Here is a 110,788-nt window from a genome sequence, read left to right on the forward strand (position 1 = left end):
TATCCCAAATGCTGCATGCCTGAGTTGGCATGTCCACAGCCTGGGTCGTCCAATGAACAGCAGTGAACACAGGAAACACAACTTGAGCGACAGCAATAGCTGGAAACTAAGTTCTGAATTGTTGGCACGTACTATAGGTGTTGTGCGATGGTAGATAAAAATCCCTAGAACAACAGCACATATGAATGTGCCCAGAAGTGAAGTTGCTGCCAAACAAATACCCAGAGGCTCATGGTAGGAGAGGAATTCTGTCTTCTTGGGAACGCAGTGGTCACGTTTGGGGTTTGACCAAAAATCCTCTGGACAACTGGTGCACTCAAATGAATCTAAAAAAGGGCAAGATAGTAAAATGGATATTATATTTCAAAGAAATTAAATTTTCCATGTTGAAAGATAAACACCTACTGCTTTTATTGGTGACTGTTCCCTCAGAACAAGGGATGCAGTCAAAACAGCATTTGGGCTCCCCCTTCCTTCTCACCATGTGGGTACCAGGAGGACAGCTCTCACTGCATACTGATCGAGGTGGCTATTGGACAAAATTAAATATTGACTGCCAGAATAATATTTACTGTACATGTGACAAAAAGTCTGAAAAAACATATCTAACCTTTTTGGAATTAAAGTTCCAGAAGATTTTGTCTTCATCAAGTATGAGTTCTTCACCTCTGAAAGCTGACCCCTTAATCTCACCCACATTCTGAACTTTAGTGCTTCCATCAGGGAGCCACAACCAGTTCATCACATCATAAATTGGCACCACATCACCATTCTCATCAAATGACACTTGATCACCAAATGAAGTGGAAAAGTTCACCCTTTCCAAGTAATAAACAAGCTGTTAAAAAAGGGATCTATTAGAATTAACTTATTTTTTGCAAAGAGTGGCAAAGAGTGGCACTCTGTATTCAATAATGAAATAAAATATTATACATATAATATAGAAATTTGCAAGATAAGTCACTAATAAAATTATGTACGTACACAGGTCAATGATCTTTTTGATCTAAATTCATTAAACACTGAATTTCACCCTGAAAGTAATTACAAGGAAACCATTTATTCATAGGTGGAGGGCAAATTGATATCACACCTGCCAAGGCTCCAGTGACTGCAGAGTGGCACAGCTGTCTCCAGTGAAAGGCCCTCTTCCTGGCTTACAACGCAGCATGTCATCAAGGGAATGTGCAAGGGCATACACAGCTTTGTACACATTGTACTCAGGCCGGAGGCTGGAAATGTCCAAGAACTCAGTGTCTACTTTTTCTAGATCTTCCTTTCCAGTGCATACCGCCCCTCCATCTTCCAGCCAGCCTGATGGAACTGGTGAAAATTTGCACTGAAATGTGAATTCCCAAAACTGATTCACCTGAAATATGTAGATTTTATAAATATGAATTATGATAATATCTAGTTCTTGCACATACCATAGTAAAGGTAAAAACCTCACCATGCTATTTCCATAGCTATTGTTGTAATGTAGAGTGGGATGTATTTTTAACAGGAATTCCCTGAGCCCTGGTATTTCCCCATGACGAATGGCAATACCCAGTGTACCACCCAGGTATGGCATAAGGTGAGATGTTTGGAGCACAGCAGCTGCTGTCCAGGCTTCACTGGCCATCCACTGTAGGCCAGTTACATTTTGCCTCACTACCTGTGCATTGTAATAAACCAAATGTTTAAAGTGATATTGAAATTAAAAAAAAAATACTTTAGGGACATTATCATGCAATTCAAGTAGTTGCTGATTTTGCAAAATAATTACAGAAGACAAATTTTCTTTACCCATTCACACAAACACACGTTTTATAAAGTATCTTCAAACCCAGCAATAACCAAATTTTGAATCCAAACCTCTTCCATAAGGTTTATCATGACACTCTCATGTGCAAAGACAATGACAACTCGAGCTCTAGAGGTTTTCATCACATTCACAATCCTCCTGAGTTCATCTGTGTCTTTGTCCCAGGGCAAAACCTCGGAATAAGCCAGGCATCCTTCACCAGACAGACTGAGCTCAGATTGTAAGGATCTTGCTGCATGGAGTCCATAATCATCATCAGTGACGAGCAGACCTGCCCAAGTCCAGCCAAAATGTTTTAGAATCTGAATCATAGCACGAACCTAAGTGAATACAGATTAAAACATCAGTGTAAAGATAAAAAACCTCTTTCAGTGGATTAGCTGCTCATCGGATTTGGGACCACACCACATGATTATCTTTTCTGATGCCACACAATATTAAGAGTAACTGTGAAAAATCACAATATCCAAGTTTTAATCGAAATTTTACTAAAACATTTTCACCTGGAATGCATCACTTGGGATCGTCCTAAAGAAGGAAGGATACTTTTGACGGTCACTCAGGCAGGAACATGTTGAAAAATAACTCACCTGTGAAGGATACAGAATGTATATTGGAAAAACATCGAAAGACTTGACTGCCTATTTTAATTTTGTCATTTTGACTGAGTCGGTTGATATTAAACTTTAAATTAAATCAAAATAATCCAAGACAACAATTTAATGATTAAGCAGATGACTTACCATAGGTACTCTGTACAATCCTAAAATGCTAGAGATAGCAATAGAGTGTGCAGAGGGAGAATCACCAACAATCCCTAAGACTGGAGTATTTCCAACACATGTATCATCTAATATAAAATGCTCCTCTTGACCACTAGCTAATGACAATGCGGCACGGAATCCAATTCCAAGGTTGATGCAGTTGTCATAAAGAGTATATCCCAGAGTGACATTAGGTAGCAGGTTGGAGCTTCTGTTGATTTCATCAATAGCAAAGGCCATGGTTTGTGCATGCCTAAATCCAAGATCATAAAATCTAACAAAAGAAAGATTACTATTGAAATATACGGCAGAATACATGCATTAAAAGTACAACAGAACTTGTTTTACAAAAATAGCGCTACAAAGTAACAACAATTAAAGGGATGTGTTAAAATGAGAAAAATAACAAAGAAGATGCTTCATTCAAGATGTATGAATACATACATACATATATATATCTATTTATATAGATATATATATGTGCCATATGGCATATGTATATATATATATATATATATATATATATATATATATATATATATATATATATATATATATATATATACATATATATACATATGGCACTGATCCCCACAGTTTCTTTATTTATTTATTTTGTTTTTTTCCCTAACATACTTACCCATGGCAAGTAGGCTGCTGTGGCTGTGAGGTAAAAGACAGGTCAGCAACACTTGAAAAAAAGTGGACTTGAAACAGTCCACCCAGAATGACATCTCCACTCTTGTGCATGCCATTTAGATGAAATTGTCTCTGTAACTGACAGGAGGAGTGAAACAGAGAAGAGGCTACAGCAGAAAAAAAGCAGGAATACAGCAAAATGAATAAGAGCAAGTTGGTTTGTAATAATGACCACATGACAGCTTTCTGACTTTCTGAGCCTAGTCGTTAGGTTTTATTGTTTTGCCATTCCCTTTTATTGACATGCTGCGTTGATTAATCTTGCATACCACCCATAAGGGAAAAACAAGAAGCAGTGGCAGGACCTAAAGTACATGTCATTTGAGATTACGTTTGTATCCAGGTAGACCTCGATAACACTACAAGTTAATTAGTTATCAACAAGAACTCAGTACTTTTGTGTTTTTTGTTAATTTCAAATGTTATATTTTTCAATCAAGAATTAATAGTCCTGTGGTTGTTCTAACATGGTACCTAAGCAAGTAAAATGTTATTTAAGCACACCTTTCAAGATAAACATCATAAATACTTCACAACTAATTTTAAAACTTAAAAACAAAAGTTAACCAAATGCAAGTGTGCCAGGGCGTGGTCTGCAGTGCTGCTGCAGGGGAGGTGGACACACCTTAAAGGCTGAACTAAATCCTGCAGGGTTGCTGTTGTTGGTGGAGTGTTCAGCTGCAAGTTGAAAAGCTGCAGCTGTGTGTATGTAGCAAGACAGCAACCGTGAGAGTTAATAAAAGTATGCTGAAAAGGATGAAACCGCGTTCGGCTCTGTTGTGGATCTTTCACAGTAAGTCTTAAAAAGGGGGTTATTAGCTGGTTTTGAAAGAGACTGGCAAGTTCAGAGATCTTAGCCTTAGATAGGTACAGCTCCAGAGTAGCGGCCACTGTTGCAAAAGCTCTCTGTTCTTTTTTTTCAACCTCTTTTGACCTACAGCCATTTGACCCTTCTTTGAGATTTAGGAAACGTGACAAGGAGACCAAGAGTTTCCATTACCTTAGGCACAAATCTGTCAGCAGCACAAACAAGAACTTAAGTTTTATCTTTATGTAAGTGGTTAGATGACAGCATTCTTAAAATAAGCAGGATATTGACCAGAGATCAGTGGCGTTTTCATTATAGTGAGCACATGGGTACAGATAGACTGAAAGACATTTTTGAACAGAGAGCAAGAGGATGCTTTCACTGAATTGACTAAATTAACTAGCTCAGATAATGAATAGATAATGTTCTAATATAACTGGCCAAGCATGAGCAGAAACAGGAACAGACAGAGGGTGGCTATAGCTCAGGGTGGCTACAGCTCAGGACGTAGAGCAGGTCATCTACTGATTTTAAGGTTGGTGGTTCAACTCCTGGCTCCTCACGTCTGCATGCCAAGTATCATTAGGCATGAATTTGTATGAATGTTAACTAGGAAGCACTGAAAGTGCTTGTGTGAATGGGGCATGTTGTATAGAGCGCTTTGAGTACTTTGGGAGAGTAGAAAAGTGCTATATAAGAATCAGACCATTACAACAAAAATGCTAAAGGAGAAAAATTATTACTCACAGTTTTTTTCTACCTAAAAAGAAAAAAAAAATATCATAATGTTCATTTCAAAATACTTGGACAGTAGGTGGTGCAGGAGTAACAATATTATTAATGCTGCCAAATAAGACCTCCTGTTTACTCTTTGTAAGGTTTAAACAATAGACAGCTGTGGCGTTTATAACTGAACTGTTGAAAGAAAAATAAAGATCCTTTAAATAAAAGAGATAAATGTGTAATCACTTTTTCCTCCACAAGTGCTCAACTTTTTCACAAACACTTTAAACCAGAGGTTCCCAAAGTGGGGGGCATGTCAGCAGTTCAAAAGTCTGATGGCTTGTGGGTAGAAACTGTCACTGTGTCTGCTAGTGCAGGTCTGAATGCTCCTTAACTGCCTGCCGGACGGCAGGAGTGTGAAAAGTCTGTGGCTGGGGTGGCTGGGATCAGAGAGGATCCGCTGGGTCTTCCTCATGCAGTGCTGTCTATAGAGATTCTGCATGGCTGGCAGTTCAGTCCTGGTGATGCGCTGTGCTGAAAAAAAGAACGTTTGGACACTGCTAGCATAATGGACAGGTTTCTGACGGGGCTCCCACACAAACGTAAAGCAGAGGATGAAGCATCACCAAATATGTTTCCAAACCAACTTCCTTCCAAGACTAGAAATACTAGAAAATATATCTTGCCTTTGGCTTCACCTGAACAAGTGGCAAGGTAGGTATCCACGACAGAATTTGTTTCCCCTGCATCAGGAGCACGTGCTGGGCTGTCCAAATCACCAACAAAGAGTATCCCACATTCTTGATTTTTAGTTCACAAACACTTCTTATAATGACCAACTGCTCCTGACATTTTGGAGATGTTAGCTCTTTATACAGTGAAGTTACAGTGGGATAAAAATAATATCAGGCTGCTCTGCCACAATTTGTTCCTCCTGTCCAAATCACGGACAAACAGTATCCCACAGTTGTTTATGTTTTTGAACCCATTTTGCACAGAGAGGCATTTTTTGAAAAATGTACACTGTAAAAAAAAATTGTTGCGAAAACCCAGAAACTCAAGGCAACCGACTGCATTTACGTTTTTAGGTTCTGATGGATAACTTATAATTTCAAGTTTAGGAGAAAAGTTGCTTCAATTAATGTTTTTGTGTTTACAAGACTAATAACTGTGCTTTTTCTTAACTCATATTTTATTGTTTTACCAATGTAATTCCTAAAGTTTACACAACATATATTTTTTTGTTTTGCCAATCAATTTCCTAAACACAAAAAAATATATGTTGTGTAAACTTTAGGAATTACATTGGTAAAACAATAAAATATGAGTTAAGAAAAGCACAGTTATTAGTCTTGTAAACACAAAAACATTAATTGAAGCAACTTTTCTCCTAAACTTGAAATTATAAGTTATCCATCAGAACCTAAAAACGTAAATGCAGTCGGTTGCCTTGAGTTTTTGGGTTGTCGCAACAATTTTTTTTTACAGTGTATTGATAGCAATGTTGAATATTATTACATTGGAAAAAAACAACTACATGTAAAATATTTACACCATGACGCCTCTGCCTTTCTAAATGGAGGGACTGTAACTGCGTGTGTATATGTAAGGGTGTAAAAACTGCAGATAGTAAGATTAACAGTATTTTGTCTCTATCCGCAATTGTAGAAATTAAAATTAAATTAAAACAAAGGGGGACCTAGCAAAAAAAGTTTGGGAACCACTGCTGTAAACAGTGAATACTGTCATTCATCTCAGACAAAGACTCAAGCAGACAGCTAATTTTAAATAAAGATCCAGGCAAACTTAAACAGGGGACAAATAGCCATAGTTGCATTGTCAGGTTTCATTTAGAAATAAAAAATATGGTACTGAATATAAGTTTTTTGTTTTTTAAAAAGTATGCTGAATTAAACCATATACCTAAATCTACATACAGAAAATGCATAATAGTAACAATCAGACACACAAGCAGTACAAGAAAAATAAAATGTCAATTGTATTAATATATATAACAGTTATGGCAGTTTATAAATATACTGGGGCTGCAGTGATTCATCAAGTATTTTGAATAATTCAATTATAAAAAATTCACAAATTCTTTGCTTTGATGCTTCATTTAAGGCACGGCTCTTTAGCGTGCCATTGTCATCATGGAAAAGTGAACGTGAGCATTTCACCCACATTTGCAACTATAAACAGACTTGCAATGCAAACGTATTTAGGAGCAGTTTTAAAGAGAAACACTGATAACACAATAACAGCACTGATGATGACGCCAGCACCGTTATGAAGCTCTCCGTTATTAAGAAAGAAAACTTTGTAGCTGCCTTATCCACCGCCGTTTATTTTACACAACAAAAAAATAACATTTTTCAGATTGAAAGTGAAACAATATAAAATACTGTCCCAATTAAATTGTGTTAATATTTAAAAAAAAAAAAAATAAACATTTTTTTTTACAAGCCAATAAAAATGTACATGGGCCAGTAAAACTCTGACCTGAGCCACTGACTTGAGGGAATTAACGTCGGACAGTGAAAAACAGTTATATTAATTAATGTCTACACCATCATAACATCTTATTTTTAGCAGCACAAAAACTTTACATAAAAGCTCAGAATGTTGATATGCTCGATTGTCTTCATTGCAGCCACCACATTCTCTTTCAAAGGCTTACAGATGCAAACTCACTCATTCACATGAACACTTAAACATGCAGGAACACATGTACAGAAAACTTACAAGCCTTCCATGAAGACAGAGTAAAGATGCAAACCAATGAGCAGCTCATTTTGAAAGACCTGTATTTCTTTTCTTTTGAATATTTATTCCTCATTAATAAGACAAAAGTATTTCTTATCCAGTTACTTGATTAATCAATGGAATAATTGATAGATTTATCAATTACTGAAATAATTGATAGCTGCAGCCCGAGAATATATACCTGTCCTCACACAAATACATTAGTTGGAGTTCCATGGGGTTCGGTGCTTGGACCAGTACTTTTCACATAATACATGCTTACCTGAGGCAATATTATAAGAATACACTACATACATTTTCAAATCATGACAATTTATGTTTATGTATCAAACCTGAAAACTTTGCTGTGTTTGTGACAGCCGGCATGTCTGCCTAAGACGGATCAGCTGTGACAGTGTTTTGCTGTTGGTGATACTCTCTCTTGCTCTCTCTCCTGCCTGGGTGGAACTCATTATGGGTTCCTGCTTTGGCCCACATACCTGCGGTTCATCTTCCCATCTGCGCCTCATTATCTCTGTGTTCCTGTTGCTAATTAAGACAATGAAGTGGTGCTACTCGTCGCTGGATTGTTGTACGATTAGTGTCAGTGTAGCCCCGGCTCTAAACTACTCTTCGTTCTCGTTTGTATCTTGCATATGAACTAACTTGTATTCTCTTTGAAAACAGGCCTCCTGGACCTGTCACTTACTAACCCAAGGCATTGAGAGTGAGTTGGAGTGTGGCTTGCAGATCGGAGTGTGTGGTTGAAGAGGAGTGAGTGTGACCTACCCTTTCCCCCCTTGGATTTCCTGGAGTCCCCAACCCCAGCACTGTTGTACATATCACTCCTTCTTGTGTTTTCAAAGATTCTGAGTCCTGCAATTGAGTCCACCCGTTTACAGTGTTGGGGTATGACGACTGAAATGGAGGATGTTTGACGGTGTCTACTAAGATGGAAAATGTGAGCCCTTTTTATTATGGCTGACGCTAAGTGAAAGATAACAAAACCCTAAAAGAAACTCCTCTAAATGATCCCAAGCATCCAGTGAAAGAAACTTACAGAAAAAGAAAATGGTCTATGAATGGCCCAGCCAATTGCCTGATGTGACTCCAAATGAAAATTTTACGGAAAAACCTACAGCTCTGAGTTTATACAAGGGGTCCATGGATCCTTCCGGATTTGGAGACGTTTTGGTTTTTGTGGAAGAATGGGCCAAAATCACACTTGAGGAATGCATTCGACTAGGTTCTCCACACAGGAGAGACAGATGGAGACACATGTCTCCTGTGTGGAGCTGTCCCCAACAAAGGCTTGTTGTACAATGTATTAAATACATTTCAGTTTTCAGTCATTTTTCTCTGTCATTTCTCATTATTACACATAACATGATTTATGGACATCTATGCATCTTTGCATGTGTGGATTGGATTGGTTATCTGGTGAGAATTTCTTGGCAATACAACCTTTAGAAATCGATTTACTTACAAAGTTGGTCACTTTTTTATCTGCTTAATTTGTTATGGAATAATCCATGAATAGACCTCACATGGATACAAAATGGTTTATCATTTAATTGTTCAATTAAATATTAGTGTCTAAAACAGGGGGCTGTGTGTATAAATGGGTGCAACTGTTAATATAATATTATGTAATTTCTTGTTTGAAATAAAGAGTGTGCACTTCCATCAGGAGGACTAAAGACTGCCAGAAGCCTTCAAAGTAGCCTGCTGTGAGCAACTCTAGGATGTTTTTAACTACTCTGTCATTAAAAAAAACACACATCCATGAGTCCAAGCAGCATGCGTGGTGGTAGCTACCCAATGCAGCCCGTTGTTCCGCAGCTCGATTGGCATTTGCCAGAGAACAACAGAACTGCCACGTCTTTGAGTGGACCATTTTCTCAAAAACATGAATAGGTTCAGAGTGAGCATATGTGACAGGTGTGAATGAACTGCATAACTGCCCTGGTGCAAGTATACTGAGTGTAACATTATCCATCATTAGTGATGAGATGATTTGTGGAGGAATATTGTTGCAAAGTTTTACATATGTTCCAAGGATATGTCTTGGAAGATTTTGAAAGAATCAGAATGACCCACTGTCTGGTGGAGTGTGCCCTGGGTTCATCCAGTTCCTGGATGAAAAAGGTAGTTATGCCATTGACTGGCCCATCCCCGCCACGTCACCAGGACCATTCCCAGGTACTGTTGTGATTACATATAGACACGTTGGAGCAATACACACTGCTGAGCAACTTTATGACAAATTAATTCATCAAGATCCAATATTCCCTTAAATTTTTGAGCAGCTTATATGTACGTTTTCTCTCTATGCATTATTGTAGGGTGTACCTTTACAATATAAAGTGCCTTGATGCGACTGTTGTTGTAATTTGGTGCTGTATAAATAAAATAAAATAGAATTGAATTGTGTAAAATGTGAGAATAACATTAGGTAAAAGCTCTCAGTACACAATAAAAAAAATGCTTTAGGGCTTCTGGTTATGGCGTCTATCTGAACAGCAGCAAAACTTCGGGCTCCGAGCTTTACATCCTCTCATCGCGTTTCTGCCGCAGCTAAAGCCATCTTTCTATTGGCACTTGTCCCAACACAAGCTTCTGCTCTGACCCAGCCAGTCAAGATGCTGCTTAACCATACACATAAGCCTAAAACAGCCAGAAAGGAAGGATCAGATGATGATGCTAGCAATGAACTTGAGACTGAGAAGATGGAAGAAGCTAGCCCCCGACAGACCGAGGCTAGTGTTCTGGCCACAATTCAGTTGCTGAAAACACACTTCACTACTCAACTACATGAAGTTATAACATCAAACCAAGAAATAAAGGACGCAATTGGGGTGTTGTCAGAGAGGCTTACCTCAGCTGAAACCCGTATTAGTAAAATTGAAGACGACGTCTCCTCCCTTACAAGAAAAGAGGCTTCCCTTCATAAGAAACTTCAGGAATTCCTACTAAAGGTGGACGACCTGGAAAACAGAAGCCAGAGATCCAATCTAAAACTTGTCAGATTACCTGAGAGTGCTGAACAAGGGGAAATCACATCTTTTTTGCACGTGTGTTCCCATTTCCCCCCATCATCGAGCGAACACTTGGACTACAAGGCCGAAATATCCCAAACGGCTCACTATGTATTCTAGGGATTTTCCCCACCGAAAGCCAACTGAGAAAAGCTCACCAGAAACATGCAATCTACTGCTTGTTACAAGCAAAATACATATAGCCAAATCTTGGAGATTCATTGCTAGACCTCATTTAAGAACTTGGCTGTTGATGTTGTCCAAATCCAAAACTTTAGAGAAACTTACTTTTTTTGATTAAGGGTAAACATGCTTCCTTTAAAAGGATGGGGAAAAAAGTGGGGAAATTTTTTGTCTTTTTTGGAATGTGGAGAGATGACCGACGATGAACAGATATGACTGTACCCATTTAATTTGTATGGGAGACGTGCTGTTGTGGTTTTTGAAGATAGCCTGAGGAGCTTGCATGTGCTGGACAATGGTAGGACAGGAGATGGTAGGACAGGAGATGGAGATGTTAGATTGACTGCAACGGAGTAGGACACAGCTCATTGCTACAGCCGTTTTATCGGATCCCTCTCTCACTGACTTGGAATCTTTGGACTAAACTCTAGCCTGAAGCCCTGGGGAAACCAATTTAAAACCTATTGTCTCACAGTGTGTTCTTTCAGCACTGTCTGTTTCCTTGTTTGTATGGGGTTTTTTTGTATGTGCATTTTTTTAATAATATAAGGCCGTATTTCCATGAGTGAGTGTGTATATCAGTATGTGTGTATACACAAGCTGGCTATTCTTGGTGAGTGCACACTATTATTATCTACTTAATTTTCCATTTATTTTTACATATTTTATTTTATTTATTGATTTTATTTTGTTCTCTGTCTACCTTGTTTAAATCATTTGGAAAATCAATAAACAAATCTTTAAAAAATATGCTTTAACTTCAAACGCCACTAGATTCTGCCCTGAGGCTCTTCCAAATAACTGTTGTAACCTCTAAACATCCTGTCACCTGGTGAAAAAAACCCTCCTCTATCTTCACAGTACCATCAATCAGAATTCAAACAGGTCAAGCAAGAAAGCAAGAAAGAAAATAGCTGCTATGATATGTATGAATGCGTAATAGTGAAAGCCAAATGTCTCAGTTGCTTGTAATCCAAAATTAGTGCTCAAAAATAAAACATCCTTGTATTTAAAAGTCACTAAAACCATATACTCACTGCAGATCACTGAAGGTGACCTGCAGTTTTTGTATTGGTTATACAGTTTAAAATTCTAACAATCTTGCATAAACTTCATTTATTTGAAAAATGGATTAAAGCTTCTTTGTATCAACTATTTCTGTTGCCGATACTTTGAAATTCATATAAGAGTATTATAAACCCTGGCCAATATATTTCTGAATACACATCAGAGAGGCACAGACATTAGAAAGGCAAGATATACAAGTATGAGCAATATGAGTCTTGCATGAATCTAATTATTTATATATTCATGCTCTATTAATTTATATGTATTTATTTTCATGCATGTATTTTAATTTATGTGGATCAATTTTTACAATTCAGCACCACGACCCATTACGGCCTTTTTTGTGTTGATCTCCGGTCTCAACAGGATTATGTAACATTTGGGTCCAAACAGTGTGATCAAGAGTCCAAAACTTGAGGCCAGGATGGCAAATACCTCCACTGCATCTGCATAATTTCCCGGTGAGCTGATATAGACAGGAACAAAGGCCACCCACACAGCACAGAAGATCAGCATGCCGAATGTGATGAGCTTGGCCTCATTAAAACTATCAGGGAGATTCCTTACTAGGAATGCAATTAGAAAACTGAGGACAGCCAACATGCCAATATAACCCAATAACACCGCAAAACCAACAGTGGACCCAACTGTACATTCATAAACAATCTTATCATTTTGGTATTGGGTGTTTTTATGTGGAGTTGGAGAAGCAGAAACAAGCCAGGCAGTGCAAATGGCTGCTTGAATTGATGTAAGGCACAGAACTGTTCCTCTCTGCTGCATAGCACCAAACCACTTCAGACTGGTTCCCCCTCCTGGCTTGGAGACTTTGAACACAGCCAGAACAACCATGGTTTTTACCAGGATGCATGAGACACAAAGCACAAAGCTTATCCCAAATGCTGCATGCCTGAGTTGGCATGTCCACATCCTGGGTCGTCCGATGAACAACAGTGAACACAGAAAACATAACTTGAGTGACAGTAATACCTGGAAACTAAGTTCTGAATTGTTGGCACGTACTATGGGTGTTCTGCGATGGTAGATAAAGATCCCTAGAACAACAGTACATATAAATGTGCCCAGTAATGAGGCTGCTGTCAAACAAATACCCAGAGGCTCAAAGTAAGAGAGGAACTCTGTCTTCTTGGGAACACAGTGGTCACGTTGGGGGTTTGACCAAAAATCCTCTGGACAACTGGTGCATTCCAAGGAGTCTGATAAATAGGAAAAAGATGAAGAAAGGGGAGGATGGTAAAATGCATATTATAGTTAATATGAATTAAGTTAAATATGGCATGTTGAAAGATAAATACTTACTTCTCTTATTAGTGATTTTTCCCTCAGAACAAGGGATGCAGTCAAAACAACATTTGGGTTCCCCCTTCTTTCTTACCATGTGGGTACCAGGAGGACAGCTCTCACTGCATACTGATCGAACTGGCTGTTGGACAAAATTAAATATTACCTACTAGAATGAAATTCACTGTACATGTGACAAAAGGTGAAGTCTGACAAGCCATGTATAACCTTTTTAGATTCAAAGTTCCAGAAGATTTTGTCTTCATCAAGTATGATTTCTTCAACTTTGAAAGCTGACCTCTTAACTTCACCCACATTCTGAACTTTAGTGCTTCCATCAGGGAGCCACAACCAGTTCATCACATCATAAATTGGCACCACATCACCATTTTCATCAAATGACACTTGATCACCAAATGGAGTGGAGAAATTTACCCTTTCCAAGTAATAAAGAAGCTGTTAAAAATGATAAATTAATAAATTAGAAAAGTAATATATAAGAAATAGATTTCAAAGTACAGGCAAATTAAATCTTGCACTTGTTATACCTGTACATATAAATGCATTAAAATCCAATTCTAAGTTAAACACGGACATCTCTAATTGCCATATATATGCATATCAGTTAATGTGCTCTAATATAAATAACATTAATACTACTTTCACTCAATATGAAAAATCCAATTAGTTCACTTCAGCTTTTTTATACTTAATCTTATTGGATTTTTTTTTTTTATCCTACAGGGTGCATCTTGTTCTGAAATTAATTATAGAACAAATGATTTACTCATAGATGAAGTATAAACTAATATCACACCTGCCATGGCTCCAGTGATTGCAAAGTGGCACAGCTGTGCCCACTGAAAGGCCCTCTTCTTGGCTTGCACTGCAGCATGTCATCAAGGGCATATGCCAGAGCATAAACAGCTTTGTACACATTGTACTCAGGCCGGAGGTTGGAAACATCCAAGAACTTAGTATTCACATTTTCTAGATCTTCCTTTCCAGTGCATATTGCACCTCCACCTTCCAGCCAGCCTGCTGGAGCTGGAGCAAATCTGCACTGAAATGTGAATTCCCAGAACTGATTCACCTGAAATATGTTATTGCCGAATTTTTATTTTGTGCTTTGTTTTAATATTGACAACAAAAAACTACCATAGTAAAATTTTAAACTCTCACCATGCTATTTCCATAGTTATTATTGTGATGTAGGTCAGGACGTATTTGTAATAGGAATTCCCTGAGCCCTGGTATTTCTCCTCGGCGAATAGCAATACCCAGTGTACCACCCAGGTATGGCATGAACTTAGGTGTTTGGAGCACAGCACCTGTTGCTGTCCAGCCTTCACTGGCCAACCACTGTAGGCCTGTTACATTCTGCTTGGCTACCTGTGCATTATATTTTACCAAATGTAAAAAGTGATCATTTCACAAATACTTTGGTGACATTAACATATGACTGAAGTATTTCCTTATGTTAAAACTTATTCTATATCATTTGTGTTCTGTATTCATTCAAATAAAAATGTAATACATCTTTTACACAGTGTAGAGATGCAGATTTTTATACCAAGAAACAATCAAATTCTTTTAAAACTGCACCTCCTCCATAAGGTTTATCATGTGACTCAAATGTACAAAGGCAATGACCACTCGAGCTGTTGATTGTTTCATCACATCCACAATCCTCCTGAGTTCATCAGTGTCTTTGTCCCAGGGTAAAACTTCAACGTAGGCAAGGCAACCTTCACCAGACAAACTGAGCTCGGATTGTAAGGATCTGGCTGCATGAAGTCCATAATCATCGTCAGTGATGAGCAAACCTGCCCAAGTCCAGCCAAAATGTTTTAGGATCTGAATCATAGCACGTACCTAAGTGAATACAGATTAAAACATGAGTGCTGCTCATCAGCTGGTATTGACTTTTTGTACTTGTCCTGATTGATTTTTAACCTGGAAAGCATCACTTGGGATCGTCCTAAAGAAGGATGGATACTTTTGACGGTCACTCAAACAGGAACATGTGGCAAAATAACTCACCTGTGAAAACCACAGACAATATATATCGTACATTTTTTTTGACATTAAATTTACAGTTAAATCAATATAACCATAAATAATATTTGATGGTTAAACTGAAAACTTACCATGGGTACTCTGTACAAACCTAAGATGCTGGAGATGGCAATAGAACGTGTAGAGGAAGTTTCACCCACGATCGCTAGAACTGGAGGTTTTCCAACACATGTATTATGTAATATAATTTGTTCCTCTTGACCACTGGCTAATGACAATGCTCCTCGGAATCCAATTCCAAGTTCAGCACAGTTGTCATAAAGAGTGTATCCCACAGTCACATTAGGTAACAAGCTGGAGTTGTTGTTGATCTCATCAATAGCAAAAGCCATGGTTTGTGCTTGCCTAAACCCCTGAACATAGAAACTAACAAAAAACATTTTGATTTGAAAAATACATCAGGATAATTAGAAAACATGTTGCAAAGATATTCAGTTTCCTTAATTGTTTGTATGAGTAACAACAATTAAAGGGATATTTTAACTAAAAAATAATCAAGAAGAAGCTTCATTCAATATGCGTTACTCTGAGCTTCGGTAAAGAAAACAAAGTAGATTTACGTTAGACATAACATTTATATTTAAATTAGCATTAGGTTTGTCCCTGTTCTCTCTTTTTTTGTTGTTTCCCTGTCATATTTACCTTGTTTTACTTCCCTATTTCACCATGTCATACTTACCCATGGCAAGAAGGCTGTTGTGGCTCTGAGGCAAAAGACAGGTCAGGAACACTTGAGAAAAAGTGGACTGGAAACAATCCCCCCAGGATGACATCTCCAGTCTTGTGCATTATGTTTAGATGAAATTGCCCCTGTAGCTGACATGAGGAGGTAAACACAGAAGAGGACATAGCATAACAAAAGTAGGAATACAGTAAAATGAACAAGAGCAAATAGCTTGGTAAAAATGAGCTCATGACAGCTTTCAGATTTTCTGACCTTAGTCATTCCATTTTATTGCATTGCCATTGCCTTTTATTGACATGCTGTGTTGATGAATCCTGCACACCGCCCTTCAGTGAAAAACAAGAAGAAAGGGCAGGGCCTAAACACTGATCAGATATTACTTTTGTATCCAGGCAGATTTAGGTAAGATTAGGCAGATTTGAGTGTATTACATATCAAGATGACCTCAAGCTCACAAAAAGTAAATTTTTTTGTCTCTGTTTTCATTTTTGTTAAATATTATTCTGTTTTTGTCACGGGGTGCCGAGGTAGGCCGTGTGTAAATATAAATGGACCCAAGATGCAGACTGCTAAGTGGTGAGCGAGCTTTATTAACCAAAGAGTGACACAAACGGAGATAAGGTGGACAAAAAACCAAAACCTAAGAGTAAACTAAACTGGGAAAAGCTAAGCAAAAACAAACCTGATACATGAAACGGAGATGCAGGGAGAACACACGAGAACATGGAGGGTAACAACGCAGACGAACCAGCAACTAACAGAGGCAGACACGAGGTTAAAATACACAGAAGGATAACGAGGGAATGAGACACAAAAGGAGGGCACAGCTGGAAGTAATCAGACCCGACGAGACAGGGGAAAAGTAAACTGAACACACTGAAAACAGACACGGACCTTCAAAGTAAAACAGGAAACACATACACGTAATGACACAACACACACCAACTTAAGAGTACAAACACCCAAGATAACCAAAACCACAGAATAATAATAAACTAAAACATAAACACGGAGTCACGGACTTCGGATCATGACAGGACCCCCCCTCAAAGGCTGGCTCCAGACAGCCCAACAAGAAACAAAACAACCAGAAAAACAGAAAACAACCCGACCAGGGTGGGCGGAGGGGGTCCAGGACGGAGGGCCCGAGGCAAAACAAAACAGGAGCACCAGAAAGCCAAAAAACAAAAACAAAACACGAGTCCGAAACCCAAAGAAAAGAAACACACCCGAGCACAAGAACACAAAGTCCAAAGCAGAACAGTTCAGGGGGCCGGCCCCGGGGGCCGGCCGTGCGGAAGGGCGCGGCGCCGATGTGGGCACAGTTCAGGGGGTCGGCCGTGGGGACGGCAGCGGTGGCGACGTGGACACAGTTCAGGGGGCCGGCCGTGCGGAAGGCAACGGCGGCGACTCAGGCAAAGGGCGTCCGGGGGCCGGCTGTGCGGAAGGCAACGGCGGCAATTCAGGCAAAGGTGGTCCGGGGGCCGCCCACGACGGCGATGGCGCCTGGCCAGTGGCCTGGAAAGTGGCCAGTTAGCTGCAGACCCAGACTGGGCAGGACCAGGCGACGCTGAAGGCGAAGACACGGAGGCTGGGCCAGACGAGGCTGAAGGCACGGAGGCTGGGCCAGACGAGGCTGGGCCAGACGACGCAGAAGCAGAAGCTGCAGCTGCAGCTGGCGTGGATGATGCGGCTGCAGCTGGTGTGGATGATGCGGCTGCAGCTGGCGTGGATGATGCGGCTGCAGCTGGCGTGGATGAAGCGGCTGCAGCTGGCGTGGAAGAAGCGGCTGCAGCTGGCGTGGAAGAAGCGGCTGCAGCTGGCGTGGAAGAAGCGGCTGCAGGTGACGGCGTGGAAGCCGGAGACGGAAGCGCAGCTGGCGGCGGCGTGGAAGCCGGAGACGGAGGCGCTGCAGCTGGCGGCGGCGTGGAAGCCGGAGACGGAGGCGCTGCAGCTGGCGGCGGCGTGGAAGCCGGAGACGGAGGCGCTGCAGCTGGCGGCGGCGTGGAAGCCGGAGACGGAGGCGCTGCAGGCGGCGGCGGCGTGAAGCCGGAGACGGAGGCGCTGCAGGCGGCGGCGGCGTGGAAGCCGGAGACGGAGGCGCTGCAGGCGGCGGCGGCGTGGAAGCCGGAGACGGAGGCGCTGCAGGCGGCGGCGGCGTGGAAGCCGGAGACGGAGGCGCTGCAGGCGGCGGCGGCGTGGAAGCCGGAGACGGAGGCGCTGCAGGCGGTGGCGTGGAAGCCGGAGACGGAGGCGCTGCAGGCGGCGGCGTGGAAGCCGGAGACGGAGGCGCTGCAGGCGATGACGTGGATGGTCGAGACGGAGGCGCTGCAGGCGACGGCGTGGAAGCCCGAGACGGAGGCGCTGCAGGCGACGGCGTGGAAGCCCGAGACGGAGGCGCTGCAGGCGACGGCGTGGAAGCCCGAGACGGAGGCGCTGCAGGGTGGACGGATCCCTTGGATCCTCCAGCGACGACAGGAAGCAAAGGCCGGAGCGGTCCTTCGGACCCTCCAGCGGAGACACGAGGCAAAGGCCGGAGCGGTCCTTCGGACCCTCCAGCGACGACAGGAAACAAAGGCCGGAGCGGTCCTTCGGACCCTCCAGCGGAGACACGAGGCAAAGGCCGGAGCGGTCCTTCGGACCCTCCAGCGGAGACACGAGGCAAAGAGTCCACTAGCCGACATAAAGGCAGCTGGCAATGCACTGAGCACTGGCTTTGCCCAGGCAACACTGACACGGAGGAGTTCTCTGAGGGCTGCTTAATCTTCAGGGGTCCAGAAACAGCTGGGGGGTGAAACCTAGCTTCTGGGGAGGCCCTGGAGTGCATTACTTCGCCTGAAGCAGCTAAAGCGCAAGAATCTCCCTGGGTGGAACTTAGACTTTCTCCCTGCATAAAGTGAGTGTGTGAGACTGGTGACGGAATGAGCGACGGAGCTACGGGGGACACTGGAGCTACGGGGGGCACTGGAGCTACGGGGGGCACTGGAGCTACGGGGGGCACTGGAGCTACGGGGGGCACTGGAGCTACGGGGGGCACTGGAGCTACGGGGGGCACTGGAGCCTGAACTGAAAGGGGCACTGGAGCCTGAACTGAAAAAGTCACTGGAGCCTGAACTGAAAGTGGCACTGGAGCCTGAACTGAAAGTGGCACTGGAGCCTGAACTGAAAGTGGCACTGGAGCCTGAACTACAGGCGGCACAGGGGCCTAAACTACAGGCGGCACAGGGGCCTGAACTACAGGCGGCACAGGGGCCTGAGCTGCGGGTGAAACTGGGAGCACTGGAGACTGAGCTGCGGGTGAAACTGGGAGCACTGGAGACTGAGCTGCGGGTGAAACTGGGAGCACTGGAGACTGAGCTGCGGGTGAAACTGGGAGCACTGGAGACTGAGCTGCGGGTGAAACTGGGAGCACTGGAGACTGAGCTGCAGGTGAAACTGGGAGCACTGGAGACTGAGCTGCGGGTGAAACTGGGAGCACTGGAGACTGAGCTGCGGGTGAAACTGGGAGCACTGGAGACTGAGCTGCGGGTGAAACTGGGAGCACTGGAGACTGAGCTGCGGGTGAAACTGGGAGCACTGGAGACTGAGCTGCGGGTGAAACTGGGAGCACTGGAGACTGAGCTGCGGGTGAAACTGGGAGCACTGGAGACTGAGCTGCGGGTGAAACTGGGAGCACTGGAGACTGAGCTGCGGGTGAAACTGGGAGCACTGGAGACTGAGCTGCGAGTGAAACTGGGAGCACTGGAGACTGAGCTGCGGGTGAAACTGGGAGCACTGGAGACTGAGCTGCGGGTGAAACTGGGAGCACTGGAGACTGAGCTGACAGAGAGTGAGCAGCTGACACTGGAGACTGAGCTGACAAAGTGTGAGCAGCTGACACTGGAGACTGAGCTGACAAAGTGTGAGCAGCTGACACTGGAGACTGAGCTGACAAAGTGTGAGCAGCTGACACTGGAGACTGAGCTGACAGTGGCTGCTGGGCAGCTAACTGGGCTTGAAGCTGCTGAGCGGGTGAATAGCTGTTCACATTAGTATCTGCCACACAAAACACAGCCCCGGAATAAACAGTCACACAGTCCGAAAACGGAAAAGAGTCCTCACTCACCACAGCTGGCGAATTAGGAGTCCGCTCGTCCGGCTGTGGGGTGGCGCGCCGGTGGCGTGATCGCCGTTTCTTCCCCGCAGACGGCTCCGACGGGCCGGGCAAAACCACATCCGGCGGGTCGGGCAGCGAGGTAGTTGTGGCGGAAAAAAGGTGTGGCGTGAGGTGGAGAAAGGCCTGCATGGTCGGGGGAAGCGACTCCAATAGCCATGGCAGGCCGGAAAAGAGCCGTTGTAGCCGGCTTTCCACTGCGCGGCGAAGCTCTTCCGGGGGGTGTTCCAGCCACAGACTGAGAAGATTCTCCACATTATAAATGATGTCATCCTTAACCTCCTCAGACGGATTGCAAGCCGCTGGGTCCATGCTGGCTGGTTTGTTCTGTCACGGGGTGCCGAGGCAGGCCGTGTGTAAATATAAATGGACCCAAGATGCAGACTGCTAAGTGGTGAGCGAGCTTTATTAACCAAAGAGTGACACAAACGGAGATAAGGTGGACAAAAAACCAAAACCTAAGAGTAAACTAAACTGGGAAAAGCTAAGCAAAAACAAACCTGAAACATGAAACGGAGATGCAGGGAGAACACACGAGAACATGGAGGGTAACAACGCAGACGAACCAGCAACTAACAGAGGCAGACACGAGGTTAAAATACACAGAAGGATAACGAGGGAATGAGACACAAAAGGAGGGCACAGCTGGAAGTAATCAGACCCGACGAGACAGGGAAAAAGTAAACTGAACACACTGAAAACAGACACGGACCTTCAAAGTAAAACAGGAAACACATACACGTAATGACACAACACACACCAACTTAACACAGACTGGGGGACACAGAACATAGGAACATGAACCATGAAACAGAAGAGTACAAACACCCAAGATAACCAAAACCACAGAATAATAATAAACTAAAACATAAACACGGAGTCACGGACTCCGGATCATGACAGTTTTTCAATTGTGTAACAGAATAATGAATGTTGTGTTTGTTCAACCAACACACCAGGAGCAATATGTATTGCGGTGAGCTGGGAATTTTACAACAAAAGACCCACACAGAGGTTGAGCCTGCAGTTCTCTTCCAAGTCACGAGATTACACTAGCAGCTCCCAATATGCCATAATATCAAACTATAATTCATATTTAGCAATGTTCATGGTAAATATCTCAAAAGGCAATGTTTTTTTTTTTTTTTTTTAAACGGTCCAAATTTCAATAGTTTTTGACTGTAAAATTGTCATCATCAGAATATTTTTTTGTTTTTTTTAATAAAAATAATAATAATAATACATTTTATTAATAGGGCCCATTATAGACCCTCAAGGTCACCTAACAATAGCATAAAAATAAATAAATACATAAAAACATAAGGTAAATAAAAAGAACAGGCATTAAAGTGTAAAGGCAAGTATAAAAGCTAAACGAGGTAAAAATAGGTTAAGACAGAATCATAATGAAGGGTATGTAATTTTGAATAGATGGGTTTTAACACGCGATTTAAAAGTGGTGAGAGAGTTTGTAGTCCGAAGATCTGGTGGAAGTGCATTCCAAAGTCTTGGGGAAGAACAACCAAAGACTCTGCGTCCCATGGAAGTCAAGCGAGCAGTTTGAACAGACAGAAGGGAAGTTGAAGAAGCGGAGTGTACGAGGGGGTAAGTACATATGGAGAAGATCAGATATATGTGGGGGAGCAAGGTCACGAAGAGCTTTGAAAGTAAGAAGCAGGATCATGAAATTGAAACGGAGGTGAACTGGAAGCCAGTGGAGCTGTTTAAGAACAGGTGTTGTATGTTCAATTTATGGAGAGATTTATGAAGTAGACCACAGAGAAGAGAATTACAGTAATCTAAACAACATATGACAAGAGCATTGACAAGAATGGTGGTACTGTTTGGAGAGAGCGAAGGACGAAGGCAGTTAATATTACGAAAATGAAAATAGGAAGACTGACTGAGATTATTTATATGTGCCGTGAAAGAAAGAGTACTGTCAAGGATGACACCAAGACTCAGAACTTGAGGGGAAGGTGTGACAACAGAGTTTTCAATGGATAATGAAAGACTTCTGGTTGGAACTTTAGTCAGTTTTGATTTGGTGCCCATTAGAATAAATTCTGTTTTATTGCCATTAAGTTTAAGAAAGTTGTGAGTAAACCAGACCTTGATTTCACTTAAACAATCAGAAATAGATGTGGGTGGGATAGTAGCTGTAGGTTTGGAAGATAAGTAGAGCTGGGTGTCATCTGCATAGCAGGGAAATTGGATGTTATATTTCTTGAGTATATTACCTAGGGGTAGGAGATAGATAATAAAAAGTAAAGGACCCAGGACAGAGCCCTGGGGTGCACCGGAATTTACTGGAGCAGATAGTGATCTGTGAGTGCGTAATTGAGCAAACTGAATGGACAGAGAGATACGAGGTAAACCAGGCGAGTGCTGTACCATCGATGCCAATAGATGTGTCACGGCCGGGCAGCCAACTCAAGGATTAGGATGCACACACCACACGGAGGCTTGGAGGAACAGTGTAAAACAAGATTTTTGGCATGCAAAGATAACACACAAGGAAAAAATTGTAAAATGCAAAATCACAAAACATGACTAAAGGAGTTGCTCAAACTCATACACTAACGCAATGCTACAAAGTCAGGGGCTGAGAATTAACTATGGCAAGAAAGAAACTCAGAGTAACTAGATTCAGTACTAGAACTTGCTATTGGACACTATGAACAAGAGCTAAACTATGAAGCACTAAACATATTAGGGCAATCTCAGTAATTCACTCGATAGTCACGAAACATCATGAGACAAGAGTCACACTACGTGTGTGGTATCGGAGTCCAAAAACAGAGAGTCACTTCAGAAGGCTGGGGAATTTTCCAGTATAAGTAGTACTGGAAAATTCCCAGTGTAGTACTTATCCTGTACTGTTCAGGAAAAGTACTACACACTGGGAATTTTCCAGAGCAGGCACCATAAGCTGCGGGGTAGGAGGAGGGTTACAGAGCTTCGCTCACGGAGTCACTGAAACAAGGGAGAGCAGAGTCAGAGCGAGCCCCAAGCAGCAGTCCTGGGAGAAAAAACTATTTGCATTAATATTACTTTTGCAGGTGGAGGGGAGGCTGCTGATCAGCTGCAGGTGCGTGGGCCAAGGGCGGGAACCCAATCTGAGCTCCGCCCAGGCAGAGAAACAGGAGAGAGAGAGCAAGGCGAGAGAAAAGACAGAACAAAAACAAAAACATTTGTAGCCACACTGGGCTGGCCGGTCAGACACAGGGACCATGACAGTCCCCCCCCGGCGACCCACCGGGCTTACCTGGGGGTGCTGGCGGTGGAACTCCCGGAGCATTCCCTTATCCATGATAGCCGACCGGGGCACCCAGGAACATTCCTCTAGCCCGTAGCCCTCCTAATCAACCAGGTACTGAAATCCCCTACCCTGGCGTCGGGAGTCCATGATGCAGGTGATGTTGTAAACCAGCTGGCCATCCACGAGCCGGGGGGGCAGCGGGGGCCTGGAAGGAGGGCACAACGGGCTGGAGAGCACTGGCTTGACCTGAGAGACATGGAACACATCTTAAATACGCATATTGTGTGGCAGTTTCAGTCGGACGGAGGGAGGGTTGATTATAGCACTGATTTCAAATGAGTCAATAAAGTTGGGAGAGAGTCTCTTAGATTAGGCCCGTAAGGGCACGAATCGAGTGGAGAGCCATATCTTCTGCCCCACCACATACTCAGGGGCGGCTGTCTGGTGGCAATCTGTGAGTGCTTTATTATGGTCCTTGGTCCGGAGTAACACCACTCGAGTAGCTCGCCAGGCTCGACGGCACCTGTGGAGATGATGTTGGACAGATGGGACAGCATGCTCACCTTCAACCATGGGAAACAGAGGTGGTTGGTATCCTAAAGATGCTTCAAAGGGCAATACACCAGTAGCAGAGGACGTTTGACTGTTGTGAGCATACTCGATCCATGGCAGGTGTTCGCTCCAGATGGCCTGATTATGAGAGGCAACGCAGCAGAGGGCAGCCTCCAACTCTTGGTTAATGTGCTCCGTTTAGCGGTTACTTTGTGGGTGGAAGCCGGAGGAGAGGCTGACCTTGGCACCTCTGGCAGAGCAAAACTCCTTCCACACCCGCAACGTGAACTGAGGACCCCGATCCGAGACAATGTCCACAGGAATGCCCTGAAGCCGAAAAACATGTGGTGAGTAGTTGGGCCGTCTCCAGGGCCGTAGGGAGCTTTGGGAACGCTACGAAATGGGCAGCTTTGGAGAAGCGATCAACAATGGTTAATATTGTGGTGTTACCTGCAGATGGCGGCAGTCCAGTGATGAAATCCAGAGAAATGTGAGACCCAGGTAGGCCAGGCGTGGGAAGCGGCTGTAGACAACCAGACGGGGGTTGATTAGAGTGCTTATTTTGGGCACAAGTAGTGCAGGCGGTTACATACTCACTTGAGTCCTTGATGAGGGTGGGCAGGCAGAATTACCCTTGCAGGAACGATATGGTGCGGTTAACTCCAGGATGACAGGAAAAACAGGCAGTGTGGACCCACTAGAGCACTTGGGATCGGACAGCTGCTGGGACGAAGAGTCGATCAGGGGGGCCTGTTCCTGGATGAGCTCTTCGATCTCCCATGTAAAGGATCCGATCATGCAGAAAGCAGGTATGTTCTTCTGCTTATCCGGGGCCGGGTCGCGGGGGCAGCATCCCAAACAGAGAAGCCCAGAACTCCCTCTCTGCAGCCACCTCCTCCAGCTTGTCCGGGGGAACACCCAGGCATTCCCAGGCCAGCCGAGAGATATATCTCTCGAGTGTGTCCTGGTTCTGCCCCGGTGCCTCCTCCCAGTGGGGCATGCCTGGAGCACTTCACCCAAGAGGCGCCCAGGAGGCATCCTTGTCAGATGCCCGAACCACCTCAAATGGCTCCTTTCGATGCGGAGGAGCAGCGGCTCTACTCTGAGCCCCTCCCGAATGGTCGAACTTCTCACACCATCTCTAAGGGAGAGGCCAGCCACCCTTCGGAGGAAGCCCATCTCTGCTGCTTGTATCTTCGATCTCGTTCTTTCGGTCACTACCCACAGCTCGTGACCATAGGTAAAGGTTGGGACGTAGATCGACCAGTAAATTGAGAGCTTCACTTTTACACTCAGCTCTCTCTTCACCACAACATACCAGTACACCAATACATCTGTCGATCTCCCACTCCCTTCTCCCATCACTCGTGAACAAGACCCCAAGATACTTAAACTCCTCCACTTGGGGCAGGAACTAGACCCCTATGACAAGACCATTGAGGGAACAGTTCAGCCTGCCCGGGATAGTCCATGGGGCCCGGCCAGGCACAGCCCGAAAAAGGGACATGGGCCCATCTTCCTGCAGGCCCACCACCTGCAAGAGGCACCGTAGGGGTCGGGTGCATTGTGAGCCGGGTGGCGGCCAGGAGTGGAGGTCCCCGGCTACCAAGACTGGCAATTGGAACATGGAATGTCACGCTGGGACAGAGCGTCTGGTTTAACATTACGGGAGCATTGCAGTTCGCGATCTCCGATGTCATAATTCTTCTCAGCTGGGGAGAGACGACGGGAGAAAAAGGCACAGGGGTGGAGCTTACCTTCGAATCGTTGAGAAAGTACTGCTCCGACTCCTGATTCTGACACGTCCACCTCCACCATGAACTGTTGAGTGAGGTCTGGCTGGCGAAGGATGGGTGCAGTGGCAAACCGCTCCTTGAGACGGGTGAAGGCTTCTTGAGCCGGCTGGTCCCACTGAAATGACACCTTGGGTGATGTTAACCTGGTGAGAGGCAAAGTGATTTTACTGAAATCTCTGATGAACCATCTGTAAAAGTGAGCAAACCCAAGAAAGTGCTGAAGCTGCCGACGGTCGGGTGGTTTTGGAGTGTCCAGCACTGCTGGAACCTTTGCTGGGTCAGGCTGTAGATTATCTCGAGTGATGATGTAGCCCAGGAACACCACTGAATTCATGTGGAATTCACATTTCTCCCCTTCACAAAGAGCCTATTTTCCAGTAGGTGCTGAAGGAATTGTCTGACATGGACCTCATGTTCTGCTTTCGTTTTGGAGAAGATGAGAATGTCATCTAAGTAGACAAAACCACATTGATTAATGAAGTCCCTGAGCATATCATTTACCAGGGCTTGGAAAATGGCCGGGGCATTGGTCAGGGTGAACGGCATAACTAGGTACTCAAAATGACCCGGGTGAATGTTGAAAGCCATTTTTCACTCATCCCCCTCACAAATTCTCACCAGATGGAAGTGGGGCCCCAGGGAGGAGGTCAATCGCGCAGAGGGGGAAGTGAACGTGCCCTGTCCTTGCACTTCAGCCAAATCATGATACGCAGGAGGGACAGAGGTCAAATCCAGGGGTTCGGCTGGCTGAACAGACCTTTGTGGCATGGGCGGAGGACCTGCGGATGAAGGACCTGCGGACGAAGGACCTGCGGCCGAAGGCAATTCATATGGCAGTCCACACTCCACCCGGTTACGCTCTCTTTTCTCCAATCAATGGAAGGATTGTGTTGGGACAACCATGGATACCCTAATACAAGGGGCGTGAGGCGCTTGAAAAACGAAAAACTTGATGCGCTCAGAGTGGTTGCACGAGAGAGTGAGAGACAGAGGTTTGGTGATTTGGTTTATGTCTGACAGACATTGCCCAAATAATGCTGTAACAGCGAGTGGATTAGGCAAAGTGTCGAGTGTGATGTTTAACCTTTTTGCAAACGCTGCGTCGATGAAACTTTGCTCAGCGCCTGAATCTACCAGTGCTTGCAGAGAATGGGTGACATTCTGGACGGTAAGTTTCGCAAGCCAGCAGGCGATCATCTATCCAGATTCACAATGACATGATCACATCTAAAGAGGAAGGCAATTCACGTATCATCAGTTCATCCTTTACCTCCTCACTCACATTGTTTAGCAGTGCACTCTTTAATGCCTTTTGCCCCCACCCTGTCTGTGTCGCCAGTGTCCAAAAGTCAACAGAGAAATCAGCCATGCTCCGCTTACCTTGCTTCAAGTTCATTAGGTGGGGTCCGGCTGCCGCTGCAGTAGAACCCTTATCAAAAACACTCCGAAACTGAGACAAAAAATCGTCATAGGTACTTTCAGGATTAGCGCACAGCCAGAGCACAATCCCGCAGTAGCTGGACAAAATACGAAATCTTAATCCCATCATTACAAAAACATGCAGCTGCTGGCGAAACTGAAGCAAGCACTGTGTAAGAAACCCTGCATACTTCCCCACATCCCCTGAAAACACTTCTGGAGTGGGGAGACGAAAATCACTCACACTCACGCTCACGGAGTCCAGGGGTCACAATGCAGGCAGATCCAGAATGATGAAGATCCACAATGAAGGGACCCTGCAGTGAAACAAAACTGAACCTCCGAGTGTGCGCCTGTGGACTCAGTCTGACTACCTGTTGAAGGTGGCTAACATGGCTAACACTAGCATCACCGCATGTAGCCCCGTTATTTTAAGATCATCTTAGCTTATGAAAACTTTACGTTGCAGTAGTAAAAGCTAGGTATGTTTTTGTAACCTACTGTGCTCTTCAAAAATAAAGCTTGAAGCAGACTATTAGAACCAGCCCTGTTACATTTATAGTGTTAGAGCAATGGCTGCACCCTACAGTCGTTAAACTCATGATTAAAATGCTGACAGTAAACAGGTCAGTCCAGATGTTACCACATTACTTTCTGATACCTAGAGTTAAAAGAACTGAGACAGAGTGATTAAAATAATAGCTGTCAGTTCTCTCATTCCTTATATTATCTCCAGTCTTAGCAGAGGGCAGTGATATTACTGATTTATTTTTGATTTATTTTGATTGTTTTTTGGATGTTTCTCCCACTAAAAAGGTATGTCTGAATGAACAGAATCTTAAGATTTCGTTACATGGATGATCAAGCTGTAACAACCCTTATTGTGTTATAGCACCACTGGGGGGGGTGCCCTACTATTGTAGTAGTTGGGGGAGTCTCCTAGTGGGTGTGTGAGTATAGCGTAGCAGCCACTACATGCTGCTCGTGTTATGTTCTCAGGAGAAACCTTACCGTTGTAACGGGCTGGCGCCGGCGACTACCGATCCCCGCACATGTATGTACAGACAGAGTAGAGCCATGGAGACCTGGCTTGTATGGCCTTATGTTGCTGACAACGAATAAAGGTCTGTTGTTTAATTTAACTGACTGGCTTCGAGTTATGCGGCAAACCTCCACACCACACGCTCGTTGGACCTGCTAGCTGCTCCTTCCTCGCCAGACTGTTGTTTCATACATCAAGACACTATTCATTTAAGTTCATAAGCGTATGCACACATTTTTGGCCTCTTATCACTTAAATTCCTGAATCATAAATCAGGAACTGCACACCTAGTCATCAAACGTTTGGTAAATTAGCATGAGTACTGTAAAGTTTTGTAGGATCCTGTTAAAAATCACACAAGTGTCACACCACATCTGGCATGTATAGTTCAATTTTGTAAAGTACATTGTTGGAATTATAAACTATATATTCCAGTAATCAACTTATCAGTAATTTTTGAGGAAATGGATGTCACTGATAAATCAGTGGTGATTCACCTGCAAGTGTTTTTAACAAACTTTGTTATTTGTAGAATTCATCAGCAGCTGTGGAGGGACGTATTTGAATATCTTCTGTTCCACCTTTTCTAACCTGGAAAATGAGGATGGCTTAATCCTGACAAGGACACAAACCTCAGCACATATCATAGACATTACATTCTCTGTGCAGCAATTTCAGAGATGGAGCGCAACAACCACTCATTAAGATCGGCCAGAAATCTGTCCCTTTCTGGCAACTGTGGAAACTTCAAATAAGAAGAATAAGAATCCATATGTAAAGGTTTGTTTATTTAGAGAAGGTAATTCTGTATTATGTATAAGGCTAAATTTAATCATGGTGAGCCACACACTGGCATTGGAAAAGTATAAATGTTTTACATTTTAACACAGTCATGGAAAAAATGTAGTAGAATTTAAATAGAGTACCTAACTGTTTTTAATATGTTCTCCTAACTGTTTTACTATGTTCTCACTTTCATGGTGTGAATGGAAAGAATTTTTTAAAGGTTCAATATATTTGGTTAAATGTATAATATATATTAATTTGTTTTTCTGCATTCACCTTTCTGCTAAATATGGAAGAATATTATGTTTCAGTCCCATGGAGCATTATTGCCTTTTTGGTGTTGAGTTCTGGTCTCATCAGGATTATGTAACAATTGGGTCCAAAAAGTGTGATTAAGAGTCTCTTTTAAGAATTATTTATTTTTGTTTATGGATTTTTTTGTACAAATTTTATATTTTATCTATGAATGTGGTTTGACAATGTGATTATTCCTGATCAGTCTGTTTAGTTTCATTCTGACATATGTTTTCATTATCTTTGCATGAACATTGTTCTTTTGTCCAACAAACATCCCCAGTAGAAAGCAAGACTGAAAAAAAGAGAGAGAAAAAGGCTGCCACAATTTATCTAAATGCCGGATGCTGAATGCCCATTGTTTCAATTGCAATGATCAAAAATTCAAATATTATTGCAAACACACACCACCCAAAGAAAAAAAGAGAAAACAATTTCCTACTGCACCCCATTCAATGTATCCCAACTACTGGAGTCTCTCTCCTTTCTAACTTACTTTAAAGCTGCTTTTCTAGTCTATGTGGAAAAATACTTAAGATTCACTGCCACGACCCATTATAGCCTTTTTTGTGTTCAATTCTGGTCTCATTATTATTATGTAACATTTGGGTCCAAACAGTGTGATCAAGAGTCCAAAACTTGAGGCCAGGATAGCAAATACCTCCACTGCATCTGCATAATTTCCTGGTGAGCTTATATAAACGGGAACAAAGGCCACCCACACAGCACAAAAGATCAGCATGCTGAATGTGATGAGCTTGGCCTCATTAAAACTATCAGGGAGATTCCTTGCCAGGAATGCAATTAGAAAACTGAGGAAAGCCAGAATGCCAATATAACCCAATAAAACTGCAAAACCCACAGTTGATCCAAATGCACACTCATAAACAATCTTATCATTTTGGTATTGGGTGTTTTTATGTGGAGTTGGAGAGGAAGAAACAAGCCAGGTAGTGCAGATGGCTGCTTGAATTGATGTAAGGCACAGAACTGTTCCTCTCTGCTGCGTAACACCAAACCATTTCAGACTGGTTCCCCCTCCTGGTTTGGAGGCTTTGAACACACCCAGAACAACCATGGTTTTTACCAGGATGCATGAGACACAAAGCACAAAGCTGATCCCAAATGCTGCATGTCTGAGTTGGCATGTCCACAGCCTGGGTCGTCCAATGAACAGTAGTGAACACAGGAGACACAACTTGAGTGAGAGCAATAGCTGGAAACTAAGTTCTGAATTGTTGGCACGTATTATAGGTGTTCTGCGATGGTAGAAAAAGATCCCTAGAACAACAGCACAAATGAGTGTGCCCAGCAGTGAGGTTGCTGCCAAACAAATGCCCAGAGGCTCATGGTAGGAGAGGAACTCTGTCTTCTTGAGAACACAGTGGTCACGCTGAGGGTTTGACCAAAAATCCTCTGGACAACTGGTGCACTCAAATGAGTCTTAAAAAGAAGAAGATGGTGAAATGCATATTATATTTCAAAGAAAAAATTAAATATGCCATGTTGAAAGATAAACACCTACTGCTTTTATTAGTAATTTTTCCCTCAGAACAAGGGATGCAGTCAAAACAGCATTTGGGTTCCCCCTTCCTTCTCACCATGTGGGTACCAGGAGGACAGCTCTCACTACATATTGATCGAGGTGGCTATTGGACAAAGTTAAACATTATTTGCCAGAATTACATATGCTATACGTGTAACAAAATGTAAAAGTCTAAGAAACGTATAACCTTTTTGGAATCAAAGTTCCAGAAGATTTTGTCTTCATCAAGTATGAGTTCTTCACCTCTGAAAGCTGACCCCTTAATCTCACCCACATTCTGAACTTTAGTGCTTCCATCAGGGAGCCACAACCAGTTCATCACATCATAAATTGGCACCACATCACCATTCTCATCAAATGACACTTGATCACCAAATGGTGTGGTAAAGTTCACCATTTCCAAGTAATAAAGAAGCTGTTAAAACAATAACATAAAATATTGGACCTATTATATTTAAATATAGAAATTAATTAATTATACAAGGTATGTCACTAATAACCTGTATATATGTATATATAATAAACAAGCTGTTAAAGAAGGGATTCATAAGAAATAAATTATTTTTCACGTTGAAATACTGGCATAGTATTCAGAGGTCAAACAAAATATTATGCCTATTACTTTTAAATATAGAAATTCATTAAATGAACAAGTTATATCACAAAAGGTCAATGATCTCTCTGATCTAAATATACGAAACACTACACTATCAGGACTACAGAAAATCCTTTTAGCTCCTTCCAGCTGTTTAACAGTAAAACATATGGCATTGTGCTTAATCCCACAGGATGAATGTCACCCTGAAAGTAATTACAAGCAAACAATTTGTTTGCTTAGGTGGACTGTAAACTGATATCACACCTGCCAAGGCTCCAGTGACTGCAAAGCAGCACAGCTGTTCCCACTGAAAGGCCCGTTTCCTGGCTTGCAACGCAGCATGTTATCAAGAGAATGTGCAAGAGCATACACAGCTTTGTACACATTGTACTCAGGCCGAAGGCTGGAAATGTCCAAGAACTCAGTGTTTACTTTTTCTAGATCTTCCTGTCCAGTGCATAGCGCACCTCCATCTTCCAGCCAGCCTGATGGAACTGGTGAAAATTTGCACTGAAATGTGAATTCCCAAAACTGATTCACCTGAAATATGTAGATTTTATAAATATGAATTATGATAATATCTAGTTCTTGCACATACCATAGTAAAGGTAAAAACCTCACCATGCTATTTCCATAGCTATTGTTGTAATGTAGAGTGGGATGTATTTTTAACAGGAATTCCCTGAGCCCTGGTATTTCCCCATGACGAATGGCAATACCCAGTGTACCACCCAGGTATGGCATGAGGTGAGGTGTTTGGAGCACAGCAGCTGCTGTCCAGGCTTCACTGGCCATCCACTGTAGGCCTGTTACATTTTGCCTCACTACCTGTGCATTGTAATATACCAAATATTGAAACTAGCAAATACTGTAGGGACATTATCAGGCCATTGAATTGCTGCTCTTGCAAAATAATTCCACATGATTAAATGTGTTTACCCATTCACACAAACATACAAAATGTTTTACACACTAGTTATTCAAATAATAAAATTTTTGTAAAGCCAGACCTCGTCCATAAGGTTTAGTATGCGACTCTCATATGCAAAGACAATGACAACTCGAGCTGTGGACTTTTTCATCACATTCACAATCCTCCTGACTTCATCTGTGTCTTTGTCCCGAGGCAAAACCTCAAAGTACGCCAGGCAACCTTCACCAGACCGACTGAGCTCAGATTGTAAGGATTTTGCTGCATTATGTCCATAATCATCATCACTGATGAGCAAACCTGCCCAAGTCCAGCCAAAATGTTTTAGAATTTGAATCATAGCACGCACCTAAGTGAACACAGATTAAAACAGAGGTGCATAGGCTAGAAAAATCTTTCATTAGAGTTACTTTTCATCAGTTTTACAGCACATCATTATGTATTCTGTTGGAAAACAGGTATTCATCAGGTATATCCTTAAAAATACTTTAGTTCTTTATTTTTCATTTCTTTAATTTTGGTGGCGTTTACCTGGAAATCATCACTTGGTATTGTCCTAAAGAAGGATGGATACTTTTGACGGTCAGTCAGACAGGAACATGTGGCAAAATAACTCACCTGTGGAAAAATGCATACTTTATTTTGTACATTATTCTTGTCATTAAATATACAGTTAATTCAACCAAAAATAATATGGTATGGTTAAACTGAAAACTTACCATAGGTACTCTGTACAAGCCTAAAACGCTGGAGATGGCAATAGAACGTGTGGAGGAAGAATCACCCACAATCCCTAGGACTAGAGGATTTCCAGCACATGCATCATCCAATATAATTTGTTCCTCTTGACCATTGACTAATGACAATGCTCCTTGGAATGCAATTCCAAGTTCAGCACAGTTGTCATAAAGAGTGTATCCTAAAGTCACATTAGGTAAAAGTTCAGAGTTTCTGTTGATTTCATCAATAGCAAAAGCCATGATTTGTGCCAGCCTAAATCCTTGTACATAGAATCTAAAAAAAGAAAAAGTTAATTATAAATATACAACAAGATACAAAATGCAAAATACAACAAGATACTTGGAAAACAGAGTGCAAAATTAATTAACAAAAAAATACAGACACTAAATGAAAACAATTAAAAGGACATTTTAATGAAACAATAACAGCAGACTCTCAAGAAACTTCTTTTGCATGATTGATATTAATACTTTAGTTATAAAATACAATGGAACTCATTTCCCACAATTTCTTCTTTTCTTCATTTTTTCCCCCCGTCATACTTACCCATGACATGTAGGCTGTTGGGGGTCTGAGATAAAAGACAGGTCAGGAACACTTCTAAAAAAATGGACTGGAAACAGTCCACCCAGAATTACATCTCCAGTCTTGTGCACCCCATTTAGATGAAATTTTCCTTGTAACTGACAAGAGCAGGGAAATACAGAAGATAATAAAGCATAAGAAAAGTAGAAATATAGCAAAATGAGCAAGAGCAAATTGGTTTGAAATAATAACCACATGGCAGCGTTCTGATTTTCTGAGCCTAGTAATCAGGTTTTATTGTTTTGCTATTCCTTTTTATTGGCATACAGTGTTAGATAATCTTGCACACCACCCATCTGGGAAAAAGGGGCAGGGCAGGCTTAGAAAATGGTAAAAGTGAATTAGTAGATAACAAGAACTATGTTTTTTGTGTGTGTTTTGTTCATTTCATTTCTTTTTAAGAGATGTAAGAGATTAATGAACATTTTTATAGTTCAACAAATGTATGAAATACACATCAAAAATATAATTCATGTAAAGCAAGGTTTATGGTGAAAAGAACTTGTTAAAATAAAATATTAAGTCAAATCTAACTCTCTTGGACTACAAATTTCCATATTGTCAGAATTATTATTTTTTAAATTTGTTCTTGTCACACAAAAGTAACCTATGCACACAGTGTTGCAAGACAAGTAAGTGTTTATTGTCAGTTTTCATGATTTCTGCTTGGGCAGCTCTCCAGTTGCCTCCACTCTGGCTCAGCTCAGCACAGCTTCTCGTCAAGGTGCTGGCATCCTACTCGAATAGGGGAGGCATGATTAGATGATGGTTATCAGCTGTGTAGGTAGGTTAGTCTTCCCTGCCACCACACCCTGATTCCACTGCTTCACCCCTCCCCTGCACCCCAGTCAAGGCCGAAGCCAGAACGTGGAGTGGATCCAAAAGCAGATTCAAGGCGGATATGCACAGAATGATGTGAGCAAAGCTTTATTTATAGTGACAAAGTGAGAACAATGATTACAAGAGCTAAACTAGAAACAAGGTAAGAGTGAAATAGCATAACTATGAAATGTCAGGCTAGATGAGTTAAAGGATATGAACACGAACTATGAAACATTATCAACATGGACTATGAGAGGATTGTGAACCTTGAACATGAACTACGGGAAAATTAAACTAGCATGGTCAGGGTCATGGGCCGTGGGTGGTGAAGCTCGACAAGGGGAATAGTGGTGCGAGAGTTGGTGGAGGAGAGACATTGCTTTGCAGATGCAGTCAAACAGGAGGGGGGAAGAGGAGGCCTGGGTGAGTCCAGAAAAATAGTTATCTGAGGTTCGCAATAGCAAGGGAGGGAGGCAGGGAGACAGGCAAGCCAGACTGAGAGCACAGTCTGAATGGCTACCAGCTGGTGGAGAGCAACGGAGATCAGTGTCCAGGTGAGTGTGGCTATTGCAAGGTTGAATGATTGTCCAGGAAACTAATGGGTAAGCAGATGTTTTGGCAAAGGCTGAGATTGCTGGTCTTAAATACTGCTGGCTCAATCAGTCTCAAAATGGGAGTGAACATGATAGACTTACACTGGTTCTTAATGAGAAAACTCTTTAACAGGTGAATTCACATTCAAAATATATAAGATGAGGCAGCAGAGAAAGTTACAATTCTGTTACAAATAAGTCCTGACCTCAGTAGCGGTTTTAGATACGGGCGACACGGGCGGTTGCCCGGGGCGGCATCGTGGTGGGGGGCGGCATCACGGGCATCGGCAAAAAAAAAATAAAAAATTGCTCGTACTCATGCTGCCCCGACATCATGCCAGCGCATATTGGGGATGGCATAGGCACCGATCGGTTTTCTATCGCCGATTTGCTGGGAGTAAGGGCGCCCTCCGTTTGCGAGGTGCGCCTGCTGCTTGCGGCACAGGGAGGAGAGGGCGGGGTGGCGGGGGATTCTCTGGCTGGCTGGAGCAGCATCTAATAACCAACTCGCAAAATAAAACAAAATAAAAACAAACCAACAAACACGAAAACACCAGACATCATGATAAAGACTTATAATTTGCACCAATGTTTTTCTATATTTCCCTCGGGATGAATAAAGCATAATCAATCAATCAATCAATCAATACACGAAAAGTGAGTGCGAGAGCCCTCGGTGCGCCTGCTCGCTGCTGAAGTCAAAGTAAACTTTATTGTCATCTCCGCTACATACAGTTCAGTATATAGAGAGACGAGATGACGAGGCTCCAGTTACAGCAGTGCAAGTAAACGAACAATAAATATTTAAGAGTAAGAAAATAAATATACACTTTAGGACTCGGGGTAAAGGGATCAATAACAATTTAAAATGTATATTTTATATTTTGTTGATTTAAAGTCTCACACACAACCCGTTTTTAAAGTTTAAAAAAGAGAAAAGAAGAGGAGTGTAGCGACTTCCACAGTCGCTAGAGGCCTGGGGATTGAGCCTATTTGCCTGACGCGCTGTCAACTTTACGCAATAATGCAAGAGGTGGAATTGCTTGCTTGTTTATTAAAATGCTTGAAAAGTTTACAGAGCAATGTGATCGGCTCGCGATTCAAACTCTTAAAACATCACAGGCTCTAAAGCAACAAGGGGAAACTCGTTGTGCTGCGGTCAACAAAACTACAGCTACCCAGCCCCTCTGTCAAAATCAAACCAGTGAATGACAGACTGACAACGCCCTCTTAATGTCACCGCTAGCACCCACGTGACTCCTGTTACACATCACCATAGCAACCAAACAAATGAAAACCCAGTGATCATTAAAATTCAATATTTAATTATGGCTCCTACAAGGAGAAACGAGCAAAAGATACAGGTAAGCAGATGTGTCATTGGATAAAGGCAGGTCATGTATCCTAAAACTTTCAGAATACTTTCTTAATTATGTGGGTTACAGCTCCTCCAAGAAGAAATGGTAAAAATAGTTACAGTAACAGACTAAACTCCAAACAATATATACAATAATATCCATCCATCCATCCATCCATTCGCTTCCGCTTATCCTTTTCAGGGTCGCGGGGGGCGCTGGAGCCTATCCCAGCTGTCATAGGGCGAGTGGCGGGGTACGCCCTGGACAGGTCGCCAGTCTGTCGCAGGGCTAACATACAGGGACAGACAACCATTCGCACTCACATTCACTCGCACATTTACACCTAGTGGCAATTTGGATTATCCAATTAACCTATCCCCACAAGCTGCATGTCTTTGGACGGTGGGAGGAAGCCGGAGTACCTGGAGAGAACCCACGCAAACACGGGGAGAACATGCAAACTCCACACAGAAAGACCCCGGCCTGATGGTGGAATTGAACTCAGGACCTTCTTGCTGTGCGGCAACAGTGCTAACCACCGTGCCACCGTGCTGCCCTATACAATAATATAATATTAATATAATAGTAATTAGTCAGTGTCGATTGTTGATTTGTCCTGTTCTCATTGTATGACGAATTATGATGTCTGTTTAGTAACCGTTTGCATACTATATTTTCTCTGTCTTCATATGTGTGTGTGTGTGTGTGTGGGGGGGGGGGCGCCAGAGGGAGTGTTCGCCCAGGGCGCCAAATAGGCTAGGACCGCCACTGCCTGACCTACAACACAACAACAGCTGTGGAAACAACATGGTACTTGCAAGAATTTCTTAATATTATTGTTTTTAATTTAATTATTTGTAACGTTTTCAATAAATTTCAGGTGAAACAGTTTTGGGAATTCACATTTCAGTACAGATTTGCACCAGCTACATAAGGCTGTGTGGAAGATGGAGGAGCACTATGCACTGGAAAGGGGGATCAAGAAAATATGAACACTGAGTTCTTGGACATTTCCAACCTTGCATCTGAGTACAATGTGTGTACCAAGATGCATATTGGCATATTCCCTTGACATGACATGCTGAGGTACAAGACAGGAAGAGGGCCTTTCAGTGAACACAGCTGTGCCACATTGCAAACACTGGAGCCACGGGAAGTGTGATATCAGATTACACTCCATCTGTCATGGTCTAGCAGTCCTCACCGGCCGACCTGCCCGTTGTGTCCGTGTGTGGTGTTTATGTTTATGTTTCTACTCAACTCCTATCTCTGTCTCCCTGTTATGTGTGTTTTGTTTGGGACTTACATGTCCCCGGAAGTTTGGGTTCCGAGCGTCATCCGACCCGGAAGTGTTTCCGCGGTGGAGTCAGCCACACCTGCTGCTTGTAAGCCGCTCCCAGCTGCTCCGTCATTAGCAGCGTCCCTACTTAAACGTGTGACTGAGCTTCACTTAACTCGCCTTACAGCCATGGATTGCTTTGAGAAAACGTTGTGTGCCTGTGGATTGCCTAGTCTTCACTAGTGTTTTTCTTCACTAGCAATCCGGAGCGGAGCCACTGAACTAGGGATGGGTATTGATAAGATTTTAACGATTCCGATTCCATTTTCGATTCTGTTTAACGATTCGATTCTTTATCGATTCTCTTATCGATTCTTGTTTTTAAAAAGGAGAACACTAAGGTCGATTAGCTTAGAATTTTGTTTTATATCTTCTCTTTGAACAAGATAGAAATTTAGGAGTAACATGGCCTTATAAACCCAACAGTGAGATCTTAAGAGATCCAGCCTACGGCTCTTCAATGGGGTGTCACAGGGTCCCCGGGGAAAATTGTAAATGTAAAATAATAAAATAAATATTCTTCTGTAGCAATAACAAAGTATAACATAAATTATTCTGTAGCAATTACACAAGAATATCCAGTAATGTCCCTGCCTACAATTAAACACATTCACTTACCATCTGCTGTGGCAAATGGCTGCAAGGTTTTTACCACAAACTTAGTCACTGCTCGGTGACATTCGGGCCTGAAAAGAGACGCTACCGGTGGACTGCAGCGACAACTGCCAGCGAGCACCAGCTCTGTCTGTCTCATCATGGTCACCTAAATGCACAGTGATGGCAGGTTTTGTAATAAAGCAGATCGCGCTAACATAATATGCACTGTTAGTTGATTATTTACCTGCCGCATTAACGGGAGAGGACGTGCAAACGTTACCGCTGCTGCTGGGTTGAGATTCATGAGTCCGAAGCGGAATTAAAAACACGACATTCATTTAAGGTTATCGCGTGTTTTGTGAGCAAATGCTTTTGCATATTCGTAGTGTTTCCTCCTTTAAATGAAATATCTACTTTGCAAGTATTGCAAGTTGCCCTGTTGTCATCCATTCTGGTAAAGTATAACCAAACTTTTGAGCGTTTGAGCCGCTTAGGCGCCGTGTTTCCTGCCAGGTACGCTCCGCAACGTGGTGACGTCGTTAGGGGCGACTGGAATCGATAAGGGAATCGTTTGCAAAAATGGCAAACGATTCCAAGGAATTGAAATAGTGGGAACCGGTTCTCAACAAGAACCGGTTTTCGATACCCATCCCTACACTGAACCTCTGGTTTTTTGTTCCTATATTACAATCAGTCCTTTTCTTTTTGGCCAGTTAAACTATCTTAATAGATTGCAGCTTGTACCTTGTGATAGGAATTCAAAATGATGTGATATCATTCAGGACAGATATGTTTGAGGAGGAATGTCCTTTCTGGGATGCAGCAGAGAGGTAGAGTCTATAGCCCAATCCGGTGGGGAAGTGTGGACAGCCAGATCTGGTGCCCCTCTTCCCACTCTCCTCTCTATCTTGTCTCTTTTCTCTCTTACTTCTCACTATCACCTTTTCTATCCCTTTAAAGCAGTGTTGCCAACTCCTCTGTAAGGAAAATTGTTGTCCCAGAAGTTGCTAGAAGTCGCTAAATGATGTCATCGCTTAATTTGCATTATTGGTTATGCTTATGTAATTGTAACCGACGCTGTAAAAGAGAGAAATAACATTGTGGAAGAGACATTAAGTGAGCAAAAAACACCATAAATGCATTTAGATTATATTTAGAACTACAAATTAAATTTCCTTTAGCAATTATTGTTTTTTTAATGTCACAATTCCAACCATCCTCCTTTATCCGAAGTAGGAACTCTGGCCTGAGTTACTTTTTGTGCGTGTGTGTGTGTGTGTGTCTTTTTAAGTAGTTTTAATCCTTGTGATCCATCAAAAGAAACAGTAAAAGAAGAACATTTTTAACCATAACGTTGTTAACAAACTACATTAACAATCGAAATGGACAAAAAGGAGGCAATAGAAAAAACAGTGGCAATGTGAAAAAATCATGGGAACTAGTCTGGTCCTAATTCAGGCTAATTGTTTTTTTGGGGTTTTTTTTTCAGACATCCCTCCACACACATAGGCTGTGCTGGGTCACAGACAGAGTGGGTCATCCTCATTTTGGTGAAGATTCTCTATGGTAGGTTCAGCAACTGTAGCACGTGACTATAATGATCAAGCAGCTGATGTGCTAAAAAACTGCAAAACATTATCAGGCAGCTGGTGTTCATAGCAAGCCTCAACAGACAGCTTCAGTCCATATCGGATGTACCGATGGAATTAAGGTTCTGCAAGGACATCCCATTTCTAAGTTTGCAATGATTGGAATGATGGATTTTAGTGCATTGATTTATTTTAGACAAAGAAAAATATACATTTACCTCTGCTCCCGCCCTGCGGTAGTTAGCCTTAAGGTAATGCTAATGCTAACTAGGAACAGGAAATGACACACAGATAGAGAGCATAATGGGAACCAGGAAACCTGGGCAAGAGTGCACACCTGCTCAACCACATAGACCTCTGGTGAGGCTCTTTAAATATTAAAGAAGTAAGTATTACTTCTGGAACATTTATTGGGGTTTTGCAGCGAATTGATTGAATAGAAAATAAATTTTAGAAAACTAAACAGAAGAAAGTAGAAGAGAAATAACAATTTAACATAAATCAGGGAGACACTCCGGGGCCTGATAATGGTCTATTGATAATGGCAGAAACACCCAGTGAATCCAAGGTCCACTACTGATGATATGCCTTTTTTAATTTTTATACTTTAAATAGTATACTCTAGATCAGATTTCTAATGCCTAAACCTAACAAAGGAAGTTCAAAAGAAGGAAAAATAAAATTGGTATAATTTGTGATAAAAGACCAAAACACCCTGTGAAGTTGAGACACAGAATTGATGATGTGTCCTGGTGGTAAAGTTTCTGGGCTGCCTTTCGTCATAGTAGCCATCCCTCAAGACTTTCTCCATTTGAAGCAATGCATTATCAGGGATTATGGCATCTAGTCCTTTATTGAATCAGACGCTGTTTACACACAGCTATTTTTTTTTTTTTTTAACAAATAACAGACATCACTTTAAGGGAGACAATCCAGTTCTGACACTGGCAAATGTGCCATTATGTAAATATATTTCCAACAATCTTTCATAAAATCTGTTTATATTAAAAATGTGGATCAATTCTTTTTTATTTTAAAGAGTCAACCAAGTTTTGATACTTTGAATCTCATGAGCTCAGTTATGGAATGTGGAACTGTTTTAAAAACTGGCTAACATGTTTCTTAGTACACATCAGTTCCTGATATACAATAATTCCATAATTCCAGATATGCAAATTAAACACAGGTATACTATGAGTTCTGGGTGGATCCATATTGAAATGTTTTATCAATAGAAAGTATTTTACACTTTAATTATGTATAAGGTTAAATTTAACCATGAAGAGTTAATAACATTTGAGAAGTGTGAGTGCTTTATATTTTAACTCCATCATGAAAAACATAGTAGTAGAGTAAAAATAGCTGCTTTTGCATCTTCTCACTTTCATGATGGAAGTGGAAATTTTTTTTTTCAACACTCAGTATGTTTGGTTAAATGTATTATTTACATCTATATATCTTTCTGCATGTAATTTTCTGTTATGTATGGAAAACAATATTATGATTCAGTTCCACGACACATTATTGCTTTTTTAGTGTTCAGTTCTGGTCTCATTATTATAATGTAACATTTGGGTCCAAACAGTGTGATTAAGAGTCCAAAACTTGAAGCAAGAATGGCAAATACCTCCACTGCATCTGCACGATTTCCAGGTGAACTGACATAAACAGGTACAAAGGCCACCCACACAGCACAGAAGATCAGCATGCTGAATGTGATGAGCTTGGCCTCATTAAAACTATCAGGGAGATTCCTCACCAGGAATGCAATAAGAAAACTGAGGACAGCTAGCATGCCAATATAGCCCAATAACACTCCAAAACCAACAGTGGACCCAACTGCACACTCATAAACAATCTTATCATTGTGGTACTGGGTGTTTTTATGCGGAACTGGAGAGGAAGAGACAAGCCATGCAGTGCAAATGACTGCTTGTATAGATGTAAGAAACAGAACTGTTCCTCTCTGCTGCATAACACCAAACCACTTCAGAACAGCTCCCTCTCCTGGCTTGGAGGCTTTGAACACAGCCAAAACAACCATGGTTTTTACCAGGATGCATGAGACACACAGCACAAAGCTTATCCCAAATGCTGCATGCCTGAGTTGGCATGTCCACAGCCTGGGTCGTCCGATGAACAGTAGTGAACACAGAAAACACAACTTGAGTGACAGCAATAGCTGAAAACTAAGTTCTGAATTGCTGGCACGTATTATAGGTGTTCTGCGGTGGTAGAAAAAGATTCCTAGAACAACAGCACATATGAATGTGCCCAGCAGTGAAGTTGCTGTTAAACAAATACCCAGAGGCTCATGGTAGGAGAGGAACTCTGTCTTCTTTGGAACGCAGTGGTCACGTTGGGGGTTTGACCAAAAATCCTCTGGACAACTGGTGCACTCAAATGAGTCTAAAAAGAAGACGATGGTGAAATGCATATTATATTTCACTGAAAGAAAATTAAATATGCAATGTTGAAAGATAAATACCTACTGCTTTTATTAGTGACTTTCCCCTCAGAACAAGGGATGCAATCAAAGCAGCATTTGGGCTCCCCCTTCCTTCTCACCATGTGGGTACCAGGAGGACAGCTCTCACTACATACTGATCGAGGTGGCTATTAGACAAAATTAAATATTGACTGCCAGAATAATATTTACTCTACATGTGACAAAATATATAGTCTGAAAAAAATATATATATAACCTTTCTGGATTTGAAGTTCCAGAAGATTTTGTCTTCATCAAGTATGAGTTCTTCACCTCTTAAAACTGACCCCTTAATCTCACCCACATTCTGAACTTTGGTGCTTCCATCAGGGAGCCACAACCAGTTCATCACATCATAAATTGGCACCACATCACCATTCTCATCAAATGACACTTGATCACCAAATGGTGTGGTAAAGTTCACCCTTTCCAAGTAATAAAGAAGCTGTTAAAAAAATTAAATAAAGTATTAGACCTTTTATAATTAAATATAGAAATTAATTAATTATACAAGGTATGTCACTAATAACCTGTATATATGTATACAGGTCAATCAGCTCTCTGGTAAGTGACCTGGTATACAACACGTTTAACACAGTATAATAAATCAAATCTTTTTCACTCTGTTGTGGCCAGTGTCATCCTCTATGCATGCCGGGACAGCAGGTTGAGGGTTGCAGATGCCAACTCAATAAATAAACCAACTCCAGGCCTCAAGGGCCAATGTCCTGCAGGTTTTAGATGTGTCCTTGATCCAACACAGATTATTTAAATGTCTAAATTATCTCCCCAACATGGCAACAGTGGTTCCCAAAGCGGGGGGCGCAGAGCCATTGCAGAGGGGTGCGGAATTAATTAAAAAAAAAGAATGATTGGACACTGATAGCATAATGGACAGGTATTTTGATGGGGCTCGGCAGAAGATGAAGCATCTCCATATATGCTTCCAAACCAACTTCTTTCTAAGCCAAAGAAAAATACCATGAAGCATATCTCTCCTTTGGCTTTACCTGCACAACAGTGGTGCAAAGTAGGGGTGGGTTTCAATAATCAATTTTGCGATCAATCTATTAAATCCTGAATCGATTTTTAAATATATGCAATAAAAAATATGCAATGGAGTGTGTGGTTGGAGGATGTGTTTGTGCTGGCGGAGCGTGAAGATATTTTTTTGTAAAACAAGGGGGGGGGGGGGGTCTAGCAAAAAAAGTGTGTGAACCACTGGTTTACAGTAAAATGTGAATCATATATATTTCTCCTTGTAGTATTGTGGAAATTTAGCTATTTGTATATATTAGAGCTATTTCATATATTCTAAACTATTTAATATATGTATTTAATTTAGTTCAGTCTGCTACTGTCATTATCTTGGAGCAAGTGTAACCACATAATTTCCTTAGGGATTAATAGAGTATTCTGATTCTGATCTAAATACATTAAACACTACTTTATATCAGGTGTACAGAAGTAGAGGAGCACAGAAAATCCTTTTAGCTCCTTCCACCTTTTTTACCATTAAACTATATGGCATTGTATTTAATCCTACATGGTGAATTTTGCTCTGAAAGTAATTCCAAGCAAACAATTTATTCATAGGTGGAGGGTAACTTGATATCACACCTGCCATGGCTCCAGTGACTGCAACGTAGCACAGCTGTGTTTGCTGAAAGGCCCTCTTCCTGGCATGCACCGGAGCATGTCATCAAGCGAATGTGCAAAAGCATACACAGCTTTATACACATTGTACTCAGGCCGGAGGTTAGAAATGTCCAAAAACTCAGTGTCTACTTTTTCTAAATCTTCCTTTCCAGTGCATACCGCACCTCCACCTTCCAGCCAGCCTGGTGGAGCTGGTGCAAATCTGCACTGAAATGTGAATTCCCAAAACTGATTCACCTGAAATATTTAGATTTTATAAATATGAATTATGATAATATAGGGTTCTCGCACATCCCATAGTAAAGGTTAAATACTCACCATGCTATTCCCATAGCTATTGTTGTGATGTAGATTGGGACGCGTTTTTAACAGGAATTCCCTGAGCCCTGGTATTTCCCCATGACGAATGGCAATACCTAGTGTACCACCCAGGTATGGCATAAGCTGAGGTGTTTGGAGCACAGCAGCTGCTGTCCAGGCTTCACTGGCCATCCACTGTAGGCCAGTTACATTTTGCCTCACTACCTGTGCATTGTATTATACCAAATGTATAAAGTGATACTGAAATACGGACATTAGCATGCCATTCAAGTAGTTGCTGATCTTGGAAAATACCTCCAGGTGACTAACTTTCTTTACCCATTCACACAAACGCACATGTTTTACACAATACAATAAATGAAATCTTAGTAATTAGTAATAATTCAATTGTTTTAAATCCGAACCTCTTCCATAAGGTTTATCATGCCACTCTCATGTGCAAAAACAATGACAACTCGAGCCGTAGAGGTTTTCATCACATTCACAATCCTCCTCAGTTCATCTGTGTCTTTGTCCCAGGGTAAAACCGCAAAGTAAGCAAGGCAACCTTCTCCAGACAGACTGAGCTCAGATTGTAAGGATCTTGCTGCATGAAGTCCATAATCATCACCACTGACGAGCAGACCTGCCCAAGTCCAGCCAAAATGTTTTAGAATGTGAATCATAGCACGAACCTAAGTGAATACAGATCAAAACATTATTGCAAAGATGTCTTTCAGTGGGGTATATGTTTATCAGGTTTTGAAGCACACCACACCATTATCTTCACTGAAGCCACACAATAATAAAATAGCGTGTAATAGCACTGTCATGACGCACAATAATGAAAGATTACCGAAAGATTTTCACCTGGAAGACATCACTTGGGATCGTCCTAAAGAAGGATGGATATTTTTGATGGTTACTCAGGCAGGAACATGTGGAAAAATAACTCACCTGTGAAAAATACAGACTGTATATTGTAGAAATATGTAAAAACCTAAATGCTGCAATTTTTCAATTTTGTTGTGTAAACTGAGTAGGTTTTGACAAGTGGCTTTAAAATTGCAGTTACATTAAAATGATTCAACAACACTATTTCATTGCTAAGCAGATGACTTACCATAGGTACTCTGTACAAACCTAAAATGCTTGAGATAGCAATAGAGTGTGCAGAGGGAGAATCACCAACAATCCCTAAGACTGGAGGATTTCCAATACATGTATTATCTAATATAATTTTTTCCTCTTGACCACTGGCTAATGACAATGCTGCACGGAATCCAATTCCAAGGTTGATGCAGTTGTCATAAAGAGTGTATCCCAGAGTCACATTAGGTAGCAGGTTGGAGTTGCTGTTGATCTCATCAATAGCAAAAGCCATGGTTTGTGCGAGCTTAAATCCTAGTTCATAAAAACTAAAAAAAGAGAGAGATAATTATTTAATAATACAGTAATACAGCAGAATACTTGGAAAACTTATTGCAAAACTAACAAAAAAAAATTACAGAAAATTAATGACAACAATTGCAGGGATATTTTAATAAAAAAAAAATAACAACAGATGCTTCAGCCAAGAAACATATATTTTTTTCACAAATGTATTAATACACAAAGTTTACTTTGGCAATAAAATACATAATTACATTGGCACTGATTTTCCCCATTTTCTTCTTTCTTCTTGTTTTTTTCCCCACCCTGTCATACTTACCCATGGCATGTAGGCTGTTGGGGGTCTGAGATAAAAGACAGGTCAGGAACACTTGTAAAAAAGTGAACTGGAAACAGTCCACCCAGAATTACATCTCCAGTTTTTTGATTCCCATTTAGATTAAATCGTCCCTGTATTTGACAGGAGGGAATGATGATATCAGAAGATGATACAGCACAAGAAAAGGAGAAATAAAGCAAAATGAGCAAAATGGTTTGTAATAATAACCACATGACAGCTTTCTAATATTCTGAGCCTAGTAATTAGGTTCTATTGTCTTGTCACTCCCTTTTGTTGGAAAGTGTTAACTAATCTTGCACACCACCCATCTGGGAAAAAGACGTAGCAGGGGCAGGGTCTAAAATATACTACACTTCCTGTGTAGTGCATACACTACAAGGGAATTAGACGGATGCCAAGAACTTTGTTTTTTGTGTGTTTTGTTAATTTCATTTTGATTGATTTTTATTTTCAGTTGTAAAAGATTAATGAATATTGTTAATAAAACCAAAAGGTTTATAGTGAAAAAAAAAAACTTTTTAAAAAACAATTAGGCCAATTTTAGCTGTCTTTAACAGTAATTTTTCAATATTATAAGTAGTGCTGTCAATAGATTTAAAAAATGAACTAATTAATGTCACAATTTTCTGTAATTAATCGCGATTAATCGCAATTACTTGATCAATAGCCTGGCTGCAATTACACTTTTTCAACTTTATATATTTAAGCTTGTAACAGACATTTATGCAATACATTGAAGTAAATGGAGAATAAACACAAAGAATGTATGTTTAAATTCAAAGAGAATTTAGTTTAGTTTATAAAACCTATATACTAATAGGTAAGTATACACTAATATATAATATATATTTGTGCTCTCAAACAATTACAATTTTTAATGAGATTCATCACAGGGTTACTGTAGATTAATTTTAATTAATCACAATTAAATATCATTCATTTTTAATCTATATTAATCGCATTTCATTTTGCATGAGCAAACAGACTCGGGGAAAAATGGGAAAATATACAAGTCCTTTAGACGAGGAACCAAAGCTATGTAAAGCACGTGTTCTCAACAATATTAATAGATCTGCAGTTTGTTGCAATCCACTCGGCAATTGTGTCAGTCAATATTTCCGAGGTAGACTTACTGAGTCCCCGATGCTCCGTGAGTGGTTTGTCGTAAGCTCGGTGACGCATTAGCCAAAGTGCTAGCACCATCCCTGACTAACGTATGCTTTGTGTCAATGTGATATTTTAAGCTGGAGGTGCTTCGGTGAAAAGAAAATTCCTTCGTGCACAATGTGCATAATACTTTATGTCGGTCAACTGTTCTGTCTTGTTATTTTATTAATACTCAAATTTCCCATTGAGAGGGCCAATGTGCATTTATTATCTTCCATATTGAGTTGATTGGTTCAGCTGCCCATCACTACAAGATCAACTGCCTATTTGCACATGTGCGAAGGTAACTCTACTTGGACAAACTGCCCAAAATGCGTTAACAGAAACATTTCAGGGATTTTGAGTCATTCTGCACTCCAGATGCATTAATAGCGTTAAATTTTTTTTCGCGTTAATCGTGATGACGGCTTAATCAGCGTTAACGCGTTAATTTTGACAGCACAAATTATAAGACTTTTTTTTTTTTTTTAATGTTGTTCTTGTGACACAAAAGGACCTGATTCACACAGTGTTGCCAGACAAGTAAATGTTTATTGACATAGTTTTTCATGATTTCAGCTTTTGCAGCTCTCCAGTTGCCTCCAACACAGCTCTCTCATCGGGTCCCCACACTCTATTCAAATAGGGAGGCATCATTAGATGATGGCAATCAGCAGTGTAGGTCAGTCTCCCCTGCCACCACATCCTGAACCCAGTGCTGCACCCCTGCTCCACACCTCCCCTGCACCCAAACACAAACCACACCAAAAAACCAGGCAACGTTTATTTATATTAATTTATTTTTTTATTCCACAAAAGAGAATCCATATCCACAAATTACTGTGTTAAAATATAGAACTTTACAGCATTAAAAAGGATATTTGGAGCCTGGTATCCATGCTCAGTCGTCCAGCTAAAGAAATTCCAGAAATTTGATTCTGTTCATCTGGAGGTAGCATTTTCATTGTGGGAAACATTTACTTGCATTGCCCTCACAGCAGGGCTCTAGAGTGCGACCAATTTGGTCGCAAATGCGACCAAATTTTTCAGTGGTGCGACTAAAAAAAAATATTTGGTCGCACCGGTGCGACCAAATATTTTCGGGTAACAAAAAAAAAAAAAAAAATCTCTGCAACTCTCAGTGTGGTCAACAACAGACACACATTATGCCCCTATCGTGGACTAAACCAATCAGAGATAGTCAGGGGCAGGACCTCTCTGATTGGCCGTGGTCCAGTTGAAAGTGCAGGTGGAAGAGAAAAGGTGAGTAGCTTGAATAAAGCGATATCAATTCATTAACGGATTCCACACAAAGACATAAACACAGAGCGGACCCGACGCATCAGAATCAGCTTTGTCTTTCTCGGCTTTCTCACCCCACGGCCCGAACACGGACACGCTGTCGGAGCTTAGCGACTCTGATGCGTCGGGTCCGCTCTGTGTTTCCGTCTTTTTTGCGCTAGATTCTGAGCTGCTGTCTCAAATCTCTGTTTTCTGCATTATTCATTCGCTTATTACCCCCCAGTCTACAGTTGTTTACAGCGCTGTCGGCCGCTGTCTTTTTCTTTTCTTTTTCTTTTTTTCACTTAAATGACCTCGGACAAGAAAGCCTAATTTCTGCTGTTCAATACTGAAGAAATTTAAACTTCTTAAAATTATGCAAAATTGCAGAATATTGCAGAATATTTTTAAGGTTATCTGCTATAAAACGCCAGACCAGGAAAATCTCCTTCATGTTTTTCTGTGTTTTATTCTCAGTTACTTTGACACAAAGGCATCTGCTGTGATGTTCACAATTCTGATGAAGTCTCATGTGTATCAGTACTGATAAATGATCAGAATTATAATATTTCTGACTGTCTGAGGCTAAATTGAATCGAATCAGGACTTTGAGAACCGGAATCGAATGGATTATAGAAATCAGTGATGATACTCAGCCCTAGTGAGCAGCCTAGGCCTGACAGAAGTGGATGTAGCTGTGGGTAATAAGAAAAGATGAACTACTGATAACTTTTGTGTTAAGTTAAGGCCTGATCCGTCTGAAATTCATAGTCAGCTCTGACACGGTGCCATCAATATTTGAATGCTGAAAAAACAGCAGTGTATCCAGAAAACACATTATATGCTGCAATAAATGCACTGCCCAAGTGTCCCCTCTCCCCACTGCCTTTCAGCAGCAGGCAGCAGCAAACAGGTCGTCAGAGGAGCCAAGATGATGATTAAGTTTAACATTGTCTACAATATTGACAAAGCAATTTAAGCACAAGTTTGTTAGTTAATAATTTAGAAATGAATATTGTCTGTATGGACTTCCCCCCCAAAGAAAGTGCACATGTAACACTGCGGTGTTAAGTGATGCGGTTGAAAAATTTGAGTGCGCCTAACTTTTGTGCCGGTACGCCTAAATTTTTAAAGTTAGGCGTGCCGGTGCGCCCATGTCAAAAAGTTAGTCTAGAGCCCTGAATCATTCTTCTGTTATATTGATATATCAGTGTATATGAAATGCATTATAGGCCCTGCCCCCTTCTTATTCTTTTTCCCTAATGGGTGGAGTGCAAGATAAAACGACACAAGATTTCAATAAAAGGGATTAGTAAAGCAATGAAACACAATGACTAGGCTCAGAAAATCAGAAAGCTGTCATGTGCTTATTATTACAAACCAATTTGCTCTTGCTCATTTTGCTGTATTTCTACTTTTCTTATGCTGTATCATCTTATGTATTTCCCTTCTCCTGTCAGTTACAGGGACGATTTCATCTAAATGGCATGCACAAGACTGGGGATGTCATTCTGGGTGGATTGTTTCCAATTCACTTTTTTAGAAGTGTTCCTGATCTATCTTTTACCTCAAAGCCACAACAGCCTACTTGCCATGGGTACGTATAACAGATTATCAAAGCAATTTAATTGTTGCTATTTGTTTTGCAACTACTAGCTTTGCCATATATTTTCCAGAAATCATGTTTTATTTTTAAGTAATATAATCTTTTTTTTCTTTTTTTTTTAGGTTTTATGAACTAGGATTTAGGCTGGCACAAACCATGCTTTTTGCTATTGATGAAATCAACAGAAATTCCAACCTGTTACCAAATGTGACTCTGGGATACACTCTTTATGATAACTGCGTTGAACTTGGAATTACATTCCGTGCAGCATTGTCATTAGTCAGTGGTCAAGAAGAGAAAATTATATTACATAATACATGTGTTGGAAATCCTCCAGTCCTCGGGATTGTTGGTGATTCTTCCTCTACACCTTCTATTGCCATCTCCAGCATCTTAGGCTTGTACAGAGTTCCTATGGTAAGCTTTCAGTTTAACCATAGAATGTTATTCTAGTTTATATTAACTTAATTGTAAATTTATTGTCAAAAACAATGTACAATATATACAGTCTGTATTTTTCACAGGTGAGTTATTTCGCCACATGTTCCTGTTTGAGTGATCATCAAAATTATCCATCCTTCTTTAGGACAATACCAAGTGATGCTTTCCAGGTAAATGTAACCAAAATTAAAGAAATGAAAAATAAAGAACTAAAGTTTTTTAAGGATATACCTGATGAATACCTGTTTTCCAACAGAATACATAATGATGTGTAAAGCTGATGAAAAGTAACGCTAAAGAATGATTTTTCTACCCCTATGCAACTCTGTTTTAATCTGTATTCACTTAGGTGCGTGCTATGATTCACATTCTCAAACATTTCGGCTGGACTTGGGCAGGCCTGCTGGTCAGTGATGATGATTATGGATTTCATGCAGCAAGATCCTTACAATCTCAGCTGAGTCTGTCTGCTGAAATTTGCCTTGCTTACGTTGAAGTTTTACCTTGGGACAAAAGCACAGATGAAGTCAGGAGGATTGTGAATGTCATGAAGAAATCCACAGCTCGAGTTGTCATTGTCTTTGCACATGAGAGTCGCATGATAAAGCTTATGGAAGAGGTCTGGCTTCACAACAATTTAATTATTACTAATTTAAAAGATCACTAAGTGTAAAACATATCTCATATTTATGTGAATGTGTATAGAAAACTAAACACATTCAATTATTTTTGGAAGACCAGAAACTAGTTGAATTTCATGATTATGTCCCTAAAGTATATTTTTTACATTTCAGTATCACGTTAAACATTTGATTTAATGCAATGTACAGGTAGTAAGGCAAAATGTAACAGGCTTACAGTGGATGGCAAGTGAAGCCTGGACATCAGCTACTGTGCTCCAAACACCTCAGCTTATGCCATACCTGGGTGGTACACTGGGCATTGCTATTCGCCGAGGAGAAATACCAGGGTTCAGGGAGTTCCTGTTACAAATACGTCCTGACCTATATCACAACAATAGCTATGGGAATAGCATGGTAAGAGTCGAACCATTTACTGTAGTATTTGCAAGAATTGCATATTTTCTTTATGTCTAACAAACATATTTCAATAAATTCCAGGTGAATCAGTTTTGGGAATTCACATTTCAGTGTAGATTTGCTCCAGCTCCACCAGGCTGGTTGGAAGGTGGAGGTCCACTATGCACTGGACAAGAAGAGCTTGAAAATAAAGACACTGAATTTTTGGACATTTCCGACCTCCGGTCTGAGTACAATGTATACAAAGCTGTTTATGCTTTTGCGCATTCTCTTGATGATATGCTGCATTGCAAACCAGGAAAAGGGCCTTTCAGTGGGCACAGCTGTGCCACATTGCAGTCACTGAAGCCATGGCAGGTGTGATATCAGGTTACACTATGTCTAAGTCAATTGCTCTGTAAATATTTGCAATTATTTGAAGTTAGATAAAGAGATTTTTTGTACACCTGAGCAAAGGTATGCATTTTGCTGTGATTGTGGGTTGGAATAGATATAGGTATACAGCATTACTGGTGATATAGTTTTTTATATATTTAACGAATTTCTATTTTCAGGTACAAAAGATTATTGAATAGTGGGTGCCACTTTTTGCACTGTGAAAAGTAATTTATTTCTTACACATTCATTTTAAACAGCTTGTTTATTACTTGGAAAGGATGAACTTTACCACACCATTTGGTGATCAAGTGTCATTTGATGAGAATGGTGATGCATTGCCAATTTATGATGTGATGAACTGGTTGTGGCTCCCAGATGGAACCTCTAAGGTTCAGAATGTGGGTGAGGTTAAGAGGTCAGCTTTCAAAGGTGAAGAACTGATACTTGATGAAGACAAAATCTTCTGGAACTTTCAATCCAAAAAGGTTAGATTTGGTTTTTTCAGACATTTATATTTTATCACATGTATGTTATATCAGGCAGATAATTTTTAATTTCTTCTTATAGCCACCTCAGTCAGTATGTAGTGATAGCTGTCCTCCTGGTACCCACATGGTGAGAAGGAAGGGGGAACCCGAATGCTGCTTTGACTGCATCCCTTGTTCTGAGGGAACAGTCACTAATAAGAGCAGTAAGTATTTATCTTTCAGCACGGCATATTTAATTGATTTATATTAAATATACAAAGTGTTTCACTATCTGCCCTCTTTTGTGTCAGACTCCTTGGAGTGCACCAGTTGTCCAGAGGATTTTTGGTCAAACACCAAACGTGACCACTGTGTTCCTAAGAAGGCAGAATTCCTCTCCTACCATGAGCCTCTGGGTATTTGTTTGACAGCAACCTCCTTACTGGGCACATTTATATGTGCTGTTGTTTTGGGGATCTTTATCTATCATCGCAGAACACCCATAGTGCGTGCCAACAATTCAGAACTTAGCTTCCAGCTATTACTGTCACTCAAGTTGTGTTTCCTGTGTTCACTGCTGTTCATTGGACGACCCAGGCTGTGGACATGCCAACTCAGGCATGCAGCATTTGGGATAAGCTTTGTGCTGTGTGTCTCATGCATCCTGGTAAAAACCATGGTTGTTCTGGCTGTGTTCAAAGCCTCCAAGCCAGGAGGGGGAACCAGTCTGAAGTGGTTTGGTGCTATGCAGCAGAGAGGAACAGTTTTGGTTTTCACATCTATTCAAGCAGCCATCTGCACTACCTGGCTTATCACTTCCTCTCCAACTCCACATAAAAACACCCAATATCACAATAACAAGATTGTTTATGAGTGTGCAGTTGGGTCCACTGTTGGTTTTGGAGTGTTATTGGGCTATATTGGCATGCTAGCTTTCCTCAGTTTTCTAATTGCATTCCTGGCAAGGAATCTCCCTGATAGTTTTAATGAGGCCAAGCTCATCACATTCAGCATGCTGATCTTCTGTGCTGTGTGGGTGGCCTTTGTTCCTGCTTATATCAGCTCACCTGGAAACCATGCAGATGCAGTGGAGGCATTTGCCATCCTGGCCTCAAGTTTTGGCCTGTTAGTTGCACTGTTTGGACCCAAATGTTACATAATCCTGATAAGACCAGAACTGAACACAAGAAAAGCTATAATGTGTCGTGGCATTGAATCATAATGTTTTCCATACAGAGTTAAAAACCACATGTGGAAAAAAACATATACATAATGAATTGAATTCACAGAAATATGTAGAAAGATCCCAAGATAATTTGAAGTTTGTGTTAATAACCTATTAATGCAAACTTCAAGAAGTAAACGTGTAGTAGTTTCTGTGTAATAAGCAGGAATTGGAGCTGCAAAATGCAGGATTGCTTGTTTCTTTTTAATACCAAGAATACTTTAAAAGTGTAATGATTACCTAGAAGTACCTGTGGTAATTTCTATGTAATAAACTGTATCTATTGTTTCAAAATGAAAGACTTCTAAGAAGTCTGATGATTAGCTGAAATATCTATAGAAAATGCAAAAAACACCTGATTGAAAAACAAACAATAAAAAATTGATAAAAAACTAGCTGGATAATATTCTATTTTATCATGTATCACAATATGAAACATATCAAAGAGGTCTGTTGAAAAAGCTTAAAAAATAATACACATAAATACATAAGATTGGCTTGAAAGTAAAGAGAATCCTGTATCACAGTATATTTTATATCTGGATGTCAATACATGGTAAAATAATATCAGGTGGAAAAGCAACTGGTTAATGGAATATATATTTAAAATGTCTAATACACAAAAATAAAATGGCATCCATATTTCACAGTTGCCTGTGTTTGTGTGTGTTGTTAAATGTAGAGAAGGCGCAGCAATAGAATTGTAGAATTATACTCGCAGTTGTGATCACAGAAATAGTCATTTACAAATAGTAATTTCAACAGAGGTTGCCTTGGCCATTAATTGAACTTTTACCATCCAAAGATCCAACCTCTCCTGCATGAAGTCGCACCAAAAACGAAGAGGTATTACCATAAGGTAAACTAAATGCAAGATTATTACATATATATATGACTTTAATATTTCATATAGTTATAGAAAACAGAAAGAATGTCAGCTTTCAAGGTTTCATGTAATGGCCATAACAAAAAAAATCAACTGGTCCTTAACCCTTTAAGACTGGTCGGAGCGGGCACGCTCCATTTTGCGTAACTATTTTTAAATCCCTGTAGAACTGCAACCACATAAGCTAGCGCAATAATTTTTTTTTGCATATGAAACCTGAGGAGTTGTACTTACATTTTATGCCATCAGCTTGTCCTAAGTCAAGGTTTCCTTCCACATATGGCCTTGCAAAAATTTCATAAAAAGCATTTGCAGCAACAAAAACTTTTCCTTTATTTCTTCACGAGTAGCACATGTCTCCTTGTGTACGACCAACAAACCTTACTGGACATAAGAGATGGACTTTCTCATCGTTTTCCGGAGTTCAAGTTTTGCAACATGGACCTTCCGTTTGCAGACCCCCCACTCATCTCACCTGAGATGCCTTTGTTCTGGGCCCCTGGAGGCCGCAAACACCGATGCAGAGGGAGAAGATCCGGCGTTCTGGTTCGACTGAGACAGCACACTAACAGACCACCACTCCCCAGTTTATTACTGGCTAATGTGCAGTCTATGGAGAACAAGCTGTTCGAGCTTCGGTCACGGATCTCATTCCAGCGAAAGATGCGGGACTGCTGCGTGATCTGTCTCACAGAAACCTGGCAATTGGACATGGTACCAGACTCTGCCATACAACTACTGGGGCTCTCCTTGCATCACAGGAGCTAACTGGGAGAAGCAGAGGTGGTGGTGTGTGTTTCGTGACCAACAACAGCTGGTGTGATTATGCGAACGTGCACCCGGTCAAATCCTTCTGCTCACCAGACCTGGTGTACCTGATGATTAAGTGCCAGCCTTTCTGTCTACCGAGGGAATTTACAACAGTGATCATTATGGCTGTTTACATTCCCCCACAAGCCGAATCTGACCGAGCACTCAGGAAACTGTACAGCGCGATCAGCAGTGAGGAAACCGTGCACCCAGAGGCAACAACAACGGACACCTGAAGAAACTCCACCAACACATTTATTTCAACACTCGAGGAGACTGACTACTTGACCACTGTTACACCTCCTTCTGGGATGCGTACAAAGCCCTCCCCCGCGCCCTATTCGGTCAATCAGATCATCGCTCCATCCTTCCCGTCCTTCTGTCGGGTAGTCCAGTTTACTGAAGAACACCTCAGGCTGTCAGGTTAAAACAGTCCGTCGTGTTTTCGTAACGTAAACGCTGGCCCTCCTCTCAGAGCCTATGCTCTATCTGGTATTCCCGAACAGAGATACGCAAGTTTCTCTGTAACTGCAGCTGCCAGTCAAAGCTGTTATGATGACGTTACACCCCAATTTAACATCACTGTGGTAGTAATTAGAATCAAACTTATGGGAAAGGAGACCCCTTGGACATAAATCAGGGTGATGAGAACTATTGATAACAAAAGAAAGAACCTTTGGAAAAAGATTATCTGAGGAGAATTAATTGATTTTAGTCTGACCCCAGTCCCATCCGCTAACATGGAGGAGGTGGGGTTTATGACCTAGGTTTTGGCTTCATTTTTGGGGAGCTGTTGCATTGTCCATGTTTTCTACAGTCATTGATTTCACCTTTAAAAACTATTTACTTTGCCTTGTTTGGTGTCATTCTTTTCAGCACAGCCTTACATGTCTGAATTTACAGTTATGTTTTCAATTTGACATATTGTATTAACACAACTGATCTAAAATCAGACAAAAAACATAAAATCAGAGTAGAAAAAGTTATATTTTTTATTGTAACAACCACAAACATGTTTAATGAATCATATTTCATAACTTTAACTGCAAATATAAATAGTAAATTTAAAAATCACATGCACAAGTTTTGCAAACAAAGTTATTGGCAGCCATTTACCTTTTTTTTAAATAAACATTTCAAACTATTTACGTAACAATCAGGTGTTCTGCATTAAATAAGATGCCACACAAATTATTTGTGCCACTGCAAAAAATAATTTCTGTCTACTATAAAGGAGAACATCACAACCCACAATACCTGCAGGTCTGACAAAAGCAGGTGTATCACTCCTCCTGTTTTCTACCTGGAGACACTGTTTACACAGTAATCTGCCTTTGGTGGCTTTTTGGCAGCACCTGCAACATTCAGTAGTCGTCTCATTGTTCTGACAAAAAACACAAAACTATCCAGTACACTACACACTAACTACACAAAACAACACACGAACTACACACTCCAAACTCAGGAAAAAACACCGTGTATATATTGTTTATCATGACTCTGCTTTTACGTGGCCTATCAACAAAATTTAAAAACTGGTATACAGCACCTTGTTGATAGGTTTACCACGACTACTTTATTCTTCCTCAGTCGATCAGCAGCACTCATGTAATTGTTTTGCTCCCTTAGCTCCAGGTGTTGTGCCAAAAAGTGATCGTCTGCTAAAAAGTAATTGCCATCTGTGGGAGCGCGCGCAGCTGCTTAAAGCTGTAGCGCCATGATTACTTGTTTTCAAACTCCAAAAAAATGCTACACCAAAAATTGGTCCACCCCAATGATCGGCTCCCCCCGCATAAACATACTAATATAATGTTTGCTGTCAAGTGCCAGGAGAATTGCCCGGATTTATACATCCCATACTCCACGCTCAAACTCAAACGCTCAGCAGTCCTTGCTGTCCAGGATATATACATTCTCATAATTGAAGAGTGTCCCCTGGCCTGTAGGTGTAAATAGACTGTAGAGTCCTGGCCTGACGAGTTAGCTCTTCTGTGTTGTGCCATCCGCTTCGCCAGAGGTTGTTTGGTTTCCCCGATGTATAAATCCTGGCAATCCTCCTCGCACTTAACAGCGTTACTCTGTTTGTGTCGGGGGACCCGATCCTTGGGGTGGACCAATTTTTGGCGCAGCGTGCTTTGGGGTTCAAAAGCCACAGAGACGTGGTGTTTAGAAAAAATGCGTCTCAACTGTTCCGATACTCCTCATACATACGGGATCACTATAGGTTTTCGCTTGGTCAGCGGTTGTCCTTCTCCCCTGGATCGGCTGGAGCTTTCTTTAGGCACCTTCCCACCTTTAACAAAAGTCCAGCTGGGGTAACCACATTTACTCAGGGCCTTCTTGATGTGATGTTCTTCTGCTTCCCTGGTCGCTGTGTCTGTGCGGATGGTGTTGGCTCTATGTTGTAGCGTCCTGATGACACCCAATTTATGCTCCAGTGGATGATGAGAGTCAAACCTTAAATACTGATCCGTATGCGTAGGTTTCCGGTACACATCAGCTTTTAGATGTCCCCCATTACTGATGGAAATCTCACAGTCTAAGAAGGAGATTTACTTACCTGGATGATTGAGAATGCACCAAGAAGTCTATGGCCTTATGACACCAAGGTAGCGATGCCATTGGGACATGAAATGGATAATTTTTGTGGCATGGGACGGAATGGTGCACATCATTGTATTTCTGCTTCAGGATTAGTAAAAAGGAACTTGAGACTTCAATAGGTTTGCAGACTATCACTGATACTACCAGAATTACAGGACTGGAAGCTGTGCCGTAGCAGGGACTGCTAACGTTTTAGTGTGGGGAATGTCATGGGGTGCAATTGACACGTTTTAACTATGCATGTGTTGTTTTGCATGTGTTGCCGTGCTTCGCGTTTTTTCTTTCTCTTTCAGTGTTTTTTATCCTTACATGTTCTTACTGTGTATATTTGTTGACGTGCCCGGGAGAGACTTTGCCCACTTCTAATCACTAATTGGACACACCTGGGAGGGCACAGAGATGAATAAGAGGCCCTGGCAGCGCAGAGAGAGGGGAGAAATGGAGTGGTAGCTGGTGGCAAGCCGTTGTTGCTGGCACAGAAGCCCTGGAAAAGGCAGCCTGAAAGCAGAGAGGACGGAGGACATTCTGCGAGAGGTGAGCTCGACCGGTGGCGGTGGCAGGTTGTGGAAGGCCCAGCATGCTTGGGCTGAGACAGAGATGAATGGAACTGGAGGATATCTTGCCGGCACATAGACCCGAGGAGAGGGAGACACACAATCAGGTGAAGAACAGAGAGGTGACGGTCGGACGCCTGGTTTGGGAGATGAGAGACCTGGTATGCACTTGAACCTAAGGCAACGGCAGGCGGAGTTCGGAGCTCTGCCCTTGCATTGTAAGTCTTACCCAGCAATTGATTAAAAGGCGCTCGGAGTATTTTAAGAAGAGTGACTGCTACTTTCCTCCTGTCCCCCAGTGGCTGCCAGAGAGGAGTGGTGGAGATCGGGCGTCAGGAGGACGCCGCTGGCTTCACAATTTTAATGGACTATTTTTGGGACTTTTATACAACTTTGTATAGCATTTTTTACTTTTAGTGTTTTAGCGGACTATATCAATATTTTATTTGACTCTTTTATTTTATTTTAATAATTGTTGTCCCTGGCCAGGGTATTTTACTGTGTTTTGGTGTGTGCAATAAATCATATTCTTAAGAACCTTTTTTTTTTTGGCTCTGCCACTGCTCCTCCCATTTGGAAGGGTCCTTCTTAAAGCAAAAACCTGATAACCCCATTTTTTACATTGGCTTGGTTTTATCTGTTTAAAGATTTTTTTTTTTTGTTAATATGACCAAGTGGTCAGAGGGTCTAAATAGATCTAATAAAATGACAACGCTACCTAGAGGAATTTCACCCCCAGGAAATATAAAATCTTTTAAGAGCAAATAAAACAGGTCGCACAGGTTCAAAGATGCACACCAAGGCAGGCTGGCTCAAATATTAATACAGTTTTGTTTATAATTATAGAAATAAAATAAAGAATAAAACAGTAAGAAAATTGAATGTAGCGTTGTTGTTGACAGCGTCTTAATTACAATAAAACAATCATTGAACTAGGACTTACCAGCAGCCATGGACCCAAAAGAAAATCACACAGAGAAATCACTACAGCCTGCACCCAGTACCACACAAAAAAAGGAAAGTATGAAAATGACCCACCACCTACGGTCCCAGGGCCACTGGTGAGTCCTCCGTTCACTATAAAAAAAAATAAAAGCACAGGACAACCGGTTAAAAGGGTAAAAGAACACTGAGCCTCACACTCGCTATATATCATTAAAAAAAATAAAATAAACTTCAATCTTTAATAAAACAAATCACACACCCACAAACACATGCACACAGCGCAGACTGGAGGACTTGCACTTCGCGAGTCAAACAGCAGCTCGTGTTGGTTATAATTGTCCAGCTTCAATCGCAGTCCGGTACAGCTCCCCAGAAACTGGAACTAGCACAACACCCGAGCAGAGCATCACTCTAGCTCGACCACAGAGGCGTGAGTGCAAGTAACAGGACAGAATTAGCTGAGTAAAACCAGGTGAACCAAGAAAAGGTAGGCCCAATTAAAAACAGCAGCTCCAACCAGGAGGAGCCCTAAAACAGCAGCTGGGCAGGCGTTTCGATCCTCCAATTGATGCTACACAGATCGCCACTGAGAGGTTATGGCAGCAATCAAATCCTAAGAAAAAGATAAATGTAACCGTAGCCTTGTTTAATTGGGAGTAATAGTAAATATAATTTACCCCAGGACCGGAGATGCTATACTGCGCTGCTGATAATAATCGGAGCACCTCTCTCCGTGGTGGCTGGAGTAGAAAGGAATAGAAATGGCTACGCTACAAACGGGGCCGCAAAAGTATTACTATTAACCCAAAAGCCACGAGGGAATCAGAGGACAAGCGAGAGCCTACCTGTAGCTGTCATACAACCTGATTAATTTGCTGGATTAATTCAAAGGAGTGTGCCAGCATTTACTGCTGCGTTTTACCAGAAGCACGGGAGGAATGAACCAGAAGGAGACCAGCTTACCCTTATAGTGAAAGGCGGCACTCTGCAATCAATGTACAGGTGGGTTCCCCATTAATCCAGTCACCTAAAGACCAGCACGAGCGCATGAGAGATAACAGGGCATTAGAGCAAGCAAGGGCGAGTGAGAGAGAGAGAGAGAGACGAGTAGCCCATCCGGCTACATTAAGGACTAAGGAGGCTCTTCTAGATGTTTTCGCCCAAAGTTTAATCTGGCCTTTATGGTTTTGCTGTCCTTCCTTTGGCCAAGCTAAAAACACCTCACTTTAACAAATTTCTCTTTGGATCTCATTTTGGGAGTTTGAGTACAGTGTTTTTAAATGAAAATTCATTGCTTGGAATTATCTGTAGATCTTTTACAGCGTTTAACATAACTATTTAACATGTCAGCAATTTTCTAAGTAAATGTGTTTCTAAAGCCATCACTTGACCAAGCTGTATTAGCCAATTATAGGCCAATCTCCAAACTTCATTTTATCTGAAAATTTCTTAAAACAGTAGTTGTAAAACAGCTAACTGATCATCCGCAGAAGAATGGCTTATTTGAAAAGTTTCAGTCAGCTTTCAGAGCTCATCACAGTATAGAAGTAGCTTTAATGACGGTCACAAACTATCTTCTTATGGCTTCTAACCGTGGACTCATCTCTGTGGTTGTCCTGCCAGACCTCAGTGCTGTGTTTGATACTGTTGACCATAACATTATATAACAATGATGAGAGTATAGTGTAGGCATTAAAGGTACGGCATTGCAGGGGTTTGAATCATAGCTATCTAATAGACTACAATTTGTAAATGAAGAGTCCTCTTCACTAGGGATGGGTATCGAAAACCGGTTCTTGTTGAGAACCGGTTCCCACTGTTTCAATTCCTTGGAATCGTTTGCCATTTTTGCAAACGATTCCCTTATCGATTCCAGTCGCCCGAATGAGCGTCACCACGCTGCGGAGCGTCGGAGCGCACCTGGCAGGAAACACGGCGCCTAAGCGGCTCAAACGCTTAAAAGTTTGTTTATACTTTACGAGAACGGATGACAACAGGGCAACTTGCAATACTTGCAAAGTAGATATTTCATTAAGGGAGGAAACACTACAAATATGCAAAAGCATTTGCTCACAAAACACGCGATGAACTTAAATGAATGTCTTTAATTCCGCTCCGGACTCGTGAATCTCAACCCAGCAGCAGCAGCGGTAACGTTTGCACGTCCTCTCCCATTACTGCGGCAGGTAAATAATCAACTAACAGTGCATATTATGTTAGCGCGATCTGCTTTATTACAAAACCTGCCATTGTGCATTTAGGTGACCATGATGAGACAGACAGACAGAGTCTGGCTGGCGCTCGCTGGCAGTTGTCGCTGCAGTCTACCGGTAGCGTCTCTTTTCAGGCCCGAATGTCACCGAGCAGTGACTAGTTTGTGGTCAAAACCTTGCAGCCATTAGCCACAGCAGATGGTAAGTGAATGTGTTTAATCGTAGGCAGGGACATTACTGGATATTCTTGTGTAATTGCTACAGAAGAATATTTATTTTATTATTTTACGTTTACAATTTTCCCCGGGGACCCTGTGACACCCCATTGAAGAGCCGTAGGCTGTGGATCTCTTAAGATCTCACTGTTGGGTTTGTAAGGCCATGTTACTCCTAAATTTCTATCTTGTTGAAAGAGAAGATATAAAACAGTTCTAAGCTAATCGACCTTAGTGTTCTCCTTTTTAAAAACAAGAATTGATAAGAGAATCGATAAAGAATCGAATCGTTAAACAGAATCGAAAATGGAATCGGAATCGTTAAAATCTTATCAATACCCATCCCTACTCTTCACACACTAGGGTTAATTATGGAGTTCCCAAGGTTTCCTTGCTAGGACTTTATATAATTGAAGGAAAGATCAATGGAAAGATGTATAGAAACACGATCCATCTGCCAGGATGATGAAGATAAAATGAGGGTGGACATTTCAGCAAGACAATGATCCCAAACACCCAGCAAAGAAAACTTTAAGAAAACGAAAATGGTCCATGAATGGCCCAGTCAATTACCTGACCTGAATCCAACTTAAAATTTATGGAAAGACCTACACCTCAGAGTTTATGTAAAGGGGCCATGGATCCTCCAGGATTTGAAGAATTTTTGGTTTTTGTGGAAGAATAGGCCAAAATCACACTTGATGAATGCATACGACAGGAGACATCTTGAAGCTGTCCCCAACAAAGGCTTTTTATACAAAGTATTAAATATGTTTCAGTACGTTTATTCAGTTATTTTTCCCTATCATTTCTCATTATTACACATAATTTGATCCATTGACATCTATGCATCTTTGCATGTGTGGAGTGGATGGGTTAGAATGTCATGTCAATACCACCTTTAGAAATCGATTTACTTACAAAATTGGTGACTTTTTATCTGCTATATCTGCTTAATTTGTTATGGAATAGTCAATGAACAGACCTCACATGGATACAAAATGGTTTATCATTTCATTGTTCAATTACATATTAGTGACTTAAAACAGGGGGCTGTGTGTATAAATGGGTGTAACTGTTAATACAATATTATGCAATTTCTTGTTTGATTAAACCTGTGAAATAAAGATGAAAGTGTGCACTTCCTTCAGGAGGACTAAAGACTGCCAGAAGCCTTCAAAATAGCCTGTTGTGAGCAACTCTAGGATGTTTTTAACTAACCTGTTACAAAAAAAACCCATCAATCAGTCAATCCATGAATCCAATCAGCGTTTGTGGTGGTAGCTAACCGACACAGCCCGCCATTGTGCAGCTCAGTTAGTGTTTGCCAGAGAACAGCAGAACTACCACGCCTATGAGTGGACCATTTTCTCAAAGACGTGCAACTGGATACTTGCCCTGGTGCAATTATACTGCCTGTAACATTATCCATCATGACTGATTTGGCTATGGGTCAGTGATGAGATGATTTGTGGAGGAATACCCTTGGAAAGTTTTACATATGTTCCAAGGATATGTCTTGGAAGATTTTGAAAGAATCAAAATAAAATCCTCCGACCCACTGTCTGGTGGAGTGTGCCCTGGGTTGATCCAGTTCCTGGATCCAGTTCAATGTTCCCTTAAATTTTTGAGCAGCTTATATGAATTTAAGATAAACACGAAGAATTCATATGCAAAAGCCTCTCAACCTCACCTATCTGAGATAAGAGATTGAATCATTACTTGTTATTAATCTCTGGCTCTCTTCCACAGCAAATCTTTTGTCCTGTCTTCCTCCCTTCACCCCCAGACGACTGCCCCTCCCTAAGCCTGTTTCTGCTGGAGGTAGATTTCTTCCCGTTAAAAGGCAGCTTTCCCTTCCCACTGTTTCCAAAGTGCTTGCTCATAGGAGGTCATATGATTGTTGGGTTTTTCTCTGTATGTATTCATGTAGGGCCTACCTTACAATATAAAGCACCTTTAGGTGACTGTTGTTGTGATTTAGTGCTATATAAATAAAACTGAATTGAATCTCCACTAAATTCTGCACTGAGGCTCTTCCAAATAACTGTTGGGAGAAACCTCTACACATCCTGTCACCTAGTGAAAAAAAACCCTCCACTATCTTCACAGTACCATCAATCAGAATACGCAACACAAATCAGGCGAGATTCAAAAAGGTCAAGCAAGAAAACCAGAAAGAAAATTGCTGCTATGACATGTATAAATGCGTAACAGTGAAAGCCTTATGTCTTGATTGCTTATAATCCAAAAATTATTGCTCAAAAATAAAATATTCTTGTATTTAAAACTTGTTAAAACTCTAACAATCTTGCATAAAATTAATTTATGTGAAAAATGGATTAAAGCTTCTTTGTACCAACTATTTCTGTTGTTGATATTTTCAAATTCACATGCATGGTTATGAAGTATAAGAGTATTATAAACCCTGGTCAATATATTTTGAATACGAATCAGATTTTGAAAGGCAAGAAATACAAGAATGAGCAATATGGGTCTTGTTTATATATTCATGATCTAATAATTTAAATGTATTTATTTTCATGGATGTATTTTAATTTATGTGGAAACATTTTTACAATTCAGCGCCACGACCCATTATAGCCTTTCTTGTGTTGATCTCTGGTCTCATCAGGATTATGTAACATTTGGGACCAAACAGTGTGATCAAGAGACCAAAGCTTGAGGCCAGGATGGCAAATACCTCCACTGCATCTGCATAATTTCCCGGTGAGCTTATATAAACAAGAACAAAGGCCACCCACACAGCGCAGAAGATCAGCATGCTGAATGTGATTAGTTTGGCCTCATTAAAACTATCAGGGAGATTCCTTACCAGGAACGCAATTAGAAAACTGATGGCAGCCAACATGCCAATATAGCCTAATAACACTGCAAAACCCACAGTGGACCCAACTGTACACTCATAAACAATCTTATCATTTTGGTATTGGGTGTTTTTATGTGGAGCTGGGGAAGCAGAAACAAGCCAGGCAGTGCAAATGGCTGCTTGAATAGATGTAAGGCACAGAACTGTTCCTCTCTGCTGCACAGGACCAAACCATTTCAGACTGGTTCCCCCTCCTGGCTTGGAGGCTTTGAACACAGCCAGAACAACCATGGTTTTTACCAGGATGCATGAGACACACAGCACAAAGCTGATCCCAAATGCTGCATGCCTGAGTTGGCATGTCCACAGCCTGGGTCGTCCAATAAACAGTAGTGAACACAGGAAACATAACTTGAGTGACAACAATAGCTGGAAGCTAAGTTCTGAATTGTTGGCACGTACTATGGGTGTTCTGCGATGATACATAAAGATCCATAGAACAACAGCACATATAAATGTGCCCAGTAAGGAGGTTGCTGTCAAACAAATACCCAGAGGCTCATGGTAGGAGAGAAACTCTGTGTTCTTAGGAACACAGTGGTCACGTTGGGGGTTTGACCAAAAATCCTCTGGACAACTGGTGCACTCCAGAGAGTCTGATTAAAGGGAGAAAGATGAAGAAAGGGGAGGATGGTAAAATGCATATTATATGTAATATGAATTAAATTAAATATGCAATGTTGAAAGATAAACACTTACTGCTTATATTACTGACTTTTCCCTCAGAACAAGGGATGCAGTCAAAACAGCATTTGGGTTCCCCCTTCTTTCTAACCATGTGGGTACCAGGTGGACAGCTTTCACTACATACTGATCGAGGAGGCTGTTAGACAAAATATAAATAAATGTTCCCTGCTACAATTCTATGTAATATAAATGTCATAAAAGGTAACTGTCAAATAAAAACATATCTAACCTTTTTGGATTTAAAGTTCCAGAAGATTTTGTCTTCAGCAAGTATGAGTTCTTCACCTTTGAAAGCTGACCTCTTAACCTCACCAACATTATGAACTTTAGTGCTTCCATCAGGGAGCCACAACCAGTTCATCACATCGTAAATTGGCACAACATCACCATTTTCATCAAATGACACTTGATCACCAAATGGAGTGGTGAAGTTTACCCTTTCCAAGTAATAAAGAAGCTGTTAAAAAGTAATATATAAGAAATAAATTTCACAGTGCAGGCAGTGGCACCCACTATCCAATAACCAAATTAAATCTAACACTCATTATGCCTGTACATATAAATGCATTAAAATCTAGTTCTAAATTAAACAAGAACATCTCTAATTGTGCCATATATATGCATACTAGTAAAGGTGCTCTAATATAAATATATTAAACACTACTTTTGCTCAATATGAAAAATCCATTTAGCTCTCTTCAGCTCATTTCATCTTATTTAATTGTTTTTTTATCCAACAGGGTAAGATGAAGATGAAGTATAAATTAATATCGCACCTGCCATGGCTCCAGTGATTGCAATGTGCCACAGCTATGCCCACTGAAAGGCCCTCTTCCTTGCTTGCATCGCAGCATGTCATCAAGGGAATATGCCAGAGCATAAACAGCTTTGTACACATTGTACTCAGGCCGGAGGTTGGAAATGTCCAAGATCTCAGTGTTCACATTTTCTAGATCTTCCTGTCCAGTGCATAGTGCACCTCCACCTTCCAGCCAGCCTGCTGGAGCGGGTGCAAATCTGCACTGAAATGTGAGTTCCCAAAACTCATTCACCTTAAATATATGATTGAAATATATTATTAATAGCTGTGTTTGTGTGTGTGTGATTTTTTTTAAAATAATGACAACATAAAATTTTTGCAGCTAACACAGTAAAGTTTTGAACTCTCACCATTGTCTTTCCATAGCTATTATTCTCAAGTAGATCAGGGCGTATTTGTAATAAGAATTCCCTGAGCCCTGGTATTTCTCCTCGACGAATAGCAATGCCCAGTGTACCACCCAGGTATGGCATGAGCTGAGGTGTTTGAAGCACAGCAGCTGTTGCTGTCCAGCCTTCACTGGCCAACCACTGTAGGCCTGTTACATTCTGCCTTTCTATCTTTGCATTTTATTTTATCAGATGTAAAAAGCAGTAATGTAAATACCAACGACTGACATCATCTTGACATTGAAGTACTTGCTTGACTTAAAATGAATTCTATATGATTATTTTTCTTTACTCATTCAAATAAAGATGTAATACATGTATTAACCAGTTTAGAGAAATAAATTCTTTTAAAACTGCACCTCTTCCATAAGGTTTATCATGTGAGTCTCATACACAAAGGCAATGACGACATGAGCTGTGGATTTTTTCATCACATCCACAATCCTCCTGAGTTCATCTGTGTCTTTGTCCCAGGGTAAAACCTCAATGTAGGCAAGGCAACCTTCTCCAGACACACTCAGCTCAGATTGTAAGGATCTGGCTGCATGAAGTCCATAATCATCGTCAGTGATGAGCAGGCCTGCCCAAGTCCAGCCGAAATGTTTTAGGATCTGAATCATAGCACGTACCTAAGTGAATACAGATTAAAACATCAGTGCTGTTCATCAGCTTCTTTTGACTTTTTATATTTGTCCTGATTGATTTTTAACCTGGAAAGCATCACTTGGGATTGTCCTAAAGAAGGATGGATACTTTTGATGGTCACTCAAACAGGAACATGTGGCAAAATAACTCACCTGTGAAAAAGAGACAATATGTTGTACATTATTTTTTACATTAAATTTACAATTAAGTTAATATAAACTAAAATAACATTCTATGGTTAAACTGAAAACTTACCATGGGTACTCTGTACAAACCTAAGATGCTGGAGATGGCAATAGAACGTGTAGAGGAAGAATCACCCACAATCCCTACAACTGGAGGATTTCCAACACATGTATTGTGTAATATAATTTGTTCCTCTTGACCACTGGCTAATGACAATGCTCCACGGAATCCAATTCCAAGTTCAGCACAGTTGTCATAAAGAGTGTATCCCACAGTCACATTAGGTAGCAAGCTGGAGTTTTTGTTGATTTCATCAATAGCAAAAGCCATGGTTTGTGCCAGCCTAAATCCTTGTACGTAGAAACTAACAAAAAACATTTTGATTTAAAAAATACATCAGGATACTTAGAAAACAGCTTTATTAATCAACAAAGTATAATTACTTATACTAATATACTAATATAATTACTTAATATTTATATTACCATTAGGTTTGTCCTGTTTCTCTCTTTTTTTCTGTTGTTTCCCTGTCCTACTTACCTATGGCAAGTAGGTTGTTTCGGCTGTGAGGTAAATAACAGGTCAGAAACGCTTGAGAAAAAGTGGACTGGAAACAGTCCGCCCAGGATGACATCTCCACTCTTTTGCATTCTGTTTAGATGAAATTGCTCCTGTAGTTGGCACGAGGAGGGAAACAGAGAAGAGGGTATAGTATGAGAAAAATAGGAATACAGCACAATGAACAAGAGCAAATTGCTTTGTAAAAATGAGCTCATGACAGCTTTCAGATTTTCCGATCCTAGACATCTCATTTTATTGCTTTGCCATTCCCTTTTATTGACATGCTGTGTTGATGAATTTTGCATACCACCCATCTGGGAAAAAGAAGGTAAAAGGGCGGGGCCTAAAATAGATTTGATCAGAGATTGGTTTTGTATCGAGGCAGACTTAGGTAACGCTGTGAGTGTATTAGTTTTGTTTACTTTGTTCCTTTTTAATGTTATTTTATTTTTAAACAGTTATAAAGGAAGCATGATTTTCTTGTGGTTCAACCAAACTATGAGTTTCACACTGAGAGATATATCAAATTATTATCAAATTATAATTCATGTACAGCAAAATTCATGGTAAATGTCTCAAAAGGCAATGATAAAAAAAAAATCCAAGTTCAAAGTTTGGGTTTTCTTTGAAAAAACTATCAGTATTTTTTTGTGTTTTATCAATATTATTATTTTGAATGCTAGACTAAGTGGACTGGTACCGGTCTCATTTCCTGAGCCTTTCTGGTGGATAACGGGGACAGGTGGGTAGTGGTGAGTGCTCCTTAGGTTGCAGAGCAGGAGGCCAATAAAGAAAGTAGATGGTTGGCATTGACACAATACAGATGGCTGATTGCAGAGCCTCAGGAGGCTGAGGTGAAGTCGAAGGTAAGTAATAAGGAAGGGGAGCTGGTAATTGAGTTTAGTTTCCTAAAAATAACCGAATAGGTGAAGCAGTAAAGCAGACCCTTTCTGGAGACCACCTTCAGTGCTCCCTGGTGCACACAAGGAAGACACGGTGATCACCAGTGAAAGCCAAATCTATGAACTTACATATGTTGCAAAATGTGAGAGCTTGTGGAATAAAAAGTGAAAATGTGTAGAAATAATTTGTCCCTGAGTGATGGTGCTGTGGTTCAGAGTGGGGGCTCAGAAGTGAACTAACGTTCCACTTTTACTGCCAACAGTTAAACAAACTGAGTGAGAAGATACTGCTAGGATGTGAAATAAATGCCTGTCAAATATCCCAGCTAATGCTTATGTCAAGGCAGTAAACTGATTTATGTATTTATGCTGCGGCTCCCTGTGCACTGTGGTTGTAAATGCACCATGGTGGACGGAGGACAGCGGGGAATGAGACCTCTTTGTCTGATTGGCTGACCTCCACTTCTGTTCCCTCAGTTCCCTCCGTCCACAACCCCCCATGCCCTTACCCCCTACCAGCCACAAGTGCAAGTTTTGCAACACATTCTTCACAAGAAGTGCACAATATGAAAATCTGTGACTTGAGAGGGTTGAGTTAAGCACTTCTATTCACTGATATGAAAGAAGGTTGTACCACTTACAACCAGAGTTGTGGTTGTCAGTAGTAAAAAATAAATAAATATGTGTAAAACTTTGCAGGTTAATATCAATATACACATTTGTGAATGTTCGTCTATAACTGTAAATTTTAAAAAAGTGTGTGAAAAAATTATATGTGTCAATTTTAAGTTCAAATTGTTTCTACACATTCTCACTTTTTATTCTACAAGCTCTCACATTTTGCAACATATTTACCTTCATACAAATCCTTCTTGTGGCCAGGTCCTTGGTCAGAGGCAGCAAGAAGGCGTGGTTATTTTTGTTTTCCCTCGGCTTGCTTCCTGTACATTGGGATTTTGATCAGTGGATGAGAGGGTGATTTTCGCTGCATCTTCGTGTCTGGGAATGGGTTCTAACTGTCGTTTGTGCTTATGTGCAAAACAATAGTTCCGAGTAATCAGCCTTCTTGGAGTTGCTGGGTGAGGTGCTCAAGGGTGCTCCATTTGGTGACTCTGCAATCCTACTGGGAGATTTCAATGCTCACATGGGTAATGACAGTGAGAGCTGAAGGGGCATGATAAGAATGAATGGTTTGCCTGATTTGATCCCGAGTGGTGTTCTGTTATTGGACTTCTGTACAAATCACAGTTTGTTGATAATGAACACTATGTTCGAACATAAGAATGTGAATAAGTGTATGTGGTACCAGGATAACCTAGGGTACAGGTCAATGATCGATTTTGTAATGGGAAATTCTGGAAACTTGGGTGAAGAGAGGAGCTGAGCTGTCAACTGATCACCACCTGGCAGTGAGTTGGTTCAGGTAGGGGGTAGGATGCTGGACAGACCTTGTACACCCAAATGTATAGTGATTGTGTGCTGGAAGCACATGGCAAAGGCAGTGGTCTGGGAGATCTTCAATGCCCACCTCCAGCAGAATTCAGTAACATTCCAAGGGAGGCTGGGAACATTGAGTGTGAATGCACCATGTTTCAGACCTCCATTGCTGAGGCTGCTGCAAGGAGCTGTGGCTGCAATGTAGTTGCTGACTGTCATGGTGGTAATCCCTGAACCAGACGGTGGACACCAGTGGTGAAGGGCACCATCAAGCTTCGGGAGCAGCTGATGGTACTGTCAGGTGTGAATGTGGCACAGGTGGTAGCTGAAGCAAAAACTCAGATGTTGGAGGAGTTTGGTTAAACCATTTAAAAAAGATTTTCAGTCTGACCTGAAGTGATTCTGGCAAAGTGTCAAGTGATTCAGAAGGGTAAAGTGGTGCTCTTCTTACATGGTGTATAGTGGGAGTAGGATGGTGCTAATTTCAGTTGAGGATTTGTCAGGTGGTGGGCGTTTGCCCAACCAGTATAAATGTATTTTGTGGGATGCATTTGGAAAAGGCAAATGCGTCCCTCTGAGTGTGGTATAGTATCATCTATTGCTACCATCCATTTGATCCCTGTAGAACCGTTGCAGGAGCTTGGTCTGCATTGTGAGCAATAAGTCATACTCATTCCTAGTGTGTGCTGGACTCCACCAGGGCTGTCCTTCGTCACTGATTCTCTTCATAGATTTTATGGACAGAATTTATAGACATAGCTAGGTGGCAGAATGGTTCCACTTTGGTGGCCTGAGAATCTCTGAGAAGTGGAAAAGTTTGAGTACGTCAGGGTCTTGTTCAAGAGTGAGGAGCGAGGGAAGCAGGAGATTTAAAGGTGGAGTGGGTTATGGCTGCTCTCTTGCTCAGTTGCAAGAGAGCTGCAGCTGAGCAAGAGAGCTGAGCAAGACAGTAAAGCTCTTGGCTTACTTGTCAATTCATCTCCCTACCCCCACCTAGCTCTCGGTAGTGACTGAAGATTGCAGATACAAGCAGCAGAAATGAGCTTTCTCCAAAGCATGGCTGGCCTCTACCTTAGCAATAGAGTGAGGAGACCAACCAACTGACAGAGGCTCAGAGTAGAGCTGCTACTTCTCAACATTAAAAGGAGCCAGTTGAGGTGGTTCAGGAATCTGGCAAGGATGCTTCCTGGCTGCCTTTTGGATGAGATATTTTGGGCATGTCCTACCAGAAGGAGGCAGACGCAAGACATGTTGGAGAGATTACATTACTTGACTGGCTGGGAACACCTCGATGTTTACCCGGATAAGCTGCAGGAGGTGGCTGGGAAGAGGAAGGTCCGGGCAACCTTGCTTAGGCTTCTATCCATGTGATCTATCCAATGATAACTGGAAGAAAATTGATGGATGGATGAATTGATTATACATCTTGTTCTCAAATATATCTACAGGGTATATCAGTAAAGACTTTCAACTGTAATACGATTTTATTCATAAAAATCCAGTTTTTGATTCAACTGTTCTGTTTAATTTGTGAGTAGTTTATATTTATTCAAGATGAACATGAAGACCTAATATGCAGACACCTCTAAACCTCACGTCTGTGAAAAATTAGATAATGATGTTACGTGAAAACACTGTGTACGATAAAAAAATGCTTTTGCTTCAAACCCCATGAAAGTCCATGCTTAACATTTTCCAAAATCCTATATGTTGACAGAAGATTCTAAGTATCTCATCCTTGTGTCTGAAACAGCCACTATATTTACAGTACCATCATTCAGAATATGAGAAATCATGTGTGATTAAAAACAGGTTAGTCCCATTTATCAGTTCATTCACACTGTTGCAATTTTTGACAACTTCATGCACTAATTCTTAGCATAACCTACATAACATGACAATAGTGCACTATTTTAAGCATTATTTATTTTTGTTTATGGATTTTTTTGTACAAATTTTATATTTTATCTATGAATGTGGTTTGACAATGTTTATCCATGTGTTTATTTAGGATATACTTTCATTATCTTTGCATGAACATTGTATATTTTCCAACAAATATCCCCAAGAAAGCAAGACTGAAAAAAGACAAAAACAACATATTTATCTAAATGTCGAATGCTGAATGCCCATTGTTTCAATTGCAATAATCAGAAATTCAAATATTATTGCTAACACCCACCCCCCCAAAGAAAAAAGAGAAAAACATGTTTCTACTGCACCCTATTCAATGTATCCAAACGACTGGAGTCTCTCTCCTTTCTAATTTACTTTAAAGCTGCTTTTCTAGTCTATGTGGAAAAATACTTAAGATCCACTGCCACGACCCATTATAGCCTTTTTTGTGTTCAATTCTGGTCTCATTATTATTATGTAACATTTGGGTCCAAACAGTGTGATCAAGAGTCCAAAGCTTGAGGCCAGAATAGCAAACACCTCCACTGCATCTGCATAATTTCCAGGTGAGCTGATATAAACGGGAACAAAGGCCACCCACACAGCACAGAAGATCAGCATACTGAATGTGATGAGCTTGGCCTCATTAAAACTATCAGGGAGATTCCTTGCCAGGAATGCAATTAGAAAACTGAGGAAAGCCAGAACGCCAATATAACCTAATAACACTGAAAAACCAACAGTGGACCCAAATGCACACTCATAAACAATCTTATCATTTTGGTATTGGGTGTTTTTATGTGGAGTTGGAGAGGAAGAAACAAGCCAGGTAGTGCAGATGACTGCCTGAATAGATGTAAGGCACAGAACTGTTCCTCTCTGCTGCGTAACACCAAACCATTTCAGACTGGTTCCCCCTCCTGGTTTGGAGGCTTTGAACACAGCCAGAACAACCATGGTTTTTACCAGGATGCATGAGACACAAAGCACAAAGCTGATGCCAAATGCTGCATGCCTGAGTTGGCATGTCCACAGCCTGGGTCGTCCAATGAACAGCAGTGAACAAAGAAAGCACAACTTGAGTGACAGCAATACCTGGAAACTAAGTTCTGAATTGCTGGCACGTATTATAGGTGTTCTGTGATGGTAGATAAAGATCCCTAGAACAACAGCACATATACATGTGCCCAGCAGTGAGGTTGCTGTCAGACAAATACCCAGAGGCTCATGGTAGGACAGAAACTCTGTCTTCTTGGGAACACAGTAGTCACGCTCGGGGTTTGACCAAAAATCCTCTGGACAACTGTTGCACTCCAAGGAGTCTGGTGAAAAGGGAGAAAGATGACGAAAGGGGAAGACAATTAAATGCATACTATATTTAATGAAAATGAAATTCAATATATTATGCTGACAAAACTGAAAAAACACTTACTGCGTTTATTAGTGATTTTCCCCTCAGAACAAGGGATGCAGTCAAAACAACATTTGGGTTCCCCCTTCCTTCTCACCATGTGGGTACCAGGAGGACAGCTCTCACTGCATACTGATTGAACTGGCTATTGGACAAAATTAAATATTACCTAGCAGAATGACATTCACTGTAAATGTTACAAAAGGTAAAGTCTGAAAAGCCATGTATAACCTTTTTGGAATTAAAGTTCCAGAAGATTTTGTCTTCATCAAGTATGATTTCTTCACCTCTGAAAGCTGACCCCTTAACCTCACCAACATTCTGAACTTTAGTGCTTCCATCAGGGAGCCACAACCAGTTCATCACATCATAAATTGGCACAACATCACCATTTTGATCAAATGACACTTGATCACCAAATGGAGTGGTGAAGTTCACTCTTTCCAAGTAATAAACAAGCTGTTAAAAAGTAATACATAAGAAATAAATTTCACAGTGCAGGCAGTGGCACCCACTATCCAATAACCAAATTAAATCTAACACTTATTATACCTGTACATATAAATGCATTAAAATCTAGTTCTAAATTAAACAGGGACATCTCTACTTGCTCCAGATATATGCATACTAGTTAATGTGCTCTAATATAAATATATTAAACACTACTTTTGCTTAATATGAAAAATCCATTTAGCTCTATTCAGCTCATTTCATCTTATTTAATTGTTTTTTTTTTCATACAGGGTAAATTTTGTTCTGAAAGTAATTATAGAACAAATGATGTACTCAGATTAAGATGAAATATAAATTAATATCGCACCTGCCATGGCTCCAGTGATTGCAATGTGCCACAGCTATGCCCACTGAAAGACCCTCTTCCTTGCTTGCATCGCAGCATGTCATCAAGGGAATATGCCAGAGCATAAACAGCTTTGTACACATTGTACTCAGGCCGGAGGTTGGAAATGTCCAAGATCTCAGTGTTCACATTTTCTAGATCTTCCTGTCCAGTGCATAGTGCACCTCCACCTTCCACCCAGCCTGCTGGAGCTGGTGCAAATCTGCACTGAAATGTGAATTCCCAAAACTGATTCACCTGAAACATGTTATTGGAAAATGCTTTGTTTTCATGTTGACAACAAAAAATTCTTGCAGTTACCACAGTAAAATTTGAAACTCTCACCATGCTATTTCCATAGTTATCATTGTGATGTAGGTCAGGACGTATTTGTAATAGGAATTCCCTGAGCCCTGGTATTTCTCCTCGGCGAATAGCAATGCCCAGTGTACCACCCAGGTATGGCATGAACTTAGGTGTTTGGAGCACAGTAGCAGTTGCTGTCCAGCCTTCACTGGCCAACCACTGTAGACCTGTTACATTCTGCTTGGCTACCTGTGCATTATATTTTACCAAATGTAAAAAGTGATCATTTAACAACTACTCTGGTGACATTTAGATGTTACTGAAGAATTTCCTCATGTTAAAATTTATTTTATATCATTTGTGTTCTGTATTCATTTAAATAAAACTGTAATACATCTCCTACACAGTGTAGAGATGCAGATTTTTATACCAAGAAACAATCAAATTCTTTTAAAACTGCACCTCTTCCATAAGGTTTATCATGTGACTCTCATGTACAAAGGCAATGACCACACGAGCTGTTGATTTTTTCATCACATCCACAATCCTCCTGAGTTCATCAGTGTCTTTGTCCCAGGGTAAAACCTCAATGTAGGCAAGGCAACCTTCTCCAGACACACTCAGCTCAGATTGTAAGGATCTGGCTGCATGAAGTCCATAATCATCGTCAGTGATGAGCAGGCCTGCCCAAGTCCAGCCGAAATGTTTTAGGATCTGAATCATAGCACGTACTCTGTGAATACAGATTAAAACATCAGTACTGTGCATCAGCTTTTTTGACTTTTTATATTTGTCCTGATTGATTTTTAACCTGGAAAGCATCACTTGGGATTGTCCTAAAGAAGGATGGATACTTTGGTTTCACTCAAACAGGAACATGTGGCAAAATAACTCACCTGAAAAAGAGACAATATGTTGTACATTATTTTTTAAGTTTAAATTTACAATTAAGTTAATATAAACTAAAATAACATTCTATGGTTAAACTGAAAACTTACCATAGGTACTCTGTACAAACCTAAGATGCTGGAGATGGCAATAGAACGTGTAGAGGAAGAATCACCCACAATCCCTACAACTGGAGGATTTCCAACACATGTGTTGTGTAATATAATTTGTTCCTCTTGACCACTGGCTAATGACAATGCTCCACGGAATCCAATTCCAAGTTCAACGCAATTATCATAAAGAGTGTATCCCACAGTCACATTAGGTAGTAAGTTGGAGTTTTTGTTGATCTCATCAATAGCAAAAGCCATGGTTTGTGCCAGCCTAAAACCTTGTACATAGAAACTAACAAAAAACATTTTTACTTGAAAAATACATCAGGATAGTTAGAAAACATGCTGCAAAGATAGGCATTCAAATAATTAAGGAAACTGAATAACAATAATTAAAGGGATATTTTAATGAAAAAATAATCAAGATTAAGCTTCATTCAATATCCATTTTTTCTTAGCTTTGCTAATCAACAAAGTATAATAACTTTAGATATGACAGTTACATTTATATTAGCATTAGGTTTGTCCCATTTCTCTCTTTTTTCTGTTGTTTCCCTGCCATATTTACCCATGGCAAGAAGGTTGTTGTGGCTGTGAGGTAAAAGACAGGTCAGGAACACTTGAGAAAAAGTGGACTGGAAACAGTCCACCCAGGTTGACATCTCCACTCTCCTGCATTCTGTTTAGATGAAATTGCCCCTGTAGCTGACACGAGGAGGGAAACAGAGAAGAAGACATAGCATAAGAAAAGTAGGAATACAGCAAAATGAACAAGAAGAAATTGCTTTGTAAAAATGAGCTCATGACAGCTTTCAGATTTTCTGACCCTAGTCATTTCATTTCATTGTTTTGCCATTCCCTTTTATTGACATGCTGTGTTGATGATTCTTGCACACCACCCTTCAGCAAAAACAAGGAGAAAGGGCAGGGCCTAAAATACATCTCATTAGATATTGCGTTTTTTATCCAGGCATATTAAGGTAACACTGTGAGTATATAACTTATCAAGATGACCTCAAACTCACAAAAAACAACATATTTTTGTCTATCTTTTCATTTTGGTTGAGTATTATTGTATTTTTCAACAGTTATAACAGAATAATGAATATTCTTGTGTTTTTCTTCAGTCTCAACAGGCAATGTTAACAAAAAATCCAGCACACAGACTTAAGACACACGGGCTTGACACAGCAATAGGGATAAACAAGCAGAGAGGCAAAGATGAGACACAAGGAGAGGAACAAGGGAAGCAGGTAAGGAAGATGAAGCACAGTGACACAACTAAGACACAAAGGGGACAAACATGGAGACAAGACACGCGGAGGGCGAGAGACATAAACGTGGAGACAAACACGGATGAAAAATTTGTGCTGTAAAAGAGACACTCTAATTTCAACAAAGGGTACATGCCCACCCAATAAGTATCCAACCCGCATCCCTTATTTATTTATTTCTTTAGTTAGTTACAGGGAGTGCAGAATTATTAGGCAAATGAGTATTTTGTCCACATCATCCTCTTCATGCATGTTGTCTTACTCCAAGCTGTATAGGCTCGAAAGCCCACTACCAATTAACCATATTAGGTGATGTGCATCTCTGTAATGAGAAGGGGTGTGGTCTAATGACATCAACACCCTATATCAGGTGTGCATAATTATTAGGCAACTTCCTTTCCTTTGGCAAAATGGGTCAAAAGAAGGACTTGACAGGCTCAGAAAAGTCAAAAATAGTGAGATATCTTGCAGAGGGATGCAGCAGTCTTAAAATTGCAAAGCTTCTGAAGCGTGATCATCGAACAATCAAGCGTTTCATTCAAAATAGTCAACAGGGTCGCAAGAAGCGTGTGGAAAAACCAAGGCGCAAAATAACTGCCCATGAACTGAGAAAAGTCAAGCGTGCAGCTGCCAAGATGCCACTTGCCACCAGTTTGGCCATATTTCAGAGCTGCAACATCACTGGAGTGCCCAAAAGCACAAGGTGTGCAATACTCAGAGACATGGCCAAGGTAAGAAAGGCTGAAAGACGACCACCACTGAACAAGACACACAAGCTGAAACGTCAAGACTGGGCCAAGAAATATCTCAAGACTGATTTTTCCAAGGTTTTATGGACTGATGAAATGAGAGTGAGTCTTGATGGGCCAGATGGATGGGCCCGTGGCTGGATTGGTAAAGGGCAGAGAGCTCCAGTCCGACTCAGACGCCAGCAAGGTGGAGGTGGAGTACTGGTTTGGGCTGGTATCATCAAAGATGAGCTTGTGGGGCCTTTTCGGGTTGAGGATGGAGTCAAGCTCAACTCCCAGTCCTACTGCCAGTTTCTGGAAGACACCTTCTTCAAGCAGTGGTACAGGAAGAAGTCTGCATCCTTCAAGAAAAACATGATTTTCATGCAGGGCAATGCTCCATCACACGCAGCGTCCAAGTACTCCACAGCGTGGCTGGCAAGAAAGGGTATAAAAGAAGAAAAAAACTAATGACATGGCCTCCTTGTTCACCTGATCTGAATCCCATTGAGAACCTGTGGTCCATCATCAAATGTGAGATTTACAAGGAGGGAAAACAGTACACCTCTCTGAACAGTGTCTGGGAGGCTGTGGTTGCTGCTGCACGCAATGTTGATGGTGAACAGATCAAAACACTGACAGAATCCATGGATGGCAGGCTTTTGAGTGTCCTTGCAAAGAAAGGTGGCTATATTGGTCGCTGATTTGTTTTTGTTTTGTTTTGAATGTCAGAAATGTATATTTGTGAATGTGGAGATGTTATATTGGTTTCACTGGTAAAATAAATAATTGAAATGGGTATATATTTGTTTTTGTTAAGTTGCCTAATAATTATGCACAGTAATAGTCACCTGCACACACAGATATCCCTCTAAAATAGCTAAAACTAAAAACAAACTAAAAACTACTTCCAAAAACATTCAGCTTTGATATTAATGTGTCTTTTGGGTTCATTGAGAACATGGTTGTTGTTCAATAATAAAATTATTCCTCAAAAATACAACTTGCCTAATAATTCTGCACTCCCTGTAGATAGTTGTAAGTGCAAAAACTCCATGTGGTAGCAGGTACGTGAGATTTAACAGTCATTAGTGTCTGTGAAGGTTCTCAGTCATCCAGGTCATCGTAGTCTAAGGAGCTTGGAAAGAAAAGTGTCTAGACTTCTTTAAGTTGCTTGAAGGCGTTTCACCTCTCATCCGAGAAGCTTCTTCAGTTCTAGGGTCAAATGGTGGAGAGTCCCAGATTTAAACCCTGTAGGAGTATCCCCCCAAAGAGGGACAAAAGGACCCCCTGATGATCCTCTACCTAATCACATGAGCCAAGGTGTGAAAGCGAGTCACAATCAGCCAAGGTTTCGGGTGAGCTCATTGTGAAACCTAACCCCACCCTATCATGTGACTCAGGTCCAGTTTTTGTGCATACAACCTCTTCGCTTCTTCAATCCCTTTTGACAGGTTCTTCCTTGCTAGACTATAAACTACAGTATTCCCATCCACTCACATCCTGAGGTCAGATTGCACAGGATGTGAGTGGGCGTTAAGGCGTCTGGGTAGGGATCTCTGAACTGGATTATAGATGGCAGACAGTTGGTTTTGTAAGCCACCGCCTCTGTTCAAAGATGGTTGTTCACAGTGGACATAGATGGCTTCTTTCACTCCTCTTTCAAACCATCTTTCAACTGTAGACAGCTGAAGAACCTGGTCACCTGATGGCAGTGGGAGCGTTTGTACCTGGGTGGTACTGTTAGGCTCAAACCATGCATAAAAATTAGTCAGTTCATCTGGTAGAGAACGATCATTCTGCCTTATCACTGGGAAAGGGGGTTTGTAGTCCGTAATGTGTTGGAAGCTCTGCCACAGCCGTCGTGGGTCCTTGTGGCACCTGAAGTGGCTGTCCAGTTTTTGTGCATACAACATCTTTGCTTCTTTAATCCCCTTTGACAGGTTCTTCCTTGCTAGACTATAAGCTACAGTATTCCCAGATTTAAAGGCTTTGTTTTGAGCTCTCAGCAAAGAACGAGCATGTATGGTTAGCAATGGTTTTTGGTTGGCTTGCGCCTTGATGGTTCTGACCACTGTCAAATCGTCTATGCAATTATTAATGTAGTCAATGACATACAGAGTATTCCTGGAGGTCAGTAACATTGTTATATGTTGCAACCTCTCTAAAGATTTCCCACTGGGTGGTCGCAAAACAGTCTGTCAGTGCAGAATTTGCTTCTGGTGGACAAATTCTAACTTCTCTGACCATTGACTTGTCCTGCTGTACTCTGGGTTTATAAGCCGGTGTTAGTATAACAGCCAAGTGGTCAGAGTTACCAACATGTGGGAGGACAGTAGCTCTGTAAGAATGCTTGATGTTTGTCTACACTTTGCAACCAGGGGAGAGAATACACTAGACAATGTTCACATGTTGGTAGAATTTGGGCAGAACTTACCTCATTGAAATCTCCCGCTGTTATGCATTCACATTAGCACTCGGTGGTATGTAGACAGCTATAATAATAACTGCCGTCGGCTCCCGTGGCATGTAGAACAGTCAAGGCCTCTAGATGTGGCGAGCAGTGAGTAGAGACCAGGACTTGTGGTCCTGGCACCACGAGTCGTTTGTGTAAACAACTAGCCCGCCGCCTCTTTGTTTACCAGCCAGTGAGGCTACTCTGTCTGCTCTGTGTAGCGTTAGCACCTTGAGCTGCACCGTAGCGTCTGTGATGGTTTCGTTTAGCCAGGACTCGGTGAAAATTGAGATGCAACAGTTCCTCACACTGCGTTGAGAAGCTGTCCACAGTCTGATGTAGTCCATTTTGTTGTCAAGGGAGCAGCACATTGGTCAGCAAGTGTGTCAGTACTGCCGGCTTGTATGGGTTAGTGGCTAGCCTGGGATTAGCTCGTCCATGCTTACCCCGCTTCCGTGTCCTATCACACCGCTTTATGCGTTTCCTCTCGGGTATTGCTCCAGGCTTAGTCATGGATTTCCTCCAACTTGCTCAGCATAGGAGTCCAAGCTCACCCAGAACACTCAGTAGATGTTTCTTGTAGCAGAGATATGGTTATGAGTTTTCCTAGAGGATTGCATTTCTAACAGACACTGTGGCTCAAACACGCACTTCTCTTTCACACAGTTTACATTCACACTACTAATATATCATTATTATTATTTTGATTATTACAACTAAATAGTGTTTAGAAAAAAGCTGAAAGTTCAAAGCAAAGATGAAAACCAGCACAAAGAGACATTAAAGCAATCACCATAATGATTCTACTTTAGAAACACTAAAAGGTATAAATAAAGGCTGAGGCCTGGCTGCTCATCAGTTTGTTAGCTGTTGAAGTTCAGGGTCTGGCTGCTGGGCTAGAGTTGGTGTTCACTTAGCTAACATCACGCTGCTTCTTGGCTAGCTTAACATTCGCATGCTGTCTGTGCAAGTGCTTCCAAAGAGTTGAAGTTGTGTTAGCAGTATAATGCAATTGTTTCTGTCATGGGTGCAGTTTGCATTTTACCATCGCACTCTTGTCCTTTTGTGGAATAAAAATTAAAGTAATCTCCATATTCACTTTGTAGACTGCCTTACTATTTTCCTTCTCCAGGACATGATCTGAAATCAGCTAACTGTAGTGTAAGTGCAAGTGGAATCAGTAAGAGGGATCTATAGCAGAGCAGACTAGCAATTCCAAGAAATTGAAATACTGTAAACTGGTTCACTGCAAGACCTGGTTCTCCATTCCTATCCCTAATGCTCATGCCAGCTGTACCCTTATATACACAATAATAACATGGACTGAACCACCACTCACAACCATTAGCACTTTATATAACCACTGTAGAAATTAGCCACATATCTCACTGATCTAAACTGCACTACTGTAAATGCTGTATAGAGTTATTCTGTACAATATAATAATCATAGTTCTACAACTGTTTACAACTTTTTATAACTTGTATAGTTCATATTTCATATTTCTGTATAGTTTTCATATTTATATCCTGTTCATAGCCTGTACATAGCTTGTACACTCACTACAGTCTGTACATACTTATAGTTATAGCATATTCATAACATACCTTGATACCGTGTACATTGTAACATACCCATAATAGACCCATATTTTGATATATACCTATATTATTGCTAATATATATTTTGTAATATATCAATATTGCTAAAGCACTTTCTGGATGGATGCAAACTGCATTTTGTTGCCTTGTACTTGTGACATGTGCAATGGCGATAACGTCGAATTTTAATTCTAATTCTAATTCTAATGTGGGCCATGACAGCAAGAACTGGAGGGGCATGAAATAGGAGGAACGGCCTGCCTGATTTGATCCCAAGTGATGTTTTGTTATTGGACTTGGCTACAAATCACAGTTTGTCTATAACAAACACCATGTTTGAATGTAAGGATGTGTTTATGTACACATGACACCAGGACAACCTAGGTTGAGGTCGAACATTTTGTAATGGTATGTTCTGAAAACTCGGGTGAAAGGAGGAGCTGAACTGTTAATTGATCACCACCTGGTGGTGAGTGAGTTCAGTTTGTCTAGGTAGGATGCTTGACAGGACTGGCACACTTAAATGTATAGTGAGTGTGCGCTAGAAAAACTTGACAGAAGCACTGGTCTGGGAGATGTTCAACTCCCACCTCCACCAGAATTCAACATCATTCCGAGTGAAGCTGGGAACACTGAGTCTGAGTGGACCATGTTCCACACCTCCATTCCTAAGGCTGCTATAAGGGGCTCTGGCTGCAGTGTGGTTGCTAACTGTCATGGTGGTAATCCCTGAACCAGATTGTGAACACTGGAGGTGAAGGAATCCATAAAGCTCAAGAAGAAGTCCTATTTGGCTTGTATTAGCCTGTGGGTCTTCAGAAGCAACTGGCAGGTACAGCAAGCAAAATGCGGGTCTGGTGGTAGCTGAAGCAAAAACTTGGATGTGGGAGGAGTTCAGTGAGACCATGGAAATAGACTTTCTGTCTGACACAAACTGGAAAAATGACTCAGAAGGGAAAGTGGTGTTCTAGTCACTCTGTGCATTGTGGGGGTGGGATGTTGGGCCTTTTTCATCCCACTAACAATTTTTCTTTAGAGAAAGCAGAGTCTGGGGACAAGGAGGAAAACTTCCCAATCACTAGGAGCAAGGCCACTAAGGTTTTTAAACACATCAATGGTGGCCGGGCCCCTGAGTGTTGCTTTGAGGTTCACCCTGAGCTTCTGAGCACCAGAGGGTGTGCTAATCCTAGGGTAGGATCAGCCTACCCTAACCCCCAGCCTACCTGGGAAGGTCTGTGCTATTAAATTCAAATCAATTTTCAATTCAATTCAATTTTATTTATATAGCACCAAATCACAACAACAGTCGCCTCAAGGCGCTTTATATTGTAAGGTAGACCCTACAGTAATACATACAGAGAAGAAAACCAACAATCATATGACCCCCTATGAGCAAGCAAACTTTGGCAACAGTGGGAATGAAAAACTCCCTTTTAACAGGAAGAAACCTCCAGCAGAACCAGGTTCAGGGAGGGACAGCCATCTGCTGCGACCGTTTGTGGTGAGAGAAGGAAGACAGGATGAAAGACATGCTGTGGAAGAGAGCCAGAGATTAATAACAAGTGCGATTCAGCAGAGAGGTCTATTAACACATGTTGAGTGAGAAAGGTGACTGAAAAGGAAATACTCAATGCATCATGGGAATCCCCCAGCAGTCTACACCTATTGCAGCATAACTAAGGGAGGATTCAGGGTCACCTGATCCAGCCCTAACTATGTCAAAGTTCGGGAGATGAAAGTTCATTCTTAGTCAAGCGTCAGGTACATGGTTAGGAAGAACAATGCAATTTTGTCCTACTCAATAAAGAGCTGGACCAACTTATCCTCTTACTGCCTGAGTTACTGTCCCAAAAGGAAGAGTAACTCAGGGTCTTGTTCAGGAGTAAGGAGGCAGCAGAGTGGGAGAGTGACAGACAGGCTGAGCCTGGGCAGTGATACGGATGCTGTAACAGTCCGTTGTGGTAAAGAGAGCTAAGCATGTACCTAAGACAGTAACAGGAAGACAGCTGCACATGACAGCAAAGTTCTCAACTTACTAGTCAATCTATATCTCTACCCTCATCTGTGGTCATGAGCTCTGGGTAGTGATCAAAAGAATGAGATCGTGGACAAAAGCGATGGAAATGAGCTGTTTCTGAAGGGTGGCCAGCATCTCCCTTAGAGATAGGGTGAGGAGTTCAGCCATTCAAAAGGGGCTCAGAGGAGAGTGACTACTCCTCCACAGTGAAAGCTGTCAGCTGAGATGGTTCAGGGATCTGGCAATGATGCCCAAAACACCTCATCTAGGAGGGCGCCTCCTAGATGAGGTATTTTGGTCATATCACACTGGGCATATCACACTGGAAGGAGGCCCATTAGGGAGTTCCATGGCACACTCTCAGCTATAAAGCGTTCCCCCGCATAAGCTAGAGGAGGTGGCTGAAGGGAGGGAGGTGTGGCCATATTTCCTAAGGTGACTGCCCCTGCAACCTGATGGAGATAAGTGGAAGAAAATGGATGAATAGATGGATAGACGGATGGATGGACAGAGGGATCAAGTGTTTTGGTGTGATTTTGAATCCAGCTCTTAAAGGGTTGATGATTATGGTTTTTACTATGGCACGATACCACTTTTTTATGTCCGATACTGATACCGATATCATAAATTTGGATATCTGCCCATACAGATATGAGTCCGATATAATTTATTTTTTAATCAATAAAACTTTTTTTAATATCTTGCTGCATTTTGTATAATTTCATACTCAAGTTTAAAAAACAAAACAAAACTAAAGCTATTCTGTTATACCTGTATGCAAAAAATACACTGCACCCAAAATATTTCATTGTTCAGCAATGCTGATCTAATAAACTTAAACCTACACATTCCTCCCTAGTCTGGTATTTTAAAGAGTACTTAGCAGAAATATTAAACAACCTAACTAATACGGTTGCCAACTCCCAGCAAAAAAAAAAAAAGCGAACCATCCCACACCCTCCGCCTTGTGATGCTTAATCGACCTAATCAACTTTAATTTAATGTATGTAAAAAAAATGCACGGAAATCAATTGTTTTCCTACAATAATGAAATAGATTCAACATCTTTCTTCAACAGAATTGCAGACTGCACAGATGGTACCTTCCCAAAGGAAAGGTTAAAACTTTGGGTATAAGATTCAGATAATTATTTATTAAAAGCTAGACATTTTAAATGAGAATAAGAAAGAAAAGTATTTCTTTGTACCCCCTTTTCCCTGTTAATGCCCTACCTGCCCCTTTGGCAAAACTTTGCTAGACCTGCCCCTCTTCCTCTTTCTGGTGCAAAGTGGGCCAAAAACAAACAAGAGAGACGGAGTCGTGACAGAAAAGCCGATCAGCTGATCATTAATCAGTTTCATGATTGAAGTAGCAACAGGAGAGGGAGAAGAGAAGAGGCAGTCGCTCCATATATCGGTTGTTAAGTTTAACGTGGGAATGCTTTACAAACATTCAGAGATGAACTTACACACTTGCTTTACTTCTCTCTGGGATAACTTCCTCGGAGATGAAATGCCGGTTTGGCTCCAAATGCTCGACCAGACCACCGACAGGTCTCGCACGCCACAGCCGCTCTATCACGTGACGCTCCGACGTGTTAAAGTTACAAGCTGAGTTATGCCATGTCGCTAGTTTTGTGAGGTTCTTTTTGGATATTAAATGGATCAGATTACATTTTTTTATTTCTCTCCGATATCCGATCCAGTAATTTAGGTCAGTATCGGACCGATACCGATAGATAATATCGGATCGGTCCATCCCTAGTTTTTACAGAGTAAATTACACATTGTATATCAGTAAAGACTGTCAACTTTAATAATATTTCATTCATCAACATTCATTCGTTCATTCAAGGCTTCTTTTAATTTTCTGAGTAGTTTATTTGTATTCAATATAAACATGAAGACTTCATCTATGAAAGCAGAATGAATGTTAAATGAAAATGCTTAGTGTGTACAATAAAAAAATACACACTGAACCCACCTAAATTCCACACTGATCCTCTTCCAAATATCTATTTGTTGGCAGCATATTAAAAAAGCATTTCCCATTTCTAATATACTGTAAAGCTACTTTTCTAATTTGTGCTAAAAAATTTTATGACTAACTGCCACGACCCATTATAGCTTTTTTCGTGTTCAATTCCGGTCTCAACAGGATTATGTAACATTTAGGTCCAAACAGTGTGATCAAGAGTCCAAAACTTGAGGCCAGGATGGCAAACACCTCCACTGCATCTGCATAATTTCCTGGTGAGCTGATATAAACAGGAACAAAGGCCACCCACACAGCACAGAAGATCAGCATGCTGAATGTGATGAGCTTGGCCTCATTAAAACTATCAGGGAGATTCCTTGCCAGGAAAGCAATTAAAAAACTGAGGAAAGCCAGTATACCAATATAACCCAGTAATACGGCAAAAGCCACAGTGGACCCAACTGCACACTCATAAACAATCTTATCATTTTGGTATTGGGTGTTTTTATGTGGAGTTGGAGAGGAAGAAACAAGCCAGGTAGTGCAGATGGCTGCCTGAATAGATGTAAGGCACAGAACTGTTCCTCTCTGCTGCGTAACACCAAACCATTTCAGACTGGCTCCCCCTCCTGGTTTGGAGGCTTTGAACACAGCCAGAACAACCATGGTTTTTACCAGGATGCATGAGACACACAGCACAAAGCTGATCCCAAATGCTGCATGCCTGAGTTGGCATGTCCACAGCCTGGGTCGTCCAATGAACAGCAGTGAACAAAGAAAGCACAACTTGAGTGACAGCAATACCTGAAAACTAAGTTCTGAATTGCTGGCACGTATTATAGGTGTTCTGTGATGGTAGATAAAGATCCCTAGAACAACAGCACATATACATGTGCCCAGCAGTGAGGTTGCTGTCAGACAAATACCCAGAGGCTCATAGTAGGACAGAAACTCTGTCTTCTTGGGAACACAGTGGTCACGCTGGAGGTTTGACCAAAAATCCTCTGGACAACTGGTGCACTCCAAGGAGTCTGGCAAAAGGAGATAGATGAAGAAAGCGGAAGATGGTGAAATACATACTATATTTACTATGAATGAAAATAAATATATCGTGCTGAAAAAAAACAGAACACCTTACTCGTCTTATTAGTGACTTTTCCCTCAGAACAAGGGATGCAGTCAAAACAGCATTTGGGTTCCCCCTTCTTTCTAGCCATGTGGGTACCAGGAGGACAGTTCTCACTGCATACTGATCGAGGAGGCTATTGGATGAAATTAAATATTACATATAAATATACTGTACAACTGACAAAATATAAAAATCAGAAAAACACATAACCTTTTTTGAAATAAAGTTCCAGAAAATCTTGTCTTCATCAAGTTTGAGTTCTTCACCGTTTAAAGCTGAACTCTTAACCTCACCCACATTCTGAACTTTAGTGCTTCCATCAGGGAGCCACAACCAGTTCATCACATCGTAAATTGGCACCACATCACCATTCTCATCAAATGACACTTGATCCCCAAATGGAGTGGTGAAATTTACCCTTTCCAAGTAATAAAGAAGCTGTTAAAAAGGGATTCATAAGAAATAAATTATTTTTAACAATCCAAACAGTGGCACCCTCTATTTGATAGCGAAATGGAATATTATACCCTTTGTACCTATACATATGAACGTATTAAAATTGAATTCTAAATTAAAGAGGGCTCCTTAATATGTAATATCTTTAATAATTTCAAGAACTCAAATGATACATTACATGCATACTGGCTAAAATGCTCTGATCTAAATATATTAAACACTACTTTTGCTCAGAAATATTGAAAACTCATTTAGTTCACTTCAGCTTTTTCATAATTAATTTAATAGCACTGTTTTTTGTCATACAGGGTAAATTTTGTTCTGAAACTAATTACAGAGCAAATGATTTACTCATAGATTGATATCTAATTGATATGGTGTGTAAATTCATATCACACCTGCCATGGCTGCATTAATTGCAAAGTGGCACAGCTTTGCTCACTGAAAGGCCCTCTTCCTGGCTTGCACTGCAGCATGTCATCAAGGGAATATGCCAGTGCATAAACAGCTTTATACACATTGTACTCAGGCCGGAGGTTGGAAATGTCCAAGATCTCAGTGTTCACATTTTCTAGATCTTCCTGTCCAGTGCATAGTGCACCTCCACCTTCCACCCAGCCTGCTGGAGCTGGTGCAAATCTGCATTGAAATGCAAATTCCCAAAACTGATTCACCTGAAATGTATTGTTGACAACTGTTTTTCTTTTTTCTTTTCCATTTAAAAAAAAAAATGACAAAATGAAATTCTTGTCAACATCACAGTAACATTTCAACTCTCACCATGCTATTTCCATTGTTATTGTTGTGATGTAGGTCAGGACGTATTTGTAATAGGAAATCCCTGAGCCCTGGTATTTCTCCTCGACGAATAGCAATGCCCAGTGTACCACCCAGGTATGGCATGAACTGAGGTGTTTGGAGCACACCAGCAGTTGCTGTCCAGCCTTCACTGGCAATCCACTGTAGACCTGTTACATTCTCCTTCACTACCTGTGCATTATATTTTACCAAATGCAAAAAGTGATGTAACTATCACCTACTTTTGTGACATTCAACTTAGGTATTTGCTATAAATTGCTATTTGTTATAAATGGTTTCTTTACGTTTCTGTAGTCATTCAATTAAAGACATAATACATCTTTTACACAGTGTATAGATACAGATCTTTATAGCAAGAAATAATCAAGTTTTTTTTTTTAAACTTTACCTCTTCTATAAGGTTTATCATGTGACTCTCATGTACAAAGGCAATGACCACACGAGCTGTTGATTTTTTCATCACATTCACAATCCTCCTGAGCTCATCTGTGTCTTTGTCCCAGGGCAAAACTTCAATGTAGTCTAGGCAACCTTCACCAGACAAACTTAGCTCGAATTGTAAGGATCTGGCAGCGTGGAGTCCATAATCATCATCACTGATAAGCAGACCTGCCCAAGTCCAGTCGAAATGTTTTAAAATTTTAATTATAGCACGAACCTAAGTGAAAGCAAAATGAGAAACATGAGAAAACATGAGAGCATAGATAATAAGAAAACTTTCAATGGATTAGCTACTTATCATCTACTGGCAATTGTAATAATTCTGCTGATTGAATTTTACCTGGAAAGCATCACTTGGGATTGTCCTAAAGAAGGATGGATATTTTCGATGGTCACTCAAACAAGAACATGTGGCAAAATAACTCACCTGTGAAAGACACAGACTGTATATTTTAGAAATATTCAAAGCCTTGACTGCCTCCTTTAAATTGGGTATTGGGTACATTGGTCTTGTCATTAAATTTACAGTTAAATCAGTAACTTTATTGACTGTCACTCAAACAGGAAAATGTGGCAAAATGACTCACGTGTGAAAAACACAGACTGTATATTGTACATTGTTCTTGTCATTAAATTTACAATTAAGTCATTATATACAAACACTGAACAAATATATACAGTCATACAACAATAATATGGTATAGTTAAACTGAAAACTTACTATCGGTATTCTGTATAAACTTAAGACACTGGAGATGGCAATAGAAGGTGTAGAGGAAGAATCACCCACAATCCCTAGAACAGGAGGATTTCCAGTACATGTATCATCTAATATAATCTGCTCCTCTTGACCACTGGCTAATGATAATGCTCCACGGAATCCAATTCCAAGTTCAACACAATTGTCATAAAGAGTGTATCCCAGAGTCACATTAGGTAACAGGTTGGCGTTTCTGTTGATTTCATCAATAGCAAAAGCCATGGTTTGTGCCTGCCTAAATCCTTGTACATAGAAACTAAGAAAAACAGTTTAATTAAAAAATACATCAGGCAAAAATGTTGCAAAATGACTGATACAAAAAATTAAGGTAACTGAATAATAATTTAAGAGATAATTTATTTGAAAAATCAAGAAGATTCTCCATTCAATATACGTGCATTATTTCTGTATGCACTAATGCATAAAATGTATGCATTACCCCACATATTGGCATTAAGTTGTTCTGTTTTGTTTTTGGTTTTTTTGTGCTATTTTCCTGTCATACTTACCCATGGCAAGTAGGCTGTTGTGGCTCTGAGGTAAAAGATGGATAAGGAACACTTGAGAAAAAGTGAACTGGAAACAGTCCCCCCAGAATGATATCTCCAACCTTGTTCATTCCATTTAGATGAAACTGTCCCTGCAGCTGACACGAGGAGGGAAACAGAGAAGAGGATACGGTATAAGTGAAGTAGGAATACAGTAAAATGACCAGGACCAAATTGGTTTGTAAAGATGAACACATGACAGCTTTATGGTTTTTCTGAGCCTAGTTGTGGCATTTTATTGCTTTGCCATTCCCTTTTATTGACATGCTGTGTTGACTATTCTTTTATACCACCCATCAGGGAAAAAGATGAAGAAAGGGATGGGCCTCAAATACATTTGGTCAGATACTGATGTTGTATCTAGGTAGGCTTAGGTAACACCATGAGCATGTTGTGTGTGTGGAATGTACTGTAGCAACAAGACCCCAAACCCACACACAAAACAAAAGAAACAGGATTTTTGTGCTTTGTGCTAAGGCTCAAGACTAAGATACCAGATATTCTCCTTCAAGCTGGTTAAACTGATCCCTTGATTCCTATCATAGGGGTCAACTGAATCACTCTTCATCTGGCATCTCACCCAGGACTAGGTTGCCTTGGGAAACCCTACCAGGGGGCAATAAAATAGCATAGCCCCTGAGTTCAGTGGAAGATACAAATCCCTCTATTGCATCAAGCCAGTGATTCACAGAGGGTTTTAGTTTTTATTTATTTATTTTTTTGAATGACACACTAAGTAAACTTCACTGTGCAAAAGTATTTGTTTCTGTTTCCTGAGCCCATCTGAAGGATGATTAAGACCAGGGGTGTCAAGCGTAAGCCTTGGTGGAAATAATCAACCTGGCATAAATGTCTCTGAGGGGGGTTAGTGAAGTGCCAATTGTCCACTCTGCCACCCTCACCACTGGATTATAAGGTGCACTGTCGATGAACGGGTCTGTTTTCATACATAAGGCACACCAGATTATAAGGTGCATTAAGCAAAACAAAATCAGATAAGTCAAACTTTACTCAGCTCATTCTTCTTGCTTCCTCCACTTCCGTACCATTGATTCATTATTGTTGAATTCCCTCGCAGCTGATCTCTTCCTATGTTGTTTCAGTATATTACTGACTAACCTCATATTGTGGATGGATTATCTCAGTTGTTCTCCTGACTGAAGTTTATGTTATGTTTATGTCACTGAGTTTATGTTATGCTAACATAGCTGTGTTACTAGCGATTATATACCAGCCAGCCCAACTTCAGTAACCCTACAAACATCACAGCTGTTTACTTTCACTTTCCTTTCTTCATTTATGTCGGAAGTGATGGCAGAGCTGTACGTTTTAATTTTTTCAGAAATCTCTGTCAGAACATAGTATATCATGCTTAGGTGGGAAATAGCGAGCTAACTTCCTGCTGAATTCTAACTCCGTTAAATTTAATAAATTCTGTTTTCCTGGATGCCTGGATGTTAAACTTAATTGTTACACCAGGTAAAGCAGCAACGCTGATCATTTTATTAAAGATGAAAGAATTTAGACAGTTTTTAACTCTCAGTGATCCTGCAGTGTTTGTTTGACTTTGGGATCTGACGCAGACAGAGTTTTGAACCCAGATTACTCCGCAAAGCTCCTGATTATGGTAGCTGTAATGCTCCGACAATCCATCAAGCAGTGTGGCTTTGTAGCTTACCAAAGTCATACTAAAACATCTTTTTGACAGATTTTTGAGCGCCATGCACCATATAAAATGGGTTCGAGGTCAGTAAGCACAACCAGAATTCATACATAAGGCACACTGTCGATTTTTGAGAAAATTAAAGAATTTTAAGTGCGCCTTATAGTGCTGATAATACGGTATACTTTTTACTCACCTCCACATGTAACTTATTCGAGAATTGATTATTTCCTCACTTTTGGCACTGATGTAAACAGAATACGAGAGTGCCGCATTGGGTCAGTGGATGTCTCCGACCACTGCTCTCTATATTTAGCTTTAAGACTTTCTCAAAGGTTAAGAACTACTAACTGGAAATTAAATTCTAGTATATTGAATGAACAGACATGTGAACAGTCAACAAAAAACATTACCAAGTACCTGGAATTCAATGATAGAGATGAGATATCCCCACTGATATTGTGGGATGCTTGTAAAGCGGTCATGAGAGGAATTGTCTAACCTCTAATATTAAAAAATCCAAAGTTGCAAAACTTCAGATGCTGCAGTCAGAACTATTAGACTTTCAGGCTACACACAAAAATACTTCTGATACTAAGAAAAAATTAGAAATTGCAAAGATGAGAAATCAAATTGACGGGATATACACTCAAGACGTCCAAATGAAACTAATGTTGACCACACAAGGATATTATGAGGGGGGAACTAAATATATGAAACAATTGGCATATAGACTAGGGAAGCAACAAGCAGATAGAACAGTGTACAAGGTAAGAGACCCGGAAACCAAAACCTCCCACAAATAATGATGGAAAAATGAAGAGTTTGTTTGGCATGTTACACCTCCCAAAACTCACGGAAGAAGAAAATAAATCTTTAGTGAATTACAAGGGAAGAACTTCACTTGGTGATTGGTAAACTCAAGGCAAATAAGGCTCCAGGTACAGATGGCTTTACTACAGAGTGGTATAAGAAACTGAGGGATGCAGTGACACCGGTATTACTTAAAACATTTAATACTACAGAGGGAGAGGCTCCCCTCTCATGGAAACGAGCTATCATTTCTAATATGTATATATATATATATATATATATATATAAAAATCCCCCGCTCGCCCCTGCGGGCGGTCTATCCTTCAAGCTTGGGTGCTGTACCAGAGGCCTGGGAGCTTGAGGGTCCTGCGCAGTATCTTAGCTGTTCCTAGGACTGCGCTCTTCTGGACAGAGATCTCTGATGTTGTTCTCGGGATCTGCTGGAGCCACTCGCCTAGGTGCGGTGACTCCCAAGCTACCACCATTTTGTCCGTCTGTATCTGGAAGTCCACAGGATCTTAGCTCGGTCATTCTCCACCACCCTTGGGGGTGTCTCCCATTTTGACCTCGGAACTTCCAGATGTTCCTGTACACTATGCCGGCCACTTGGTTATGGCGTTCCATGTATGCCTTGCCTGCTAGCATCTTGCACCCTGCTGTTATGTGCTGGATTGTCTCAGGGGCATCTTTACACAGACTGCACCTGGGGTCTTGCCTGGTGTGATAGGCCCCAGCCTCTATGGATCTTGTGCTCAGAGCTTGTTCCTGTGCTGCCATGATTAGTGCCTCTGTGCTGTCTTTCAGTCCAGCTTTGTCCAGCCACTGGTAGGATTTCTGGATATCAGCCACCTACGCTATCTGCTGGTGGTACATACCGTGCAGGGGCCTGTCCTTCCTCGTCTTCCTCCTGTTTCTTGGGTTTCTGCTGCCTGAGGTATTCACTGAGCACGCTGTCAGTTGGGGCCATCTTCGTGATGTATTCGTGGATGTTCGTTGTCTCATCCTGGACCGTGGTGCTGACACTCACCAGTCCCCGGCCTCCTTCCTTCCTCTTAGCATACAGCCTCAGGGTGCTGACCATGCATGGTCAGGAGCTTTCTTGTCTTGATGTCAGTGGCTTCTATCTCCTCCTTTGGCCAGCTTATTATCCCAGCCAGGTACCTGATCACGGGCAGGGCATAGGTGTTGATAGCTCGGATCTTGTTCTTACCGTTCAGCTGACTTCTCAGGACTTGCCTGACCTTGTAACTGTGCTATGTGTCTGAAATGTTGCTTTCTGGTAGTTCGATCCGCTCAGTTCTGACTACCTTCCCTCTCTTTGTTACCATCCAACTACACTTCTCCAGTCCAAATGACATTCCAATATTATTGCTGTATAGCCTGGTGGTGTGGATCAGTGAATCGATGTCCCGTTCACTCTTGGCATACAGCTTGATGCCATCCATGTACAGGGGGTGGCTGACAACTACTCCATTCCGTAGTCGGTATCCGTAGCCAGTCTTGTCAATGATCTCACTGAGGGGATTCATGCCTATGCAGAACAGCAGTGGACAGAGCATCTCCTTGGTAGATCCCGCACTTGATGGTGACTTGTGCTATGGGTTTGAAGTCGGCCTCTAGTGTGGTACGCCACATCCCCATTGAGTTCCTGATGAAGGCTCTTAGGGTCCTGTCTCGCCACATACAGTACCTTGTTAAAAGAGGGAAAACTGATGAGTTTCCAAAACCTTAGGAATAAGTTTGGGTTGCAAAATCAAGGGTTTTTTTTAGGTATTTGCAGTTGAGGGAATAAAAGATTAAAACCAATAAAGCCAATAAAGCATAAATGAAAACATTATATAGCTGGCAACTATGGTTAACCTGAGGGGGCTTGGAGCCAAAAGCATGGGACTACATTTATCCTTGTACATCTTTCTCAAAAGCAAACATGTGGGTACCGTATAAAGGCTCAACCAGTCTTCCTGAGCTTTGCTTCCTCAGAAGACCAATGGTGGCATCCCCTGCAACAGTCATATCCACCTGGAAAAGAAATATTTACAGTAATCCTGGTTTTGTAATAAATAAACAATGACATCAAGTACCTGTAGAGTGTGTTATGACTTCTGCAACTGGACTTATCTCTCCAAATTCTCCAGCACAGGGTACTGCAAAAATTCCTATAAAACTAAAATAAAACATTTATAAATAAAAGTTTTTGTTGACTGATAAAAATGTTGTTCTTCTGACTGAAGTCAGTCTGTTTTTCTTGGTTTTTTAACTGAAAACAAGAACTTTTCTAAAATGTAACTGTTTTTCTATTACCTAACTATCTTAGTGTAGTATAAATGTCTGTAGGAAAGTCTTTATCAGCACAAAATTCTTTAAAATTATACAAATACAGTTAAAAGTCCCAAAATTTATGCCCTTCATATTTTCCAAAGCCATCCAACAGGCCAGATTGGAGTCTTTGGTGGCTCAATTCTGGGCCCCTGGATTAAAGATCATGTTCTTCGTTATGGAATGTGGAAGCCTAAAAACTGGTCAATGTGTTTCTCAGAAGGTCAAATGCATGTTGATATATAATAAGACTACTATATCCTTTTATTGTCACTGTACATGTACAATGAAATTGCAGGTGCTATGAACCAACTGTGGATGGAGAATAAATATAAATAACAGACAAGAGGAGTATATACAACAAGAGGAATATATATATAAAACAGAGGGAAGCCACACAATAGAAAGGCACATATTAGAGGACAGGTTGTAAAGTGTCTCAATGTAGTGCAATGGATTTTGTCTGAATATAGTCTATCTGTGAGTGGCCTAAGTGATGAGGGTTACTAAGACCATGGCTCAGATTAGTCGGTGGGTGGCCAGGGGTTTGATGTGGGGGATTAGTGTTTGTTTACAGTCAGAATGTCCCAGGGGAAGAAGCTATTTCTGAGCCTAGAGATGTGGGCTATCCTGTGGGTCAAACAGGTAGTGAGCAGGATGCAAGGGGCCACCTGTGATCACCCTGGTTTTCCTGAGACATGAGGATCTGGCATTGGCCTCCAGGGTTGGGAAAGGCTAGTGATTTTTTTGAACAATGTTAATTACCCTCTGTGCAGCCTTCCTGTTCTGAGTAGTGGCCCCCAGGCTCTATGAAGACACGCTCTTCACTGAGGCGTGATAGCTGTGTATCGGTATTGTCAGGCATCGCGGTGTGGAGAAAAGGAAGAGAGAACTCAAACGCAGGACTCGCAGGTTAGTGTGAAATGAAGATGACATTTATTTTAAGGAGAGAGTGAACAGAACATAAAACAGACTAGCTGACTGACTGAATGGCTGGCTGGCTGAACAGAAAACAATACAGACTTAAATACACTGACTGATGATGATGATTAGAGAGTCCAGAGTCCCAAAAGAAATAGTTCTGGTGGGCAACCGGGTGGCCAGTGGTGTGGGAGCCGCGGTGGAGCCGCAAACGAGGCAAGGCCAGCAGGTGTGGAAACCTCTGGCTGAGACGAGGCAGAGCCAGCAGGTGCAGAAACCTCTGGCTGAGACGAGTCAGGGCCAGCAGGTGCGGAAACTTCTGGCTGGGATGAGGAAGAGCTCACAGCCAGCTCTGGATGCTGTGGCTGTAGTTCAGAGACTGAACTGGTGACTGAGCCAGAGAATGAACTGCTGACTGAATAGCTGGTGACTGAATAGATGGCTGAGCTGGTGCCTGAGCTGGTAAGAGTGATAGAGCTTATGCCTAAGCCGGTAACTGAGCGGGTAACAGCTGATAACAAAGCTAGTGATTGAGCTAGGGTCTGAAGTATAGTCATAGAGGTGGATGAAGTGGTGGACTAGCAGGTTGCTGAGCTAGCTCTTCCCAGCCTCCAGAACATGAGGAAAATGGCTGGACAAGCTCACCTGAGCCTCCAGCAAGGTCAGGTTGAGGAATGGGCCGAACCCTAGCCTTCCCTTCCTGAGAAACAGGAACAGGTGCAGGGACAGGTTGGGTCCTGGCCACCCTCATCCTGGGCTCCGAGATAGGTACAGGAGCTAGCTGGACACTAGCCACCCCCACCCGAGTAACAGGAACAGGTGCAGGAATGGACTGGGTCTCAGCTGCCCTCACCCTGGGAAGCTGGCACAGGAACGGGTGATGGCTGGACGTAAGCTGTCTCAAGGAACTGGCACGGGTGCGGGGACGTGCTGAGCCTTAGCTGCCCGAGGATCTGGTACGGGGACAGGCTGAGCCTTAGCCACCCTCACCAGAGTAACTGGAACAGGTGAAGGAGGTGGAAGGGTGTGAGCAACCCTGCTAGCAGGAAAAGGCTGAGAGATTGATGTGGAAATAATGACAGGATGAGAAAAGTTATCAGACTTAGCAGCATGAATGTCCTTAATGGGAGCCTAAGGCTGCGTTCACACCGAACGCGATAGAGGTGAGCGAAAACGCCCTAAACGCCCCTAATTTGACGCGTGCACATTCGCACCTCAACGCGTGTCCAAGAAAAACCCATCGCGCCTCAAAATTGCATCTTTCCACGCGCGTGGACCGGAAATGTGGGAGGAAGTTGTGCCAGATGTGTTGTGCTGCAGATGTCCTCTGAATAAACACATTATCTTGTTAGCGGAAAGGTATTTGTACATCAGTGGGAAAATAGCGGGACAGTAGGCGGGCTTGCTAGCTTTTGCGCGGCTTTATCGGGTCAGTCTGAAAATTAAAAAGGAGAATGAATGAACTTACCAGGTTGCCCGATCTCCTCACTTCTGTGCCTCCAAGCTCGGTCCTTTTTATTCCTGTCTCGGTAGAAGTAGCAGCTGGCATCATACAGCTCTGGGTGATTAGCCACGGCAGTGATGAGTTTTTCCTCCATACTGAATGAAGAATGAAGGGCTTTGGTTTGATCTGCCCCTGTGACCTGGTTACAGCCACGTCACCGGCCTCCTGATTGGTTGTCGGGGCGTGATTTGACGCCGGAGTTCATATTTTCCAACTCCAGCGGTTGGCGCGGTACGGGCGTGTGCACAAAATGCAACACACAATCTGACACGCGTGGTTTTCTTCGCGAGTCAAACGCGCCCCACGCGGTACACTGACGAGCGTTTCACGGGTTTTGGCGTTTTCGCGACGCAAATCTGCTTCCGCATGTTCGCCGGATGCGCAATCGCGTGTCATCGCGCTCTTTCCATTGACTTTACATGTACACCTGACGCTCTGGCCGCCTCTATCGCGTTCGGTGTGTGCGCACCGTAAGAGGGCAAAACAGTCTTTATGGGTTCAAGTCTCAATTAATATTGATCGGATTGTCCAAAATATGATTACAGTACACAGTCTTTGGATTAGGTGGATGATGAACATCGGCCATTAAAGTCTTGGGAAGATTAACAGTTTCTGGGTTGTGGTGAGGAGGAAGAAAAAGTCAGTTTCACTCATCACTGGATAATGCTGACCTGAACAGTAAGAGCAGTAAGAGCGACGGTGACGTGAGCCTCGCCTCCCCTTAGCTGTGACAGCAGGAACGCTGAGTGACTGAGCCTCCATCGAGCCGAGATGGGAGTCGGAGCTACTGAAGCCGGTGAGAGAAGCGGCTTGTGGGCGGAGCGGAGCTGCTACCGAGAAGAGCTGCTGTTCCCGCCTGAGCTTTCCCACCCAAAGGGAAAGCGCTGCTTCCTGCCTCTCAATTAAATCAGAGTCTGCTGGGTCTGCACCACGAGTCTTGTCATTCTGTCAGGCATCGCGGTGTGGAGAGATGGAAGAGAGAACCCAAACGCAGGACTCACGGGTTAGTTTGGAATGAAGATGATGTTTATTTTAAGGAGTGAACAGAACATGAAATGGACTAGCTGACTGGCTGAATGGTTGGCTGGCTGAACAGAAAACACACACGGAATCGAGAATGACAAGAGAGTGAACAGGAAGAAACTGAGGGCTTAAATAAACTGACTGATGATAATTAGAGACCAGTGAGTACACAGCTGTACATAATCTGACTAATAACACATAGGAAGTAGAACTAGACAGGATGCACATAGACAAAGCTGGCACAGTAAAACAGGAAACATGAACATGTGGAAAATAAACAGAACATGAACAAACTTAAAACACTGGGTCAATGACCCATGAACCCTGACAGGTATAACTAAATTATGTATAAGTTTAAATTTAACAATGTAGTGTCACAGAATCAATACTTGCACATTCTAGCATACACAGTAAAGGAGAAGTCCAAACTTTCTTTATATGTTCTCACTTTAATATATTTATATAAATATATTTATATAAATGTATTATTTATATTTATTGAACATGTGTGGAAAACTTTTTTTTATGATTCAGTGCCACGGCCCATTATAACTTTTTTTGTGTTCATCTCTGGTCTCAACAGGATGATGTAACATTTGGGCCCAAACAGTGCAACTAACAGGCCAAAGCTTGAGGCTAAGATCGCAAATACCTCCACTGCATCTGCATGGTTTCCAGGTGAGCTGATATAAGCAGGAACAAAGGCCACCCACACAGCACAGAAGATCAGCATGCTGAATGTGATGAGCTTGGCCTCATTAAAACTATCAGGGAGATTCCTTGCCAGGAAAGCAATTAAAAAACTGAGGAAAGCCAGTATACCAATATAGCCCAATAACACTCCAAAACCAACACTAGACCCAACTGAACACTCATAAATGATCTTATCGTTGTGGTATTGAGTGTTTTTATGTGGAGTTGGAGAGGAAGAAACAAGCCAAGTAGTGCAGATGATTGCTTGAATACAAGTGAGAAACAGAATTGTTCCTCTCTGCTGCATAGCACCAAACCACTTCAGATTGGCTGCCCCTCCTGGTTTGGAGGCTTTGAACACAGCCAGAACAACCATGGTTTTTACCAGGATGCATGAGACACACAGCACAAAGCTGATGCCAAATGCTGCATGCCTGAGTTGGCATGTCCAAAGCCTGGGTCGTCCAATGAACAGCAATGAACAAAGGAAACATAATTTGAGTGACAGCAATAGCTGGAAACTGAGTTCTGAATTGCTGGCACGTATTATAGGTGTTCTGCGATAATAGAAAAAGATATCAAGAACAACAGCACATATGAATGTGCCCAGCAGTGAGGTTGCTGCCAAACAGATACCCAGAGGCTCATGGTAGGAGAGGAACTCTGTCTTCTTGGGAACACAGTGATCACGTTGGGGGTTTGACCAAAAATCCTCTGGACAACTGGTGCACTCAAAGGAGTCTTAAAAAGAAGATGATGGTGAAATGCATATTATATTTCCAAGAAAGAAACAGAATATATGATGTTGGAAGATAAACACCTACCTGTCTTATTAGTAATTTTTCCCTCAGAACAAGGGATGCAGTCGAAACAGCATTTGGGCTCCCCCTTCCTTCTCACCATGTGGGTACCAGGAGGACAGCTCTCACTGCATACTGATCGAGGTGGCTATAGGACAGTTAGATATTACCTGCCAGAATTATAGATACTATACATATGGCAAAATATAAAAATCAGAAAAAAACATATCTAACCGTTCTGGATTTAAAGTTCCAGAAGATTTTATTTTCATCAAGTATGAGTTCTTCACCGTTTAAAACTGACCCCTTAACCTCACCCACATTCTGAACTTTAGTGCTTCCATCAGGGAGCCACAACCAGTTCATCACATCATAAATTGGTATCACATCACCATTTTCATCAAAGGACACTTGATCACCAAATGGAGTGGTAAAGTTCACCCTTTCCAAGTAATAAAGAAGCTGTTAAAAGGGGGATTTATAAGAAATAAATTATTTTTCACATTAAAATAGTGGGATTTGGTATTAAATAGTGAAATAAAATATTACACCTAGATTAGATTTAAATATAAAGTCCATTAACTAAACAAGGTCTGGTACTAATAAAATTATATACATATGCAGGTCTGATCTAAATGCACGAAGTACTACTATTTGTTTAAAGTACCCCAAATGCTTTAAGCTCCTTCCAGCTATTTAACCAGTTAAACATATGGCATTGTGTTTAATCCCACAGGATGAAGTTCACCCTGAAAGTAATCACAAGCAAACGTTTTTTCATTTAGGCGGTCTGTAAACTGACACCGCACCTGCCATGGCTCCAGTGACTTCAAAGCAGCACAGCTGTTCCCACTGAAAGGCCCGTTTCCTGGCTTGCACCGCAGCATGTTATTGAGGGAATGTGCAAGAGCATACACAGCTTTGTACACATTGTACTCAGGCCGAAGGCTGGAAATGTCCAAGAAGTCACTGTACACATTTTCTAAATCTTCCTGTCCAGTGCATAGCACACCTCCACCTTCCAGCCAGCCTGATGGAACTGGTGAAAATTTGCACTGAAATGTGAATTCCCAAAACTGATTCACCTGAAATATTTAGATTGTTTGAAATATAAATTATGATAACATGGGGTTCTTGCACATACCATAGTAAAAGTTAAAGGCTCACCATGCTATTTCCATAGCTGTTGTTTTGATGTAGATTGGGACGTATTTTTAACAGGAATTCCCTGAGCCCTGGTATTTCCCCATGACGAATGGCAATACCCAGTGTACCACCCAGGTATGGCATGAGGTGAGGTGTTTGGAGCACAGCAGCTGCTGACCAGGCTTCACTTGCCATCCACTGTAGGCCTGTTACATTTTGCCTCACTACCTGTACATTTTAATATAACAAATATTGAAACTAGCAAATACTTTAGGGACATAAAATTTAGTAAGTAGTAATAATAAAATTGTTTTAAAGCCAAACCTCTTCCATAAGGTTTAGTATGCGACTCTCATATGCAAAGACGATGACCACATGAGCAGTGGATTTTTTCATCACATTCACAATCCTCCTGAGCTCATCTGTGTCTTTGTCCCAAGGCAAAACTTCAATGTAGTCTAGGCAACCTTCACCAGACAAACTTAGCTCGAATTGTAAGGATCTGGCAGCGTGGCGTCCATAATCATCATCACTGATAAGCAGACCTGCCCAAGTCCAGGCGAAATGTTTTAAAATTTTAATCATAGCACGAACCTAAGTGAATACAGATTAAAACATGAGAGCATAGGTAAGAAGAAAACTTTCAGTGGATTAGCTGCTTATTATCTACTGGCAATAATTCTGTTAATTGAATTTTACTTGGAAAGCATCACTTGGGATTGTCCTAAAGAAGGATGGATACTTTTTATGGTCACTCAGACAGGAACATGTGGCAAAATAACTCACCTGTGAAAGACAAAGACTATATTTTGTTAAAATATTCAAAGCCTTCATTGCCCCCTTTTAAATTTTTAGATGGTGTACATTGGTCTTGTCACTGAATTTACAATTAAGTCGATATAAACAAACACTGAACACTCATACAACAATAATATGGTATAGTTAAACTGAAAACTTACTATCGGTACTCTGTATAAACCTAAGACACTGGAGATGGCAATAGAAGCTGTAGAGGAAGAATCACCAACAATCCCTAGAACTGGAGGATTTCCAGTACATGTATCATCTAATAAAATTTGATCCTCTTGACCACTGGCTAATGACAATACTCCACGGAATCCAATTCCAAGTTCATTGCAGTTATCATAAAGAGTGTATCCCAGAGTCACATTAGGTAACAGGTTGGTGTTTCTGTTGATTTCATCAATAGCAAAGGCCATGGTTTGTGCCTGCCTAAATCCTAGTTCATAAAAACTAACAAAAAACATTTTAATTGAAAAATACATCAGGCAAAAATGTTGCGAAATAAGTGATACAAAAAATTAAGGAAACTGAATAATAATTCAGAAGATTAGAAGATTCTTCATTTAATATACATGCATTATTTCAGTATGCACACATATTTATATTGGTATTAGGTTTTTCTGGTGGGGGGATGTGTTGTGCTATTTTCCTATAATACTTACCCATGGCAAGTAGGCTGTTGTGGCTCTGAGGTAAAAGACGGATAAGAACCACTTGAGTAAAAGTGGACTGGAAATAGTCCCCCCAGAATGATATCTCCACTGTTGTGCATTTCATTTAGACGAAACTGTCCCCATAGCTGACATGAGGAGGGAAACAGAGAAGAGGATAAAGCATAAGAAAAGTTGGAATACAGCAAAATGACCAGGACCAAATTGGTTTGTAAAGGTGAGCACATGACAGCTTTATGGTTTTCTGAGCCTGGTTATGGCATTTTATTCCTTTGCCATTCCTTTTTAATGGCATGCTGTGCTCACTGTTCTTGTATACCACTCATCAGGGAAAAGCATGAAGAAAGGGCAGGGCCTAAAATACATTTGGTCAGAGACTGTTTATCCAGGTAAGCTTAGGTAACACCGTGAGCATGTTGTATGTGTGGGATGTACTGTAGCAACAAGCCCTCAAACACACACAAAACAAAAGAAAGATATTTTTTTGTGTGCTTTTTGTTTCCTGAGCCCATCTGGTGGATGAGTTAGACAAGAGAGGTCAAAGGCAAAGCTTGATGATTATAATCAATCTGGCAAAGGCTTCAATCAGCCCACTGGTCGGGGTTGGAAAATTTGAAGGAGTGTATAACTTTGTGAACTTTTAAATTTATCTTATTTATTTTATTTTCCTACTGATTAAAACCTCCCTGACAGCTATTCATATTACACCAAGTAATTACAAGTAATTAAGTTATAGATAAACAATTACATGACAGAAAGGTTCCTGCTTTTCTCTCTCTGATATAGAAATTTTGATTCAGTATGCAAAAATGTTATGTGTCATAAATACAGGACAGTCTGGACATTAAGCTACCAGAACCTTTTCTGTAATTGTACACATTTATCAGTGTAAAATGAATTTGACATCCCTGAGTCAGAGGCTGACAAGGCACGACAGGTGGGTGGTAAGCAAGCAATTTAGACAGCACTTTCAGACAACTCCCAGCTGAAAACAAAGTGCTGTACACTTGACATGACAAAAAATATGATACATTAATAAATAACTAAATACATAAATACATAAATAAATTAAAACAATATAATCAACACATTGGATTAAATTGAAACAGTAAAACTGTGTCAAAAGCCAAAGTATAAAAATGTCTTTTAAGACCTGTTTTTAAAAATGGACAATAATAAGGCTTCTCGCCCTATCACCTCTGGGCCTCCTCTTGGAGCCGCTTGTCAGCTGACCTGAGAACCCTGGGGGGGGTAAGCCAGTTATAGACAGGCATATATGAAGGGGCAGACAGAAATGTAAAGGGGGCGCATGGAGGCAGGAAAGGGGTGAATTGTGGTGGGGTGCTCTGGATAACTGTTTTTGTCATGTAATTGGATTACACTTTTGTCAGGACTCTACTCTAAGACCTGACCAACTTGGGAGTCCCACCTGAAGGCTAAGCTTCTGCTGGTCTAGCTATAGGGTCACTGAGACACGTAAATGCCCTCACCACAGTAAGGTGGCAATCCCTCAGGGAGAAACCTGAAAAACAAAACAAAAAATAAATAAAATAAAATATTGTTCATCAGATTCTAACGACCAAAAACATGACATTTACCTTCATTGGATTGCCTATATTAAATATATTCAAATCCAACAATGGTACTTCTTACTATTGCCAATATTAACAAAATAAAAAGGGTAGGGCAAGTTATAAAAAAAGACATCATCAAGTTCATCAAGTCTTTAAAAATAAAACTGAAAAATAGAATAAAAAAATAAAATATCCATCTAAATCTTTACAAACAACAACATAAAATGTATCTTAATTGGATGACCTAATTCAAATAAATATGCAAAATAAAGTAAGAAGACCTCTCAATAAAGCCAATATTTACAAAGCTTAAAAGGGTTCGTATAGTAATTGTTTTTTAAAATCACCACGTCTTTTCCTACAATTCCCAAATTATTTGTAGAACACAACAGATTTAGACAGAACATTTTAATGTTTTTCTTATTTTTTTGTTGTGTTTGAAGGTTATTTGTTTTGCTAGGAACTGAACTCTGTTTGTAACTGAACCACTCTACTCTCCTTTTTCCGCAGTCCAATCTACAACAACAGTCTCCAGCTTGCCTTTCCAAAACCTCTCACAGAATCATCCATATCCAAGTTATTTGTTATGAACTTCTCATGGGCCAAGATCAGCAAATTCCTTTCTTTTATGTAACAGAAGTGAATAAGCTTTACTAAAATTGCTGTGATTACATCAGTACATGAAATAAGGAAAACTGTTGAGTGCAGAGTTGGGGTGGGGCTTTGAGTCGGGTCTGACAGACACGGGTCCTCCAGTCAGCTCTATGCAGCAGACAGGCTCACAGTGGTGCTTGTGGGATCGAGAAAGAAACGCTTCTCTACCAGACTGAAACTGTAAGAAGAACAATGGCCTAGTCCCCCATTGACTGTACAAATAAAGATGTATTTTTTAGTTGATAATTATCTCACAAGGCGCTCTTACTCCCGTCAGTAACCACACGGACAAATTCTTTGTTTGCAGATGATTTATTCCAAATTCACCAACAGCGTCGTCATCGTGAGAACTAATTAAAATAAAGGCAATTACATTTAAAAACATCACTGTGTCTTAAACATAAATATATAATGCTACTTTAGCTTTCTCACCTATTCAATGAAATCAAATAACTTAAACTACCATGTGACATCATGTGCAATAACACCATTATCAAAATAAATCCAGCAAATAATAGTGTAGAAACATAAACACCTGTTTATCATGGTTTTCATGGAAACATGAAACTGACAGAAACACATAAAACGCACCTCATTGCCTGCCGTAGCATTCTTTGCAGGTAGGTTAATAAATTAGATTTAACTTAATAATACTCTGACTGGGCTTCTTTATAAACAACCATGCTTTACTTGCTTTGTGTCACTAGGAAAAAAGTCCGTGTTGAGCATTACTTCTGCTTCACCAAGTTTCAAAACAAAGTCCCGCATTTAAAGGAAAATCACAAAAATGTTTCTAACAAATACAATAAGGAACATTAAAATAATGGACTGTCAGTTACAGTCGCTATGATTTTGACAACAGAAATTAGCTGCTTAATTTTCCTCTGCCCTGCCTACTGAGAAGCCTGACACCAGTTATTTGCAGGGTAAATGTGGGTGTTCTGCCTAGTCCTGTGTGAACCTGCACACAAACAGAACACAGAGGGAAAGAGCGAGGGAGATGTGAAACCTATGATGTCATTTGTGCCTTTTCAAGCAGATTTTTCAGGGGAACAGTCCAACAGGTAGTGAAAGGTGTGGACGAGAACTGTGAAAGCTTTTGTACTGCAGTGGTTTTAAAAGGTGACCTGAACTGTTCATGGGTAGAGACTGTTAAATATCCCAATTCTTTGATCTTTGGGCGGAAGGAAGAACAACACTCGGTGTATAAATGCTCAATCAACAATCTCTTTATTCCATACAATTCTCATTATTCCATACAACACTTTTGAGCATTAAAAAACGTCCAGACGGGAGATGTGGACAGCACCTACGTGACGGCCTTGGCTTCCTGTGCAGTATGTTCTGTTCTTTCTAATCAGACAAATAAGGCCATGATTCTCTGAAAACAGTATTTCTTATAACTCAGCAGTATAATGCATCATAAAACAGTGTAATGATTTCACAATCTTTAATCCAAGGCATAATGTGGCCTATAGCCGTATAATGATTCAACAGTTCTTTGATTAGAAGTATAAGGTGGCATAAGATAATATAATAATCTCACAAGACGACTCTCAGTGCCCTCTGACTAACATCTCTCCTCATGCATGGGAAATAAAGATGTTGGTTTTTTAAGGGCTCATTGTGTCTGCAGGCTTTGTTAGTAAACTTCCACAGCAGTTCACTGGCGTGATAAACTGGATGGTCCAGTGTTCGCACTGAAGGAGGGCTCCGGGACGGCTGATCACCCCGAAGTAGCAAAACGCTTCAGTCCTGCCGGCTGGTTAAAAGAAAGACAAAGGCAGAGTCGTGGAGCCTGTGTTTCAGCGATCACTGAGATCATCTTGACGAATCAAGGAGAAACTCACATCCCTAAAGTCTTCTAAAAGACCCTACAGTCTTTCAGATGAGACTGGGGGTGGCAGTGTTCGTTCCTTGGTCTGTTAAAGCCAAGGGACCTGGCGGGGGACGCTCCATGCAGTAAGATAGGATCTAGATCCACTAAGGTAGCCAGCTGAGCAATATAACAAATATGTTGTTAAGTGGCAAAAAGAAAAGTTTCCTGTAAAAGGATCGCTGAGTGTTAACCAGTTAAAGAAAGTAGAGGCACAGTTGCGGGAAGAGGAAGAGAAATTGTTGAAGGAAAGGAAAGTTAAGACGGTAGATTTGTGTAGGGTAAGCAAGGAGAAAGAATGTTTGAAAATGTGGATTGTGGAAACAGAAAGGAAGGAAAAGAAAGCAGCTTTGAAAGAATTGCCTAGAAAAGTGCATGTTAATGGAAAAGAGAAAAGAAGGCTTAAAAGAAGGTTATACGGAGCGCTTCTTTGCAGTACAGGCTACTTTGCAGATCTTAAAAGCCGATACCAACTTAGACTCCTTTCTACCTAGATGCTGCTATGCACCATGTGACCCATTCCCAGAAGATGCCAGCGTCAGTTCAGTGGCTGAAGAGTAGCAACCCCACCAAGAGGAAGCGGGAGGTGCCCTGATGAGGTGTGGTTTCCCCACCACCTCATCAGAACAGGGAAGTGAAAATCACACACACACAACACACAGTGATGTAGAAAACGTTTCACACACAGACGCACACACTTTAATACATCACAGTTCTGAGCATGTGGAACGGGTTTCTGCGTCACCAGCTGGTACATATGTACATTTAAATACTCACCTTGTATAAAATGTTAGTTTGTGGTCAGGAATTGGAACTTCTCGTAGATTCCGATGCCACTCATTCTGTGTTACGCTCGGATTCTCTCTCACCTTGGCCTGGGCTGGGTGAGAGGTTCACTCATTCTGTGCCTCCATCAGGAACCATTCAGAAGGAAAATTTTACAATACCCCTGTGTTGCATAGACGGACAGGGTAAAAGATTCAAACACAAGTTTCTGTGGTCGGACCCGTGTCCGGTCAATTTGCTCACCAGAGGCTTGATGTGCAAGTTGAATATAAGCTTAAGTTCCTGTTATGATGGCATTACAATCACGCAATCAGACTGTGACTATATGATGGTGAAATATAGCCCTGTGATCCTGGCTTTTGCATATGGGAGCAAGCTGGGAGGAGGGCCGCTTGTTTAAGAACTTGCACAAGCGACTCGCAGCTACATGTGATTTCTCTCACTGATAAGCAAAGAAAGATGTTTTTTATGGATGCATCTGTCCCACACGTTTCCCTGGCAAAAGCTCATAGCTGCCAGTGGAAAGACATGGGAGTATTTGTGCATCGGTGCTACAGCGCTTGCGACTGGGAAACTACAGAGGATCCCACAGTATTGTTTTCTCCGGAAATGAAAGCTTATAAGAAGACTGTGATGTGTACAGTCCATTGTGTCTGCTCAGTAGAGCTGGTGGACATGGCTGTTTCACACTGTCTGCTTTAAACAACACCTCCTGCAGATTCCTCACACCCCTTACTGACAGAGGTGCCTGATGGCTTGTGGGACTCATCTAAGTATGATGTAGGCCTAATTAAAAATTCTGAGCAGGTGGTAATCACTCCAAAGTCCTCTTTTCAACCATGTCAGAGACAATATCCTCTGAAACAGGAAGTCATAGATGGGATCACTCCTGTGTTTGAATCCCCGTTGAAGGCAGGAATAATTGTTTCATGCCCTACTTCTTTGGTTCATACTCCACTGTTCCCTGTGAAGAAGATCAGAGGACCAAATGAACCTGTTGAGTGGCTGTTTGTGCAGGATTTACAAACTGTAAACAAAGCTGTAGTCCCCAGAGCCCCTGTGGTACCAAACCCCCACACCATTTTGTCCCAAATCCCTTCTGATGCTATGTGGTTCACTGTCATTGAGTTGACTAATGCATTCTTCTCTGTTCCAGTTCACCCAGATAGCCAGTTCTGGTTTACCTTTGAGTTTCGGGAGAAGGCTACTGTGAATCTCCCACAGTTTATAATGCTGCCCTTAGAGACACTTTGCCAGAGTTGACTCTGTCCCAAGGCACAGTATTGTTACAGTACGTTGATGATCTGTTACTGTGTGCACCCACACATTAGCAGATCATCTGTACTGCAATGCAGTACAGATTCTCTTGCCTTACTGACACATTTGTATCACAAGGGTCACAAAACTAACAAGTCAAAGCTACAGTTTTGTAAGGTCCAAGTCAGATTCATAGGGCATGTGATTTCTTTCCACTCTCACCAGATTTCCTCAAAATGGTGGAATCTGTGATTACTATTACAAAGCCTTTTTACTAAAAAACAGATGATGTCATTTCTGGGAACCACATCCTATTGTCGAAATTTCATTCCACACTACTCCTCTGTGGAAGCTCCACTTGCTTCACTCATACATATTATGAGCCTGTCAGCCAATGATTACATTGCTTGGACACCGGAGGCTGAAACAGCCTGCATTGCCCTGTAAAAAGCTGCTGCAAACAGCGCCTGTTTTGGCGCTCCCAGACCCATCCAAACTGTACACTCAAATGGTGGATGAGAAGAATAGTTTCATGTCTTCTGTTCTTTTACAGCAGCATGGAGATAAACTTCGACCGATGGGTTATTACTCTTCTAAGCTCGACCCAGTGGCTGCAGGCCTGCCTGGATGCCTGCAAGGAGTAGCTGTGTGTGAGAAGGCCGTGCTTGCCTCACGTGACATTGTAGGGTACTCCCCTCTGACAGTACAGGTACCCCATGCAGTTTTTGTTATTTTGCTGGAACAGAAAACCTCATATCTTTCTGCAGTTTGCTGGCTCAAGTACTCTACTAATTGAAATGCCCATCATCACAATGAAACATTGCACAACACTTAACCCAGCCAGTCTTCTCCTCACGTGGGAGGATGGTGAGCCACACAACTACACTGCCATGTTGGGTGACACTTATACACCTTAGCATTGCCAGAGAGCGGGGGAGAAACGCTCTTTATTATATTATCCTGTTCAAAGCAAGTGGAGTTACGACTATGGTGGGTCTGAGTTACTCACTGGGGTGCCTCACACCAGAATCAGCTGATTCCTCTGAAGTCACAGGAGTGAGGTGTGTTGTGGTTTGACGATGGTGCGGGCGCCGTCTGGTGCGAGAAATGATTAAATGCTGATCTCCATCTCCCTTTTCTTTCCCTCAGTCTTGCTCAGAACATCATACAACGAACAATACAAACATGAAGTACACACACAACTATACTACTATAGTGACTATAGTCACAACTATTTCTTCTTTAGATGTGGATGGTTTACCTACTGCCTCCCAAAATTTCAAACATTTTATACCTGGCAACTATGATTAACCTGAGGGGGCCTGGAGCCAAAAGCATGGAACTACATTTATCCATGTACATCTTTCTCAGAAGCAAACATGTGGGTACCATATGAAGGCGAGCTTTGCTACAGTCATATCACTATCCACCTGGAAAAGAAATATTTACAGTAATCCTCGTTTTGTTTTCTAATCCTGCAAAAAGACTGAGGTCAGCAAAAGCCGGAGAACACAGATACACAAGGTCCAAGGTTCAGACGCAACCAGCCTTCATAAATGAAGAGCACCAGGTTGATCAAATTATACCATCACTAAATATCAAATTACTATGTAAGAATTAATAAAATAATATAATAAAATATAATAATAATAATAATAATAACAACAATAATAATAATAATATAATAAACAAGCTCTATACACAACAACAATAAACAATGAAATCAAGTATCTGTGTCATGTTTCACTCTGTGGCTGGCAGGAAATGGAACCCAAACGCAGGACTCATACGCAGGGAGGGATGAACTCAAAACGACAGCTTTATTGCTGGAAAAACACATAGGTACTAAACTAAACACAAGGAGTCATAAACAAGAAAGTCAAATCAAAAACCAGAGACACAAGGGAGCTATACTGGGAACACAGGGAACTAGGAGCGCAGAGGAAACACACAGTGCGAGGGGATCACGAAACTGACACAGAGAAACACAGGGCTTAAATACACTGGGAAATAATGAGGGGAATGAGACACAGACACAGAAGGAGAGCACAGCTGAGAGAAATCAGACATAACAAGACCCAAGGGAAGCGAAACTCAATACACTCACGTAGGACACATACCTTCAAAGTAAAACAGGAACTGTAACACAGATGTGGACTAGACTAGGGGAGACAGAGCAAGTAAGACACACAGAGACCAACACAAAGGAGGACAGAGGG

At 41.2% G+C, this 110,788-nt stretch overlaps 8 protein-coding genes and 1 pseudogene across 8 annotated transcripts in view; 1 reads left to right on the forward strand and 8 right to left on the reverse strand.

Annotated features, from left to right (window-relative positions):
- Positions 1 to 5,303, reverse strand: part of LOC116334881 (extracellular calcium-sensing receptor-like) — a 5,888-nt gene extending 585 nt beyond the window's left edge. The window contains exons 1-10 of the mRNA XM_039622353.1: positions 5,162 to 5,303; positions 3,212 to 3,377; positions 2,551 to 2,845; positions 2,311 to 2,397; positions 1,858 to 2,127; positions 1,451 to 1,657; positions 1,094 to 1,369; positions 611 to 838; positions 406 to 529; positions 1 to 326 (exon numbers count right to left, since the gene is read on the reverse strand). The exon at positions 1 to 326 is cut by the window's left edge and continues 585 nt beyond it. Coding sequence (XP_039478287.1) covers positions 1 to 326; positions 406 to 529; positions 611 to 838; positions 1,094 to 1,369; positions 1,451 to 1,657; positions 1,858 to 2,127; positions 2,311 to 2,397; positions 2,551 to 2,845; positions 3,212 to 3,377; positions 5,162 to 5,303 — 2,121 coding nt within the window. The remainder of the gene's footprint in view (positions 327 to 405; positions 530 to 610; positions 839 to 1,093; positions 1,370 to 1,450; positions 1,658 to 1,857; positions 2,128 to 2,310; positions 2,398 to 2,550; positions 2,846 to 3,211; positions 3,378 to 5,161) is intronic.
- Positions 5,304 to 12,141: 6,838 nt separating this feature from the next.
- Positions 12,142 to 16,703, reverse strand: LOC116328925 (extracellular calcium-sensing receptor-like). The gene is made up of 11 exons (XM_039622354.1): positions 16,584 to 16,703; positions 16,154 to 16,227; positions 15,896 to 16,032; positions 15,288 to 15,582; positions 15,094 to 15,180; positions 14,743 to 15,012; positions 14,320 to 14,529; positions 13,955 to 14,230; positions 13,366 to 13,593; positions 13,156 to 13,279; positions 12,142 to 13,052 (listed from the first exon to the last, which is right to left on the reverse strand). The coding sequence occupies exons 2-11, from the start codon at positions 16,160 to 16,162 to the stop codon at positions 12,142 to 12,144; spliced, it is 2,547 nt and encodes an 848-aa protein (XP_039478288.1). The 5' UTR covers positions 16,163 to 16,227; positions 16,584 to 16,703.
- Positions 16,704 to 29,737: 13,034 nt separating this feature from the next.
- LOC116334872 (extracellular calcium-sensing receptor-like) lies at positions 29,738 to 33,803 on the reverse strand. Its single transcript, XM_031758413.2, has 9 exons — positions 33,568 to 33,803; positions 33,000 to 33,294; positions 32,812 to 32,898; positions 32,360 to 32,629; positions 31,971 to 32,177; positions 31,614 to 31,889; positions 30,939 to 31,166; positions 30,731 to 30,854; positions 29,738 to 30,648 (listed from the first exon to the last, which is right to left on the reverse strand). The coding sequence occupies exons 1-9, from the start codon at positions 33,801 to 33,803 to the stop codon at positions 29,738 to 29,740; spliced, it is 2,634 nt and encodes an 877-aa protein (XP_031614273.2).
- A 7,599-nt stretch (positions 33,804 to 41,402) lies between these two features.
- Positions 41,403 to 46,295, reverse strand: LOC116334873 (extracellular calcium-sensing receptor-like). Its single transcript, XM_031758414.2, has 9 exons — positions 46,063 to 46,295; positions 45,475 to 45,769; positions 45,222 to 45,308; positions 44,777 to 45,046; positions 44,370 to 44,576; positions 44,013 to 44,288; positions 42,610 to 42,837; positions 42,397 to 42,520; positions 41,403 to 42,313 (listed from the first exon to the last, which is right to left on the reverse strand). The coding sequence occupies exons 1-9, from the start codon at positions 46,293 to 46,295 to the stop codon at positions 41,403 to 41,405; spliced, it is 2,631 nt and encodes an 876-aa protein (XP_031614274.2).
- Positions 46,296 to 49,865: 3,570 nt separating this feature from the next.
- LOC116334874 (extracellular calcium-sensing receptor-like) lies at positions 49,866 to 54,235 on the forward strand. Its single transcript, XM_031758415.2, has 9 exons — positions 49,866 to 50,107; positions 50,239 to 50,533; positions 50,641 to 50,727; positions 50,907 to 51,176; positions 51,388 to 51,594; positions 51,679 to 51,954; positions 52,233 to 52,460; positions 52,543 to 52,666; positions 52,754 to 54,235. The coding sequence occupies exons 1-9, from the start codon at positions 49,872 to 49,874 to the stop codon at positions 53,662 to 53,664; spliced, it is 2,634 nt and encodes an 877-aa protein (XP_031614275.2). The 5' UTR covers positions 49,866 to 49,871; the 3' UTR covers positions 53,665 to 54,235.
- Positions 54,236 to 64,469: 10,234 nt separating this feature from the next.
- On the reverse strand, positions 64,470 to 68,176 carry LOC116334875 (extracellular calcium-sensing receptor-like). Its single transcript, XM_039622355.1, has 9 exons — positions 68,052 to 68,176; positions 67,581 to 67,875; positions 67,391 to 67,477; positions 67,040 to 67,309; positions 66,642 to 66,851; positions 66,248 to 66,523; positions 65,701 to 65,928; positions 65,484 to 65,607; positions 64,470 to 65,380 (listed from the first exon to the last, which is right to left on the reverse strand). The coding sequence occupies exons 1-9, from the start codon at positions 68,159 to 68,161 to the stop codon at positions 64,470 to 64,472; spliced, it is 2,511 nt and encodes an 836-aa protein (XP_039478289.1). The 5' UTR covers positions 68,162 to 68,176.
- Positions 68,177 to 72,718: 4,542 nt separating this feature from the next.
- On the reverse strand, positions 72,719 to 76,607 carry LOC116334876 (annotated as a pseudogene).
- A 9,289-nt stretch (positions 76,608 to 85,896) lies between these two features.
- Positions 85,897 to 98,368, reverse strand: LOC116334880 (extracellular calcium-sensing receptor-like). Its single transcript, XM_031758419.2, has 10 exons — positions 97,957 to 98,368; positions 90,030 to 90,166; positions 89,482 to 89,776; positions 89,101 to 89,187; positions 88,708 to 88,977; positions 88,281 to 88,490; positions 87,899 to 88,174; positions 87,255 to 87,482; positions 87,054 to 87,177; positions 85,897 to 86,946 (listed from the first exon to the last, which is right to left on the reverse strand). Exons 2-10 carry the CDS (start codon positions 90,137 to 90,139, stop codon positions 86,042 to 86,044), a joined length of 2,505 nt encoding a protein of 834 aa, XP_031614279.2. The 5' UTR covers positions 90,140 to 90,166; positions 97,957 to 98,368; the 3' UTR covers positions 85,897 to 86,041.
- Positions 98,369 to 98,831: 463 nt separating this feature from the next.
- LOC116334877 (extracellular calcium-sensing receptor-like) lies at positions 98,832 to 102,619 on the reverse strand. The gene is made up of 9 exons (XM_031758417.2): positions 102,414 to 102,619; positions 101,907 to 102,201; positions 101,647 to 101,733; positions 101,272 to 101,541; positions 100,969 to 101,175; positions 100,611 to 100,886; positions 100,036 to 100,263; positions 99,826 to 99,949; positions 98,832 to 99,742 (listed from the first exon to the last, which is right to left on the reverse strand). Exons 1-9 carry the CDS (start codon positions 102,521 to 102,523, stop codon positions 98,832 to 98,834), a joined length of 2,508 nt encoding a protein of 835 aa, XP_031614277.2. The 5' UTR covers positions 102,524 to 102,619.
- Positions 102,620 to 110,788: the final 8,169 nt, after the last annotated feature.

The sequence above is a fragment of the Oreochromis aureus genome, linkage group 14 (genome assembly GCF_013358895.1).
Source record: "Oreochromis aureus strain Israel breed Guangdong linkage group 14, ZZ_aureus, whole genome shotgun sequence".
NCBI classification, from domain to species: Eukaryota; Metazoa; Chordata; class Actinopteri; order Cichliformes; family Cichlidae; genus Oreochromis; species Oreochromis aureus.

Excerpts from the sequence above, each read along its gene's own strand:
- LOC116328925 (XM_039622354.1), bottom strand. Across the intron at positions 15,583-15,895 it reads CAACAGCCTTCTTGCCATGG|TTTCTATGTTCAGGGGTTTA; the intron begins GTAAGTATGACA and ends GTTTTTTGTTAG. Across the intron at positions 13,594-13,954 it reads AATCACTGGAGCCATGGCAG|CTTCTTTATTACTTGGAAAG; the intron begins GTGTGATATTAG and ends CATTTTTAACAG.
- LOC116334872 (XM_031758413.2), bottom strand. The coding sequence starts at position 33,803 with ATGTGGTTATTATTTCAAACCAATTTGCTCTTGCTCATTTTGCTATAT. Across the intron at positions 33,295-33,567 it reads CAACAGCCTACATGTCATGG|ATTCTATGTACAAGGATTTA; the intron begins GTAAGTATGACG and ends TTCTTTTTTTAG. Across the intron at positions 32,630-32,811 it reads TACCAAGTGATGATTTCCAG|GTGCGTGCTATGATTCAAAT; the intron begins GTAAACGCCACC and ends GTGTTCACTTAG.
- LOC116334873 (XM_031758414.2), bottom strand. The coding sequence starts at position 46,295 with ATGTGGTTATTATTACAAACCATTTTGCTCATTTTGCTTTATTTCTCC. Across the intron at positions 45,047-45,221 it reads TCCCAAGTGATGTCTTCCAG|GTTCGTGCTATGATTCACAT; the intron begins GTGAAAATCTTT and ends GTATTCACTTAG. Across the intron at positions 42,838-44,012 it reads AGTCACTGGAGCCATGGCAG|CTTCTTTATTACTTGGAAAG; the intron begins GTGTGATATCAA and ends TTTTTTTAACAG.
- LOC116334874 (XM_031758415.2), top strand. The coding sequence starts at position 49,872 with ATGTGCTTATTATTACAAACCAATTTGCTCTTGCTCATTTTGCTGTAT. Across the intron at positions 50,728-50,906 it reads TACCAAGTGATGCTTTCCAG|GTGCGTGCTATGATTCACAT; the intron begins GTAAATGTAACC and ends GTATTCACTTAG. Across the intron at positions 52,667-52,753 it reads AACAGTCACTAATAAGAGCA|ACTCCTTGGAGTGCACCAGT; the intron begins GTAAGTATTTAT and ends CTTTTGTGTCAG.
- LOC116334875 (XM_039622355.1), bottom strand. The coding sequence starts at position 68,161 with ATGCAAAAGAGTGGAGATGTCATCCTGGGCGGACTGTTTCCAGTCCAC. Across the intron at positions 67,876-68,051 it reads AAACAACCTACTTGCCATAG|TTTCTACGTACAAGGATTTA; the intron begins GTAAGTAGGACA and ends GTTTTTTGTTAG. Across the intron at positions 65,608-65,700 it reads GGAACTTTAAATCCAAAAAG|CCTCCTCGATCAGTATGTAG; the intron begins GTTAGATATGTT and ends TTTGTCTAACAG.
- LOC116334880 (XM_031758419.2), bottom strand. The coding sequence starts at position 90,139 with ATGAACAAGGTTGGAGATATCATTCTGGGGGGACTGTTTCCAGTTCAC. Across the intron at positions 89,188-89,481 it reads GTTTATACAGAATACCGATA|GTGAGTTATTTTGCCACATG; the intron begins GTAAGTTTTCAG and ends TGTCTTTCACAG. Across the intron at positions 87,178-87,254 it reads GGAACTTTATTTCAAAAAAG|CCTCCTCGATCAGTATGCAG; the intron begins GTTATGTGTTTT and ends TTCATCCAATAG.
- LOC116334877 (XM_031758417.2), bottom strand. The coding sequence starts at position 102,523 with ATGCACAACAGTGGAGATATCATTCTGGGGGGACTATTTCCAGTCCAC. Across the intron at positions 102,202-102,413 it reads CAACAGCCTACTTGCCATGG|TTTTTATGAACTAGGATTTA; the intron begins GTAAGTATTATA and ends GTTTTTTGTTAG. Across the intron at positions 99,743-99,825 it reads AAAAATTACTAATAAGACAG|ACTCCTTTGAGTGCACCAGT; the intron begins GTAGGTGTTTAT and ends CTTCTTTTTAAG.